The sequence below is a fragment of the Coregonus clupeaformis genome, chromosome 1, assembly GCF_020615455.1.
Source record: "Coregonus clupeaformis isolate EN_2021a chromosome 1, ASM2061545v1, whole genome shotgun sequence".
Classification (NCBI taxonomy): Eukaryota; Metazoa; Chordata; class Actinopteri; order Salmoniformes; family Salmonidae; genus Coregonus; species Coregonus clupeaformis.
This window is the reverse complement of record NC_059192.1, coordinates 9,572,372-9,716,550: the sequence shown is the minus strand read 5'-3', so window position 1 is coordinate 9,716,550 and position 144,179 is coordinate 9,572,372. Positions and strand designations below refer to the sequence as shown.

General features: G+C 45.6%; 4 protein-coding genes, 1 long non-coding RNA gene and 9 other non-coding genes across 17 annotated transcripts; 3 read left to right on the top strand and 11 right to left on the bottom strand.

The window, feature by feature from the left end:
- Nucleotides 1-26,292: 26,292 nt before the first annotated feature.
- LOC121581953 (pepsin A-like) lies at nt 26,293-53,237 on the bottom strand. The gene is made up of 10 exons (XM_041897382.2): nt 53,196-53,237; nt 29,753-29,855; nt 29,387-29,537; nt 29,037-29,154; nt 28,809-28,927; nt 28,337-28,533; nt 27,814-27,930; nt 26,915-27,056; nt 26,665-26,763; nt 26,293-26,574 (listed from the first exon to the last, which is right to left on the bottom strand). The coding sequence occupies exons 1-10, from the start codon at nt 53,209-53,211 to the stop codon at nt 26,437-26,439; spliced, it is 1,200 nt and encodes a 399-aa protein (XP_041753316.2). The 5' UTR covers nt 53,212-53,237; the 3' UTR covers nt 26,293-26,436.
- Nucleotides 53,238-55,262: 2,025 nt separating this feature from the next.
- Nucleotides 55,263-73,210, bottom strand: LOC121581382. The gene is made up of 10 exons (XR_006661612.1): nt 73,044-73,210; nt 66,409-66,582; nt 65,031-65,204; nt 63,561-63,734; nt 62,179-62,352; nt 60,634-60,807; nt 59,248-59,421; nt 57,785-57,958; nt 56,403-56,576; nt 55,263-55,448 (listed from the first exon to the last, which is right to left on the bottom strand). It is a non-coding gene; the product is annotated as an uncharacterized LOC121581382 (long non-coding RNA).
- On the bottom strand, nt 58,863-58,935 carry trnaa-agc. Its single transcript has one exon. It is a non-coding gene; the product is annotated as a tRNA-Ala (tRNA).
- Nucleotides 60,249-60,321, bottom strand: trnaa-agc. Its single transcript has one exon. It is a non-coding gene; the product is annotated as a tRNA-Ala (tRNA).
- On the bottom strand, nt 61,795-61,867 carry trnaa-agc. Its single transcript has one exon. It is a non-coding gene; the product is annotated as a tRNA-Ala (tRNA).
- Nucleotides 63,176-63,248, bottom strand: trnaa-agc. The gene has a single exon. It is a non-coding gene; the product is annotated as a tRNA-Ala (tRNA).
- trnaa-agc lies at nt 64,646-64,718 on the bottom strand. Its single transcript has one exon. It is a non-coding gene; the product is annotated as a tRNA-Ala (tRNA).
- On the bottom strand, nt 66,024-66,096 carry trnaa-agc. The gene has a single exon. It is a non-coding gene; the product is annotated as a tRNA-Ala (tRNA).
- trnaa-agc lies at nt 72,659-72,731 on the bottom strand. Its single transcript has one exon. It is a non-coding gene; the product is annotated as a tRNA-Ala (tRNA).
- A 2,236-nt stretch (nt 73,211-75,446) lies between the features above and the next one.
- trnaa-agc lies at nt 75,447-75,519 on the bottom strand. The gene has a single exon. It is a non-coding gene; the product is annotated as a tRNA-Ala (tRNA).
- A 1,346-nt stretch (nt 75,520-76,865) lies between these two features.
- On the bottom strand, nt 76,866-76,938 carry trnaa-agc. The gene has a single exon. It is a non-coding gene; the product is annotated as a tRNA-Ala (tRNA).
- A 33-nt stretch (nt 76,939-76,971) lies between these two features.
- galk1 (galactokinase 1) lies at nt 76,972-89,634 on the top strand. The gene is made up of 9 exons (XM_041899693.2): nt 76,972-77,137; nt 77,629-77,785; nt 78,064-78,253; nt 78,489-78,608; nt 78,691-78,826; nt 83,995-84,176; nt 84,261-84,411; nt 84,548-84,710; nt 89,200-89,634. The coding sequence occupies exons 1-9, from the start codon at nt 77,103-77,105 to the stop codon at nt 89,269-89,271; spliced, it is 1,206 nt and encodes a 401-aa protein (XP_041755627.1). The 5' UTR covers nt 76,972-77,102; the 3' UTR covers nt 89,272-89,634.
- LOC121583626 (BTB/POZ domain-containing protein KCTD21) lies at nt 84,814-87,537 on the top strand. Its single transcript, XM_041899789.1, has 2 exons — nt 84,814-86,012; nt 86,134-87,537. Exons 1-2 carry the CDS (start codon nt 85,593-85,595, stop codon nt 86,608-86,610), a joined length of 897 nt encoding a protein of 298 aa, XP_041755723.1. The 5' UTR covers nt 84,814-85,592; the 3' UTR covers nt 86,611-87,537.
- Nucleotides 89,635-89,806: 172 nt separating the features above from the next.
- llgl2 (LLGL scribble cell polarity complex component 2) lies at nt 89,807-127,914 on the top strand. Of its 4 annotated transcripts, XM_041899559.2 has the most exons (29): nt 89,807-90,067; nt 94,634-94,947; nt 95,132-95,339; nt 107,431-107,549; nt 107,997-108,094; nt 108,687-108,768; nt 110,471-110,586; nt 113,071-113,229; nt 113,752-113,914; nt 114,000-114,132; nt 114,281-114,335; nt 114,521-114,675; nt 114,769-114,980; nt 115,190-115,257; nt 115,563-115,716; nt 115,863-115,967; nt 116,489-116,584; nt 116,807-117,003; nt 117,113-117,260; nt 117,402-117,549; nt 117,635-117,751; nt 117,893-118,059; nt 121,750-122,014; nt 122,123-122,273; nt 122,401-122,429; nt 122,655-122,702; nt 122,976-123,018; nt 123,254-123,315; nt 125,451-127,914. In XM_041899559.2, exons 4-29 carry the CDS (start codon nt 107,475-107,477, stop codon nt 125,453-125,455), a joined length of 3,051 nt encoding a protein of 1,016 aa, XP_041755493.2. In that variant the 5' UTR covers nt 89,807-90,067; nt 94,634-94,947; nt 95,132-95,339; nt 107,431-107,474; the 3' UTR covers nt 125,456-127,914. The 4 variants fall into 4 exon arrangements, 3 of the variants coding, with proteins under 3 accessions (XP_041755493.2, XP_041755433.2, XP_041755568.2); XR_006003533.2 differs by lacking the exons at nt 94,634-94,947; nt 95,132-95,339 and having other exon boundaries at nt 125,451-126,975; nt 127,011-127,914; XM_041899499.2 differs by lacking the exons at nt 94,634-94,947; nt 95,132-95,339.
- Nucleotides 127,915-144,179: the final 16,265 nt, after the last annotated feature.

Here is a 144,179-nt window from a genome sequence, read left to right as displayed (position 1 = left end):
AATGAAACTAGCAGAAAAAACTGAGCAAGGGAATACAGGGAAGTGAGGGCATAAATACACAGGTGAATCAGATAGACACAGGTGACACCAATAGGAAGATGGTTAGTCCCGACTGTGAGTGAGGAGGTGCCTAAGGTTGTCGGAGGATGACACCTAGTGGGTCGCTCCGGAACTGTGAACCCCTCCTTTAACAGTGCCCCCCCGACGAACGGTATCAGCCCTGGGTCCAGAATGTCCCTCCTGGGCACCCAGGACCGCTCCTCCAGCCCACAACCCTCCCGGTCCACCAGAAATTGGAGACCCCTCCGGCAGTCCAGGATCCGGTCCACAGTAAAAGCCAGCTGCCTTCCAACGAGGCACAGCGGGGGAACAGGACGAGGAGGGGGAACCAGGGGACAGGTGGCGACGGGCTTGAGGAGGGACACATGGAATGTGGGATGCACCCGCATGGTGGGGGGAAGTTCCAGACGGTAGGCCACTGGGTTGACTCGCCGGACCACTCTGAATGCCCCGACGAACCTAGGGGACAGTTTCCTGGACTCCACGCGGAGGGGAAGATCCCGCGTGGAGAGCTAACACCCTCTGTTCCGGGTGAAAGACTGGGGCCGGGCGACGCCTGCGGTTGGCCTGATGTTGAGACCTGACCGAGGCCCACTTAAACGCTGCCCGTACCTGCCTCCAGGTGCGGCGACAGTGACTGATGTGGGCCTGGACCGACGGGACCGCCGCTGCCTCCTCCGCTTACTCAGGGAATAGGGGAGGTTGGTACCCACATTGGCACTGGAAGGGGGACAGGCTGGTGGACGAGCAGAGAAGAGTGTTGTGGGCATACTACGCCCATGCCAGTTGCTGACTCCACGTAGCTGGGTTGCTGGAGGCATAGCACCACAGCACCCCCTCCAGATCCTGGTTGATACGCTACGTCTGCCCGTTCGACTGGGGATGGAAGCCGTAAGACAAGCTGACGGAGGCGCAGAGGCAGGTGGCGAACACCTCCCAGAACCTGGAGGCGAACTGAGGGACCCGATCCGTCACCACATCTTGGGGAAGGCCATGGACCCGGAAAACGTGCTGCACCACTAACTTAGCCGTCTCCTGGGCCGACAGGAAATGTGGGACCAGGGGCGCTCGGGGATAGGCAGAGGTTGAAGCAGTCCTGCCGTGGGCTGATGCGTGCGCGCACCTGGCAAGCAGCCACGATGGCGCGCTTATCCCCCTCAGCAGATGGCCACCAGAACCTCCTACGCAGGAACTCCAAAGTCCTGGAGCCCCCCGGATGGCTGGTGAAGTTGGATGCATGCACCCACTGAAGCAGTCGTGAACGCGCCGCCTTGGGTACGTATATCCTCCCCGTTGGACCTCTGCCTGGATCGGGCTCCCGCCGTAGTGCTGCTCTGACCAGCCTATCGATTCACAACAAAACTGGGGCAGCAATCAGGGCGTTGGGGTCGAACTGCCGGGAGAGCGCGTCAGGCTTGGTGTTCTTCGACCCCGGACAGCATGAGATGGTGAACCGGAACCTGGTGAAGAACAACGCCCACCTGGCCTGGCGCGAGTTGAGCCTCTTGGCCCCCTGAATGTAGGCTAAGTCCTTGTGGTCAGTCCATACGACGAATGAATGGGCGGCCCCCTCTAGCCAATGTCTCCACTCCCCCAGGGCGAGCTTGACCGCTAGCAGCTCACGGTTCCCCATGTCGTAATTCTGCTCTGCCGGGGACAGCCGAAGGGAGAAAAACGCTGCTTCAGCGCATCAAATGCGTTCCCCGCTTCCGGGGTCCAGGCAAAGGAGCGTACGCTCGTCTGGGTGAGGGCTGTCAGGGGAGCGGCTAGGGAGCTAAAATTGCGAATGAATCGCCCATGAAAATTAGCGAACCCTAAAAACCGTTGTAGTTGCTTGAGGGATGAGGGCTGGGACCAATCCAGTACCGCTCTGACCTTGGCTCGGTCCATCCGGAGGTTCCCCTGGGTGACGATGAACCCCAGGAAGGAGACTGTCTCAGTGTGGAACACACACTTCTCCGCCTTGATGTAGAGCTGGTGACGGAGAAGGCGTTGGAGGACCTGCCGAACGTGCTGCTGATGTTCACTCATGTCCTTCGAAAATATGAGGATAACATCCAAATACACAAAGACGCTGTAGTCGAGGAGGTCCCGGAGCACGTCATTGACCAACCCCTGGAGTACCGCAGGCGCGTTGGTTAGACCAAACGGCATGACTTGGTACTCCATTATTAAAGTGACCAGTGATTCCATGTATATGTGCATAGGGCAGAAGCCTCTAAGCTGTAGGGTTGAGTAACCGGGTGGTAGCCGGCTAGTGACGGTGACTAAAGTTCAGGGCAGGGTACTGAGCGGAGGCCGGCTAGTGGTGACTGTTTAACAGGCTGATGGCCTGGAGATAGAAGCTGTTTTTCAGTCCCAGCTTTGATGAATAAAAATGGAATACATAAAGTGTGTGTGAGAGAGATTAGATTGCATCAAACTGTACAGCCTCGAGTCAGACAGATGACTCTATGATTAGATTTTAATTAAACTACATCTTCTCTCACTCTGCCTAATGTGTGGTGGAGAACGCTCTCCTCTCCTTATCTCTCGCTTCTTCCTCATCTGTTTAGTTCGTCATCATTCCTTCACTGTCTCATGTATGTCTGGCCTTCATTCTCTCTTTTCCCTCTTCCTCGCTCCCTCTCTCTATCCATCATTCTATCTCTCCCTCTCCCACCCTCCCCTTCCATCCCTATGTCTCGCTCTCCCGTTCCATCTCCTCTCTCTCCCTCCCTCTGCTCCTCCCTCCCTCCCTCTCCTCCTCTCTCCCTCCCTCCCTCTCCTCCCTCCTCCCCCCCTCCTCTCCTCCTCCCTCCCCTCCCTCCCCCCCCCCCCTCCCCCCCCCCTCTCCTTCCCCTCTCCTCCTCCCTCCTTCTCCTCCTCCTCCCTCCCTCCCTCCCTCCCTCCCTCCCCTCCCTCCCTCTCCTCCTCCCTCCCTATCTCCCTCCCTCCCATGGCATGAAAAGAGCCAACATGATTCCTTGGTCTACATGTCGGAGAGGCGTGTTTGATCTATATCTATATTACATATTTCTAGCTGAACGTTCCAAAACATTGCCCTGCTGAACACACCCCAGATGTCATGGAGAAAAATAGTTATCCTTCTAGGGAGCAATATTGTACCCTGCAGGCCTCTAGTGTGTTGGATGATCAGCGCTCTGCCTGTCCAAGGCTCTCCCCTGCAGTGTGTGTGTGCTTTTGTGTCCAAGCCAAGGGTACTGCTAATGGCTTTCTGTTTCGTCTGTATCTGGAGATGCATCCCTGTGGTGCCCTCTTACTCTCTCCCTCCATCTCTTTCTTTCTCTCTCCATCCATCTCAAGGGGTCAATATAGGCTTGTCTCTCCATCCATTCATGACAACATTGGCCCAAGGTTTTCATTCTCTTTCTCTTTCCCCAGAAACATCCGGTGGTCGCCTGTTATCCCCAGACCTCTTAGCTAGAGTTGTGATTGCTCTCTCTCTTTCTCTCTCTCTCTCTCTCTCTCTCTCTCTCTCTCCCCTCTCTCTCAGATCCTCCAGTACAACCAGTGTATTTTAATGTAGATCCCAATCAGTGGAGGCTGCTGAAGGGAGAACGGCTCATAATAAAGCGGCATCCATCTTCTCTTGGGGGGGCAGTATTCTACCCAGTGTTGCAGCCACACTCTCTGCTAGTTCATTGGTACTGGTTGTTACTGGTCCTGGTGGTAATCCTTGTATTCTCTGTCGATGATGTGATCTCCTATATGTTCCTGCTACCTCACTGAACTGAGATACCACCATGGTAAATGTTGAAATGTTAAACCAATTAGCGTTATAGCGTTTTATTTCCAACCGAATTACTGCTACCACTACCAGACCGCCTCACGATTAAGATTATATTGTGTGTGCTTGTGCGTGTGCATGAGCGACTGTGCAATCGGAGCAATAATTGGCTAGTTGAATCCGATCACATTCCGGTCTATTGTACAAACACCGGTGTGGTGGCCACATTGCCAATCTGAGACACAGTCAGAGAAGGTGTGTGTGTTTGTGTATGTGTGTGTGTGTGTGTGTGTGTGTGATGGACACACAATTCCATTAGAAAAAGCACAATTCCATTAGAAAAAGCACAATTCCATTAGAAAAAGCACAATTCTATTAGAAGAAGCAGCCAAAACCTCCCCAGAGTTAGAGTCAGAGTTAAAATCAGAGTCAGAGTTAGAGTTAGAGTCAGAGTTAGAGACAGAGTTAGAGTCAGAGTTAGAGTTAGATTCAGAGTTAGAGACAGAGTTAGACCCAGAGTTAGAGTCAGAGTTAGAATCAGAGTTAGAGTTAGAGTCAGAGTTAGAGACAGAGTTAGAGACAGAGTCAGAATCAGAATCAGAGTTAGAGTTAGAGTTAGAGTTAGAGTCAGGGTCAGAGTCAGAGTCAGAGTCAGAATCAGAGTTAGAGTCAGATTTAGAGTCAGAGCCAGAGTCAGAGTCAGAGTCAGAGTCAGAAACAGAGTTAGAGTCAGAGTCAGAGTTAGAGACAGAGTTAGAGACAGAGTTAGAGCCATGTGAATGTTAAACACCAGCGTCAGAGTGTGTTAGGCTGCAATCGGAGCAATAACTGGCTAGTTGAATCCGATCACATTCCGGTCGATTACACAAACACCGGTCTGGTGGCCACATACAGTGAGGGAAAAAAGTATTTGATCCCCTGCTGATTTTGTACGTTTGCCCACTGACAAAGACATGATCAGTCTATTATTTTAATGGTAGGTTTATTTGAACAGTAAGAGAAAGAATAACAACAACAAAATCCAGAAAAACGCTTGTCAAAAATGTTATAAATTGATTTGCATTTTAATGAGGGAAATAAGTATTTGACCCCTCTGCAAAACATGACTTTGTACTTGGTGGCAAAACCCTTGTTGGCAATCACAGAGGTCAGACGTTTCTTGTAGTTGGCCACCAGGTTTGCACACATATCAGGAGGGTTTTTGTTCCACTCCTCTTTGCAGATCTTCTCCAAGTCATCAAGGTTTCGAGGCTGACGTTTGGCAACTCGAACCTTCAGCTTCCTCCACACATTTTCTATGGGATTAAGGTCTGGAGACTGGCTAGGCCACTCCAGGACCTTAATGTGCTTCTTCTTGAGCCACTCCTTTGTTGCCTTGGCCGTGTGTTTTGGGTCATTGTCATGCTGGAATACCCATCCATGACCCATTTTCAATGCACTGGCTGAGGGAAGGAGGTTCTCACCCAAGATTTGATGGTACATGGCCCCGTCCATCGTCCCTTTGAGGCAGTGAAGTTGTCCTGTCCCCTTAGCAGAAAAACACCCCCAAAGCATAATGTTTCCACCTCCATGTTTGACGGTGGGGATGGTGTTCTTGGGGTCATAGGCAGCATTCCTCCTCCTCCAAACACGGCGAGATGAGTTGATGCCAAAGAGCTCGATTTTGGTCTCATTTGTCCACAACACTTTCACCCAGTCTCCTCTGAATCATTCAGATGTTCATTGGCAAACTTCAGACGGCCCTGTATATGTGCTTTCTTGAGCAGGGGGACCTTGCGGGTGCTGCAGGATTTCAGTGCTTTACGGTGTAGTGTGTTACCAATTGTTTTCTTGGTGACTATGGTCCCAGCTGCCTTGAGATCATTGACAAGATCCTCCCGTGTAGTTCTGGGCTGATTCCTCACCATTCTCATGATCATTGCAACTCTTGCATGGAGCCCCAGGCCGAGGGAGATTGACAGTTATTTTGTGTTTCTTTCAACTGTTGTCACCTTCTCACCAAGCTGCTTGGCGATGGTCTTGTAGCCCATTCCAGCCTTGTGTAGGTCTACAATCTTGTCCCTGACATCCTTGGAGAGCTCTTTGGTCTTGGCCATGGTGGAGAGTTTGGAATCTGATTGATTGATTGCTTCTGTGGACAGGTGTCTTTTATACAGGTAACAAACTGAGATAAGGAGCACTCCCTTTAAGAGTGTGCTCCTAATCTCAGCTCAGTTACCTGTATAAAAAGACACCTGGGAGCCAGAAATCTTTCTGAATGAGAGGGGGTCAAATACTTATTTCCCTCATTAAAATGCAAATCAATTTATAACCTTTTTGACATGCATTTTTTTGGATTTTTTTGTTGTTATTCTGTCTCTCACTGTTCAAATAAACCTACCATTAAAATTATAGACTGATCATTTCTTTGTCAGTGGGCAAACGTACAAAATCAGCAGGGGATCAAATACTTTTTTCCCTCACCGTAGCCCAGTCTGAGACACAGTCAGAGACGGTGTGTGTGTGTGTGTGTGTATGTGTGTGTGTGTGATGGACAGACAATTCCATTAGAAAAAGCACAATTCTATTAGTAAAAGCAGCCAAAACCTCCCCAAGAGTCAGAGTCAGAGTCAGAGTCAGAGTTAGAGTTAGAGTTAGAGTTAGAGTTAGAGTTAGAGTTAGAGTCAGAGTCAGAGTCAGAGTCAGAGTTAAAATCAGAGTCAGAGTCAGAGTTAGAGTCAGAGTTAGAGTCAGAGTTAGAGTCAGGGTCAGAGTCAGAGTCAGGGTCAGAGTCAGAGCCATGTGAATGTTAAACACCAGCGTCAGAGTGTGTTAAGCTGACTCAGACTGACAGCTGTCAAACTGTTTGGAGGGAAAAACACAAATGTCATCTGAGCTGTAGACGTGCTTTGTGTGTGATCGGAGAGCTACAGGAGAGAAACAGGGGAAGGGTAGAGAGGAGAAATGGGTAGAGAAAAATAGAGGAACAGGGGAAGGGTAGAGAGGAGAAATGAGTAGAGAAAAATAGAGGAACAGGGGAAGGGTAGAGAGGAGAAATGGGTAGAGAAAAATAGAGGAACAGGGGAAGGGTAGAGAGGAGAAATGGGTAGAGAAAAATAGAGGAACAGGGGAAGGGTAGAGAGGAGAAATGGGTAGAGAAAAATAGAGGAACAGGGGAAGGGTAGAGAGGAGAAATGGGTAGAGAAAAATAGAGGAACAGGGGAAGGGTAGAGAGGAGAAATGGGTATGTGTACTCTGAGAGTTGTGTTGAGCGGTAATGATGATGTCATGGCACTCCTCTTTCCCATTTCCATGAGGAATATTGTGGAACAGGAGTAAACAGGATGAAATTAAATCAAATTGTATTTGTTACATGCGCTGAACACAACAGGTGTAGACCTTACCGTGAAATGCTTACTTACAAGCCCTTAACCAAGTAAGTAAGAAACATTTGCTAAATAAACTAAAGAAAGAAAAAAGAGGGGGTAGAGGATGAGTGGGAAGGAAGGGGGAGGGGAAGAGGTGGAGGGAGATAGAGGATGAGTGGGAAGGGTGCAACCAAAAACAATAATATAGAGAGGAGGCGAGAAAAGTGACACACACACACACACATACACACACACACACACACACACACATACACACACATACACACACAGGCCCAAAGTGACTGCTGACTAGAAGAGCAGCAAGGCCACTGTGACATTTAAACAACATGAGGCTAGCCAACACCAGAGGGCACTGTCCCAAACAGCCCTGCTGTGTGTGTGTGTGTGTGTGTGTGTGTGTGTGTGTGTGTGTGTGTGTGTGTGTGTGTGTGTGTGTGACCTTTTGGTATGGTTGTTGTAACCCTCTCATTATGACACAGCCTTAGGGACCCAGAGATATGTCTCAACTAAATAACGCCTAAATAACATAATAATGAATAAATAACTAGTAATAACTGGTGGTTGGTCAGGATGCACTGCTGGATTACTGCCCTTCACGCTTACCTTCTGTGGAAGGAACAGAGAATTGACTGTTTCTAGCTCAGATTACTATAGAGAGAGAGAATTATTGAAATTGAGAGAGAGAGAGAGAGAGAGAGAGAGAGAGAGAGAGAGAGAGAGAGAGAGAGAGAGAGAGAGAGAGAGAGAGAGAGAGAGAGAGAGAGAGAGAGAGAGAGAGAGACAGAGAGAGAGAGGAGAGTGGTGGTTGTCGCAGTAACGAGAGAGGAGAGTGGTGGTTGTCGCAGTAACGAGAGAGGAGAGTGGTGGTTGTCGCTGTAACGAGAGAGGAGCAGTTGTGTTCTGGGCTCGGCTCACCTTGTCTGATCCATAGCTTCTATCTCCGACACTCAATGATTTCTCCTCCGCATGTGAAATATGACAGAACACTTCTCTTCTTTTCCCTTTTTTCTCTCTATGCATTTTTTCATCTCCCTTTATTAGCGTGAATATCCAGCGCAGTAGAAACTATAACGCTTCAGTGTGTGTGGGGTGATGGTGATGACTGACACAAGCCACAGACAGATGGGAGATGGCTTCTGAAAAAAACACACACACTCACTCATCAACACACACTCATCAACACACTCACTCATCAACACACACTCATCAACACACACACTCATCAACACACACACTCATTGTTACGAACCCCGTGGCTCTAAACGTCTAGGGTGGATGGACATGAGACCCGTAACATAAATCATGCAAATTATAAGTGTGGCATGGAACAGTGAGAAGGAAAAACTACACGACAACCATAAACTACCGTCAAACACAAATGGTTTATTTCTGAACACACGGTAACGGTTTGGGAAAAAGGGCTGAGCAGGACCCAAGAAATGAAACAATAAGGTAAAACACCCCTAAGCTGATCTTGCCTGCCTCAAGAACCGCTAGGCTACTGCTACCATACAAAAATACAGTGGGTGGTCCGCTCAGGTCTAACTAGTGTTTATAGACAGTTCTTTCTACGGGAAATGTATGCCCAAGGGCAGCTAGCTCAAACCCCCCTTTTCCCAGAAACACACAATAGTTACCAAACAGAGTAACCAGCAAATTAGTGAGTACTCTAAACAAAGGACATCACAGTATCCATTACTCACATACAAAACAGTAGTCTAACAGAATTACCAATCATAGTAAACAGCAACTTAGTGAGTAACCAAAAACAGGACACCACCGTGTCCATACTCACATACGGAAATATTCTCCCTCTCACAACAAACACAAGTCTGGTTTTTATACAATGGGATGTGTGATTGAACAAAACGAGTAACAGGTGGTGCAATGCACAGGAATGTTCACTGATTGGTCCAATCAGCAGACACCTCAACGACCACCAATCAGGAACATACAGGACACCTGTGATTAGGGCAGAAGGAGAGAAACACACAAAAACACAGGATACCTGTATCCGTAACACTCCCACCCTTAAAAGAGCAAACCACAATGGTTTGCGACACACGTACTATCACAACACCCAAATTCACAAATCATCCTGCCGGGATAAAAAAAAACCTAGATCATTACACACGAGACAAAGCATCTCTGAATTGGGCAATCTAGCACACTGCTGCTGAGTATTGCGCAACTCCAAACCATCTCCGTCCACATCATTAACATGACCTCCCACTACAGCCGTAGCAGCAACAGAGACAGCCGACTCGGCCAGTTTCTCTGGACTGTCTACCTGAGTGACGGGTCTGGTGTGGTATGTCTTCAACATGTTAACGTGGCACACACGAGATTGGCGTTTTCTATCAGGAGTCTGTATCACGTAGTCAGTTTCACTTAGTTTCTTTTCAATGACATAAGAACCAGAGAAACGTGCTGACAATGACGCTCCTGGCACAGGCAATAACACAAGAACTTGGTCACCTGGCTGCAGTGAACGAGAAACAGCCTGTGTGTCATAGTGTCGTTTTCATCCGTTTCTGTGAGGAAGACAGCGCTTCCTTTGCTAGAGCACAGGCAGCATGTAGGCGCTCACGAAAGCGACTAACGTAGTCCAACACATTTTCTTTCACACACAACTCTTGTGACAAAAACTGATCCTTAAGGACTTTCATAGGTCCTCTCATGGTGTGTCCAAACACCAGTTCAGCTGGGCTGAACCCCAGGGATTCCTGTACTGTCTCACGGACAGCAAACAAAACTAGAGGAACTCCCTCATCCCAATCTTTCTCAGATTCTAAGCAATATTTACGGAGCATAGACTTCAGGGTCTGATGCCAACGTTCAGCGCACCCCTGAGACTCTGGGTGATATGCGCTTGACACACGGTGTGTAACTGACAAGGATTTTAACACTTGTTTGAACAGTGTAGAAAGGAAATTCGTACCCTGATCAGTTTGTATCACCTTAGGTAATCCAAAAGTTGAGAAGAATTTGATCAACGCTTTACTCACCACCGGAGCAGTAATCCTTCGCAGAGGAATGGCCTCTGGGTACCTGGTGGCCACACACATAATTGTCAACATAAACTGGTTACCAGATTTTGTTTTTGGTAATGGTCCAACACAATCAACCATCACATGTTCGAATGGTTCACCTATGGCCGGTATGGGACAAAGAGGCGCGGGGAAATAACCTGGTTCGGTTTCCCAACTACTTGACAGGTGTGGCAAGTCCGACAGAACTGAGCCACATCTTGTTTTAAGCCAGGCCAAAAGAAATGTCGCAAAACTCGATCATAAGTCTTGGTGACTCCCAGATGTCCGGACCACTGGTGATCATGAGCGAGGGATAAAACATTTTGTCGAAAGGCTGTAGGAATCACTATTTGGTAAACAGCATTCCAATCTCCGCCAGCGTCAACATGGGATGTCCATTTACGCATGAGGAGATTACCATCAATGAAGTATGCCATGTTTTTCTTCTTTAGCTCCTCCTCTGAGACAACACTAGAAAAACATTTAGCCAGGCTAATGTCAACCTGTTGGTTAGCGATCAGCTGCTCACGAGTAACTGGTAACTGTATTGCCTCAGCAACAAGTTCCACATCCTTCTTCCTTTCTCTGGGCTGTTGGTCAGACTGCACCAGCTTACCAGAGGTAGCACCCAAACTATCCTCTGGGTCACACTCTCTGAATAGAATCGTGTTCGACAAATCTATCACTTCACCCACTTGTCGTGCTTGAGCACGTGTGACAGCACAAGCGGGGAACACATCTGGATAACCCTGTGCCAGCTCCTCGAGAGAGACTGGTCACTTTTATCCAATACCTCCAATACTGGGTATCACCTTTCCTCCGGCAATATCGTTGCCCATTATAAATGTCACACCTTTTACTGGCAACATAGGACGTACGCCCACTCTGAACAATCCACTGACTAACTCAGAGTGTACGTTCACAAAGTGCAATGGCACTGGGACGAAACCCATTTCAATTCCTTGTACTAACACACTGGAACCACAATATGTATTATTAGACAAGGGCAACACATCTGCTAGTATGAACGACTGCGCCGCACCAGTATCTCTGAGGATTCTAACTGGACGCTGAGACGCTTCGTCATCTGATATAGAAACAAACCCCTCAAAAATGAACGGTTCATAACTGTGATCTGGGACAGGGACTTTCAAACCACATTCACTATGAGGCCTCTGTCTTGATTCCGGCCTTACAACCGCTTAATCAGCCCAACACCCGTTGGCGGCCTGGCGTGCTGAGGCATCCCCGGTTTGCGTTTAAGCGAAAGCAATCATTAACCATATGTCCCACCTTATGACAATAGAAACAGTGACGCACATCTTTTGGGGCGTGCTGGATGTACTGCTGGTCGACTAGGACTAAAAGTTAGCAACTCCGCAGCCCTGCTCTCCGTGACGAGCCGAAAACACGCTCTTATGCGTCAACACAAACTCGTCTGCCAATACAGACGCTTCCGACAGTGAGGATACTTTCTGTTCGTTCAGATAAACTACAATGCGTTCCGGTAAGCAATTTTTAAACTCTTCTAACAAGATTAACTCCCGTAGAGAGTTAAAATCAGTTACCTTACTAGCACTGTGCCATTTGTCAAACAGATTTCCTTTGTCTCTAGCAAACTCCACATAAGTCTGAGTAGGAGACTTTTTATGAGACCTAAATCTCTGTCGATATGCCTCAGGAACAAGCTCATAGGCACGAAGAACAGTAGCTTTGACCACTTCATAATTCAAACTGTCTTCAAGAGGTAGCGCTGCCAGAATCTCTTGGGCTTTACCTGTTAGTTTACACTGAAGTAATAGGCACCATACCTCTTCGGGCCATTTCAATGCTACCGCTATACGTTCAAACACACTGAAATAGGAATCAACCTCTGACTCCCTAAACACAGGTACCAAGGTGATCTGTCTACTAATATCAAAATTAGCAGACGACACAGCTGGTGAGGCTGGCTCACTAGCAGGCATAGTATGAGCAGAGACTAACCTCGCTGTTTCTGCCTCTAGTTCCATTTTACGCATCTCCAGTTCCATCTTACGCGTCTCCAGTTCTTGATCAAGCCTACGTGTCTCCAGTTCTGCCTCTAGCTTACGCGTCTCCTGTTCTGCCTCTAGCTTACGCGTCTCCAACTCCATTTTACGCATCTCCAGCTTGTCTTGCCTGATTTGTGCCCGCTCTTCCGCCTCCATTTGGAGCCGTGTCGAGCGGACATCGATCCTGGCATCACTGTCAGTCAGTGGGGAGAGTGGGTCATAACGGGGCAATGTGGCTGGAGCCTTAGCCTCGTCCTCAGACACTGATGGGCTTACAGGAACAGCAACCACATCCCCTACAGGAGCAGCAGACTCAGGCGGCGGTAACTCAAGCACTCGCTCGTTCAATAATATCGCTAACACTACTTCCCTAACTTCTGCTTTCACTAAACCCCTCGGTATGGGTAAAGAAAAGTGGTCAGCCAAAGCCTGTAGATCCACTCTACGGCAATTCTCAAAAACCCCCCACGTAGGGTTTTCCAAAAATGCCTCTAACTCAAAAGTAGCCATCCTACTAGCAACACGAGCCGTCGACTACTGAACACAAAAAAAAAACAGGTAGTACAGCTGCCAAGCTCAACACTGAACCAGACACTTACTAATTTACATGAGTAGCATGGGATATATCCCGGACGAACCCCCACTTTATGTTACGAACCCCGTGGCTCTAAACGTCTAGGGTGGATGGACATGAGACCCGTAACATAAATCATGCAAATTATAAGTGTGGCATGGAACAGTGAGAAGGAAAAACTACACGACAACCATAAACTACCGTCAAACACAAATGGTTTATTTCTGAACACACGGTAACGGTTTGGGAAAAAGGGCTGAGCAGGACCCAAGAAATGAAACAATAAGGTAAAACACCCCTAAGCTGATCTTGCCTGCCTCAAGAACCGCTAGGCCACTGCTACCATACAAAAATACAGTGGGTGGTCCGCTCAGGTCTAACTAGTGTTTATAGACAGTTCTTTCTACGAGAAATGTATGCCCAAGGGCAGCTAGCTCAAACTCCCCTTTTCCCAGAAACACACAATAGTTACCAAACAGAGTAACCAGCAAATTAGTGAGTACTCTAAACAAAGGACATCACAGTATCCATTACTCACATACAAAACAGTAGTCTAACAGAATTACCAATCATAGTAAACAGCAACTTAGTGAGTAACCAAAAACAGGACACCACCGTGTCCATACTCACATACGGAAATATTCTCCCTCTCACAACAAACACAAGTCTGGTTTTTATACAATGGGATGTGTGATTGAACAAAACGAGTAACAGGTGGTGCAATGCACAGGAATGTTCACTGATTGGTCCAATCAGCAGACACCTCAACGACCACCAATCAGGAACATACAGGACACCTGTGATTAGGGCAGAAGGAGAGAAACACACAAAAACACAGGATACCTGTATCCGTAACACTCATCAACACACACTCATCAACACACACACTCATCAACACACACTCATCAACACAAACACTCATTAACACAAACACTCCTTAACACACACTCATCAACATACACACTCAACACACACACTCATCAACACACACACTCATCAACACACACTCATCAACACTCACTCATCAACACACACACTCATTAACACACACACTCATTAACACACACTCATCAACCTACACACTCAACACACACAATAATCAACAAACACACTCATTAACAAACACTCATCAACACACACTCATCAACACACACTCATTAACACACACACTCATCAACACACTCATCAACATACAAACTCATTAACATACACACTCATCAACACACACTCATCAACACACACTCATCAACACACACTCTCAACACACTCTCATCAACACACACACTCACTCAACACACACTCATCAACACGCATTCATTAACACAAACACTCATCAACACACACACTCATCAACATACACACTCATCAACACACACACATCAACACACACTCATTAACACACACACTCACTCAACACACACTCATCAACACGCACTCACATTAACACAAACTCATCAACACACACACACTCATCAACATACAAACTCATCAACACACATTCATCAACACACACTCATCAACACACACATTCATCAACACACACACTCATTAACACACACACTCATTAACACATGCATTCATCAACATACAATCATCAACACACACTCATCAACACACACACATCAACACACACTCATTAACACACACACTCACTCAACACACACACTCATTAACACATACATTCATCAACACACTCTCATCAACACACACTCATCAACACACACTCATTAACACATACACTCATCAACACACACATTCATTAACACACACACTCATTAACACATACATTTATCAACACACAATCAACACACACATTCATCAATACACACACTCATTAACACATACACTCATCAACACACACATTCATCAACACACACACTCATTAACACACACACACACACTCATTAACACATACATTTATCAACACTCACTCAACACGCATTCATTAACACACACTCATCAAAACACACATTCACAAGCATAGATTAATGAAGAAAGAGAAAACAACCAACTTTACCATGGCAACTAGGTTGAAGCATTCCTTCTATCCATTTATGACATTATTCTAGTGAGCAAGGGTTTATTGAGTCTTCTAGAGCAACAAGTGATGTCAGAAGAGAAGCTGCATGCTAGGCTATCTAATTATAGACAAGTTGACTAACAAATAGCTTTCCAAAATGTCAGACATTATAAGCATATAAACATAGGTCTATCTTAAAATAGCTTTAAAAAATGAAATAAAAAAAGATCTGCCATATCTGACTGTACAGCACATTTTCTATATTTGTGGGTTAGGGCCCTCAGATTGTCCGTTTATCACATATAGTCAGGCAGTTGCGGATGGGTTATTAGCAATTGCGGGCGGGTGCGGGTGACAGACAGCTGACCCGCATATCACTAGTGTGTGTGTGTGCGTGTGTGTGTGTATCCAATCTATCCAATGACTGGAGAGAAAATATGGAGCTATGACATTCAGAACATTAGACCTGTTGGACGGAAAAACACACACCAGTCTCCTGGCAAACATGATATATTGATACATGATATATTGATACAGATTTGATACAGATATATTGATACCATGATATATTGTACATGATATATTAAAAAAGAAAGAAAGATATATTGATACCATGATATATTGATACCATGATGTATTGATACCATGATATATTGATAACATGATATATTGATACCATGATATATTGATACCATGATATATTGATACCATGATGTATTGATACCATGATATCGAAGAGCCATTCTTCTTCATCGCTTTTCTACACAACATTATGAAGAGAGAGAGACAGAGAGAGACAGGGAGAGAGAGAGAGAGAGAGAGAGAGAGAGAGAGAGAGAGAGAGAGAGAGAGAGAGAGAGAGAGAGAGAGAGAGAGAGAGAGAGAGAGAGAGAGAGAGAGAGAGAGAGAGAGAGAGAGAGAGAGAGAGTAACGAGAGAGGAGAGTGGTGGTTGTCGCAGTAACGAGAGAGGAGAGCGGTGGTTGTCGCAGTAACGAGAGAGGAGCAGTTGTGTTCTGGGCTCGGCTCACCTTGTCTGATCCATAGCTTCTATCTCCGACACTCGATGACTTCTCCTCCGAGTATCGGAGATAGACAAATGTTGTGTTTACTCATACACGAGTAAACACAAAAACACACACATACTACCGGGCGCAAAAACCCACATATACATGACCCTGAGTATTTATCAGTGCCGTTTATGATGAGGGATGACAATTTTTCTTTAATGACCATGGCCTTATTTGTATTACAGCATGTTGAATGACTTTCATTCATATTCCATTCACCCAGATCAATGTAACATCAATAGATTTTGGCTACAACATGATACTATAATTTTCCCTATACCCATCATGAGGTTGCTACAACCTAGCCTATGAATTAAAGTTTACAATGTAGGTCAAGAGAAAAATTTGAGATGACGGACAGTGACACATGGACAGACAGTGATACGTTCAATAGCGCCTTGCACACTTTCGCCTGCATCTAGCTTATCTAGGGTGTAATCATTAGTCCAACAGTTGCAAACGAGAGTTTCTATTGGACAAAATCATGTATTTCTTAACCCCGTTTCGTTTGCTTCCGTTTAAGAAACGTTTTTCAACAGAATTGGCGAAATGAAAACACCCCTTATCACGAATTAACACAGTTCACTTTCATAGCAGCCCCGTTGTATTCCTTCTCGCCTCTATGCACTCTCCTCCTCTCACCTTTTCCCTTTGATTGTGAATTCAATGAACAACACATCAGCTATGTGACCAGGCGGAAAAAAAACGTTCCAAGCCAAACCATGTCATAATCGCTACACACAGCCTACATCATTGTCCCCATATTAGCTAAAGTAACGTCCTAGTCAACATAGCTAATAGAACTAATGCGTTAGTAAACCCGCTACAATCATGCAGTGACGTTACAGTTTATAGTCAGTAAGCAGTTACACCGGCAGGCCCCAGTGGCAATAAATTAATACAACCAAAAGCTTACCTTGACTTGGAAGAATTCCAGTGTTGTGTTGGATAGTCATAGCCAGCTAGCTAACATAGCATCCCTCTGTTTGAGCTGGTTGTTTGAGTAACTAAACTAGCCAGCTGCATATGCTAGCTAAGTAAGTGAAACTGAAAATGAAAAGAAAATTACGAAATCACTCTCTCTTCTCCTTCATTTTTGAAGAAATTAATTTGTTGAAAACTGTTCAACTATTGTCTTTCTCTCTCTTTGAGTCAACTACTCACCACATTTTATGAATTGCAGTGCTAGCGACCTTTAGCTTATGCTTTCAGTACTGGTTTCATTCTCTGATGGAAGGGGGTGAGAACCAAGAGCCTCCTAGGTTTGTATTGAGGTCAATTTACCAAGAGGAGGACAGAAGCTAGCTGTCCATGGTGCTACCCTACAGAGTGCTGTTGAGGCTACTGTAGACCTATACTGCAAAACAGTGTGTTTTAATACATTATTTGGTGACGTAAATATATTTAGTATAGTTTTATCAAAAGGGATAACTTTTCCAATGTTTTACAATTTTTGTTTTCATGAAATTCACTGAGGAGGATGGTCCTCCCCTTCCTTCTCTGAGGAGCCTCCACTGGTATGTATCTGGTTTGATGACTCAGTTCCACACTGTATAAGCACATGCCCTATTTTTAGGATTTCAAACGGAGAGTTTACTTCAATGTGTTTACTGTTCTCAGAAGGGATTCTTCTCTAGGTCACAGACACTCATTACCGCTTCCCAGTAGCAGATGATTCAAACCCAGAGAACTTTCATTAGAACAACTTTTACAGTTACAGGGAGAAAAGCTCTCTGATACTGTATTTCCCATCTGAGCTCATTAAATAGAGTTGGGGGGTGGGGTGTTTAGTTTGATGGAATTCCAGTATTTGTTGAGAATTTTGGTTCAATTATAACTGAGACAGAGGAACGGAGGGGGAAAGACAGAAGGAGAGAGGAAAAGCCCTTGATTAGTTGAATCAGCTGTGTTTTTGCAGGGCTAGACCAACAATTTACAATGTTAGGGGTACACAATACAAGGACCAGAGTTTAGGAAAAACTGCCTTAATCAGTGTTGTTCTCCAGCACAACTTCCTCTCTCACACAACTTGTTCTCAACCACAAAGTCTTCCTCCCGGCCAGTAATATCCCTAGTAACAACTTAATGATACTGTGAGACAGCACAGCACCACAACACCTCTAGGTCTATTAACCCAGTTCTAGACCGCCCTAGCCATCCCTTCAGCTGACTTACTTTGTCCTATATTTGCCTGGCATGACAGAGATATAGCTAGGTCCAGCTAAGGCTTAGGAAGGCATGACAGAGATATAGCTAGGTCCAGCTAAGGCTTAGGAAGGCATGACAGAGATATAGCTAGGTCCAGCTAAGGCTTAGGAAGGCATGACAGAGATATAGCTAGGTCCAGCTAAGGCTTAGGAAGGCATGACAGAGATATAGCTAGGTCCAGCTAAGGCTTAGGAAGGCATGACAGAGATATAGCTAGGTCCAGCTAAGGCTTAGGAAATCATGACAGAGATATAGCTAGGTCCAGCTAAGGCTTAGTAAGGCATGACAGAGATACAGCTAGGTCCAGCTAAGGCTTGGGAAGGCATGACAGAGATATAGCTAGGTCCAGCTAAGGCTTAGGAAATCATGACAGAGATATAGCTAGGTCCAGCTAAGGCTTAGTAAGGCATGACAGAGATATAGCTAGGTCCAGCCAAGGCTTAGTAAGGCATGACAGAGATACAGCTAGGTCCAGTCAAGGCTTAGTAAGGCATGTCAGAGATGAAAGAGATATAGCTAGGCCCAACCTAGGCTTCTGTGTGATAAATGTATTGAATCTGAAACCAACTTTTCAGTTATCAACCATGGGTTAAAAAGCCAGTATATAAACATTTGTGCCCTCCACTGCTCCAAGGCTAATCTAGAACTAGTTTATATAAATTGTCTCTGTGTTACAGTAGTTAAATAAAGTATGAAATAGGATAATTCAGGCCAACTCTATTGTCCATTATCTGTACAGTCTATTCTCTTTGTGACAATGACTGTACGAGGCAGCCGTATAAAATAAACATAGTGTCCATGGTAAATTACCTTCCTAGCGTAATTCCTTACCGTATAATTACATAATACATCTTGGGGAATATAATGATTTCAATGAGTGTGGTTTTAATTGTGTGCTCCGCTCGGGGCTGTCGAGACATTATTAATCTAACTAATAATCAGGGAGATGAAACAACGGGCTGGAACGCTAGGAACGCAGCTTCTAAGTGGTGCATTTTTCAAAAGAGTGTCACAACTGGCCCTCACACATGCACATGCACGCACAGATGCACACGCACGCACGCACAAACACACACACACACACACACACACAGAGGTGTTAATGGGTTAGGAGGGAGATGGCTTATCTTGTCACTGAGGTCTCTGGAGATGTAGTGGATAAACAGTTCACAGACCAGAATTACATAAGGAACATCAGATTCACTACAGACAGATAGGGAGAGAGAGAGAGAGAGAGAGAGAGAGAGAGAGAGAGAGAGAGAGAGAGAGAGAGAGAGAGAGACAGAGAGACAGAGAGACAGAGAGACAGAGAGACAGAGAGACAGAGAGACAGAGAGACAGAGGTAGCACTGTTCCAGCAGAACAGTAGAAGTGGTATTTGATAACGATGCTATAGTTTGCTAACTTTGTTCTTTGCAAGCCTGTAACTGCTCATGTCCATTTCCTGCTTGGGGTTCTTCTGGGTGACCTGTATACATTAGCGATAATTCAAACTGGACTGTGTGTGCGTGTGCTAGCTCATCATATCCCTATTATATGTTATTTTCCGTAGGACCAATGATTTACTATCACCTTCACAGCACCATAGAGCACCCCTAACAAAGAGACAAAACCCTGTCCTGGATCCAGTCTTATCTCTTTAGCAACACAGGCTAACCGTTTTGTGCCCTATTGCAATGCCATTGTTAGCAACACATGCTAACTGTTTTGTGTCCTACGCAGTATTCCAATGTAGTCGTTTAGCACAGATGCTAACTGTTTTGTAATATAAATATAACATATAATAATACAGTATGTGCCATTTAGCAGACACTTGCAATGCTGTAATTTAGCACATATGCTAACTGTTTTGTACCCTATTGAAATGTCGTCATTAGCAACACATGCTAACCGTTTTCTCTCTACCTCTTGGTGTGTTGCAGTGCTGTCATTCTGGGGGCTAGTGAACTCAGCGTGGAACCTGTGCTCCGTGGGGAAGAGGCAGTCTCCCATCAACATCGAGACCAGCCACATGATCTTTGACCCCTTCCTCAATCCCATACGGCTCAACACGGGAGGACGCAAGGTAAACAAACAACAATGTTACTCTCTTTTTGGCCCTATAACAGAGAACAAACAGCAAAAAAAATATACATGATCAAATACAAATCTTAGAATCAACTATTAAAGACTACCAGAACCCACTGGATTCTCCGATTACATTTAATAAACTACAGGACAAAATATAAACCCTCCAACCCAAAAAGGTCTGTATTGTTGATGTTATCCTCAATGAAATGATAAAATATACAGACCACAAATTCCAATTGATTATACTTAAACTCTTTAACATCATCATAAGCTCTGATATCTTCCACAATATTTGAAAGGACTGATCACCCCAATCCACAAAAGTGGAGTCATATTTGACCACAATAACTACCGTGTGATATGCGTCAACAGCAACCTTTGGAAAATCCTCTGCATTATCATTAACAGCAGACTCGTACATTTCCTCAGCGAAAACAATGTACTGAGCAAATGTCAAATTGGCGTTTTACCAAATTACCGTACGACATACCACATATTCACCCTGCACACCCTAATTGACAAACAAACAGACCAAAACAAATGCGAAGTCTTCTCATGCTTTGTTGATTTCAAAAAAGCTTTCGACCTAATTTGGCATGAGGGTCTGCTATACAAATTGATGGAAAGTGGTGTTGGGGGGAAAACATACGACATTATAAAATCCATGTACACAAACAACAAGTGTGCATAAAAAATTGGCAAAAAACAAACACATTTATTTCCATAGGGCCGTGGGGTGAGACAGGGACGCAGCTTAAGCCCCACCCTCTTCAACATATATATCAACGAATTGGCGAGGGCACTAGAACAGTCTACAGCACCCGGCCTCACCCTACTAGAATCTGAAGTCAAATGTCTACTGTTTGCTGATGATCTGGTGCTTCTGTCCCAAACCAAGGAGGGCCTACAGCAGCACCTAGATATTCTGCACAGATTCTGTCAGACCTGGGCCCTGACAGTAATTCTCAGTAAGATGGGACAAACACCAAATTTAGACTGCATGCAGAATTCTGCAAAAATATCCTCTGTGTACAACAGAAAACACCAAATAATGCATGCGGAGCAGAATTAGGCCGATACCCATTAATTATCAAAATCCAGAAAAGAGCAGTTAAATTCTACAACCACCTAAAAGGAAGCGATTCCCAAACCTTCCACAACAAAGCCATCACCTACAGAGAGATGAACCTGGAGAAGAGTCCCCTAAGCAAGCTGGTCCTGGGGCTCTGTTCACAAACACAAACAGACCCCACAGAGCCCCAGGACAACAACACAATTTGACTCAACCAAATCATGAGAAATCTTAAAGATAATTACTTGACACATTGGAAAGAATTAACTAAAAAACTGAGCAAACTAGAATGCTATTTGGCCCTAAACAGAGAGTACACAGTGGCAGAATACCTGACCATTGTGACTGACCCAAACTTAAGGAAAGCTTTGACTATGTACAGACTCAGTGAGCATAGCTTTGCTATTGAGAAACGCCGCCGTAGGCAGACTTGGCTCTCAAGAGAAGACAGGCTATGTGCACACTGCCCACAAAATGAGGTGGAAACTGAGCTGCACTTCCTAACCTCCTGCCAAATGTATGACCATGTTATAGACACATATTTCCCTCAGATTACACAGACCCACAAAGAATTCTAAAACAAACCCAATTTTGATAAACTCCCATATCTACTGGGTGAAATATCACAGTGTGCCATCACAGAAGCAATATTTGTGACCTATTGCCACAAGAAAAGGGCAACCAGTGAAGAACAAACACCATTGTAAATACAACCCATATTTTTGTTTATTTATTTTATTTTTGTACTTTAACTATTTGCACATAATATGACATTTTAAATGTCTTTATTCTTTTGGAACTTTTGTGAGTGTAATGTTTACTGTTATTTTTTATTGTTTATTTCACTTTTGTTTATTATAAACTTCACTTGCTTTGGCAATGTTAACATATGTTTCCCATGCCAATAAAGCCCTTAAATTGAATTGAATTGAATTGAATTGAGAGAGAGGAGAGAGAGAGAGAGAGAGCGAGAGAGAGAGAGAGAGAGAGAGAGAGAGAGAGAGAGAGAGAGAGGAGAGAAAGAGAGCGAGAGACAGAGAGAGAGAGAGAGAGAGAGAGACAGAGAGAGAGAGAGAGAGAGAAAAATGAGCTCCTACAAATATTGAAATATACATGATATTTAGAGTGAAGTACATTGGAAAAAACAAGACGAAACCTGCAATACTGAATGGGAGACAAAACAAGCAACAAATAGGCTTGTGAAAAAGTATCTATTTTTACAAAATTGTGCAGTTATCTTAGCTGGCTGGATTGTTAACCAGTTGCTAAGCAGTTGTTAGGGACTCTCCTAAAAGAAGCCTGCTAGCTAACAGAAAATAGCTAGTCAACAGCACAATAGAAAGACAAAAGAAGGACAGAAGACAAAGGACATCAAAGTAAAACAGTTCTCTGAAGACACTAGAGACAATAATACAAGAAACAACGCTGTTTTGTAAAAAATCATCCACCCAGACAATCACCCACAACTACAATCCTTATCGATTCAAATGGGAAGTTCTTGGTGCAGGAAAGATGATTCCCTAGACACCAGGTGTATTAGTTCTGGTGTCCTACAACTGAGAGTGCAATGCAGCTACTCAGTCAGACCAGGATTGGTCCTCTGTAGCTCAATTGGTAGAGCATGGCACTTGTAATGCCAGGGTAGTGGGTTCGATCCCCAGGACCACCCATACGTAAAAATGTATGCACACATGACTCTAAGTCGCTTTGAATAAAAGCGTCTGCTAAATGGCATATTATTATTATTATTGACACCCCTGACAACATCATCATCCACACTGGCACAAACGACCTTCGTGCCAAAGGTGAAAATGTATCTGGGGCAGTGAGAAGAGTGGAAAAACGGGCACAGGCTATGTTCCCAACAACCAATATAGTTGTGGCCATCCCTTCCTACCAAGAAAATACTTCCCAGGACAGTTGATCGACAAAATAAATCAACAGATCACTGTGGACTGTGCCTCACTGCTCAACATCAGAATGGCTCACCATCCCACTCTGACATGTGAACACTTATACGATAATGTACATCTTGATCAGGACAGTGTCAGAACTTTTGCTAAGGACCTAAAGGATGCAACACTTGGCAGGGACCCACACACCCATCACCCCAGCAGCAGACACCCCCCCAACTCCACTTTCTGAAACAACAGTACTCCCACCATCCCCAGGAGAGAAGAGCCAGACACGGCTTATTACAGCACAGCTCTACAAGACCGGGCCCAACAGAGCACAGATTTACCAGACCAGACCCGCCTCAGGACAGCACGACCAGACCCGGCCCATCACAACACAGCTCTACTAGACCCGGCCCATCACAACACAGCTCTATTAGACCCGGCCCATCACAACATAGCACTACTAGACCCGGCCCATCACAACACAGCTCTACTAGACCCGGCCCATCACAACACAGCACTGACCACTACTCTAGGGCCGGGCTGAACACTGTCCGTCAGAGAAGTGCACCACAAGATGCAGTCCACACCATGTATCATTCAGATCATCAGCCTACATATGTTGAGGTAACCTCTGGCAAAACACACCTAGAACTTTCAGAGATTGGAGAGGTGCTCCAACTACTGCATCTAATATGCAGACTACTGGGCTAGACAGACCCTTTAATTCACACACACACACTCACACATACACACACACACACACACACACACACAATAAACACATACGTGCAAGGGGTTGCAGATTGCATTGCACTGCATTGTACTTATTGTTAGTGCAATCTTATTCCATTCTAATTGATTTGTTTACAACTATTCTTTATTTAATTGGCACTGGTATTATAATAATAATTATATATGTAATGATGTGTGTATGTGTATGTATGTATGTATGTATGTATGTATGTATGTATGTATGTATGTACAGTGGGGAAAAAAAGTATTTAGTCAGCCACCAATTGTGCAAGTTCTCCCACTTAAAAAGATGAGAGAGGCCTGTAATTTTCATCATAGGTACAAGTCAACTAGGACAGACAAAATGAGGAAAAAAAATCCAGAAAATCACATTGTAGGATTTTTTATGAATTTATTTGCAAATTATGGTGGAAAATAAGTATTTGGTCAATAACAAAAGTTTCTCAATACTTTGTTATATACCCTTTGTTGTCAATGACACAGGTCAAACGTTTTCTGTAAGTCTTCACAAGGTTGTCACACACTGTTGCTGGTATTTTGGCCCATTCCTCCATGCAGATCTCCTCTAGAGCAGTGATGTTTTGGGGCTGTCACTGGGCAACACAGACTTTCAACTCCCTCCAAAGATTTTCTATGGGGTTGAGATCTGGAGACTGGCTAGGCCACTCCAGGACCTTGAAATGCTTGCATAAGCCACTCTTCGTTGCCCGGTGGTGTGTTTGGGATCATTGTCATGCTGAAAGACCCAGCCACGTTTCATCTTCAATGCCCTTGCTGACGGAAGGAGGTTTTCACTCAAAATCTCACGATACATGGCCCCATTCATTCTTTCCTTTACACGGATCATGTCGTCCTGGTCCCTTTGCAGAAAAACAGCCCCAAAGCATGATGTTTCCACCCACATGCTTCACAGTAGAGTATGGTGTTCTTTGGATGCAACTCAGCATTCTTTGTCCTCCAAACACGACGAGTTGAGTTTTTACCAAAAAGTTCTATTTTGGTTTCATATGACATTCTCCCAATCCTCTTCTGGATCATCCAAATGCACTCTAGCAAAACTTCAGACGGGCCTGGACATGTACTGGCTTAAGCAGGGGGACACGTCTGGCACTGCAGGATTTGAGTCCTGGCGGCGTAGTGTGTTACTGATGGTAGGCTTTGTTACTTTGGTCCCAGCTCTCTGCAGGTCATTCACTAGGTCCCCGAGTGGTTCTGGGGATTTTGCTCACCGTTCTTGTGATCATTTTGACCCCACGGGTGAGATCTTGCGTGGAGCCCCAGATCGAGGGAGATTATCAGTGGTCTTGTCTGTCTTCCATTTCCTAATAATTGCTCCCACAGTTGATTTCTTCAAACCAAGCTGCTTACCTATTGCAGATTCAGTCTTCCCACCTGGTGCAGGTCTACAATTTTGTTTCTGGTGTCCTTTGACAGCTCTTTGGTCTTGGCCATAGTGGAGTTTGGAGTGTGACTGTTTGAGGTTGTGAACAGGTGTCTTTTATACTGATAACAAGTTCAAACAGGTGCCATTAATACAGGTAACAAGTGGAGGACAGAGGAGCCTCTTAAAGAAGAAGTTACAGGTCTGTGAGAGCCAGAAATCTTGCTTGTTTGTAGGTGACCAAATACTTATTTTCCACCATAATTTGAAAATAAATTCATAAAAAAATCCTACAATGTGATTTTCTGGATTTCTTTTCTCAATTTGTCTGTCATAGTTGACGTGTACCTATGATGAAAATTACAGGCCTCTCTCATCTTTTTAAGTGGGAGAACTTGCACAATTGGTGGCTGACTAAATACTTTTTTCCCCCACTGTATGTATGTATATATATATATATACAGTATATATATATGTTTAGCTCACATCATATAATTTAAAAGTGTGCATTAAGGTCTGTAATAGAATAAACGTGGCATAAACAAATATAAACATTTCAGTCATCTAGTGTATATATAAATCACTGGCTGCGCGGCTTGTCACCTCCCAGGAGAGCGGTACTTAGGAGAGAGGTGGGCAACGCGGCATTTTTTTGTTCACCTTTTTTTCGACGACCGTGTCCTTGAGAGTCTTAACATCCATAATCCAATGTGCCTTGTCATTGTCAAAGGGCTGGCTGGATCATTGGAGGATTGCCTATTTTTGCTTCACACAGGAAGTGCAACTCTCCATCCAACTCTGCAAGTTTTGGCACTGAGTTTGGGGCCTTTGAGTAGTTACATGATTGGCCACATGGTGGCAGTACAGGAAAGGGAGTGAATGGGTGCATAGAAATTGTTTTTACGTTTTTAGATTGATCGTGCAGTGCATGCTTTATTCATAATCATAGCATGTATGAACCAAAAAAAGACCATCAGACCACTCATAATGCTATGACTCAGTTTATTATTTTGGATGAACTAAAAACAATTATAGACGTAGAGCAGTATCACTTGCTATCGCACACTACTCAAACTAGCTTTAGAATTGATGTGATTGCACTGGAGAGATACGTTGACGTTGTTGTTCATATGGCGTTACGGGATCCATCGCTGATCTGTGTTCGATTATCTAGCCAGTGCCAGGCCCACCATGTTCTGGGCTCTGTAGAAGATGGAATAGTACTGTCTGATGAAGATGTCACCCAGGATCCACAGGTTGGAGTCACCAGATTGTAAACCGGTGCGGCAGCCATAGTAGGTGGACTGTACGGGTGGCAGAGAGAGAGAGAGAGAGCGAGTCAAAACAATGTTACGGTGACTTCAGGGCTACGTAAGCTCTACACATACACATACCTGGCGGACATAGGTGGAAGCTGGGAGAGTGAAGGCTTGTCCGTGGATGTGGAAGACCATCGCTGGCATGTTGTTAACATTGTTACAGTTCACCACATTCTGAAAAGAGAGAGAGACAAATAGAGGGATGAGAGGAGAGAGAGTGTGAGTTGTGTTCTGGTTCTGTCAGTAGTGGTGGTGGAACAAATAATTGACATTATGCCTGGTTCTTTGTGACACACCACCAAAAAAACAATATCATATGACTTACGTCTCCGTTAGCGGAGCTGGCTCCCACAGCACGGGCCATGCTGGAGATGGCATTCTGAGGTCCCACAATATTAGAGGTGCCGGTGTCCACAATAGCCTGGCAGCCGCCGTTACAGGCCACAATCTGGCCATTCACAGTCACACTGCAATGAACACACAGACAGCGGTGTAAAGTACTTAAGTAAAAATACTTTCAAGTACTACTTAAGTCGTTTTTTGGGGGGTATCTGTACTTTACTTTACTATTTATATTTTTGACTACTTTTACTTTTACTTCAGTACATTCCTAAAGAAAATAATGCACTTTTTACTCCATACATTTTCCCTGACACCCAAAAGTACTCGTTACATTTCGACAGGAAAATGGTCCAATTCACGCACTAATCAAGAGAACATCCCTGGTCATCCCTACTGTCTCTGATCTGGCGGACTACCTAAACACAAATGCTTCATTTGTAAATTAATGTTGGAGTGTTGGAGTGTGCCCCTGGCTCTCCGTAACTAAATAAAAAAAGTCTGGTTTGCATAATATAAGGAATTTGAAATTATTAATACTTTTACTTTTACATTTGATACTTAAGTATATTTTATCAATTCCATTTACTTTTGATACTTAAGTATATTTAAAACCAAATACTTTGAGACTTTTACTCGAGTAGTATTTTAGTGGTGACTTTCACTTTTACTTGAGTCATTTTCTATTAAGATTTCTTTACTTTTACTCAATAATGACATTTGAGTACTTTTTCCACCACTGCACACAGGTATACACAGATCAGACGGAGGAGGTGGCTGCTTGGGAGTTGTACTTAATCACTTAATCTACCAGTATCATAGGATTATATAACCCATTAATAACCATTTATAACCCTCTAAGATGTTCTGTAACTGCAACAGTACCTGTCGACGGTGATCTGCCAGTACATCTGAGAGGACAGGGGGATCCAGGCGATCTGGCCTTCGTAGTGGTTGGGGTCAACGCCTCCGAAAGTCACCACGCTACCTACTGCAGAGTTACTGGAGATGGACAACAACAGAGAGTGAGGAGAAAGAGGGAGAGGGAGGGAGGGGAGACAGTTAGGGATATATATATATATATATATATATATAGAGAGAGAGAGAGAGAGAGAGAGAGAGAGAGAGAGAGAGAGAGAGAGAGAGAGAGAGAGAGAGAGAGAAGGAGTAGAAGAGGGAGGGAGAGGGAGAGGGAGAGGGAGAGGGAGAGGGAGAGGGAGAGGGAGAGGGAGAGGGAGAGGGAGAGGGAGAGGGAGAGGGAGAGAGAAGTTGTGTCAATGCATAGTTCCATGTTCGCCAAGCAATGAGCGTACGTGGGAGCCATGAGGCTCTGGTCAAAAGTAGTGCACTAGGGAATAGGGTGCCATTTCAGACACAGCCCTGGTTGACCTCCACTCTGAGCACTCACCGGCTCAGGTAGACAGAGAACATGTCCTGGTTGACGAGATGTTGGGTCATCATGTTGTCAAAGACTGGTGTGGCCTGAGAGGCTGCCAGGCGGGGATAGGCCAGACCCAGGATACCATCAGCCTTCATATGGGCCATGAAAGGAGCCTCCGATTGACTCAGCCCAAAGATCTGGTTCTTCACAGGGATCCCACCCACCTACAGAGGACCAGGAAGAGGAGGGCGAGGAGGAGAAGAAGAGGGGAGAGGAAAGAGGAAGAAAGAGGAGGAGGGAACAAGGAGGAGGGAAGAGGAGGAGGGAAGAAGGAGGAGGAAGAGGAGGAGGGAAGAAGGAGGAGGAAGAGGAGGATGGAACAAGGAGGAGGAAGAGGAGGATGGAACAAGGAGGAGGAAGAGGAGATTATTTGAGATAATACTGAAACCTACACAATGTTTCCAGTCCTCATGTTGTTGTGTTGAATTATGTTCCTTACCACAACAGTGTCGAAGCCCTCGAAGCCAGTCATACTGCCAGTGCCATATTGGATGGACAGGCTCTTTCCAGCATTCCTGAAGGTGGAGGACAAACTGGGGTTGAACCTGTTGTGGTTGGCTGGAAGGAGGGGAGACACGATTAGCCTGGGAGTGTGTGTGTGTGTGTGTGTGTGTGTGTGTGTATGTGTGTGTGTGTGTGTGTTTGTGCTTGTGCTTGTGTTATATACCGCAAGCTTGGCTGCTGCAGTAGACGGAGGGAATCCACAGGTTGGACGAGCCAGTGTCAAAGATGACAGTGAAGGACTGAGGGGGAGTTCCAATGGAGATCACTCCAAAGTAAGCCAGCTAGAGAAGAGAGAGAATCAAATGGTTATTTCCATAAATAAATACCTCCCCCTACCCTATGGCGTTATAAGAATTACTAGAATTAGACCAAAATACCTATGGGTCATCAGTTAAAGTTATCCTCGGTGGTTCAGAAATTAATTTAGGAAGAAGAGGCCAAAAGACGTGCTTCAGCCTTCTCTGCTGCCTTACGGAGTAGAAAGTGTGAAGTGCTATCCATTCTCATGCTTACGTCAGCGTCGTTGGTCATCTGCTCGTTGGAGACGTAGAGGCTCTGGTCATCAAACCTGGTGGGGTTGAAGGGATACTTCTTCCTGTACTCATCCCACAGACCCTGCTCCTCCAGGCTCTCCCTGGCACTCTTCCCCTTGATCAGCGGCACCCTGTGGGGGGAGGACAAAGTCTGGTTAGGCAAGCAGTTCAGTTCCAGCAAGTTTCTGGTTAAAGTTCCAAGACCTTCTGGTCAAACCATTGCAATAAACGTTATGGAAGCATAAGCTAAACAACTGTGTGCGACTATTCAAATGTTGGGTATTCTACCATTCACTGCCTTCTGAACTGTTGTGTAATGTAAAGGAGAATAGCAGGTGTAACGTACTGAATGATGCACTCGGAGAGTGTCACCATGGCACACAGAACGATAGCCCACTTCATGATGCGATGTCTGGTCTGCTCAGCTGTCACCTGTAGAACTAGTTCGTCTGTACAAAGATGAAATTCATCAATCAACCCATCAAATACGATGTATCACAGTTCATTTGAACAGCACTTGTCACAAGGTAGAAAACCAAGCAAGGCAGAGACCTTGAGAGGAACCAGACCCACCTGTCGATGTCTGTGGCTGAGTGATCTGAGACATGTAGGTGGTGTCTTATATACAGGCGGTCCAGAGTTCTAACTCTGCATTTCTTTATCACAACGATAAGAGCGTTTCCACCTGCCATGATAAGTAATGGTGAAATAATGGACGACCTCGAGACAATGTCAATCTGACGATTACCTAGGAAAGGTATATTGGTTCCAATGGCTGCTTTACAGTAATGTTTACGTAGTGTTGAAAAGTGCTGAGCATAATCATATCCAGTTCTAATCATATAATGGCTAACCTGCCAGACTTCTCTCTATGAGATGAGATGACTTGTGCTGACTAAGTGATATAAAGTAAAGGTCCCCACTTGTAGATAACCTCCTATCAGCACACTTTTCCCTTCAACAGTTTACTTTTAGATTAGGCAGCCTTATTCAGGCTACTGTACCTCTGTTTGGATATAATGCCTATCTGCCAGGGATTATTTCATTAAAAAACGTTTATGTGGACATTCACAATGTAAACAAATATCTTGCTGATTATTTAATGCTGCGTGTAATTATTTGTTACAGCTAAAAAATAGAAAGGACATTCAACACTAAACACAATGTTACTTCTGGGCCATGGTCCTTTGAGATTACAAAATGAATCCTGTATTTAAATATTTTTTATACAATAGATACACAAGAAGAAAAAGGTAAACAACCCCAGCATACGTATGTAGAATATCTAATGCAGAAGAACTAGTAAATTGGTAAACAACCCCAGCATTCGTATGTAGAATATCTAATGCAGAAGAACTAATAAATTGGTAAACAACCCCAGCATACGTATGTAGAATATCTAATGCAGAAGAACTAGTAAATTGGTAAACAACCCCAGCATTCGTATGTAGAATATCTAATGCAGAAGAACTAGTAAATTGGTAAACAACCCCAGCATTCGTATGTAGAATATCTAATGCAGAAGAACTAGTAAATTGGTAAACAACCCCAGCATACGTATGTAGAATATCTAATGCAGAAGAACTAGTAAATTGGTAAACAACCCCAGCATACGTATGTAGAATATCTAATGCAGAAGAACTAATAAATTGGCAAACAACCCCAGCATACGTATGTAGAATATCTAATGCAGAAGGACTAGTAAATAGGTCAACAACAGTGGGAAAACTTGTCTCTTGAGGTATAGTACGCACTTCATAGCTTAGTGGAACCTTAGAGGTTCATACACTGTAGAGGGAATATAGTAGACGGTTGCTGTCAAAAAGTGATTGATGAGTTTTGCTGTGTCCTGTGTTTGACCCTGTTAATGACATCCTGTCCAGATGTTCTCACGATATTGAGTGTGTGCTTATGTAACTTGATAGTGCTGCTGTTCCTTTGAAGTAGAACACCTGTTTGGAATAAAAAGTAATGGCCTGATGATTGATGTGTCGCGTAGTGACCTTTTTTAACTTAAAGAAAATGTGTTTGAACATTTGAAACAGTTGGACATTTTTGTAGTGAATGGAGAGGCCTGAGTTTAAAGTGTTTGAAGATGTCACGATCGTTTATGGAAGATCCGGAACAAGGCGCAGCGTGATAAGCGTACATTTTATTAAGTACTTAACACGACACAAAACAACAAACAAACGATACGTGAAGTCCTAGGTTACACAAAACAAACCTTTACGGAACAAGATCCCACACCGACTAGTGCCAAACAGGCTGCCTAAGTATGGTCCCCAATCAGAGACAACGAGATACAGCTGCCTCTGATTGGGAACCACCCTGGTCAACATAGATCTAAACGATCTAGCACATCAACATAGAAAAAATATAACACAGAAACTACACACCCTGGCTCAACATTTCAGAGTCCCCAGAGCCAGGGCGTGACAGAAGAGTTGAAACAGTTGGACATTTTTGTAGTGAATGGAGAGGCCTGAGTTTAAAGTGTTTGAAGAGTTGAAACAGTTGGTACTTTTTGTAGTGAACTTATGGAGCTGCTGTGTAGTGAGATGGTGACCCTACGAGTGAGAAGAAACCTCAAGAGAGATAAACCACAGAAAACTCTACAGAAAATATGGAGTTGTTACGTACTGACCCGTGATGCCTTAACATCGGAAGTAGGACCCAGGCTATATCATAGAGAAAGGGATGAGTAGAAATCATCAATATATGATGCTCCAAAAAATAGTTTTCTACATTTGTATAGAACCCAAATACCACCCGTAACTGTACTGAAAGATCAAACGGTTACGTCTAATGGAGAACTATGGGGGTATACAGTGAGGGAAAAAGGTATTTGATCCCCTGCTGATTTTGTACGTTTGCCCACTGACAAAGACATGATCAGTCTATAATTTTAATGGTAGGTTTATTTGAACAGTGAGAGACAGAATAACAACAACAAAATACAGAAAAACGTATGTCAAAAATGTTATAAATTTATTTGCATTTTAATGAGGGAAATGGGTATTTGACCCCTCTGCAAAACATGACTTAATACTTGGTGGCAAAACCCTTGTTGGCAATCACAGAGGTCAGACGTTTCTTGTAGTTGGCCACCAGGTTTGCAAACATCTCAGGAGGGATTTTGTTCCACTCCTCTTTGCAGATCTTCTCCAAGTCATTAATGTTTCGAGGCTGACGTTTGGCAACTCGAACCTTCAGCTCCCTCCACAGATTTTCTATGGGATTAAGGTCTGGAGACTGGCTAGGCCACTCCTGGACCTTAATGTGCTTCTTCTTGAGCCACTCCTTTGTTGCCTTGGCCGTGTGTTTTGGGTCATTGTCATGCTGGAATACCCATCCACGACCCATTTTCAATGACCAAGGTACATGGCCCCGTCCATCGTCCCTTTGATGCGGTGAAGTTGTCCTGTCCCCTTAGCAGAAATACACCCCCAAAGCATAATGTTTCCACCTCCATGTTTGACGGTGGGGATGGTGTTCTTGGGGTCATGTGCAGCATTCCTCCTCCTCCAAACACGGCGAGTTGAGTTGATGCCAAAGAGCACCATTTTGGTCTCATCTGACCACAACACTTTCACCCAGTTCTCCTCTGAATCATTCAGATGTTCATTGGCAAACTTCAGACGGCCCTGTATATGTGCTTTCTTGAGCAGGGGGACCTTGCGGGCGCTGCAGGAGTTCAGTCCTTCACCGCGTAGTGTGTTACCAATTGTTTTCTTGATGACTATGGTCCCAGCTGCCTTGAGATCATTGACAAGATCCTCCCGTGTAGTTCTGGGCTGATTCCTCACCGTTCTCATGATCATTGCAACTCATTGCATGAGGTGAGATCTTGCATGGAGCCCCAGGCCGAGGGAGATTGACAGTTCTTTTGTGTTTCTTCCATTTGCAAATAATCGCACCAACTGTTGTCACCTTCTCACCAAGCTGCTTGACGATGGTCTTGTAGGTCTACAATCTTGTCCCTGGCATCCTTGGAGAGCTCTTTGGTCTTGGCCATGGTGGAGAGTTTGGAATCTGATTGATTGATTGCTTCTGTGGACAGGTGTCTTTTATACAGGTAAACTGAGATTAGGAGCACTCCCTTTAAGAGTGTGCTCCTAATCTCAGCTTGTTACCTGTATAAAAGACACCTGGGAGCCAGAAATCTTTCTGATTGAGAGGGGGTCAAATACTTATTTCCCTCATTAAAATGCAAATCAATTTATAACATTTTTGACATGTGTTTTTCTGGATTTTGTTGTTGTTATTCTGTCTCTCACTGTTCAAATAAACCTACCATTAAAATTATAGACTGATCATTTCTTTGTCAGTGGGCAAACGTACAAAATCAGCAGGGGATCAAATACTTTTTTCCCTCACTGTATGTTTGATTAACCTGCCTGCATAGTGAAACTCTACACCTTAGCCAAAGGAGAATAATATACAGACCAAACTTTAGGAGTGGACTACAGGATTGAAGACTGGCATGTGTTTCGCAAAGTGGTGTGTCCTGAACTAAGAGTTAGCTCAAAGGGTTATAGCCCCCCATCACGGGTACTTCCAGGGGATTTTAGGTTACATATGCATATTCCTTTTTTAGGTTGGGATATAATGGATTTGAAAATGTTTGAGTTAGTGGATGCTCTCTTTTTACAGAGCCAACGCAGGCAGAGTATTGTTAAACTAAGGAAGTGTATTATACCTATGGATACTACGGATATTGATTCAAACAAGGCCCCAGAAGGGTCAACCCCTGAAAAAAACAGAGTATGCTGGTGGTACGTTAACTACGCCCCGCGCCCAAAGGAAGTAGTCAACAATAAAAGGGGTTACCCTTCTTCATTTCATCGTATACCATGGATATTCATATACCATCTGACATAGTGGGTACCAGTCCCTACGGACGAGGATCTGCATCACAGCCCTCCTTTCTACTCACCCCATTCATGACCTCTGACCCCTACACATACACAGCATGAGGATGCGTTTGATGGGGTGGTCAGTACTCATTTGGTGGATACCATCAAGGCCTCTGTAGCCGCACTTTTAGATGTGGTGATTGGAGAGTACATAAGAGAAAAATGCCAAGGTTGTAAGATCAATCATCGCAGCCAGCAACGACATCCTTGTTTATATGACCCACCCAAGTACTTCTTCTTCAACCACTTTGATGAACTGGTGAAAAGACTGTGGTCCGATCATTTTATAACATCGATAGTCAGAGCCCTGGAGTGTGTGTGTCACGCCCTGGCTCTAGGGACTCTTTTATGTTGAGCCAGGGTGTGTAGTGTCTATGTGTTGTGTTCTATGTTCACGATCTAGTTTATGTGTTTCTATGTTGGCCGGGGTGGTTCACAATCAGAGGCAACGTGAATCAGCTGTTGCTTGTTGTCTCTGATTGGGAACCATACTTAGGCAGCCTATTGTGCAATTGTCTTTGGTGGGATCTTGTTCCGTGTAGGTTTGTGTATGTTAACGAGGACTTCACGTATCGTTTTGTTGTTTTTGTTCGTGTGGTGAATTATAACAAAGTATGTACTCATATCACGCTGCGCCTTGGTCCGCTCCTTTTGACGATCGTGACAGAAGATCCCACCAATACTGGACCAAGCAGCGTGTCCAGGAGCACACGCAGGAGGTAACGTTAGTGGATGTCCTCCTCGGTTGGGGGCAGATTACGGAGGAGGAGGCCGTCCGTTACCGGAGGGCGATGAAAGGGGAGACCCAGGCAGGAGAGGAGAAGCGGCGCCAACCGGGTCGTCGTCGGACAGGCGAGAGGCACCCCCAATACATTTTTTTGGGGGGGCACATGGCATGGACGACGGGGCTGCTGGAGGCAGATAAAGGGCGAGTTTGTGGACATGGAGAGAAGGCCACCATGTTACGGGGGCCATTGGTCATTAGAGGGAAGGAAAGTGTAGAGGCACGGCGAGAGGTACTGAAGTGTGTTACCAGTCCGGTCCGGCCCGTTCCTGATCCCCGTATAAGGCCAGTGGTGTGTGTTCCCAGTGCGGTCCGGCCTGTTTCTGTCCCTCGCACCAAGCCTGTGATGCACGTCGCCAGCCCGGCCCAGCCTGTTCCTGCCCCTCGCACCAAGCCAATGGTGCGCGTCGTCAGCCCGGCCCGGCCTGTTCCTGCCCCTCGCACCAAGCCAATGGTGCGCGTCGCCAGCCCGGCCCGGCCTGTTCCTGCCCCTCGCACCAAGCCAATGGTGCGCGTCGCCAGCCCGGCCCGGCCTGTTCCTGCCCCTCGCACCAAGCAAATGGTGCGCGTCGCCAGCCCGGCCCGGCCTGTTCCTGCTCCCTGCACCAAGCCTATGGTGCGCGTCGCCAGCCCGGCCCGGCCTGTTCCTGCTCCCCGCACCAAGCCAATGGTGCGCTTCGTCAGCCCGGTCCGGCCCGTCCCTGCGCCCCGCACCAAGCCAATGGTGCGCGTCGCCAGCCCGGCCCGGCCTGTTCCTGCCCCTCGCACCAAGCAAATGGTGCGCGTTGCCAGCCCGGCCCGGCCTGTTCCTGCTCCCCGCACCAAGCCTATGGTGCGCGTCGCCAGCCCGGCCCGGCCTGTTCCTGCTCCCCGCACCAAGCCAATGGTGCGCTTCGTCAGCCCGGTCCGGCCCGTCCCTGCTCCCCGCACCAAGCCAATGGTGCGCGTCGCCAGCCCGGCCCGGCCTGTTCCTGCTCCCCGCACCAAGCCTGTGGTGCGCGTCGCCAGCCCGGCCCGGCCCGTTCCTGCTCCCCGCACCAAGCCAGTGGTGCGCTTCGTCAGCCCGGTCCGGTCCATTCCTGCTCCCCGCACCAAGCCTGTGGTGCGCGTCGCCAGCCCGGCCCGGCCCGTTCCTGCTCCCCGCACCAAGCCAGTGGTGCGCTCGTCAGCCCGGTCCGGTCCATTCCTGCTCCCCGCACCAAGCCTGTGGTGCGCATCGTCAGCCCGGTCCGGCCCGTTCCTGCTCCCCCGCACCAAGCCAGGGGTGCGCGTCGTCATGCCCGGTCTGGCCCATTCCTGCCCCCCGCACCAAGCCTGTGGTGCGCATCGTCAGCCCGGTCCGGCCCGTTCCTGCTCCCCGCACCAAGCCAGGGGTGCGCGTCGTCAGCCCGGTCCGGCCCATTCCTGCTCCCCGCACCAAGCCTGTGGTGCGCGTCGTCAGTCCGGCACAGCCCGTGCCCGTTTCACCGGTGCCTGGTCAGGTACCGGTCAGCTGCTCCACACCGGAGCCTAAGCAATCCGCTCCACCGATGTCCAGTCCAGCTCCAGCCAGCGGGACCAGACCAGGGGCGCTACGGGGGGGTTGTTAGAGGGTGGTGGTCACGCCCGGAGCCGGATCCGCCTCCAAGGAGGAATGCCCACCCGGCCCCTCCCCTGTTGGGTTTATGTTGGCGCGGTCGCAGTCCGCGCCTTTGGGGGGGGGGGTACTGTCACGCCCTGGCTCTAGGGACTCTTTTATGTTGAGCCAGGGTGTGTAGTGTCTATGTGTTGTGTTCTATGTTCGCGATCTAGTTTATGTGTTTCTATGTTGGCCGGGGTGGTTCTCAATCAGAGGCAACGTGAATCAGCTGTTGCTTGTTGTCTCTGATTGGGAACCATACTTAGGCAGCCTATTGTGCAATTGTCTTTGGTGGGATCTTGTTCCGTGTAGGTTTGTGTATGTTACCGAGGACTTCACGTATCGTTTTGTTGTTTTTGTTCGTGTGGTGAATTATAATAAAGTATGTACTCATATCACGCTGCGCCTTGGTCCGCTCCTTTTGACAATCGTGACAGTGTGGGTCTTGTGCCATCTATTCCTAGGGTTTATGGGGTAACAGAGGCTTTTCTACATGAACTGAAGGAGGCGATCTTCATCCATGAGAAACTCAAAAGAAATCAAGCATTCACTGGTGGACAACAACAAAGACAAGGAAGCTTTGGTGGCAGATGTGGTGACTTTCTGGCTCAAGAAACCCCAAGAAAACTAATATATTTTATTTATTTATTATTACATATGAAGTAATGGGGAACTATCTGCATAATATGTTAGAGAGAATAACTACATGTTTGATTTTGAGAGAATTTATAACTCTTATGAAACAAATTATTGAAAATAAAGTGGCCAATGCCTCGCTCTACACAGCTAACAATACAAGGGTTAATGCAGAGCGTGTTAAACATTGAAAAAATCATGAGTCACGTAAGACATACGGGGAAGACTCTACAATGGGCACAATTGGTCTCACGTCTTGGGGATGATTCTGAAGAACTACAAACAGTCTTGTGTAAGATTTTAGTTTATTTGTCTGAACCATCATTTAATTGTAACGTGTGATATTTTTTGTTTATGTGCTTATATAACGGATGCATATGTTTTAAAAATTCAGAGATATAAGCCTGTAAATGTAAACCAAGTATACCATGTATTGCATGCCATGGTCATTGAGAAAACGGGTAATAATCTCTTGCTCCGTATCATAAACTGTATCGATACATAATACATAAAAATGAATGCAGAAAAATAAAATGAAAAAATGAAATGTTCTCGTTATTTGAAATGGGTGCATTATGGTTATTGTCATCAAAGAGGCAAGAAGAATGGCTGAGCAGCTGATGAAAAACATTTATTTTACCCCCTCTAACCCCATGGTCTTTTGGTGGAAAGGAGAGGTTCCAGAGAGCTATAGCTGAAGAAACAGGCTGCAGGTTAAGCACTGATCAAGTGAATGATTGGCTAGCAGAGCAGGATGCTTACACTTTGCATAAACCTGTGCAAAAACAATTTCATCGAAACATAGTTTTTTCTACTCATCCCTTGTCACAGTTCCAGGCTGATCTATGTGACATGCAGGCACTTGCCGATAAAAATTATGGAAATCGATACATGCTAACGGTAATAGATTTTTTCTTTAAAATAGCTTTGTACGGGTCTTAAAAAATAAGAGTGGGGCAGAGGTGACCCGGGCCTTTGACTCTATTTTGGAGGAAGGAGGAGAACCCAAGAAAAGTGCAGACTGACGGCGGTAAATCCTTTCTTAATAAGACTTTTCAGAAACTCATGAAGAATCACAATATAGTCTATTTTGTTACAGGCTCGGATTTGAAAACTTCAGTGGTTGAACACTTTAATAGGACTTTGAAGGAGAGGATGTGGATACAGTTCATGATTTAGTACAGGGCTGTAACTGCAGCTACCAGAAGAGTATCCGTATGAAGCCCTCTTGAGGTGTCTTCGGAAAACTATTTTCAAGTCTTTAAAAATCTGTACGGATTGTTCTCCCTTCTCCATAAGAAAATAATTGCTTTTATTTTTATTTTTATTTCACCTTTATTTAACCAGGTAAGCCAGGTGAGAACAAGTTCTCATTTACAACTGCGACGTGGCCAAGATAAAGCAAAGCAGTGCGATAAAAACAACAACAACACAGAGTTACACATGGTATAAACAAAACGTACAGTCAATAACACAATAGAAAATCTATATACAGTGTGTGCAGATGTAGTAAGTTATGGAGGTAAGGCAATAAATAGGCCATAGTGCAAAATAATTACAATTTAGTATTAACACTGGAGTGATAGATGTGCAGAAGATGATGTGCAAATAGAGATACTGGGGTGCAAATTAGCAAAATAAATAACAATGTAAATAACAATATGGGGATGAGGTAGTTGGGTGGGCTAATTACAGATGGGCTGTGTACAGGTGCAGTGATCTGTAAGCTGCTCTGACAACTGATGCTTAAAGTTAGTGAGGGAGATAAGTGTCTCCAGCTTCAGATATTTTTGCAGTTCGTTCCAGTCATTTGCAGCAGACAACTGGAAGGAATGGCGGCCAAAGGAGGTGTTGGCTTTGGGGATGACCAGTGAGATATACCTGCTGGAACGCATACTACGGGTGGGTGTTGCTATGGTGACCAATGATCTAAGATAAGGTGGGGATTTGCCTAGAAGTGATTTATAGATGACCTGGAACCAGTGGGTTTGGCGACAAATATGTAGTGAGGGCCAGCCAACGAGAGCGTACAGGTCACAATAGTGGGTAGTATATGGGGCTTTGGTGACAAAACGGATGGCACTGTGATAGACTACATCCAATTTGCTGAGTAGAGTGTTGGAGGCTATTTTGTAAATGACATCGCCGAAGTCAAGGATCGGTAGGACAGTCAGTTTTACGAGGGCATGTTTAGCAGCATAAGTGAAGGAGGCTTTGTTGCGAAATAGGAAGCCGATTCTAGATTTAACTTTGGATTGGAGATGCTTAATGTGAGTCTGCAAGGAGAGTTTACAGTCTAACCAGACACCTAGGTATTTGTAGTTGTCCACATATTCTAAGTCAGACCCGCCGAGAGTAGTAATTCTAGTCAGGCGGGCGGGTGCAAGCAGCGTTCGGTTGAAGAGCATGCATTTAGTTTTACTAGTGTTTAAGAGCAGTTGGAGGCTACTGAAGGAGTGTTGTATGGCATTGAAGCTCGTTTGGATGTTTGTTAACACAGTGTCCAATGAAGGGCCAGATGTATACAAAATGGTGTCGTCTGCGTAGAGGTGGATCTGAAAGTCACCAGCAGGAAGAGCGACATCATTGATATACACAGAGAATAAAGTCGGCCCGAGAATTGAACCCTGTGGCACCCCCATAGAGACTGCCAGAGGTCCAGACAACAGGCCCTCCGATTTGACACATTGAACTATCTGAGAAGTAGTTGGTGAACCAGGCGAGGCAATCATTTGAGAAACCAAGGCTATTTAGTCTGCCAATAAGAATGCGGTGATTGACAGAGTCAAAAGCCTTGGCCAGGTCGACGAAGACGGCTGCACAGTCCTGTCTTTTATCGATCGCGGTTATTATATCATTTAGGACCTTGAGCGTGGCTGAGGTGCACCCATGACCAGCTCGGAAACCAGATTGCATAGCGGAGAAGGTACGGTGGGATTCGAAATGGTCGGTGATCTGTTTGTTAACTTGGCTTTCAAATACTTTCAAAAGGCAGGGCAGGATGGATATAGGTCTGTAACAGTTTGGATCTAGAGTGTCACCCCCTTTGAAGAGGTGGATGACCGCGGCAGCTTTCCAATCTCTGGGGATCTCAGACAATACGAAAGAGAGGTTGAACAGGCTAGTAATAGGGGTTGAGACAATTTCGGCGGCTAATTTTAGAAAGAAAAGGTCCAGATTGTCTAGCCCAGCTGATTTGTAGGGGTCCAGATTTTGCAGCTCTTTCAGGACATCAGCTATCTGAATTTGGGTGAAGGAGAAGCGGGGGGGGGCATGGGCAAGTTGCAGCGGAGGGTGCAGAGCTGGTGGCCGGGGTAGGGGTGGCCAGGTGGAAAGCATGGCCAGCCGTAGCAAAATGCTTGTTGAAATTCTCGATTATCTTAGATTTATTGGTGGTGACAGTGTTTCCTAGCCTCAGTGCAGTGGGTAGCTGGGAGGAGGTGCTCTTATTCTCCATGGACTTTACAGTGTCCCAAAACTTTTTGGAGTTAGTGCTACAGGATGCACATTTCTGTTTGAAAAAGCTAGCCTTTGCTTTCCTAACTGATTGTGTATATTGGTTCCTGACTTCCCTGAAAAGTTGCATATCGCGGGGGCTGTTCGATGCTAATGCAGTACGCCACAGGATGTTTTTGTGCTGGTCAAGGGCAGTCAAGTCTGGGGTGAACCAGGGGCTATATCTGTTCTTGGTTCTGAATTTTTGGAATTGGGTGTGCTTATTTAAGATGGAGAGGAAAGCACTGTTGAAGAACATCCAAGCATCCTCTACTGACGGAATGAGGTCAATATCCATCCAGGATACCCGGGTCAGGTCAATTAGAAAGGCCTGCTCGCTGAAGTGTTTTAGTGAGTGTTTGACAGTGATGAGTGGTGGTCGTTTGACCGCGGACCCATTACGGACGCAGGCAATGAGGCAGTGATCGCTGAGATCCTGGTTGAAGACAGCGTAGGTGTATTTAGAGGGTAAATTAGTCAGGATGATATCTATGAGTGTGCACATATTTACGGATTTAGGGTTGTACCTGGTAGGTTCCTTGATAATTTGTGTGAGATTGAGGGCATCTAGTTTAGATTGTAGGATGGCCGGGGTGTTAAGCATTTCCCAGTTTAGGTCACCAAGCAGTACGAACTCTGAGGATAGATGGGGGGCAAGCAATTCACATATGGTGTCCAGGACACAACTGGGGGCTGAGGGGGGTCTGTAGCAAGCGGCAACAGTGAGAGACTTATTTCTGGAAAGGTGGATTTTTAGAAGTAGAAGCTCAAACTGTTTGGGCACAGACCTGAATAGTATGATGGAGCTCTGCAGGCTATCTCTACAGTAGATTGCAACTCCGCCCCCTTTGGCAGTTCTATCTAGACGGAAAATGTTGTAGTTCGGAATGGAAATTTCTGAATTTTGGTGGCCTTCCTGAGCCAAGATTCAGACACTGCTAGAACATCAGGGTTGGCAGAGTGTGCTAACGCAGTGAATAACTCAAACTTGGGGAGGAGACTTCTGATGTTAACATGCAAGAAACCAAGGCTTTTACGGTTACAGAAGTCAACAAATGATAGCGCCTGGGGGGTAGGAGTGATACTGGGGGCTACAGGGCCTTGGTTAACCTCTACATCACCAGAGGAACAGAGGAGGAATAGAATAAGGATACGGCTAAAGGCTTTAAGAACTGGTCTTCTAGTGCGTTGGGTACAGAGAATAAAAGGGGCAGATTTCCGGGCGTTGTAGAATAGATTCAGGGCATTATATACAGACAAGGATATGGAAGGATATGAGTACAGTGGAGGTACACCTAAGCATTGGGTAACTATGAAAGAGATAGCATCACTGGAGGTACCGATTGAGCCGGTCTCCGCGTGTATGGGGGGTTGGACAAAGGAGCTCTCTGAGGCTGGTTGAGCTGTACTTGGGGCTCTACAGTGAAATTGTATAATAAGAACTAACCCAAACAGCAATAGGCTAGGCATATTGACATGGGAGAGAGGCATAACGCAATCACAGGTGTTATTCGAAAGGGCTAAGACAACAACTGGTAGTGGCGACGAATGTTTGGGCTGAGGCTAAACAGATAAACAGGATAGGGTACCGTGTAAAGGAACAGTCCAGCAGGAATTAGCTGTGTAGCTGAGTGATCATAAGGTCCAGTGAACAGCACTAAGTAAGTCCGGGAGCAGATCGTAGGCTGCTAAAGCACTGGTGAGCAGGAGGCACAGCTGTTGATTGTGCAAATGATAGCGGGCCGGGGCTAGCATATGGATCTTCGTGGTCGTCGCAACGGGGAGCGTATTGAAACCACATCAGACGATTACGTCAGCAGACCAGTCGTGATGGATTGGCGGGGCTCCGTGTCGACACTAGGAGGTCCCATCCGGTTGACAGAGAGGTAGATAGTCGGGAGATGGGCCTGGCTCGAGGCTAGCTCAAGGCTAACTGGTCCGTCGGGAAGGGGTGATTAGCCAACAACAGCCATTCGTTGCAGCTAGCTAGTTGCGATGGTCCGGCGTTAAGGTCCAGTGATTCAGTGATTTCGGCAGAAAATCCGATATGCTCTGGGTCGATAGCACGCTGTGCAGACTGGCCGATAATTGTCCAGGCTAGAGCTGGCTGGTAGGTAGTGCAGGCCACGGACAGTGGTTAAGACCGCTAACGGTGGCTAATAGCAAGTAGCTAGTTAGCTGGATAGCTGGCTAGTTTCAGCCGTAGGTTCTTGATAAAAATAAAGAAATAATAGAATCCGTTCCACATTGGGTGAGGCGGGTTGCAGGAAAGTATATTTAGTTAAAGGATGGAAAGTGAGATAGAGAAATATATATGAATAAAAACAGGCTGTTTACATGAGGACACAACACAATACACGACCGCACTACTACACTCTTTTAAATTCATAGTGGGTGACTTGGTACGTATCTCCAAGTTGAGGGGTGTTTTCAACATAAAATATGAGCAAGGTTACAGCGATGAGCTTTTCAAAGTGATAGAATGTATACCCCGTATACCTCCTGTCTACAAGTTAAAAGATTATGATGGGGAGCATATACAGGGGTCCTTTTATGAGAAGGAACTCCAGAAGGTAAACAAAGGACTCCTCCGTATTTTATATGGAGGAGATTCTGGATCAAAAGAGAGAAAAGGGGAAAAAATGGGTGTTGGTCCGTTGGAAAAACTGGCCCCAAAGGTTCAACAGCTGGGTATTAGAGGAAGAGGTAGTGGAGGCAGGGGGCGTAAACTTAAACCCTCATGCATGATAAAAACACCCTCGAGTGTACACTGGATTTCATCATGGAGCACTGTGGATTTTACCTGACTCTCCCCAGTAATTAGTCTGCAGATATACAGTATGTCTGAATAACAAAAGTTCTGATTATACAACCAATTTTCCAAAACGTATAGAGTTATCAGAGGACTGGGAAGTAGATCTCAGCGAGATTACATACCTCCACAGTTGGTATAATGTCAAGGAAAAGGGCCCAACATTTTTTTTTAAGGATATCTGAACCCCCTAAAGTTATTAAGCTTAAAAAATGATTCTATAGAAATGTAGAGAGGATCATTTTGTAGATGAATGGCCTCCTAGCCCTGAACCATATGAAATTAGTCTTGACCTTCATCCCTATTCAAAAACGTGTACAAATCACAGGGGATGGGGAGCTAGCTATACAGACCAGTGGTCATTTATCCTACATGTTGGGGATGACGCCCAATAAATGGGTGGCTGTGACAGATAGATTATTCCCATACCCTGCAGATATATACTACCGGTCAAAAGTTTTAGAACACCTACTCATTCAAGGGTTTTTCTTTATTTTTACCATTTTCTACATTGTAGAATAATAGTGAAGTCATCAAAACTATGAAACAACACATATGGAATCATGTATCAACCCAAAAAGTGTTAAACAAATCAAAATATATTTTATATTCACGATTCTTCAAAGTAGCCACCCTTTGCCTTGAAGACAGCTTTGCACACTCTTGGCATTCTCTCAACCAGCTTCACCTGGAATGCTTTTCCAACAGTCTTGAAGGAGTTCCAACATATGCTGAGCACTTGTTGGCTGCTTTTCCTTCACTCTGCGGTCCAACTCATCTGAAACCATCTCAATTTGGTTGAGGTCGGGGGATTGTGGAGGCCAGGTCATCTGATGCAGCACTCCATCACTCTCTTTCTTGGTAAAATAGCCCTTACACAGCTTGGAGGTGTGTTGGGTCATTGTCCTATTGAAAAACAAATGATAGTCCCACTGAGCCCAAACCAGATGGGATGGCGTATCGCTGCAGAATGCTGTGGTAGCCATGCTGTTTAAGTGTGCCTTGAATAAATCACAGACAGTGTCACCAGCAACGCACCCCCAAACCATAACACCTCCTCCTCCATGCTTTACGGTGGGAAATACACATGCAGAGATCATCCGTTCACCCACACCGCGTCTCACAAAGACACAGCAGTTGGAACCAAAAATCTCAAATTTGGACTCCAGACCAAAGGACAAATTTCCACCGGTCTAATGTCCATTGCTCGTGTTTCTTGGCCCAAGCAATTATCTTCTTCTTATTGGTGTCCTTTAGTAGTGGTTTCTTTGCAGCAATTCTACCATGAAGGCCTGCTTCACACAGTCTCATCTGAACAGTTGATGTTGTATTGTGTCTGTTACTTGAACTCTGTGAAACATTTATTTGGGCTGCAATTTCTGAGGCTGGTAACTCTAATGAACTTATCCAGCAGAGGGAACTCTGGGTCTTCCATTACTGTGGCGGTCCTCATGAGAGCCAGTTTAATCATAGCGCTTGATGGTCTTTGCGACTGCACTTTGCGACCCCCCATCTTGACAAAACACAACTGATTGGCTCAAACGCATTAAGAAGGAAAGAAATTCCACAAATTAACTTTTAAGAAGGCACACCTGTTAATTGAAATGCATTCCAGGTAACTACATCATGAAGCTGGTTGAGAGAATGCCAAGAGTGTGCAAAGCTGTCATCAAGGCAGGGTGGCTATTTGAAGAATCTCAAATATAAAATATATTTTGATTTGTTTAACGCTTTTTTTGTTACTACATGATTCCATATGTGTTGTTTCATAGTTTTGATGTCTTCACTATTATTCTACAATGTAGGAAATAGTAAAAAATAAAGAAAGAATTTCCCCCCAATCTATTAAACAGTTTTTACTACATTATCAAACAAGTACAATATAACCTTTCCACTACCTGTGGTCAACACTGTGTATTCTACCTGTGTCAAAGAGCCCTTGGAGTTTCTTTTGAAGATGTTAAGTCTCTTTAGAATGATGATTTAAGCAGTAATGATAGCACAGTAGATCATTTTGTTAGAAAATATCAAAAGTGTTTAAGTATATGTTCTTTAAGACCCTATAATCAATGTGTTTGCTCACGTCAAATGTTTAAAGAATGTCACAAATGTTAAATTGTATCATTTTATTGAAATAAAATGTATTGCATTCAAAGGGGTGAGGGGTCATCCATAAAGGAGGTATTATTAACCCATTCAAAGGGGGGAGGGGTCATCCATAAAGGAGGTATTATTAACCCATTCAAAGGGGTGAGGGGTCATCCATAAAGAAGGTATTATTATCCCATTCAAAGGGGTGAGGGGTCATCCATAAAGGAGGTATTATTAACCCATTCAAAGGGGGGAGGGGTCATCCATAAAGGAGGTATTATTAACCCATTCAAAGGGGTGAGGGGTCATCCATAAAGAAGGTATTATTAACCCATTCAAAGGGGGGAGGGGTCATCCATAAAGGAGGTATTTTTATCCCATTCAAAGGGGTGAGGGGTCATCCATAAAGGAGGTATTATTAACCCATTCAAAGGGGGGAGGGGTCATTCATAAAGGAGGTATTATTAACCCATTCAAAGGGGGAGGGGTCATCCATAAAGGAGGTATTATTAACCCATTCAAAGGGGTGAGGGGTCATCCATAAAGGAGGTATTATTAACCCATTCAAAGGGGGGAGGGGTCATCCATAAAGGAGGTATTATTAACCCATTCAAAGGGGTGAGGGGTCATCCATAAAGGAGGTATTATTAACCCATTCAAAGGGGGGAGGGGTCATCCAAAAAGGAGGTATTATTAACCCATCCAAAGGGGTGAGGGGTCATCCATAAAGGAGGTATTATTAACCCATTCAAAGGGGGGAGGGGTCATCCATAAAGGAGGTATTATTAACCCATTCAAAGGGGTTAGGGGTTACAAGAACATATTCAGGAGTGCTGTAGCTCTTGGAGGGTTTGCAGGGTTTTGTTTAAAAATTTGAATCTGTTGGCAAAGCTTATAATCTGGTACACCCGAGAGTGGAATGTTGAGGACTGCCATGGCTTTAAGAAACTGACGCCACCCAAGAGGTCATCCAAAATCTTGTGGGGATGCAGTGATACTTTTAAGCAAGCCCAATCATATGAGAATCCTTGACAACATCCCCCTAAAAGATAAACTATCCTTTGTCATTCCAAGTAGTGGTCCCCTTTGAGTCTTTTATTCTGTTCATAATGTGTCTAACATTTCTCTGGTTACGTGCTGGAACATTTGTCAAGATGTCATGCAGAACATTATCTTCAACATGTATTTGATCTTCAACCTGTAAGGTCTCCGGTCCAGGCATTACCAGGGCAGGCCTCTCTCTGTGCTCTTCCTCCTTTAAGGGTTCCAGCAGGGAAAGCGATAAATGGTTGGTCTCTCTCTCACCTTGTTTTACCAAGGCCAAATACCTTGGCAAGAGGTGTGTGTATTTTTGGACCTTATCATAGGGATTCAATCTTTTTATGTAAAAAATATCCTTCATGGCCGTATCCAAATCACTTTCCGCTGTTTGTCTGATATTTTCAGGGCCCTGTAATTATTGTTTAAGTCTATCCAACTCTTGTTGAGGCACTAAGTACATTTTATTGGCCATCACACTCTGTGTTCAACCCCCACACCTGGCCATCACACTCTGTGTTCAACCCCCACGCCTGGCCATCACACTCTGTGTTCAACCCCTACGCCTGGCCATCACACTCTGTGTTCAACCCCCACGCCTGGCCATCACACTCTGTGTTCAACCCCTACGCCTGGCCATCACACTCTGTGTTCAACCCCCACGCCTGGCCATCACACTCTGTGTTCAACCCCCTTGCCTGGCCACAGTAAGGCTGGTGATGAAGGGCACAGCTATACTGAGTGAAAGTAGAAGAAAACCTCCAGACTGTTGTATGGTGTCTTTTCTCCTGAAGACTTGCCCTTTTTTTGGCAAAGAGTTGGATCGCTGCCTTTGGTCTCTTAGATTGTTTTAATTGGGTCGGGGTGAGTGGAATGCGTCCTTTGAGAAGATCCAAAGCAACCTCCCATAGGGCTAATATGAGATCTGAAGAACAACGACCCAAGATGGTTTTACTTCCTTTATGGGAAGCCACAAATAGGGATCTCAAGAGCGGTAGGTTTCTTTGTAAACCCAGAGACATTTTTACTTCTTTGGAATGTAAACTGTCGGCAACTCCCACGGAAGCAATCCTGTTCTGAGCCTCAAGTGTTCTGGAGTATTCCATTTTAAATCCACGATTACGTAAGAAAATCTTGCTTTGGTAGTGTCCTCATAGCTTTCCATAAAGTAGGATTTCCTTCCAAGATACATCTGTTGAGCTAGAATGTTTATTTGTGGTTTGTCTCTAAGATTTTTGAACAAAAACAAGTAATTGGCGTTCAAGCTAATGGTACAGCTATTTTTACCTTGGTGAAACACATTTTGTACCAAGTAAAGCACTGACAAGTTTCGATGATGAGTATATTGAGTAAAAGCTCAAGTTATTTCAGGATGTTCACTACCGGCAAAAAGCGTATCATCCAAAACCAGCGTGTGAGTGTTTCCAAGTTTACACGTGGGGCATTTTCATAGTTTTGTGTCACGCCTATGGTTTTCAAAACTACGTGATTGTTTTTAGTCCTAAAAGCATAGCTTTTGGGTCCACAGGATGCCCACTCTATGATATGGTCACCATCTTCGAGTTCACTCGTTAAACCACCCAGATAGTTGCTAAGAAGGGGGTTCCAATCACCAGGTTTGCTTACATAGACCACAGAGTCTGTGTCATGGTAAAGAACCCGACTCCGCAGCTGCTCCATGAGGGTGTGTAGTTCAAGTCGCCCATAGACCGTGGTAAAAGCTGCAAGAAACACGTTTACATTACTCGGGGGTAGAACCTGTCACACGCTGGCTCCAGGACTGTGTGTTAGAGCCAGGGTGTATTTCATTTGGTGGTGTTGGGGTTGGGTGAGTTTCATTTTGTTTGTGTTTTGTGGTGATTGGTCAATGACTCCCAATCGGAGGTAACGAGTGTCAGCTGTCGGCTCGTTATCTCTGATTGGGAGCCATATATATACTGTTGTGTTTCACTGTTTGTTTGTGGGTTTTTGTTCCAAGTTAAGGTATTGTTCCAGTGTTGTATGTTCTGTCGGTGTCACAGAGGACTTCACCTATCGTCATTTGTTGTTTTTTCGTGGTTGCTTTAATTAAATAAAGTCATCATGTTCACTCCACGCGCTGCGTATTGGTCCGCTCCTTCAGACGATCGTGACAGAAAAACCCACCAAAAAAGGACCAAGCAGCGTGTCAAGCGGCAACAGGATCCACCTACACAGGATTTATATCCACCCATAAAGGATTCATGGACATGGGAGGAGATACTGGATGGTAAGGGTCCTTGGGCACAACCGGAGAATATCGCCTCCCCTCGTGAAGAGCTGGAGGCAGCTAAAGCCGAGAGGAGGCGATATGAGGAGGCAGCACGGAGGCAAGGCTGGAAGCCCGGGAGTACTACCCAAAAAAATTTTTGGGGGCACATGGCTTGGGCGCCTGGGCAGCAGGAGGCTGCCACAGGGAGATGTGGAGAGAAGGCTATCGGATTACGGGAGCCATTGGCGAGTAGAGGGAGGGAAGTTGTTGTCGCACGGCATGAGAGACTGAAGTGTGTTACCAGTCCGGTCCGGCCCGTTCCTGATCCCCAGTTAAGGCCAGTGGTGTGTGTTCCCGGTGCACGGACCGGCCTGTTCCTGCTCCAAGCACGTATCCTACGGGGTGCGTCACCAGCCCAGCCCGGCCTGTTCCTTCAGAGCCGTCCGCCAGACCGGAGCCGCTAGAGCCTTCCGCCAGACAGAATCATACACCTGCTATGGAATCAGCAGGAGCCGACGCAGCCTATGCTGGACTGGAGGCTCGGGTTCGTGACCGGCAGGAGCGGCTCATGCGGATGGGGAGCCGCCCTGCTGGAGGTGATGACTGCAATCCGAGGCTGGGGTCCGCCTCCACCGCTAGCCGCCCAGCCAGCACCATCAGCCAGCCATGAGCAGCCAGACCCGTCAGCCAGCCATGAGCAGCCAGATCCGTCAGCCAGCCATGAGCAGCCAGATCCGTCAGCCAGCCATGAGCAGCCAGATCCGTCAACCAGCCATGAGCAGCCAGATCCGTCAGCCAGCCGCATGAGCAGCCAGATCCGTCAGCCAGCCGCGAGCAGCCAGATCCGTCAACCAGCCACGAGCAGCCAGATCCGTCAGCCAGCCGCGAGCAGCCAGATCCGTCAGCCAGCCATGAGCAGCCAGATCCGTCAGCCAGCCACGAGCAGCCAGATCCGTCAGCTAGCCACGAGCAGCCAGATCCGTCAGCCAGCCACGAGCAGCCAGACCCGTCAGCCAGCCATGAGCAGCCAGATCCGTCAGCCAGCCATGAGCAGCCAGATCCGTCAGCTAGCCGTGAGCAGCCAGATCCGTCAGCCAGCCATGAGCAGCCAGATCCGTCAGCCAGCCAGAGCAGCCAGATCCGTCAGCCAGCCACGAGCAGCCAGATCCGTTAGCCAGCCATGAGCCGTCCAGCCAGGATCCGCCAGAGCCGTCCAGCCAGGATCCGCCAGAGCCCGTCCAGCCAGGATCCGCCAGAGCCGTCCAGCCAGGATCCGCCAGAGCCGTCCAGCCAGGATCCGCTAGAGCCGTCCAGCCAGGATCCGCCAGAGCCGTCCAGCCAGGATCCGCCAGAGCCGTCCAGCCAGGATCTGCCAGAGCCGTCCAGCCAGGATCCGTCAGCCAGCCATGAGCCGTCCAGCCAGGATCCGCCAGAGCCGTCCAGCCAGGATCCGCCAGAGCCGTCCAGCCAGGATCCGCCAGAGCCGTCCCAGCCGGGATCCGCCAGAGCCGTCCAGCCGGGATCCGCCAGAGCCGTCCAGCCGGGATCCGCCAGAGCCAGCCAGCCGGGATCCGCCAGAGCCGTCCCAGCCGGGATCCGCCAGAGCCGTCCAGCCGGGATCCGCCAGAGCCGTCCAGCCGGGATCCGCCAGAGCCGTCCAGCCGGGACCCGCCAGAGCCGTCCCAGCCGGGACCCGCCAGTGCCGTCCAGCCGGGACCCGCCAGAGCCGTCCCAGCCGGGATCCGCCAGAGCCGTCCAGCCGGGATCCGCCAGGAGCCGTCCAGCCGGGATCCGCCAGAGCCGTCCAGCCGGGATCCGCCAGAGCCGTCCAGCCGGGATCCGCCAGAGCCGTCCAGCCGGGATCCGCCAGAGCCGACCAGCCGGGAGCCACCAGAGCCGTCCAGCCAGTATCCGCCATTCAGCCTGGTACTGCCCCTTAGTCCGGTACTGCCCCTTAGTCCGGTACTGCCCCTTAGTCCGGTACTGCCCCTTAGTCCGGTACTGCCCCTTAGTCCGGTGCTGCCCCTTAGTCCGGTGCCGCCCCCTTAACCCAGTGGGGTTTAGTTGGGGGTGGTCATGTGGAGGAGGCTAGGGAAGCGGGTGGTGACTAAGGTGGGATGGGGACCACGACCAGGGGCAGAACCGCCACCGTGGACAGACGCCCACCCAGACCCTCCCCTAGACTGTATGCTGGTGCGCCCGGAGTTCGCACCTTTAGGGGGGGGTACTGTCACACGCTGGCTCCAGGACTGTGTGTTAGAGCCAGGGTGTATTTCATTTGGTGGTGTTGGGGTTGGGTGAGTTTCATTTTGTTTGTGTTTTTGTGGTGATTGGTCAATGACTCCCAATCGGAGGTAACGAGTGTCAGCTGTCGGCTCGTTATCTCTGATTGGGAGCCATATATATACTGTTGTGTTTCACTGTTTGTTTGTGGGTTTTTGTTCCAAGTTAAGGTATTGTTCCAGTGTTGTATGTTCTGTCGGTGTCACAGAGGACTTCACCTATCGTCATTTGTTGTTTTTTCGTGGTTGCTTTAATTAAATAAAGTCATCATGTTCACTCCACGCGCTGCGTATTGGTCCGCTCCTTCAGACGATCGTGACAGAACCCACTTCCTGTCTCCATTGCACCAGAACTATGTCTTGATTCAAGAACGAAAAATGTGAAATTTCATATTGTTCTGAAAAAACAAATTCCATAAATTCTTTGGGATCTTTAATGATAGATGCTGTTAACATATTGCATCTCTGGGCAAATTTGCCCCACAAACTGTTCAAGAAAAGCTTGCACACGTTTCTTTTGGCTTTGTTGATTTTTATTCTGTCAGGGTCAAGACGTATTCCCTCTTTTTCATGATAGTCCTGAATGTATCTGTCTTTGGTCTCTTGATCAGTGACTGATGCAGGATACCCTGAAGCCATTTGCTTGCCTCTCAAGAAGGTCTTGATGTACTCTTTAAAAAGAGTGTCTGCTTTCCTGGGAAAGTTCCACACTTCAAAGATTTTGGCCACACGATACCCCTTTTCTATAGCCTTAGAGAATTCAACGGTGACCCATACACCGGTCATGGCTCTTTCTTGATCAGAATGACCACAAGGCTTTTCCTGGTTGTTGTTTTCACTGCAGGTGCTACAAAGGGTAAATACAAGTTTTCCTTGAGGCCCCTTGTAAGTCAACACTGGCATAAACAAGCCCTGGGAAGGGTAAATAGTTGCTTTTATTAAACCAAAATAGTTTTGTGGTAAGTCAAAGTCACAATGAATAATTTCAGGATGTCCCAAAGGATAACAAGAGGAACTCATTACTTGAGGATAAAGGGAAGTAAAATCTATATATCCAATTTTCTCATCAGGTTGCGCAGTAAGGTCAAAGCATTGGTACGACCCCCAAACAAGGCCTGGCGGGGCTCCAGGGGTTGGGGTTTGTCAAAGGTGGAAAGGAAAGTTATAACATGAGGATCAGACCTTGTGAGTTCTGTCCCCTTGTACTCCCACATCACCTTCACTTTCACCCCATAAGCAGACTGTAAAGAGTCCAATTTGTCTTGGAACTCCTGGTACATTTCCCCAAAAGTCTTCTGGGTTAAGACACACATGGCCTTGAGCAAAAAACTAGATTTACAACTGTGGAAGAAACAACCGTTGTACTCAAACACTGTCTCAACACCGTCAATCTGTGTGTAACCACTAGGTGGAGCCATTGGTCCACTCTTGAGTAGAGCCTTGGTTTGCATACATTTTCAGGGGTTCTGAGACACCTTGAAACATTTCACATAAAGTTGACAATTGTTTGGTACATTTACATTTACGTCATTTAGCAGACGCTCTTATCCAGAGCGACTTTCAGGAGCAATTAGGGTTAAGTGCCTTGCTCAAGGGCACATTGACAGATTTTTCACCTAGTCAGCTCGGGGATTAGAACCAGCGACCTTTCAGTTACTGGCACAACGCGCTTAACCACTAAGCTACCTGGTAAAAACATTATGCTACATACATATGTCCATTCTCGTTTAAAAAAAATAATACAACATCTCATTCATTATATACTATATCATTGTATATAATACATTATTAAAAACATTCATTTATAATATACAACATAAAAAAATATATATATAAATACGTATAGTTAGATATAAAATCCTTCATCATATTGGAAATTCAATTCACCTTCAAAATGCTCCATGAGGAATAAAGGATTCAAGGAGTCTCTTTAGAGAGCGTCTGCTAAATGACTAAAATGTAAATGTAAATGTATGTATGTCTTCAGGTCTTCTGGTCCTCTGGTCTTTTCTTGGTTGACTGAGACATCCCACGGGCGCTCTTTTATGGGGGTAAAGGGGATCTGACACTTGGGGGACCCCTTGTGTACATATAGTTCCCTTGTGCAAGGGACACCCTAGATTAACATCACTGAGAACTATTTTTAAAAGGTTAAAGGTAAAACAGGTGTAAAGAGAGAGAGAGAGAGAGAGAGAGAGAGAGAGAGCGAGAGGAGAGAGAGAGAGAGAGAGAGAGAGAGAGAGAGAGAGAGAGAGAGAGAGAGAGAGAGAGAGAGAGAGAGAGAGAGAGAGAGAGAGAGAGAGAGAGAGAGAGAGAGAGAAACAGCTTGGGGAGACAGAGATGTCATTAAAGGTACATTACATTTTCTTTCAAACCATTTATTTTCTTCTAAAACTTTAGTACAGAAATGCATACATATTACAGTTATTAAAAAGTTCACTATACAATATTAAATATTAAACTATAACACTAATGTTTTTTACTAAACCTTTATATAAATCCTACATATTATTATTGCATAATACTAAATAATAATACCTCGTCTGCTTGTAACCCCCACAGCTTGTAACCTGACACCATCCCATGCAACCAGCCCCCACACAAACCAATGGGAGACACAGAGGGCTAGAGATTTAATTGAATTCATTGAAGGTAAATACAATTTTCTTTCAAACCTTTTATTTTCTTCAAAAACTTTAATACAGACATTTAAACATACATATTACAATTATTAAAGTTCACTATACAATATTAAATATTAAACTATGACACCGTTTTTTTTTTTACTAAACCTTTATATAAATCAAACATGTTATCACACAATACTACACTTTAATTTTTGTTGTTGGAAAGACTGTTGGGACGGGCTCTCTCTGCGTGTAAAGCCCCCTAGCTTGTAACCTGACACCATCCCTCATACACACACAGAGACAGAGGGCCACAGTAAGAGATATTTAATTCATTGAAGTTAATTACAATTTTCTTTCAAACCTTTAACTTTCTTCTAAAACTTTAGTACAGAAATGTAAGCATACATATTACAATTATTAAAAGTACACTATACATTAATATGAAACTATGTCACTAATATGTATTACTAAACCTTTATATGAATCATACACTTTATTACTGCACAATACATGTTATTTTGTTGTAAAGACTGTTTTTTAAATTCCTTTCTTAGAAAAAAAAAGTAGAATCAGCATTCTCCTCCTTTTCAGGGATCTATTGTAACCTGACAGTCTCCAAATCTACCAAATACTAATTGAGTGTATGTAAACTTCTGACCCACTGGGAATGTAATGAAAGAAATAGAAGCTGAAATAAATCATTCTCTCTACTATTATTCTGACATTTCACATTCTTAAAATAAAGTGGTGATCCTAATTGACCTAAAACAGGGAATTTTTACTAGGATTAAATGTCAGGAATTGTGAAAAACTGAGTTTAAATGTATTTGGCTAAGGTGTATGTAAACTTCCGACTTCAACTGTATGTAAAATATCTAATGCAGAAGGACTAGTAAATAGGTAAACAACCCCAGCATTCGTATGTAAAATATCTAATGCAGAAGGACTAGTAAATAGGTAAACAACCCCAGCATACGTATGTAGAATATCTAATGCAGAAGGACTAGTAAATAGGTCAACAACAGTGGGAAAACTTGTCTCTTGAGGTATAGTACGCACTTCATAGCTTAGTGGAACCTTAGAGGTTCATACGCTATATACCCACAGTAATAGGCACTTTAATCTATGTCTCAGTCTCTCTCTCTCCATTTCTCTCAGTCTCTGTCTGTCTCAGGCCCCTCTGCGATCCAGGTCCGTCCCCCACCTCACTCCGGGGCCTTCGTGTTGACCCCACTTCCACCTCCACTAGGAGCCTGGGGGGGTCCTCTGAGATGCATGAGCCGAGTGAGAGCTCCCTGAGTGTCAGGCTCGATGTCTAGGAAACTGCCTGGCTCCAGGACACCTGGAAGGCCTGGTGCCCAAGCCCAGGCCAGAGCTCCTGTGGTTGGGCTTGGTTGCCTCGGGAAGGTGGGTGTCTCTGGGTGGGTGTGGGTGTGGGTGAGGCTGGAGAAAGGCAGACTCGGAGTAGAAGCTGCGAATGCGAGGGAAGGAGGGATTGGTGGAGGGAGGGCTGGAGAGAGGAAAATGGGGTTAAAATAATGAGTAGAGGAAGGGAGGTAGATGATCAATGTCAAGAATATAACCAGAAATATAAACAGTACACTATATGTTCATTCCAGAAAATATGATGGGAGCATATAGACAGGGACAGATACTGTATGTCTGGTTTAGGTCTGGAGAATCACTGAGATCTCTTCAAGCCATGGTCATTGGTAGCCAAAATAATGGGCAACTGGGCATTTCTATGCATGACCCTAAGCATGGTGGGATGATTTAATTGCTTAATTAACTCAGGAACCACACTCTGTGGAAGCACCTGCTTTCAATATACTTTGTATCCCTCATTTACTCAAGCGTTTCCTTTATTTTGGATGAGAACAAACTGCCCTCTACTGAAAGAGATCGAGGGGAAGAATGGAAACTTGTTGGACATGCATGCAGTTGGAACAAATTGAAGACAATCGTTTTCCAAGTTATAATTTGAATTGGACAATAAATATTCACTACACATCTACTAGATATGTACACACGTTGACTTTGAATAAGCCACTGATATCTCCAAAGTTGTTGCGAAAACTATTGGAGGATGCGGGCATCGATCCCGCACCTCTCGCATGCTAAGCGAGCGCTCTCCCATTTGAACTAATCCCCCGGCTTCCTCTAAAAGCACGAGGGCAGGACCTAGGGATGACGCCAAGGCATGGCCGCGGGAATACGTTCTGGGCTGGGGGTGTAGAACAGGTGGTCTGTCTGAGGGTTCCACACCACCACATGCTGCACGTACCACAACGGGTCCAGACCCAGGACACACACACAACTAGGTATTGTCGTGTTACCTGTTTGGAATCATAATACATAGAACCTCAATCTCCTGCTTTCCTTGTGTTCCAGTAAGCGAGTGAATACGAGACTATGAAGTCTGGAAATGCGAAACTACAGTATTCACTGGTGTTGTCATGGTTACCTGTGTTGTCTTGCCAGAGGCGTGTCTTCCACACCTCTCCCAGCTTGCTGTCGGTCTCCATGTGAAACAGGTCCAGACCACTGCGTTGGAACGTCCCCTCCCCTTCCTGCTGCGGGTGGCGCAAGCCGCTTTCAGTCACCCTGTACAGACTGATGCCCAGGTGGGCTGTGGTGCCTGATGGGAAAATACAAATGTCTTTGGTAACCGTGAACCAGGTCTGCATTTCACTTCAGCAAGATGTTATCTCCCTTCTGCACCCCTTCACTCCCACTCAGGGCTGTAAATTATGTGTGTGTGTGTGTGTGTGTGTATGTATTTAACATTCCAGACATCATAGCAATGGTGAGAGACATCTCCATGGCAATGGGACCTAATTGGCATAGATTCTACAGGTGACTGGAACTCTATTTAAGGGATGTGACACCATTATTCCACGTGAAATTCCATCATTTGGTGTTTTAAGTTGATGGTTGTGTCTCAGGCACCGCTACAGAATCTCCCATAATTGTTCAATTGGGTTGAGATCTGGTGACTGAGACACACCCACACACAAACACACGTTAAACCCCCTATGCTCATTTGAAACCCCTCTTCAAAATCACTGAGATTTCTTCAAGCCATGGTCATTGGTAGCCAAAATAATGGGCAACTGGGCATTTCTATGCATGACCCTAAGCATGGTGGGATGATTTAATTGCTTAATTAACTCAGGAACCACACTATGTGGAAGCACCTGCTTTCAATATACTTTGTATCCCTCATTTACTCAAGCGTTTCCTTTATTTTGGATGAGCACAAACTGCCCTCTACTGAAAGAGATCGAGGGAAAGAATGGAAATTTGTTGGACATGCATGCAGTTGGAACAAATTGAAGACAATCGTTTTCCAAGTTATAATTTGAATTGGACAAGAAATATTCACTACACATCTACTAGATATGTACACACGTTGCCTTTCAATAAGCCACAGATATCTCCAAAGGTGTTGCGAAAACTATTGGAGGATGCGGGCATCGATCCCGCTCCCTATCGCATGCTAAGCGAGCGCTCTACCATTTGAGCTAATCCCCCGGCTTCCTCTAGAAGCAGACGGGCAGGACCTAGGGATGACACCAAGGCATGTCCGCGGGAATACGTTCTGGGCTGGGGGTGTAGAACAGGTGGTCTGTCTGAGGGTCCCACACCACCACATGCTGCACGTACCACAACGGGTCCAGACCCAGGACACACACACAACTAGGTATTGTTGTGTTACCTGTTTGGAATCATAATACATAGAGCCTCAATCTCCTGCTTTCCTTGTGTTCCAGTAAGCGAGTGAATACGAGACTATGAAGTCTGGAAATGCGAAACTACATTATTCACTGGTGTTGTCATGGTTACCTGTGTTGTCTTGCCAGAGGCGTGTCTTTCACACCTCTCCCAGCTTGCTGTCGGTCTCCAGGTGAAACAGGTCCAGACCACTGCGTTGGAACGTCCCCTCCCCTTCCTGCTGCGGGTGGCGCAAGCCGCTTTCAGTCACCCTGTACAGACTGATGCCCAGGTGGGCTGTGGTGCCTGATGGGAAAATACAAATGTCTTTGGTAACCGTGAACCAGGTCTGCATTTCACTTCAGCAAGATGTTATCTCCCTTCTGCACCCTTTCACTCCCACTCAGGGCTGTAAATTTGTGTGTGTGTGTGTGTGTGTGTGTGTGTGTGTGTGTGTGTGTGTGTGTGTGTGTGTGTGTGTGTGTGTGTGTGTGTGTGTGTGTGTGTGTGTGTGTGTGTGTGTGTGTATTTAACATTCCAGACATCATAGCAATGGTGAGAGACATCTCCATGGCAATGGGACCTAATTGGCATAGATTCTACAGGTGACTGGAACTCTATTTAAGGGATGTGACACCATTATTCCACGTGAAATTCCATCATTTGGTGTTTTAAGTTGATGGTTGTGTCTCAGGCACCGCTACAGAATCTCCCATAATTGTTCAATTGGGTTGAGATCTGGTGACTGAGACACACCCACACACAAACACACGTTAAACCCCCTATGCTCATTTGAAACCCCTCTTCAAAATCACTGAGATTTATTCAAGCCATGGTCATTGGTAGCCAAAATAATGGGCAACTGGGCATTTCTATGCATGACCCTAAGCATGGTGGGATGATTTAATTGCTTAATTAACTCAGGAACCACACTATGTGGAAGCACCTGCTTTCAATATACTTTGTATCCCTCATTTACTCAAGCGTTTCCTTTATTTTGGATGAGCACAAACTGCCCTCTACTGAAAGAGATCGAGGGAAAGAATGGAAATTTGTTGGACATGCATGCAGTTGGAACAAATTGAAGACAATCGTTTTCCAAGTTATAATTTGAATTGGACAAGAAATATTCACTACACATCTACTAGATATGTACACACGTTGCCTTTCAATAAGCCACAGATATCTCCAAAGGTGTTGCGAAAACTATTGGAGGATGCGGGCATCGATCCCGCTCCCTCTCGCATGCTAAGCGAGCGCTCTACCATTTGAGCTAATCCCCCGGCTTCCTCTAGAAGCAGACGGGCAGGACCTAGGGATGACGCCAAGGCATGGCCGCGGGAATACGTTCTGGGCTGGGGGTGTAGAACAGGTGGTCTGTCTGAGGGTCCCACACCACCACATGCTGCACGTACCACAACGGGTCCAGACCCAGGACACACACACAACTAGGTATTGTTGTGTTACCTGTTTGGAATCATAATACATAGAGCCTCAATCTCCTGCTTTCCTTGTGTTCCAGTAAGCGAGTGAATACGAGACTATGAAGTCTGGAAATGCGAAACTACATTATTCACTGGTGTTGTCATGGTTACCTGTGTTGTCTTGCCAGAGGCGTGTCTTTCACACCTCTCCCAGCTTGCTGTCGGTCTCCAGGTGAAACAGGTCCAGACCACTGCGTTGGAACGTCCCCTCCCCTTCCTGCTGCGGGTGGCGCAAGCCGCTTTCAGTCACCCTGTACAGACTGATGCCCAGGTGGGCTGTGGTGCCTGATGGGAAAATACAAATGTCTTTGGTAACCGTGAACCAGGTCTGCATTTCACTTCAGCAAGATGTTATCTCCCTTCTGCACCCTTTCACTCCCACTCAGGGCTGTAAATTATGTGTGTGTGTGTGTGTGTGTGTGTGTGTGTATTTAACATTCCAGACATCATAGCAATGGTGAGAGACATCTCCATGGCAATGGGACCTAATTGGCATAGATTCTACAGGTGACTGGAACTCTATTTAAGGGATGCAACACCATTATTCCACGTCAAATTCCATCATTTGGTGTTTTAAGTTGATGGTTGTGTCTCAGGCACCACTACAGAATCTCCCATAATTGTTCAATTGGGTTGAGATCTGGTGACTGAGACACACCCACACACAAACACACGTTAAACCCCCTATGCTCCTTTGAAACCCCTCTTCAAAATCACTGAGATCTCTTCAAGCCATGGTCATTGGTAGCCAAAATAATGGGCAACTGGGCATTTCTATGCATGACCCTAAGCATGGTGGGATGATTTAATTGCTTAATTAACTCAGGAACCACACTCTGTGGAAGCACCTGCTTTCAATATACTTTGTATCCCTCATTTACTCAAGCGTTTCCTTTATTTTGGATGAGCACAAACTGCCCTCTACTGAAAGAGATCGAGGGGAAGAATGGAAACTTGTTGGACATGCATGCAGTTGGAACAAATTGAAGACAATCGTTTTCCAAGTTATAATTTGAATTGGACAAGAAATATTCACTACACATCTACTAGATATGTACACACGTTGCCTTTCAATAAGCCACAGATATCTCCAAAGTTGTTGCGAAAACTATTGGAGGATGCGGGCATCGATCCCGCTACCTCTCGCATGCTAAGCGAGCGCTCTACCATTTGAGCTAATCCCCCGGCTTCCTCTAGAAGCAGACGGGCAGGACCTAGGGATGACGCCAAGGCATGGCCGCGGGAATACGTTCTGGGCTGGGGGTGTAGAACAGGTGGTCTGTCTGAGGGTTCCACACCACCACATGCTGCACGTACCACAACGGGTCCAGACCCAGGACACACACACAACTAGGTATTGTCGTGTTACCTGTTTGGAATCATAATACATAGAGCCTCAATCTCCTGCTTTCCTTGTGTTCCAGTAAGCGAGTGAATACGAGACTATGAAGTCTGGAAATGCGAAACTACAGTATTCACTGGTGTTGTCATGGTTACCTGTGTTGTCTTGCCAGAGGCGTGTCTTTCACACCTCTCCCAGCTTGCTGTCGGTCTCCAGGTGAAACAGGTCCAGACCACTGCGTTGGAACGTCCCCTCCCCTTCCTGCTGCGGGTGGCGCAAGCCGCTTTCAGTCACCCTGTACAGACTGATGCCCAGGTGGGCTGTGGTGCCTGATGGGAAAATACAAATGTCTTTGGTAACCGTGAACCAGGTCTGCATTTCACTTCAGCAAGATGTTATCTCCCTTCTGCACCCTTTCACTCCCACTCAGGGCTGTACATTATGTGTGTGTGTGTGTGTGTGTGTGTGTGTGTGTGTGTATTTAACATTCCAGACATCATAGCAATGGTGAGAGACATCTCCATGGCAATGGGACCTAATTGGCATAGATTCTACAGGTGACTGGAATTCTATTTAAGGGATGTGACACCATTATTCCACGTGAAATTCCATCATTTGGTGTTTTATGTTGATGGTTGTGTCTCAGGCACCGCTACAGAATCTCCCATAATTGTTCAATTGGGTTTAGATCTGGTGACTGAGACACACCCACACACAAACACACGTTAAACCCGCTATGCTCCTTTGAAACCCCTCTTCAAAATCACTGAGATCTCTTCAAGCCATGGTCATTGGTAGCCAAAATAATGGGCAACTGGGCATTTGTATGCATGACGCTAAGCATGGTGGGATGATTTAATTGCTTAATTAACTCAGGAACCACACTATGTGGAAGCACCTGCTTTCAATATACTTTGTATCCCTCATATACTGAAGCGTTTCCTTTATTTTGGATGAGAACAAACTGCCCTCTACTGAAAGAGATCGAGGGAAAGAATGGAAACTTGTTGGACATGCATGTAGTTGGAACAAATTGAAGACACTCGTTTTCCAAGTTATAATTTGTATTGGACAAGAAATATTCACTAAACAACTACTACATATAGTCCTCTGTAGCTCAATTGGTAGAGCATGGCGCTTGTAACGCCAGGGTAGTGGGTTAGATCCCCGGGACCACCCATACGTAAAAATGTATGCACACATGACTGTAAGTCGCTTTGGATAAAAGCGTCTGCTAAATGGCATATTATTATTATATGTACACACGTTGCCTTTGAATAAGCCACAGATATCTCCAAAGTTGTTGCGAAAAGCATTGGAGGATGCGGGCATCGATCCCGCTACCTCTCGCATGCTAAGCGAGCGCTCTACCATTTGAGCTAATCCCCCGGCTTCCTCTAAAAGCAGACGGGCAGGACCTAGGGATGACGCCAAGGCATGGCCGCGGAAGACGTTCTGGGCTGGGGGTGTAGAACAGGTGGTCTGTCTGAGGGTTCCACACCACCACATGCTGCACGTACCACAACGGGTCCAGACCCAGGATACACACACAACTAGGTATTGTTGTGTTACCTGTTTGGAATCATAATACATAGAGCCTCAATCTCCTGCTTTCCTTGTGTTCCAGTAAGCGAGTGAATACGAGACTAAGAAGTCTGGAAATGCGAAACTACAGTATTCACTGGTGTTGTCATGGTTACCTGTGTTGTCTTGCCAGAGGCGTGTCTTCCACACCTCTCCCAGCTTGCTGTCGGTCTCCAGGTGAAACAGGTCCAGACCACTGCGTTGGAACGTCCCCTCCCCTTCCTGCTGCGGGTGGCGCAAGCCGCTTTCAGTCACCCTGTACAGACTGATGCCCAGGTGGGCTGTGGTGCCTGATGGGAAAATACAAATGTCTTTGGTAACCGTGAACCAGGTCTGCATTTCACTTCAGCAAGATGTTATCTCCCTTCTGCACCCTTTCACTCCCACTCAGGGCTGTAAATTATGTGTGTGTGTGTGTGTGTGTGTGTGTATTTAACATTCCAGACATCATAGCAATGGTGAGAGACATCTCCATGGCAATGGGACCTAATTGGCATAGATTCTACAGGTGACTGGAACTCTATTTAAGGGATGCAACACCATTATTCCACGTGAAATTCCATCATTTGGTGTTTTATGTTGATGGTTGTGACTCAGGCACCGCTACAGAATCTCCCATAATTGTTCAATTGGGTTGAGATCTGGTGACTGAGACACACCCACACACAAACACACGTTAAACCCCCTATGCTCCTTTGAAACCCCTCTTCAAAATCACTGAGATCTCTTCAAGCCATGGTCATTGGTAGCCAAAATAATGGGCAACTGGGCATTTCTATGCATGACCCTAAGCATGGTGGGATGATTTAATTGCTTAATTATCTCAGGAACCACACTATGTGGAAGCACCTGCTTTCAATATACTTTGTATCCCTCATTTACTCAAGCGTTTCCTGTATTTTTGATGAGAACAAACTGCCCTCTACTGAAAGAGATCGAGGGAAAGAATGGAAACTTGTTGGACATGCATGCAGTTGGAACAAATTGAAGACAATCGTTTTCCAAGTTATAATTTGAATTGGACAATAAATATTCACTACACATCTACTAGATATGTACATACGTTGTCTTTCAATAAGCCACAGATATCTCCAAAGTTGTTGCGAAAAGTATTGGAAGATGCGGGCATCGATCCCGCTACCTCTCGCATGCTAAGCGAGCGCTCTACCATTTGAGCTAATCCCCCGGCTTCCTCTAAAACCACGAGGGCAGGACCTAGGGATGACGCCAAGGCATGGCCGCGGGAATACGTTCTGGGCTGGGGGTGTAGAACAGGTGGTCTGTCTGAGGGTCCCACACCACCACATGCTGCACGTACCACAACGGGTCCAGACCCAGGACACACACACAACTAGGTATTGTCGTGTTACCTATTTGGAATCATAATACATAGAGCCTCAATCTCCTGCTTTCTTTGTGTTCCAGTAAGCGAGTGAATACGAGACTATGAAGTCTGGAAATGCGAAACTACAGTATTCACTGGTGTTGTCATGGTTACCTGTGTTGTCTTGCCAGAGGCGTGTCTTTCACACCTCTCCCAGCTTGCTGTCGGTCTCCAGGTGAAACAGGTCCAGACCACTGCGTTGGAACGTCCCCTCCCCTTCCTGCTGCGGGTGGCGCAAGCCGCTTTCAGTCACCCTGTACAGACTGATGCCCAGGTGGGCTGTGGTGCCTGATGGGAAAATACAAATGTCTTTGGTAACCGTGAACCAGGTCTGCATTTCACTTCAGTAAGATGTTATCTCCCTTCTGCACCCTTTCACTCCCACTCAGGGCTGTAAATTATGTGTGTGTGTGTGTGTGTGTGTGTGTGTGTGTGTGTGTGTGTGTGTGTGTGTGTGTGTGTGTGTGTGTGTGTGTGTGTGTGTGTGTGTGTGTGTGTGTGTGTGTGTGTGTGTGTATTTAACATTCCAGTCATCATAGCAATGGTGAGAGACATCTCCATGGCAATGGGACCTAATTTGCATAGATTCTACAGGTGACTGGAATTCTATTTAAGGGATGTGACACCATTATTCCACGTGAAATTCCATCATTTGGTGTTTTATGTTGATGGTTGTGACTCAGGCACCGCTACAGAATCTCCCATAATTGTTCAATTGGGTTGAGATCTGGTGACTGAGACACACCCACACACAAACACACGTTAAACCCCCTATGCTCCTTTGAAACCCCTCTTCAAAATCACTGAGATCTCTTCAAGCCATGGTCATTGGTAGCCAAAATAATGGGCAACTGGGCATTTCTATGCATGACCCTAAGCATGGTGGGATGATTTAATTGCTTAATTCACTCAGGAACCACACTATGTGGAAGCACCTGCTTTCAATATACTTTGTATCCCTCATTTACTCAAGCGTTTCCTTTATTTTGGATGAGAACAAACTGCCCTCTACTGAAAGAGATCGAGGGGAAGAATGGAAACTTGTTGGACATGCATGCAGTTGGAACAAATTGAAGACAATCGTTTTCCAAGTTATAATTTGTATTGGACAAGAAATATTCACTACACATCTACTAGATATGTACACACGTTGCCTTTGAATAGGCCACAGATATCTCCAATGTTGTTGCGAAAAACATTGGAGGATGCGGGCATCGATCCCGCTACCTCTCGCATGCTAAGCGAGCGCTCTACCATTTGAGCTAATCCCCCGGCTTCCTCTAGAAGCAGACGGGCAGGACCTAGGGATGACGCCAAGGCATGGCCGCGGGAATACGTTCTGGGCTGGGGGTGTAGAACAGGTGGTCTGTCTGAGGGTTCCACACCACCACATGCTGCACGTACCACAACGGGTCCAGATCCAGGACACACACACAAATAGGTATTGTTGTGTTACCTGTTTGGAATCATAATATATAGAGCCTCAATCTCCTGCTTTCCTTGTGTTCCAGTAAGCGAGTGAATACGAGACTATGAAGTCTGGAAATGCGAAACTACAGTATTCACTGGTGTTGTCATGGTTACCTGTGTTGTCTTGCCAGAGGCGTGTCTTTCACACCTCTCCCAGCTTGCTGTCGGTCTCCAGGTGAAACAGGTCCAGACCACTGCGTTGGAACGTCCCCTCCCCTTCCTGCTGCGGGTGGCGCAAGCCGCTTTCAGTCACCCTGTACAGACTGATGCCCAGGTGGGCTGTGGTGCCTGATGGGAAAATACAAATGTCTTTGTTAACCGTGAACCAGGTCTGCATTTCACTTCAGCAAGATGTTATCTACCTTCTGCACCCTTTCACTCCCACTCAGGGCTGTAAATTATGTGTGTGTGTGTGTGTGTGTATTTAACATTCCAGACATCATAGCAATGGTGAGAGACATCTCCATGGCAATGGGACCTAATTGGCATAGATTCTACAGGTGACTGGAACTCTATTTAAGGGATGCGACACCATTATTCCACGTGAAATTCCATCATTTGGTGTTTTATGTTGATGGTTGTGACTCAGGCACCGCTACAGAATCTCCCATAATTGATCAATTGGGTTGAGATCTGGTGACTGAGACACACCCACACACAAACACACGTTAAACCCCCTATGCTCCTTTGAAACCCCTCTTCAAAATCACTGAGATCTCTTCAAGCCATGGTCATTGGTAGCCAAAATAATGGGCAACTGGGCATTTCTATGCATGACCCTAAGCATGGTGGGATGATTTAATTGCTTAATTAACTCAGGAACCACACTATGTGGAAGCACCTGCTTTCAATATACTTTGTATCCCTCATTTACTCAAGCGTTTCCTTTATTTTGGATGAGCACAAACTGCCCTCTACTGAAAGAGATCGAGGGAAAGAATGGAAACTTGTTGGACATGCATTTAGTTGGAACAAATTGAATACAATCGTTTTCCAAGTTATAATTTGTATTGGACAAGAAATATTCACTACACATCTACTAGATATGTACACACGTTGCCTTTGAATAAGCCACTGATATCTCCATAGTTGTTTTGCGAAAAGTATTGGAGGATGCGGGCATCGATCCCGCTACCTCTCGCATGCTAAGCGAGCGCTCTACCATTTGAGCTAATCCCCCGGCTTCCTCTAGAAGCAGACGGGCAGGACCTAGGGATGATGCCAAGGCATGGCCGCGGGAATACGTTCTGGGCTGGGGGTGTAGAACAGGTGGTCTGTCTGAGGGTTCCACACCACCACATGCTGCACGTACCACAACGGGTCCAGATCCAGGACACACACACAACTAGGTATTGTCGTGTTACCTGTTTGGAATCATAATACATAGAGCCTCAATCTCCTGCTTTCCTTGTGTTCCAGTAAGCGAGTGAATACGAGACTATGAAGTCTGGAAATGCGAAACTACAGTATTCACTGGTGTTGTCATGGTTACCTGTGTTGTCTTGCCAGAGGCGTGTCTTCCACACCTCTCCCAGCTTGCTGTCGGTCTCCAGGTGAAACAGGTCCAGACCACTGCGTTGGAACGTCCCCTCCCCTTCCTGCTGCGGGTGGCGCAAGCCGCTTTCAGTCACCCTGTACAGACTGATGCCCAGGTGGGCTGTGGTGCCTGATGGGAAAATACAAATGTCTTTGGAAACCGTGAACCAGGTCTGCATTTCACTTCAGCAAGATGTTATCTCCCTTCTGCACCCTTTCACTCCAACTCAGGGCTGTAAATTACGTGTGTGTGTGTGTGTGTGTGTGTGTGTGTGTGTGTGTGTGTGTGTGTGTGTGTGTGTGTGTGTGTGTGTGTGTGTGTGTGTGTGTGTGTGTGTGTATTTAACATTCCAGACATCATAGCAATGGCGAGAGACATCTCCATGGCAATGGGACCTAATTTGCATAGATTCTACAGGTGACTGGAACTCTATAATATGATAACAGCGCCGGAGAAGATGGCTGCCGTTTTACAGCCCTTTAACCAATTGTACTATTATGTGTGTTTTTCCGCGTTATTTGTAATTTATTTTGTACATAATGTTTCTGCCATCGTCTCTTATAACCAAAAAGAGCTTCTGGATATCAGGACAGCGATTACTCACCTCGTATTGGACGAAGATTTTTTCTTCAACGAGGCGGCCGCGAATGATATCATACAGACACCCGACAAGGCCCAAATCCCCGTCATTCGCGTGAGGAAGAGACGGAGATATCGTGGACGTAGGTCGGGGTGCCTTGTAAGGATCCGACGGCGAGCGAGTAAACTGCCTCTTCCATCAATCCTATTAGCCAACGTTCAATCATTGGATAACAAATTGGATGACTTAAGATTACGGTTATCCTACCAACGGGACATTAAAAACTGTAATATCTTATGTTTCACCGAGTCGTGGCTGAACGACGACATGGATTTCATACAGCTAGCGGGGTATACGCTACATCGGCAGGATAGAACGGCTGACTCCGGTAAGACAAGGGGTGGCGGTCTGTGTATATTTGTAAACAACAGCTGGTGCACAAAATCAAATACTAAGGAAGTCTCAAGGTTTTGCTCGCCTGAGGTAGAGTATCTTATGATAAGCTGTAGACCACACTATTTACCAAGAGAGTTTTCATCTATATTTTTCATAGCTGTCTATTTACCACCACAAACCAATGCTGGCATTAAGATTGCACTGAATGAGTTGTACAAGGCCATAAATCAACAGGAAAACGCTCATCCAGATGCAGCGCTCCTAGTGGCCGGGGACTTTAATGCAGGGAAACTTAAATCCGTTCTACCTCATTTCTACCAGCATGTTAAATGTGCAACCAGAGGAAAAAAAACTCTAGACCACCTTTACTCCACACACAGAGACGCATACAAAGCTCTCCCTCACCCTCCATTTGGCAAATCTGACCATAACTCTATCCTCCTGATTCCTGCTTATGAGCAAAAACTAAAGCAGGAAGCACCAGTGACTCGGTTAATAAAAAAGTGGTCAGATGACGCAGATGCTAAGCTACAGGACTGTTTTGCTAGCACAGACTGGAACATGTTCCGGGATTCTTCAGACAGCATTGAGGAGTACACCACATCAGTCACTGGCTTCATCAATAAGTGCATCGATGATGTCGTCCCCACAGTGACCGTACGTACATACCCCAACCAGAAGCCATGGATTACAGGAAACATCCGCACTGAGCTAAAGGGTAGAGCTGCCGCTTTCAAGGAACGGGACTCTAACCCGGACGCTTATAAGAAATCCCGCTATGACCTCCGACGAACCATCAAACAGGCAAAGAGTCAATACAGGACTAAGATTGAATCGTACTACACTGGCTCTGACGCTCGTCGGATGTGGCAGGGCTTGAAAACTATTACAGACTACAAAGGGAAGCACAGCCGCGAGCTGCCCAGTGACACAAGCCTACCAGACGAGCTAAACCACTTCTATGCTCGCTTCGAGGCAAGCAACACTGAAGCATGCATGAGAGCACCAGCTGTTCCGGATGACTATGTGATCACGCTCTCCGTAGCCGATGTGAGTAAGACTTTTAAGCAGGTCAACATTCACAAGGCCGCAGGGCCAGACGGATTACCAGGACGTGTACTCGAGCATGTGCTGACCAACTGGCAAGTGTCTTCACTGACATTTTCAACATGTCCCTGACTGAGTCTGTAATAACAACATGTTTCAAGCAGACCACCATAGTCCCCGTGCCCAAGGACTCTAAGATAACCTGCCTAAATGACTACCGACCCGTAGCACTGACGTCTGTAGCCATGAAGTGCTTTGAAAGGCTGGTCATGGCTCACATCAACAGCATTATCCCAGAAATCATAGACCCACTCCAATTTGCATACCGCCCCAACAGACCCACAGATGATGCAATCTCTATTGCACTCCACACTGCCCTTTCCCACCTGGACAAGAGGAACACCTACGTGAGAATGCTATTCATTGACTACAGCTCAGCATTCAACACCATAGTGCCCTCTAAGCTCATCACTAAGCTAAGGATCCTGGGACTAAACACCTCCCTCTGCAACTGGATCCTGGACTTCCTGACGGGCCGCCTCCAGGTGGTAAGGGTAGGTAACAACACATCTGCCACACTGATCCTCAACACGGGGGCCCCTCAGGGGTGCGTGCTCAGTCCCCTCCTGTACTCTCTGTTCACCCATGACTGCATGGCCAGGCACGACTCCAACACCATCATTAAGTTTGCCGACGACACAACAGTGGTAGGCCTGATCACCGACAACGATGAGACAGCCTATAGGGAGGAGGTCAGAGACCTGGCCGTGTGGTGCCAGGACAACAACCTCTCCCTCAACGTGACTAAGACAAAGGAGATGATTGTGGACTACAGGAAAAAAAAGAGGACTGAGCACGCCCCCATTCTCATCGACGGGGCTGTAGTGGAACAGGTTGAGAGCTTCAAGTTCCTTGGTGTCCACATCACCAACGAACTATCATGGTCCAAACACACCAAGACAGTCGTGAAGAGGGCACGACAAAGCCTATTCCCCCTTAACCCTCCCGTTGTCCTAGGGTCAAAATGACCCGCCACTGTGTTGAACCAACTTTATTTAATTTTTATATTTTTTGGATCATTTGTGAGAAGGAGGCAGTGATACTTTCTTTAAAGTCTCACTGCCTCCTTCTCACAAATGATCCCAAAAATATAAAAATTAAATAAAGTTGGTTCAACATAGTGGCGGGTCATTTTGACCCTAGGACAACGGGAGGGTTAAGGAGACTGAAAAGATTTGGCATGGGTCCTCAGATCCTCAAAAAATTCTACAGCTGCACCATCGAGAGCATCCTGACTGGTTGCATCACCGCCTGGTATGACAACTGCTTGGCCTCCGACCGCAAGGCACTACAGAGGGTAGTGCGTACGGCCCAGTAAATCACTGGGGCCAAGCTTCCTGCCATCCAGGACCTCTATACCAGGCGGTGTCAGAGGAAGGCCCTCAAAATTGTCAAAGACTCCAGCCACCCTAGTCATAGACTGTTCTCTCTGCTACCGCACGGCAAGCGGTACCGGAGTGCCAAGTCTAGGTCCAAAAGACTTCTCAACAGCTTCTACCCCCATGCCATAAGACTCCTGAACAGCTAATCATGGCTATCCGGACTATTTGCACTGCCCCCCCCACCCCATCCTTTTTACGCTGCTGCTACTCTGTTAATTATTTATGCATAGTCACTTTAACTCTACCCACATGTACATATTACCTCAATTACCTCAACTAGCCGGTGCCCCCGCACATTGACTCTGCAACGGTACCCCCCTGTATATATAGCCTCCCTACTGTCACTTTATTTTACTTCTGCTCTTTTTTTTCTCAACACTTTTTTTGTTGTTGTTTTATTTTTACTTTCTTTGTTAAAAATAAATGCACTGTTGGTTAAGGGCTGTAAGTAAGCATTTCACTGTAATGTCTGCACTTGTTGTATTCGGCGCATGTGACCAATAAAATTTTATTTTATTTTATTTTATTTTATTTAAGGGATGTGACACCATTATTCCACGTGAAATTCCATCATTTGGTGTTTTATGTTGATGGTTGTGTCTCAGGCACCGCTACAGAATCTCCCATAATTGTTCAATTGGGTTGAGATCTGGTGACTGAGACACACCCACACACAAACACACGTTAAACCCGCTATGCTCCTTTGAAACCCCTCTTCAAAATCACTGAGATCTCTTCAAGCCATGGTCATTGGTAGCCAAAATAATGGGCAACTGGGCATTTCTATGCATGACCCTAAGCATGGTGGGATGATTTAATTGCTTAATTAACTCAGGAACCACACTATGTGGAAGCACCTGCTTTCAATATACTTTGTATCCCTCATTTACTCAAGCGTTTCCTTTATTTTGGATGAGCACAAACTGCCCTCTACTGAAAGAGATCGAGGGGAAGAATGGAAACTTGTTGGACATGCATGCAGTTGGAACAAATTGAAGACAATCGTTTTCCAAGTTATAATTTGTATTGGACAAGAAATATTCACTACACATCTACTAGATATGTACACACGTTGTCTTTCAATAAGCCACAGATATCTCCAAAGTTGTTGCGAAAAGCATTGGAGGATGTGGGCATCGATCCCGCTACCTCTCGCATGCTAAGCGAGCGCTCTACCATTTGAGCTAATCCCCCGGATTCCTCTAGAAGCAGGCGGGCAGGACCTAGGGATGACGCCAAGGCATGGCCGCGGAAGACGTTCTGGGCTGGGGGTGTAGAACAGGTGGTCTGTCTGAGGGTTCCACACCACCACATGCTGCACGTACCACAACGGGTCCAGACCCAGGACACACACACAACTAGGTATTGTCGTGTTACCTATTTGGAATCATAAAGAAGTCATATCCTGAAGTCACCTCTACAGGATTAGCTCAGCAGTTACTTGACTGCTTTGTGGGATATTGATGTGTTTCTGGGTCTGTGGTGAATATGGTGTAATACGTCCCAAATGGCACCCTATTCCCTTTTGATGAGGACCAATAGAGATAAAATGTTTATGAATATACTGAAAAACAATACTATGGTGCCTGCTTATGGGTTTCTTTCTTCAAAACCCATTGTTTCAGATATTTCATGGATAACAACAATATGGCCACTGCTGTCAGAATTGTCTAGTATTTGTTGATAATCACAAGTTTACTGGAGAACTGAGACCAAGTAGAGACTTTGGACAGGGTGGATATGGTATAATAAAGGCAGTTTATTCAGAGGTAAAGATATCTGGAATCGCGTGCACGGACTCGTTCGTCAAACTCTTAGGGAGCTATCTGAAGAGAGCCCCGAAACATTGTGTGCAGACATTTTATGCAATAAATGATGTAGGTTGAATCTAGTAGTTCTCATCTTCTGATTGGTCCTGATGAGTTGGGCGAGGTCCCCTCCAGGCTAGTGTCACTGTTGCATTGGCTCTGAGTAGAGTTCTCTGTCTTCAAATGTTCAGCCTAAAAGAGGGGATTTTGTGTGTGTGTGTGTGTGTTAACAGTGATGATGTGTGTGTGTGTGTGTGTGTGTGTGTGTGTGTGTGTGTGTGTGTGTGTGTGTGTGTGTGTGTGTGTGTGTGTGTGTTCTCAAGGGAAGACTCGAGGGGAGCAACCAGTGATTGTGGCCTGTGGCGTGGGTATTGTCCTAGACAAGATATGGTTCTCTGTCCATTGTTCTTGCATAGGAACAGCATTGATTGAAAACAAACGCCCAACACAAAATGGGTCATGCACAAGATTTTAGTCAGACCAATCTATAACAAATATATTTACTACGACATATTTCAATATAGCCACATTATACTGTAGAAGAGGGAGGTTTTTATGAAGCACGTAATGTCAAGATGTTTGACTTTGGGCTTTTTCTAATGCAAGACCATGCATTCCCAGCAGTTAATCATGCATAATCGATTTAGCTCAACACTATGTGGAAGCACCTGCTTTCAATATACTTTGTATCCCTCATTTACTGAAGCGTTTCCTTTATTTTGGATGAGAACAAACTGCCCTCTACTGAAAGAGATCGAGGGAAAGAATGGAAACTTCTTGGACATGCATGCAGTTGGAACAAATTGAAGACAATCGTTTTCCAAGTTATAATTTGAATTGGACAATAAATATTCACTACACATCTACTAGATATGTACACACGTTGTCTTTCAATAAGCCACAGATATCTCCAAAGTTGTTGCGAAAAGTATTGGAGGATGCGGGCATCGATCCCGCTACCTCTCGCATGCTAAGCGAGCGCTCTACCATTTGAGCTAATCCCCCAGCTTCCTCTAGAAGCAGACGGGCAGGACCTAGGGATGACGCCAAGGCATGGCCGCGGGAATACGTTCTGGGCTGGGGGTGTAGAACAGGTGGTCTGTCTGAGGGTTCCACACCACCACATGCTGCACGTACCACAACGGGTCCAGACCCAGGACACACACACAACTAGGTATTGTCGTGTTACCTGTTTGGAATCATAATACATAGAGCCTCAATCTCCTGCTTTCCTTGTGTTCCAGTAAGCGAGTGAATACGAGACTATGAAGTCTGGAAATGCGAAACTACAGTATTCACTGGTGTTGTCATGGTTACCTGTGTTGTCTTGCCAGAGGCGTGTCTTCCACACCTCTCCCAGCTTGCTGTCGGTCTCCAGGTGAAACAGGTCCAGACCACTGCGTTGGAACGTCCCCTCCCCTTCCTGCTGCGGGTGGCGCAAGCCGCTTTCAGTCACCCTGTACAGACTGATGCCCAGGTGGGCTGTGGTGTCTGATGGGAAAATACAAATGTCTTTGGTAACCGTGAACCAGGTCTGCATTTCACTTCAGCAAGATGTTATCTCCCTTCTGCACCCTTTTACTCCCACTCAGGGCTGTAAATGATGTGTGTGTGTGTGTGTGTGTGTGTGTGTATTTAACATTCCAGACATCATAGCAATGGTGAGAGACATCTCCATGGCAATGGGACCTAATTGGCATAGATTCTACAGGTGACTGGAACTCTATTTAAGGGATGTGACACCATTATTCCACGTGAAATTCCATCATTTGGTGTTTTATGTTGATGGTTGTGTCTCAGGCACCGCTACAGAATCTCCCATAATTGTTCAATTGGGTTGAGATCTGGTGACTGAGACACACCCACACACAAACACACGTTAAACCCCATATGCTCCTTTGAAACCCCTCTTCAAAATCACTGAGATCTCTTCAAGCCATGGTCATTGGTAGCCAAAATAATGGGCAACTGGGCATTTCTATGCATGACGCTAAGCATGGTGGGATGATTTAATTGCTTAATCAACTCAGGAACCACACTATGTGGAAGCACCTGCTTTCAATATACTTTGGATCCCTCATTTACTCAAGCGTTTCCTTTATTTTGGATGAGAACAAACTGCCCTCTACTGAAAGAGATCGAGGGAAAGAATGGAAACTTGTTGGACATGCATGCAGTTGGAACAAATTGAAGACAATCGTTTTCCAAGTTATAATTTGTATTGGACAAGAAATATTCACTACACATCTACTAGATATGTACACACGTTGTCTTTCAATAAGCCACAGTTATCTCCAAAGTTGTTGCGAAAAGCATTGGAGGATTCGGGAATCAATCCCGCTACCTCTCGCATGCTAAGCAAGCGCTCTACCATTTGAGCTAATCCCCCGGCTTCCTCTAGAAGCAGGCGGGCAGGACCTAGGGATGACGCCATGGCATTGCAGCGGGAAGACGTTCTGGGCTGGGGGTGTAGAACAGGTGGTCTGTCTGAGGGTCCCACACCACCACATGCTGCACGTACCACAACGGGTCCAGACCCAGGACACACACACAACTAGGTATTGTCGTGTTACCTATTTGGAATCATAATATATAGAGCCTCAATCTCCTGCTTTCCTTGTGTTCCAGTAAGCGAGTGAATACGAGACTATGAAGTCTGGAAATGCGAAACTACAGTATTCACTGGTGTTGTCATGGTTACCTGTGTTGTCTTGCCAGAGGCGTGTCTTCCACACCTCTCCCAGCTTGCTGTCGGTCTCCAGGTGAAACAGGTCCAGACCACTGCGTTGGAACGTCCCCTCCCCTTCCTGCTGCGGGTGGCGCAAGCCGCTTTCAGGCACCCTGTACAGACTGATGCCCAGGTGGGCTGTGGTGCCTGATGGGAAAATACAAATGTCTTTGGTAACCGTGAACCAGGTCTGCATTTCACTTCAGCAAGATGTTATCTCCCTTCTGCACCCTTTCACTCCCACTCAGGGCTGTACATTATGTATGTGTGTGTGTGTGTGTGTGTGTGTGTGTGTGTGTGTGTGTGTGTGTGTGTATTTAACATTCCAGACATCATAGCAATGGTGAGAGACATCTCCATGGCAATGGGACCTAATTGGCATAGATTCTACAGGTGACTGGAACTCTATTTAAGGGATGCAACACCATTATTCCACGTGAAATTCCATCATTTGGTGTTTTATGTTGATGTTTGTGTCTCAGGCACCGCTACAGAATCTCCCATAATTGTTCAATTGGGTTGAGATCTGGTGACTGAGACACACACAAACACACGTTAAACCCCCTATGCTCCTTTGAAACCCCTCTTCAAAATCACTGAGATCTCTTCAAGCCATGGTCATTGGTAGCCAAAATAATGGGCAACTGGGCATTTCTATGCATGACGCTAAGCATGGTGGGATGATTTAATTGCTTAATTAACTCAGGAACCACACTATGTGGAAGCACCTGCTTTCAATATACTTTGTATCCCTCATATACTCAAGCGTTTCCTTTATTTTGGATGAGAACAAACTGCCCTCTACTGAAAGAGATAGAGGGAAAGAATGGAAACTTGTTGGACATGCATGCAGTTGGAACAAATTGAAGACAATCGTTTTCCAAGTTATAATTTGTATTGGACAAGAAATATTCACTACACATCTACTAGATATGTACACACGTTGTCTTTCAATAAGCCACAGATATCTCCAAAGTTGTTGCGAAAAGTATTGGAGGATGCGGGCATCGATCCCGCTACCTCTCGCATGCTAAGCGAGCGCTCTACCATTTGAGCTAATCCCCCGGCTTCCTCCAGCAGCAGACGGGCAGGACCTAGGGATGACGCCAAGGCATGGCCGCGGGAATACGTTCTGGGCTGGGGGTGTAGAACAGGTGGTCTGTCTGAGGGTTCCACACCACCACATGCTGCACGTACCACAACGGGTCCAGATCCAGGACACACACACAACTAGGTATTGTCGTGTTACCTGTTTGGAATCATAACATATATAGAGCCTCAATCTCCTGCTTTCCTTGTGTTCCAGTAAGCGAGTGAATACGAGACTATGAAGTCTGGAAATGCGAAACTACAGTATTCACTGGTGTTGTCATGGTTACCTGTGTTGTCTTGCCAGAGGCGTGTCTTTCACACCTCTCCCAGCTTGCTGTCGGTCTCCAGGTGAAACAGGTCCAGACCACTGCGTTGGAACGTCCCCTCCCCTTCCTGCTGCGGGTGGCCAAGCCGCTTTCAGTCACCCTGTACAGACTGATGCCCAGGTGGGCTGTGGTGCCTGATGGGAAAATACAAATGTATTTGGTAACCGTGAACCAGGTCTGCATTTCACTTCAGCAAGATGTTATCTCCCTTCTGCACCCTTTCACTCCCACTCAGGGCTGTACATTATGTGTGTGTGTGTGTGTGTGTGTGTGTGTGTGTGTGTGTGTGTGTGTGTGTGTGTGTGTGTGTATTTAACATTCCAGACATCATAGCAATGGTGAGAGACATCTCCATGGCAATGGGACCTAATTGGCATAGATTCTACAGGTGACTGGAACTCTATTTAAGGGATGTGACACCATTATTCCACGTGAAATTCCATCATTTGGTGTTTTATGTTGATGGTTGTGACTCAGGCACCGCTACAGAATCTCCCATAATTGTTCAATTGGGTTGAGATCTGGTGACTGAGACACACCCACACACAAACACACGTTAAACCCCCTATGCTCCTTTGAAACCCCTCTTCAAAATCACTGAGATCTCTTCAAGCCATGGTCATTGGTAGCCAAAATAATGGGCAACTGGGCATTTCTATGCATGACCCTAAGCATGGTGGGATGATTTAATTGCTTAATTAACTCAGGAACCACACTATGTGGAAGCACCTGCTTTCAATATACTTTGTATCCCTCATTTACTCAAGCGTTTCCTTTATTTTGGATGAGAACAAACTGCCCTCTACTGAAAGAGATCGAGGGGAAGAATGGAAACTTGTTGGACATGCATGCAGTTGGAACAAATTGAAGACAATCGTTTTCCAAGTTATAATTTGAATTGGACAAGAAATATTCACTACACATCTACTAGATATGTACACACGTTGTCTTTCAATAAGCCACAGATATCTCCAAAGTTATTGCGAAAAATATTGGAGGATGCGGGCATCGATCCCGCTACCTCTCGCATGCTAAGCGAGCGCTCTACCATTTGAGCTAATCCCCCGGCTGACATCGCAGAGGAAGTTTTGAGTTCTAGACTTACACAACTGCAAAAGCTTACAGTACTGAGCCGTTTAGTTATCAAAGGCCAGGTTTCCATCCATCCAGATTTTAAGCGAAAAGTCTAACATTAGCACAAAAATATATGCGCATTCTACCTAAAAAGGGATGGTTGTATCGAGAACAACAGAACATAGCATTACGTGAGTCCAAAGACTTCGACATGATGACTATTCATTAAAATATTTCCATGCGCTATTTGTCACATCATCTATTTCACTGACAAAAAAATCCACCCTTGTAGAACCTATTTTGTGTTTTGAATGAAACTTTGTCTATTTCCTTGTACAGTAGTTTTAGGGAAGGTATGCTGCTGACTGTGTCATTTGACGTTTCTAAGCCAATCTTAGCGTAACAACAAACCCGCCCAATTCAGGAAGTGAATCAGCTGACAAATGTCTTATTATCACATATTGTAATGTACCTATTAGAAAGGTTTATTCGTTTTTTTTACTCGTAATACATTTAAATCGTAATACATTATTATTTATCGTGATTCAAACGGTATCTCAAACTTAGAATCTCACGTAAGATTCTAATGGTTGAAGTTTCCAAAGTGCTGCTGCTGGATTTTGGACTCTGAATTCGTGATTTGTCTCCTCTAACGTTACTCGTCTGCTCCATTCATGGCCAGTCCAGTCCCGAGTGTGTCGGAGTTGGTTGCCGAGGCTCGGCGTGTGTTCGAGCAGAGCTTCGGGGGAGATGCTCCACAGGTGGCAGTGTGTGCCCCAGGCAGGGTCAACCTGATAGGGGAGCACATCGACTACAACCAAGGATTCGTCCTCCCTATGGTAATAATGTCATGAAAATTGTGTTTATGATATCGATGGTTGTTTCTTTAGGACTGAAAAGTGTCACTTATTTAGTCCAGTCCACACTGGGTGCACAGATTCATGAAAGTCCTGCCGTTTGCATTGACAGCTGAAGTATTTGGTTATTATTTTATTAGTACAGGGTCATTGTATGTAGAGGAGATGTACATTACATGGTTTTACAGATCCACAGCCCAGAAGTACTCATCAGTCAGTCACATATCTCCAATGCTGTATCTCTTTCACCCTTGTGCCAGGCTCTTCCCCTAGTGACGGTGGTGGTTGGCAGCAGGACCTCTGGCCAGAGTGCCTCCATCATTACTGCTGCTAAAGATGTGGAGGAGCCCAGGAGAGTGGACTTTGACTTCCCCAATGACAAGGCACCTCTGTCTCCTGGGAAACCCAGCTGGGCCAATTATGTCAAAGGAGTGGTGCATCACTACAGAGGTGAACAGAAAACAATACCTCCTGTATCACATCATGAGACCTGTTAAAATGTTATCGTGACACAACATCGCTACATCATCATGGAGGTCCAACTCCGCACTTTTAAAATATTTTAACACCACCCCAACACCCCCCCTCTCTATCTCTCTCTCTCTCTCCTCCTCTCTATCTCTCGCTCTCTGTCTATCTCCCTCCGCTCTCTCCCTCCGCTCTCTCTCCCCATCCCTCCCTTTAGCTCCTCCAGTCCCAGGGTTCAGGGCAGTGATAGCCAGTAGTGTCCCTCTAGGAGGAGGTCTGTCCAGCTCTGCCTCTCTAGAGGTAGCCATGTACACATTCCTACAGCAGCTCAAGCCAGGTGAGTGGACTATATTTGGGTAACATCCAATAGTCTGTGAGTGAAGCTACATGTCATAACGCCATCCCACCACCCTCCTCAGATGACGGGGACAAGGTGGCGAAGGCGGTGGCGTGCCAGAAGGCTGAACACACCCATGCAGGCGTGCCCTGTGGCATTATGGACCAATTTGTCTCTGTACTGGGCAGGGAGGCTCACGCTCTACTCATAGACTGCAGGTAACAGGCCTGGTTATAGGCTCAAGCGTGTGAATCCAAGATGGCGTAGCAGTGCGGTAGTGTTCTTTGTTGTGTGTCTGTGTAAATAGCCTATTTTTTGTATTTTTTGTACATATTTACCTATCACACCTTTCATCCTTCTACAAAATATACTTTTCTGCAACCCACCTCACTCAATGTGGAACGGATTCTATTATTGACTTACCTTTTATCTAGAATCTCCAGTTGAAACTAGCTAGCCAGCTAACTAGCTACTTGCTATTAGCCACCGTTAGCGGTTTTCACCCAGAACATCTGATTTTTCTGCCGGAATAACTGAATCACTGGACATTAACACCGCATCGCAACTAGCTAGCAACCGAATGGATATTGCTGTTTGGCTAATCACCACTGCCCCCGAAGCAAGCACCAGTTAGCCTCGAGCTAGCCCCATATCCCGGCTATCTACCTCTCTGTCTACTGGACGGGAGTAGCCAGCTAACTAGCTACTTGCTATTAGCCACCGTTAGCGGTTTTTCACCATTGTCCATGGCCTGCACTACCTACCAGCCAGCTCTAGCCTGGACTATTATCGGCCAGTCTGCTCTGTCTGCACAGCGCGTTATCGACCCAGAACATATCGTTTTTTCTGCCGGAATCACCTGAATCACTGGACCTTTAACACCGGATCATCGCAGCTAGCTAGCTGCAACCAAATGGACGTTGTTGTTGGCTAATCAGCCTTGGGCTAGCCTAGAGCCAGGCCCATCTCCTGGCTATCTACCTCTCTGTCAACCGTATGGGACCTCCTAGTGTTGACACGGAGCCCCGCCGATCCAACACGACTGGTCTGCCGACGAAATCGTCTGATGTGGTTACAACAGGCTTCCCGTTACGACGTCGACCACGAAGATCCATCTGCTAGCCCCGGCCCGCTACCACACGCTAGCCGTGGCCTCTTGCTCGCCAGTGCTATAGCAACCCCCGAACTACCTCCGAACTCTCCTATTGCTGTTCACCGGACCTTATGATAACTCAGCTATACAGCTGATGCCTGCTGGACTGTTCCTTTTTACAGTACCGCATCCTGTTTATGTTTAGCCTCAGCCCAAACTTTGTCGCCATTACCAGCTGTTGTCTTAGCTCTCTCGAAAAACACCTGTGATTGCTTTATGCCTCTCTCCCATGTCAATATGCCTTGCTTATTGCTGTTTCGGTTATTTCTTATTGTACTATTTCACTGTAGATCCTCCAGCCCAGCTCAACCTGCCTTAGATAGCTCCTTTGTCCCACCCCCCATACACGCGGAGACCGACTCAATCGGTGCCTCCAGTGATGCTATCTCTTTCATCGTTACCTAACGCTTAGGTTTACCTCCACTGTACTCATATCCTTCCATAATGCCCTGAATCTATTCTACAACGCCCGGAAATCTGCCCCTTTTTTTCTCTGTACCCAACGCACTAGAAGACCAGTACTTAAAGCCTTTAGCCGTATCCTTATTCTACTCCTCCTCTGTTCCTCTGGTGATGTAGAGGTTAACCCAGACCCTGTAGCCCCCAGTATCACTCCTACTCCCCAGGCGTTATCATTTGTTGACTTCTGTAACCGCAAAAGCCTTGGTTTCTTGCACGTTAACATTCGAAGCCTCCTCCCTAAGTTTGAGTTATTCACTGCGTTAGCACACTCTGCCAACCCTGATGTTCTAGCAGTGTCTGAATCCTGGCTTAGGAAGGCCACCAAAGCTCCTACTTCTAAAAATCCACCTTTCCAGAAATAAGTCTCTCACTGTTGCCGCTTGCTACAGACCCCCCTCAGCCCTGAGCTGTGCCCTGGACACCATATGTGAACTGATTGCCCCCCATCTATCCTCAGAGTTCGTACTGCTTGGTGACCTAAACTGGGATATGCTTAACACCCTGGCCAACCTACAATCTAAACTAGATGCCCTCAATCTCACACAAATTATCAATGAACCTACCAGGTACAACCCTAAATCTGTAAACATGGGCACCCTCATAGATATCATCCTGATAAATTTACCCTCTAAATACACCTCCGCTGTCTTCAACCAGGATCTCAGCGATCACTGCCTTATTGCCTGCATCCGTAATGGGTCCGCGGTCAAACGACCACCCCTCATCACTGTCAAACGCTCCCTAAAACACTTTAGCGAGCAGGCCTTTCTAATTGACCTGGCCCAGGTATCCTGGATGGATATTGACCTCATTCCGTCAGTAGAGGATGCCTGGTTGTTCTTTAAAAGTGCTTTCCTCTCAATCTTAAATAAGCATGCCCCATTCAAAAAATTCAGAACTAAGAACATATATAGCCCCTGGTTCTCCTCAGACTTGACTGCCCTTGACCAGCACAAAAACATCCTGTGGTGTACTGCATTAGCATCGAACAGCCCCCGCGATATGCAACTTTTTAGGGAAGTCAGGAACCAATATACACAATCAGTTAGGAAAGCAAAGGCTAGCTTTTTCAAACAGAAATGTGCATCCTGTAGCACTAACTCCAAAATGTTTTGGGACACTGTAAAGTCCATGGAGAATAAGAGCACCTCCTCCCAGCTGCCCACTGCACTGAGGCTAGGAAACACTGTCACCACCAATAAATCTACAATAATCTAGAATTTCAACAAGCATTTTGCTACGGCTGGCCATGCGTTCCACCTGGCTACCACTACCCCGGCCACCAGCTCTGCACCCTCCGCTGCAACTTGCCCATGCCCCCCACGCTTCTCCTTCACACAAATTCAGACAGCTGATGTTCTGAAAGAGCTGCTAAATCTGGACCCCTACAAATCAGCTGGGCTAGACAATCTGGACCCTTTCTTTCTAAATTTAGCCGCCGAAATTGTCGCAACCCCTATTACTAGCCTGTTCAACCTCTCTTTCGTAACGTCTGAGATCCCCAGAGATTGGAAAGCTGCCGCGGTCATCCCCCTCTTCAAAGGGGGTGACACTCTAGATCCAAACTGTTACAGACCTATATCCATCCTGCCCTGCCTTTTGAAAGTATTTGAAAGCCAAGTTAACAAACAGATCACCGACCATTTCGAATCCCACCATACCTTCTCCGCTATGCAATCCGGTTTCCGAGCTGGTCATGGGTGCACCTCAGCCACGCTCAAGGTCCTAAACGATATTATAACCGCGATCGATAAAAGACAGTACTGCGCAGCCGTCTTCATCGACCTGGCCAAGGCTTTCGACTCTGTCAACCACTGCATTCTTATTTGCAGACTAAATAGCCTTGGTTTCTCTAAAACTAAATGCATGCTCTTCAACCGAACGCTGCTTGCACCCGCCCACCCGAATAGAATCACTACTCTCGGCGGGTCTGACCTAGATTATGTGGACAACTACAAATACCTAGGTGTCTGGTTAGACTGTAAACTCTCCTTCTAGACTCACATTAAGCATCTCCTATCAAAAGTTAGATCTAGAATCGGCTTCCTATTTCGCAACAAAGCCTCCTTCACTCATGCTGCCAAACATGCCCTCATAAAACTGACTATCCTACCCATCCTTGACTTCGGCGATGTCATTTACTAAATAGCCTCCAACACTCTACTCAGCAAATTGGATGTAGTCTATCACAGTGCCATCCGTTTTGTCACCAAAGTCCCATATACTACCCACCATTGTGACCTGGACGCTCTTGTTGGCTGGCCCTCACTACATATTCGTCGCCAAACCCACTGGCTCCAGGTCATCTATAAATCACTGCTAGGCAAATCCCAGTCTTATCTTAGCTCACTGGTCACCATAGCAACACCCACCCGTAGTCTGCGCTCCAGCAGGTATATCTCACTGGTCATCCCCAAAGCCAACACCTCCTTTGGCTGCCATTCCTTCCAGTTCTCTGCTGCCAATGACTGGAACGAACTGCAAACATCTCTGAAGCTGGAGACTCTTATCTCCCTCACTAACTTTAAGCGTCAGTTGTCAGAGCAGCTTACCGATCACTGCACCTGTACATAGCCATTCTGAAATTAGCCCACCAAACTACCTCATCCCCATATTGTTATTTATTTTGCTAATTTGCACCCCAGTATCTCTATTTGCACATCATCTTTTGCACATCTATCATTCCAGTGTTAATACAAAATTTTAACTATTTTGCACTATGGCCTATTTATTGCCTTACCTCCATAACTTACTACATTCGCACACACTGTATATATATTTTCTGTTGTATTTTTGACTTTATGTTTTGTTTATTCCATATGTAACTATGTGTTGTTGTTTTTTATCGCACTGCTTTGCTTTATCTTGGCCAGGTCGCAGTTGTAAATGGGAACCTGTTCTCAACTGGCTTACCTGGTTAAATAAAAGTGAAATAAAAAATAAAATAAATAAAAAAGTATCATGGCTAATGCTAAAGGCTATAGGTTCATGCTAAAATAACGCTAACGCTGTACTTAAAAGGGTTGTTACTGTCTTATTGCTGTGTATTAAGCGTAGCGTCTGCTAAATGACGTAAATGTAAATGTAAATGTATTACGCTGCTGTTGTTGATGTGGAAATGTCTCACTATACTTTATTAAAAATCAAGATTGACTTTATTCACATCCCTCCTAGCTCAAAACCCCTCCCTCTTGGGTTCTCCTACCATTATCTTCAGTTTCCCGCTCGCTACTGCTCTGCCCACTCCCTTCGTCTATGGTAGCGGCTTAATTTGACTGTCATTCAGTTTAGAAACAATATTATTGCAATCAGTCACACCCTTGTCATGCAAAAACACTCATGTTCAGTTTAAACTCTGTTCAACCCCAGCTCTCCCGGGCTTGACCTGAAGATTGATTGTTGAACATGACAGGTCCATACTTAATCTTTCAAACATACACAAACCTCACCTCATGCTGTAATCAATCAAGAAGATAGCCAAGGAAAGACAAAGGTTTATCCTGAACTCTGTTCAACCCTGGCTCATTCCAGGGATATGCCTAAGGAGAGCCACAGGGTCATAGTCTGGTTGCAGTCACAGCTAACATAAGACAACTGTAGAATTTGATGCCCGTTTTACACACACACAAACCTAGTGAGAGGAATTCACTAAGTTCTTGCCTAGCAACAGCAATGTACCAATGTTTAATTATGACTCCTTGTTTGTCATGTGTGTAATTAACTTTGGTTATCCAATAGTTTACTAAAGAATCTTCCTCATTGTCCCCTCAGGTCTCTGGAGGCCACTCCTGTCCCTCTGTCAGACCCAGGCCTGGTCATCCTCATCAGTAACTCGAACGTGAAGCATTCTCTGACGGGCAGCGAGTACCCTAGCAGACGACGACAGTGTGAGGAGGCAGCTGCCATCTTGGGAAAGGCCAGCCTGAGAGATGCCACACTGAAGGACCTGGAGGGTGAGAACAAGAGGATATTCTGTTCTAATACATTCAATCGTTGTGTTATGATTTTTTTTCGATTTTTTTTCTCCATTTTTCCAGATGCTAAGAGCCGATTGGACGATGAGACCTATCGAAGGGCTCGTCATGTGATTGAAGAGATAGCACGTACGGCCCAGGCAGCAGAGGCCCTGAAGAAAGGGGCCTACAAAGAGTTTGGCAAACTCATGGTGGAAAGCCACAACTCACTCAGGTGAATAGAGAACACCCTCAAATAAATCCTCGACACAGTAAATGCATTAATGGGCGAATACTTTTTTTATGCATCACACATGAAAAATATGATAGAAATGTAAAGTACCCCTCCATAATGTTTTCCCTACTATCAGGGACCTGTATGAAGTGAGTTGCAAGGAGCTGGACGAGCTGGTGTCTGCAGCCGTGGAGGTGGAGGGTGTGTTCGGCAGCAGAATGACAGGGGGAGGGTTTGGAGGATGTACTGTCACACTACTCCAGGCTGGAGCCGTAGACAGGACCATGCAGCACATACAGGTGAGGAAGAACACACACACACACACACACACGGCAGGTGAATTGTTAGATACTACTGCACTGTTGGAACTAGGAACACAAGCATTTCGCTACACCCGCAATAACATCTGCTAAATATGTGTATGTGACCAATAAAATGTGATTTCACACACACATACACACACACACTGTGTGAAGGGGACTTGGTGACAAGCTTGCACAAACTAATCACTGTGGATAAAAGCTTTTAGAATCTCTTCTGTCACTTTAAGACAAACTGCTCCACCCCCCTGTGTCTTGCCCGGACAGCCCCAAGAGAGAGAGTTTGTGTGTTTGTGCACGCACCCCTGTCTGTGTGTGTGAGAGAGCACTGAGCAGGGGTTACGGCAGGAGAATAAAAGCTAGCAGCGCCCCTTTATTAACATTCAAGTCCGGTCGCCTTGCTGTCCTTCTCTCCCGTCTCTCACTGCCAGCAGCTCTGACACAAACAGTCTTATGCAACTAGCCAGGCCTCAGCTCACCGACAGGAATCCTAAACAGCACAAGACCATGAAGAAACAAAACTACTGAAAGATAAATCGACCTGGTCAGAGCACCGGCTTTTTACAGATGCAGCTTCCAGAAACACTGAGCCAATCTTTTCTGATCTTTTTGTCTTCTCATAATTCTTGGGTCTTTTTGTGACTCGCTCATATCCCGGCTACAGCTTTGCCCTTCCACCTCTGAAAGGAAAAGTGTCTTCAGGATACAAAAGACTTCATTTGAACAGTCCACTGCATTCCATAGAAAGAGACAAAAACAGGAGTGTTCCACAAGTTTTCTAGCAAGAGTTCTACCACTTCCAATCCAAAGTGTTCTAATCTAGTGTTCTAGCCTGAGCGGAGGTCGTTTCAGTTCCTGAGGATGCTGAACCTAAACTCCCCGGACAGCAACACTAACAGCAACAGTAACTCCCTGTCGGACCCCGTGTCTCTCAACGTTGGCGGTGAGATCTACACCACGACCCTGGACACTCTGACGCGGTACCAAGACTCCATGCTGGGGGCTATGTTCACCGGACGGATCTCCACGCTCCGGGACAAACGCGGGAATGTGTTCATCGACCGCGACGGGAAGGTTTTCCGCTATATCCTGAACTTCCTGCGTTCCAGCTCCCTGGACCTGCCGGAGGGGTTCTCTGAGATGAGGTTGCTGAGGAGGGAGGCAGATTTCTTCCAGATACTCCCCCTACTGGATGACATACGGCGGCGCATCGAGGCCGGACCGCTCAGCCTGAGAGACGCACCCAGAGGAGCCATGCTGCTGGTGGACGTGGACTGCCAGGTGTGTGTGTGTGTGTGTGTGTGTGTGTGTATTTTGCATGTTTGTTAGCATTGTAGTGTGGGTTGGTTAATGTGGAACGTGGGTGTGTCATTGCAGCATCAACCTGTTCGTCTCATTCCAGGTGCGCGTGCTACACTTCAATCTACGCCGTGCTCCCGAGAACTATGAACTCCGCACATGCTCAGTGCGCATCCTCACAGCCGAAATCTTCTGTACCTGGCGTGCCTTTCTGGTTCTCCTTTGTGAGCGTTTCTCCTACCGCACCACCCAGGGTCCTACCTCCCCCCAACCCAGTGACCAGCGCCACAACCGGCTCAAACTGGAGTGGGTTCCCCGGCCAGACGAACTTCCCCAGGACCAGTATGAGAAACAGCAGTACCGAGGACTCGTCGTCTCGGACTCTTGGGCCACACAGACCCACTCTGGGGAGCTCTGTGATGTCATCATCCCGCGCTGCAGCCCCTGTGAGGTCAAAGACATGTGCGGGTTTGTGGAGGAGCTTCTGACGGTGTCTCTGGCGGAGGGTTTTAGGGTCGACTCAGTGACCCCTGACCCCATGGACATTTTGAACTGCCGTACTTTGCAGCTTGTACGGTAGTGATATAGCACGTTCCAGCTCACCACTGAACCACCAGTTATAGACTTACTCAGACTAAAAGAACAAAAGGTCACCCTATAATGTTTCCAACCTACTGAACATGACTGCTTATGAATGGTCTATAACTAACAGACTTTACTAACATTGGAAAGTTAAGGTCGCTCTATAATGTTTACAATCCTCTCTTTGATGTGAAGCTGAGACTGATCCTACCATCTGAACCCTCTAACGAACTCTGACCTCAGTAGCCCTGCAGTGGAGCAGACTGTTCTTGACGTGTTGTAGTCTGTTCTAAACTGTAGGGTAGGCCTTCATCTGGTTTTACAGAATATACCCTGTCCCCAACGAAAGGAATGGTTGTCAGCTCGTCCTGTTGATGATCAGTGCAATTCTTAAAGAGACAGCGAGAGACGGAGACCGGGTGTGTGGTAGAGTGAGTTTGTGGTGGAGTGTCTGTGAGAGAGTGTGCTGCACTGGTTGGAGGGGTGATCCGACCATTCCACAGAGCTGGTATGAGTATATTTGCTGGTATTGTTTTGTAAAACAGTGTTACAGAGTTCTGTGTACTGTGTAATAAACTAACCAGTCTGTAGATATGTTTACAGCTCATCAATTTAATAAACACTACTAAATGAAAGGTATTTCTCCCTGAACCCCTATCATTCAGACTGGTTCAAGTTCCTGTCCTGTAGGAAGGGGGATGAGATGTGTAATTTTAGAATGGAGAAAGGAGGAAGTATGTGAGAGGAAAAGATTAGTATGGAAGAGGAAAGATGCCTGTTTGGAAAACAGCTAGTCTCTTCCTCCTATCCATCTACTCAGCCCCCAAGCAGCTGTGTTTGCAGATTCGAAGGAAACAGATACAGTGCATTCGGAAAGTATTCAGACACCTTGACTTTTTCCACATTTTGTTACGTTACAGCCTTATTCTAAAATGGATTAAATACATATTTTCCCTCATCAATCTACACACAATACCCCATAACGACAAAGCGAAAACAGGTTTTTAGAAATATTAGAAAATGTATTAAAAATCAAAAACAGAAATAACTTATTTACATAAGTATTCAGACCCTTTGCTATGAGACTTGAAATTGAGCTCAGGTGCATCCTGTTTCCATTGATCATCCTTAATATGTTTCTACAACTTGATTTGAGTCTACCTGTGGTAAATTCAATTGATTGGACATGATTTGGAAAGGCACACACCTGTCTATATAATGTCCCACAGTTGTCAGTGCATGTCAGAGCAAAAACCAAGCCATGAGGTCGAAGGAATTGTCCGTAGAGCTCCGAGACATGATTTTGTCGAGGCACAGATCTGGGGAAGGGTACCAAAAATGTTCTGCAGCATTGAAGGTCCCCAAGAACACAGTGGCCTCCATCATTCTTAAATGGAAGACGTTTGGAACCACCAAGACTCTTCCTAGAGCTGTCCGTCCGGCCAAACTGAGCAATCGGGGGAGAAGGGCCTTGGTCAGGGAGGTGACCAAGAACCCGATGGTCACTTTGACAGAGCTCCAGAGTTCCTCTGTGGATATGGGAGAACCTTCCAGAAGGACAACCATCTCTACAGCACTCCACCAATCAGGCCTTTATGGTAGAGTGGCCAGACAGAAGCCACTCCTCAGTAAAAGGCACATGATAGACCACTTGGAGTTTGCCAAAAGGCACCTAAAGACTCTCAGACCATGAGAAACAAGATTCTCTGGTCTGATGAAACCAAGATTGAACTCTTTGAACTGAATGCCAAGCGTCATGTCTGGAGGAAACCTGGCACCATCCCTACGGTGATGTATGGTGGTGGCAGCATCATGCTGTGGGGATGTTTTTCAGCGGCAGGGACTGGGAGACTAGTCAGGATCAAGGGAAAGATGAACGGGGCAAAGTACAGAGAGATCCTTGATGAAAACCTGCTCCAGAGCACTCAGGACCTCAGACTGGGGCAAAGGTTCATTTTCTAACAGGACAACGACCCTAAGCACACAGCCAAGTCAACGCAGGAGTGGCTTCGGGACAAGTCTCTGAATGTCCTTGAGTGGCCCAGCCAGAGCCCGGACTTGAACCCGATCGAACATCTCTGCAGAGACCTGAAAATAGCTGTGCAGTGACGCTCCCCATCCAACCTGACAGAGCTTGGGAGGATCTGCAGAGAAGAATGGGAGAAACTCCCCAAATACAGGTTTGCTAAGCTTGTAGCGTCATACCCAAGAAGACTTAAGGCTGTAATCGCTGCCAAAGGTGCTTCAACAAGGTACAGAGTAAAAGGTCTGAATACTTATGTAAATGTGATATTTTAGTATTTTATTTTTAATAAACTTGCTAAAATGTCTAAAAACCAGTTTTTGCTTTTTCATTATGGGGTATTGAGGAGAAAAAAAATCTAAAAGATCTCATTTTTAGAATAAGGCTGTAATCTAACAAAATGTGGAAAAAGTCAAGGGGTCTGAATACTTTCCGAATGCACTGTATGTGCAAGCAATATGGTGATGATGGCTTCACTTTTGTCCTTCCATTACATTTTTCAATATTTTGAGTAAACTCAAACGCAAATGAATGAACTCATTAGCTGTGGATTTTTCTCTACAGGAGCGATACAGTGGATCCCCAACTTTCTACATCACAACTCCCTCACAAGGAGCTCGGGTCATGAGCCTATGAAGAGCAAACACTGTACATTTGTCCATTATGTACAACTTGACCACAAAAAAAGCACATTCCTATTGATTTGCAGGATCTTTTGTTTGCTTATGTAGTCATGTTTAATCAATCAGGTGGGGTCAAAATCAGCAGGTAAAGCAATCTATTGTAAGACTTTTCTTCAGAGTGCCTTAAGCTATCATGATTTTAATACAGTTAATAATTGGCAAGCACTAAATCAAGTGAAGAATAATCTCTTGTTGTTGCAAGTCAAAGACTGTAATAATATTGTTTTGTACAATTACTTAGAAAGTGCCATAAATATGGAATGATTGTTAAACTATAAATAAGGCAATTCTACAAAAATAAACAATCTTCTAAACTTCAGAATGAATTTGAGACCTTATACTTCATGCAACTTCTGAAAATGTATTTGGGGAAATTCCTATGTTTTATTTATTTATTACATTTGGAGCCAAACCGTCATGCCCCCGTCCCCTGCTGAGTCGTATCCCGGAAGGGGATGTGAAGGGAGGAGTCACTTAGAGGAGGCTAGCCAGTTAAGTTGCGCTCTGCGGGTCAGGGGCATCATCAGGAAACAACGAGTCTGCTTTGACGGGACAAACGAAGGAAAAGTGGAATAGCTACCAAACGAACACAGGGTCTGCATTAACATATTTCAAGACAAGCAGACGACGTGCTTTGGATTCTGATTCGATTTTATATTGGTTTGGGAATTTGAGACGTGGCAAAACTGGACGCCGACCAAGCGTTGTGAATTAGCGGGTGAAAGCAGAGTGGACACGTTCGGAGTAAGGTGAGTTTCGAAGGGCCCGAGCGAAAGAGGAGTGTCGCGTCTACAGGTGTTGTTAGCTAGCCAAATAACTAACTAGGTAGCTAGTTATGTTATCAAATTATGATGGCCAAGATACATTGCCAATTACTGCAGTTACTGTTGGAGTTTAAGTCAACGTAGGTAGGTATTGTAGCTAGGGGACTCGGGTATAACACGGGTACATGCTAACTAGCTGGTTAAACTAGCTAGCTACTAGGTAACGTTCTCCTCTTGATTTGCCAGTGAACATCTAGTGATGAATGGTTAGCCATCTGGCTAACTAACGTTAGCTAAGTTAGCTTGACATTGTTGTTGGTTAACCGCTGCCAAGCCATTCATTCCATTCAACGTCCAGGAAGGAAAGGGTCTGTAAACCTTGGACGCATGTGAAGTCATAATCTTTACTTTAAGATACAAGGGACCGAAACAAGCAGCTGTGAGTTAGCTAGCAAATTGGCTAACTTGCTTGCTGCACAAGTTGATGAAATAGCAAGCTAGTAGCCGACTAAAGTTAACTCTCCTCCACGGTTTACGATGGGCAAAGTCGTTGTTTAATTGGCTAGAGAAATAACTAATCAAACTCACCAAGGCCATAAAAATCACAAACAATTCACCACGTTTAGTCAGCTTGCAGTTGGAAAGGTACAACTTTGGCGATGGGAAGTCATTGCCTTCAAATTAGTGGATTCGGATATTTCAGCCACACCCCTTGCTGACAGGTGTATAAAATTGAGTATGCAGCCATGCAATCTCCATAGACAAACATTGGCAGTAGAATTGACCTCAGCCCCATCGAATACCTTTGGGATGAATTGGAACGCCGACTGCGAGCCAGGCCTAATCGCCCAACATCAGTGCCCAACCTCACTAATGCTCTTGTGACTGAATGACAGCAAGTCCCCGCAGCAATGTTCCAACACCTAGTGGAAAACCTTCCCAGAAGAGTGGAGGCTGTTATAGTAGCAGAGGGGGGACCAACTCCATATTAATGCCCATGATTTTGGAATGAGACTTTCACATACTTTTGGTCATGTATATGTACAGTGAGGTAAAAAAGTATTTGATCCCCTGCTGATTTTGTACGTTTGCCCACTGACAAAGAAATGATCAGTCTATAATTTTAATGGTAGGTTTATTTGAACAGTGAGACAGAATAACAACAACAAAATCCAGAAAAATGCATGTCAAACATGTAATGAATTGATTTGCATTTTAATGAGGGAAATAATTATTTGACCCCTCTGCAAAACCCTTGTTGGCAATCACAGAGGTCAGACGTTTCTTGTAGTTGGCCACCAGGTTTGCACACATCTCAGGAGGGATTTTGTCCCACTCCTCTTTGCAGATCTTCTCCAAGTCTAAGGTTTCGAGGCTGATTAAGGTCTGGAGACTGGCTAGGCCACTCCAGGACCTTAATGTGCTTCTTCTTGAGCCACTCCTTTGTTGCCTTGGCTGTGTGTTTTGGGTCATTGTCATGCTGGAATACCCATCCACTACCCATTTTCAATGCCCTGGCTGAGGGAAGGAGGTTCTCACCCAAGATTTGACGGTACATGGCCCCGTCCATCGTCCCTTTGATGCGGTGAAGTTGTCCTGTCCCCTTAGCAGAAAAACACCCCCAAAGCATCATGTTTCCACCATGATGTTTGATGGTGGGGATGCTGTTCTTGGGGTCATAGGCAGCATTCCTCCTCCTCCAAACACGGCGAGTTGAGTTGATGCCAAAGAGCTCCATTTGTCTCATCTGACCACAACACTTTCACCCAGTTCTCCTCTGAATCATTCAGATGTTCATTGGCAAACTTCAGACGGGCATGTATATGTGCTTTCTTGAGCAGGGGGACCTTGCGGGCGCTGCAGGATTTCAGTCCTTCACGGCGTAGTGTGTTACCAATTGTTTTCTTGGTGACTATGGTCCCAGCTGCCTTGAGATCATTGACAAGATCCTCCCGTGTAGTTCTGGGCTGATTCCTGACCGTTCTCATGATCATTAAAACTCCACGAGGTGAGATCTTGCATGGAGCCCCAGGCCGAGGGAGATTGACAGTTCTTTTGTATTTCTTCCATTTGCGAATAATCGCACCAACTGTTGTCACCTTCTCACCAAGCTGTTTGGCGATGGTCTTGTAGCCCATTCCAGCCTTGTGTAGGTCTACAATCTTGTCCCTGACATCCTTGGAGAGCTCTTTGGTCTTGGCCATGGTGGAGAGTTTGGAATCTGATTGATTGCTTCTGTGGACAGGTGTCTTTTATACAGGTAACAAGCTGAGATTAGGAGCACTCCCTTTAAAAGTGTGCTCCTAATCTCAGCTCGTTACCTGTATAAAAGACACCTGGGAGCCAGAAATCTTTCTGATTGAGAGGGGGTCAAATACTTATATCCCTCATTAAAATGCAAATCAATTTATAACATTTTTGACATGTTTTTCTGGATTTTGTTGTTATTCTGTCACTCACTGTTCAAATAAACCTACCACTAAAATTATAGACTGATAATTTCTTTGTCAGTGGGCAAACGTACAAAATCAGCAGGGGATCAAATACTTTTTTCCCTCACTATGTATATGTGTAACAACTTACAATGTATGATATTAATAGTTTAAAAAAGCACCAAAAAAAGTTACAAAACAAGAAATGAACTGATCGTATCTCATGAAAGAGAAAATAAAGGGTTGTTTCTAAAGCTGATCTTGTTTACAGAAAAGGAAAGTAGGAGTTGTCAGGGACGAGAGCAAGGTGTGTCTCTTCAGCTCGCAGGTTGAGGTAGTTTTGAGTCAACGGGAGAGAGTAGGGTTTCATCAATGAGTAATTATCTGTTTGGGGAGGGGGGGCATGGGGTTGTGGTTAAATAGAATCTGTTACACCGGTTTGACTGGTTTCGGACGAATTCATTACCAAAATGACAACAATATTGCCCTCATTACCAATGTCCATAGCATAGGGCTGTTTTGTGTCGATCATGACCTTCACTTCTCACTTCATTCTTGGCTCTTGTAACAGTGAGAATACCTAAGATTGTATTCAGTCTATCAACTCCTTGTAATCTGTTTTGCAGTTCTATTAAACCTATGCAAATATGCAGTAATCAATTTAATAATAATATGCCATTTAGCAGACGCTTTTATCCAAAGCGACTTACAGTCATGCGTTCATACATTTTTGTGTATGGGTGGTCCCGGGGATCGAACCCACTACCTTGGCGTTACAAGTGCCGTGCTCTACCAGCTGAGCTACAGAGGACCAATTTGCACTCATTTCTACTGTTTTTATATGGCTTTTACAAGTGTCAACTATTTACTTGATGAGTTAAGAGTATGGGGCTTGCTGTACCTTTTGGACATGCCAGTGTTTTCTTACCAGAGACATGGTGTGCCTCACCTTGCTCTATTGCCCCCTTGCCTAAAGAATTTGGCTTCTATTAGGTTCTATCCAAGGGGGAAAAAGACCTTGACAGACAGGCCACTACTAAAGGACAGATAATCCACTGCCCACTCTTTCATTCTCACCTGCAGCTTTGCTAGCCAAACAACAACCCTTTGTTCTCAGCATACCACAGCTGTTGGGACATGATAAACTTCGACCTGAAACTAGGCTTACTCTCCAATCAAAACGACCGCCTTTGACAAAATGTAGATCAGTATTGATAAGGAAAGCCAAGAAAGCGTAGAGATGGAATCTCTATTGCTAAGTTTGTTTTCATTAGAGTAGGCCTATAGCCCATAAGGGTGCTTACTACTTAGCCAAGTGCTGAATGACAAAGCATGAAATGATGACGGGACAGATACAGCATGTTTACAAAACAGTGTTCAACTGACTAACCAGTGACCACATTCATTCTCCAAACAACCTACAGGCTAATCTCACCTCTTGTCTATTCACTTTCACTTTCAACCTAAAGGTTTATCCAACCTGAGTTTACCCAACCGTACAAGAGCAAAAACAGGCCCTCCGAGGGCCACGTTTAGCTTGGAAACCTTTCAAGCCTGTGTCGAGTAGGCTAGATGCAGTTCCTTACTAAAAATGTCCTATCGGTGGCTCGTTAACCCCACATACTGTATACTGTCCTCCTAGTTTGGCAGAGGTAAACAGGAGTCAGCAAATGTGGAACCGTTTTACCTCGCAGGAGAAGTTGTCTGTGATTAGCCAATGAGACAGGAGAGGAAGTAGAGTAGCTGTGAAATACACCTCCCTTGTTTTACTAAAGGCCTGTAGGTCACGTTCTAGGTAGCTAAGTAATGCATCAGAAAGTAGGCCAACTGTAAAAGATGAGGAACTATACAAGAGGTCACGTATTCTTTGCAGGTCGTTGCGAGGACTGTGTTCCTCTGTCTACTCAAGACTCTGTAGGCCGACGCTTCCATGCATTGTTTTTGCCCTGTCTGTTTAAATACTTAGCTTGATGCATGATACCACAATCACATTCCTGTAGGGGATCATAATGTCAGTGTGCGCTCCACTCATCACAGTAGGTTATGAACAATAATACAATCAGTAGCATTGTCACCAAACAGCAGCGTGGCCAATTGTAAACTGTCTGTGTGATTACAGGAAGGAGGGATTGAGCGGCGCTGACTGACATCCTGCCGACCACACCCAGACCCTGACAAGATCTTGTTTCTGTCCTTAGACTGACACAGTGAGAAGAACAACCTCTCCGCCTCTTACTGCTGTGGTACAGAGCCCCAATGAATGTGTTCTTCCTTTATCCAATTATCCTTGAAATGAAGGTTCTCATCCCCTTGTTGGTTTCACCTATTCAACCTGGTCAGATCAGTGATGAGGCCTAGGCCACCTCAAGGAAGGCTATATGTTTTCTACAGTATTGGAACAGGAAGGCCACATCAGTTGATGCCGACTGTGAAGTGAGTGGAGTCATCACTAAGAATAGCATTGCGATGAGTGATTATGGATCAGACTAGCTTGGCACAGCCTACACAGGCGACTGCCTTCCCTTTTTTTTATTTCAGATGTTTTAATGTCGTTTGAGTGCTGCATACACATGCAGGCCAACTAAACTTCCAGCCCTGTGCTCTTCTTGCTTCTTAGGCCAAAGGTTAAGAGTCTATTTGCAAATTCACCAAGAAGCGTGACTGCATTTTATACGGGTCAGTGAAACTCAAAAAGCCCCCCGTCTTCCGTAGAGAGAGGGAGCAGGAGAGGATAACTGACACCGAGGGAGAGCACCTCCCTTTATGCTGTGAGCGAGGGAAGGGATTGGGAGCAGGACGGGAGAGGTGTAGTCTCACCAACACAGGTAATTGACATCGACTGTATTGTTGTCTCATGCGCTCGTCGGACAGGTTTTCTGTGTGAGAGAATTAGGCTCATGTTAGTTTTATAGCCACACTTATAACACCGAACATGATTTCCCTCTTCTCGTTTGATGACCTACTTGTTTTGACTCATGAGTCTGTTCCATGGGTGTGACTACTTAGTAGTAGTATTTTTATTTTTTTAAAGCTCTGACATCGCTGGCGATTACATAAGTATAATATTTAAGATGCCAGGCATTTCCTTGCCACTCGTTCTGAAGCACAATGCCAGCTATGTTGTTTCAAGACGTAGTAGTAGTATTTAGGCTAGTTTACTGGCCGTGTTAGTGCCCTGTCTAGACACGTTACTGTATACCCCCCCTTCTGACGTCCCTCTCACCTGTCTGATGGTTGAAGTTGATAGAATGCTGGGAATATGATGTCATGTTTGAGGGTTGGAACCGGGAATGGGTGTGATTTCCCCGTAACCAAGTATTTCAGAATTTAATATTAAATTTTGTCGAAGTCATTAGGCTTGGGCGGTATACCCGGGTATTTGGAAATAGCCACGGGATGGTGTTTCAGTACCGTTTGATCTATTTATTTGACGTTTTTCAATACATTTTAATATTTGTAGCTACTTTTTAAGTAAATACCTGCACTCAACTTGTGCAATATGATAGGAGATAAAGCAGATCGCGTTATTCATTTCACCTGTCACATTATTTTACATATATGAAGCTTACCGTAGTTCCTCAGAACAGTTGAGCCAGTCTAGGTGTTTGTTTGTAAATAGCACAACGGGAGAAAGCGGGAGCAGGTGAGTCCAGCTGTGAATGTGATGGTCGCATTTTGTATTGAAAGTAACGTTTTCGTCAATAGTGATCATGGACGCGCAACTATAGTTTTCCTTCACATAAAATGCATTAGTGCAACACATTTGGCAGGAAATAGCATTTTCATCCGAAGTGCAGCAATATTTGTCTGGCAGCCACACAGGCAAATGAAAAAGCAAGGTATTTTTTGCAAAAATGATTCATTGCCATCATATTTCTAATGTTTACCATAGAAAGAATGTAGTCAGCTATATTTCCTAATGTTTTGCTTCAAGTTCATCTTGCGTTTTGCCGTAGAAAAGTAGGCTGGCTACACCAAGTGAAAAGTAGCTACACATCAGTCAGAGCGCTGTCTGCTGAGAGAATGCCCGTTCGTGAATTGTCATCCGATTCGAAGGGCAATTGAAGCACAAAATTAGGCTGATGCCAAGCAGAAATTACAATAAAAAGCATTTTAGATCTGCGTTTGCAAAACGCAGCAAGATATTTCTTACGCATTCTTTGTTACCTGCGTGAAAAACGCAGAATTCTGCGTTCCCTAAGTTTAACTTGCTAGTTATCTAAGTAAGCGGCTGAATTAATAAGGTGACGGGGCATCATATTGTGTTGGCTTTCTGACGTGTTTGAAAAGTCAAAGCCCTTTGGATGAGTTGTCTGTGCAGCTGCCACTCCAATGTTGATTTTATTGCGTTAATTTTTTCTCCTCTGTTCTCGGCCCGTCTGCTCCTCCCCCATCTTCATCTAAGCAGATAAGGCAGGCCCGTTGCCCTAGTGACTCCAGACTCTTCCACAGACACAGTTTGTACACATGCTGCTCTGATATGAAAATCTGGATACCGCCCAACCCAAGGAGTCATAAGATGCAGCCATATCACCTGCATATAGCCCCCACTCTTTCTTAAAGGAGAGCTGAACTTCCCGATTTGGCCTCGTGTGTGGGCTTAGTCATTAAGAAATACCGCGGCCATGACTGAAGCCAACTGAGAGTTGTCTTGGGAGGGTGGTTTAATGTGGGTGTCTCACACACGTGGCAAGTGTTTGTACATTCACTCTGCCAAAACGGTACACAGTCACCCACCCTTCTAGATAACTTGAAACAGCCTAAATAGGTCTTGAAGCAAACTTATTTAGCCAATTAGCTTCCGCTGGCTGGTGTGGGACTGGCAAAGTTGGTATGATATTCGATAGCCTCTCTCTGGGGCTAGTTAGAGACTGTCAATAAATTACACAATGTAAATGGGACAATATTTTCATGTTGCACATCAAACAGGGTTGTAGTGGAGCGGGTCGAGAGCTTCAAGTTCCTCGGTGTCAATCAATCAATCAATTTTATTTTATATAGCCCTTCGTACATCAGCTAATATCTCGAAGTGCTGTACAGAAACCCAGCCTAAAACCCCAAACAGCTAGTAATGCAGGTGTAGAAGCACGGTGGCTAGGAAAAACTCCCTAGAAAGGCCAAAACCTAGGAAGAAACCTAGAGAGGAACCAGGCTATGAGGGGTGGCCAGTCCTCTTCTGGCTGTGCCGGGTGGAGGTTATAACAGAACCATGCCAAGATGTTCAAAAATGTTCATAAGTGACAAGCATGGTCAAATAATAATCAGGAATAAATCTCAGTTGGCTTTTCATAGCCGATCATTAAGAGTTGAAAACAGCAGGTCTGGGACAGGTAGGGGTTCCATAACCGCAGGCAGAACAGTTGAAACTGGAATGGCAGCAAGGCCAGGCGGACTGGGGACAGCAAGGAGTCACCACGGCCGGTAGTTCCGACGTATGGTCCTAGGGCTCAGGTCTCTCAGTTGGCTTTTCATAGCCGATCATTAAGAGTTGAAAACAGCAGGTCTGGGACAGGTAGAGGTTTCGTAACCGCAGGCAGAACAGTTGAAACTGGAATAGCAGCACTAAGGACCTATCATGGTCCAAACACACCAACACAGTTGTGAAGAGGGCACAACAACACCTCTTCCCCCTCAGGAGGCTGAAAAGATTTGGCACGGGCCCTCAGATCCTCAAACAGTTCTCCAGCTGCACTATTGAGAGCACCTTGAAGATGTTAGAATAGCTGTCCACATTTTATATATTTCCTCAGCCAACAAGACGAGTAACAAACAGAAAAATCACTAGCCTATGTCGATCTACTATCCCCCATAGTAGAAAAGTTGACCTATTCTATTGGTCAGCGTGCCGAGAAAGAAATGGCCTATTCCAAACACCCTGGGACAGTTGTGGGACGATAGATTCAAAATTCATCCAACCAGTAGGCCTAGGCTACATAACACAGCAATGAGTCTGATGCAACAGATCAGAACGTTTAGCTTTAATGTTTATTAAAAGTATTCACGTTATAAGTGGAGCCATGTGCACAAGGTAGTAGGCTACGCGCAAATCTTCTTTCAATAATGAAATTAGCGGAAAAGCAACATTGTCCAACGGGCACCGCACATGCCAGCGGTTTCATGAGACAGAGATGAAAATATCCGTTCGAAATTTAGGAGGGGAGATCTAATATGCAACAACTGGAATGGGTTGCAAATATGACTAGGATTGGGCCTTTGGCTACTGGGGGAGATCAGCTTTAATATTGCAGATTGTGGCTTCCATCAATGTAATTGTCTGCATCAGTTCCAATCCCTCATATATTTGTTGTAAATATATACAGTACCAGTCAAAAGTTTGAACACATCTACTCATTCAAAGTTTTTCTTTCTTTTTACTATTTTCTACATTGTAGAATAGTGATGGCATTAAAACTATGAAATAACACATATGGAATTATGTAGTAACCAAAAAAAGTGTTAAACTAATCAAAATATATTTTAGATTCTTCAAAGTAGCCACCCTTTGCCTTGATGACAGCTTTGCACGCTCTTGGCATTCTCTCAACCAGCTTCACCTGGAATGTTTTTCCAACAGTCTTGAAGGACTTCCCACATATGCTGAGCACTTGTTGGCTGCTTTTCCTTCACTCTGCGATCCAACTCATCCCAAACCATCTCAATTGGGTTGAGGTCGGGTGATTGTGGAGGCCAGGTCATCTGATGCAGGACTCCATCACTCTCCTTCATGGTCAAATAGCCCTTACACAGCCTGGAGGTGTGTTGGGTCATTGTCCAGTTGAAAAACAAATCATAGTCCCACTAAGCGCAAACCAGATGGGATGGCATATTGCTACAGAATGCTGTGGTAGCAATGCTGGTTAAGCGTGCCTTGAATTCTAAATAAATCACAGACGGTGTCACCAGCAAAGCACCATCACACTACCTCCTCCATGCTTCACGGTGGGAACCACACATGCATAGATCATCTGTTCACCTACTCTGCGTCTCTCAAAGACACTGCGGTTGGAACCAAACATCTCACATTTGGACTCATCAGACCAAAGGACATATTCCCTCTGCAGCAGAGGATACTCTGGGTCTTCCTTTCCTGTGGCGGTCCTCATGAGAGCCAGTTTCATCATAGCGCTTGATGGTTTTTGCGACTGCTCTAGACGAAATGTTCAAAGATCTTGAAATTTTCCGGATTGATTGACCTTCATGTCTTAAAGTAATGATGGACTGTAATTTTGTCTTTGCTTATTTGAGCTGTTCTTGCCATAAAATGGACTTGGTCTTTTACCAAATAGGGCTATCTTCTGTATACCCCCCCCCCCCCCTGGCATTCTCTCAACCAGCTTCATGAGGTAGTTACCTGGAATGCATTTCAATTAACAGGTGTGCCTTCTTAAAAGTTAATTTGTGGAATTTCTTTCCTTCTTAAGTATATGTTTTCAAAATGCATAGTGCCTCCAGCTCATTGCAGAGTGGTGTGTGACGTGCTGATGAAGCCTGCCTTCCTTTGACTATGTTTGCATTTACTGTTTGAGATGCTGCTCTCGCGCTGTCTGACAGATTTTCTGCTCCAAGGCTCTATCTGTGTGCTGTACGCGTGTGATAAATTAGATAGATAATGAATATACTGTACACGTGCCAATTTAATTCCACTAAATTATGCAAATTGAGCTATAGACCGATAAGCATGGCCAGTCAAATGTATTTACGTCGACTGGTATTTCCATCAATTAATAGGCCAAAAAGCATTATTTCGCAATGGGATGTTTTCTTCTTCTGGACAATTGGCGCAAATCTTATTTAGCTGGCTTTTGGCCAAAAAAAATAAAAAATAAATACTGGTAAAACGGAAACGGGTACTCCCTGTATACAGCCTTGTTATTGTTACTATTTCCTTTTTTATATAGCAAATATCTTTATTACTTTTTAACTCTGAATTGTTGGGAATGGGCTCGTAAGTAAGCATTTCACGGTGATGGTAGGCCGTCATTGTAAATAAGAATTTGTTCCTAACTGACTTGCCTAAAGTTAAATAAAATAAAGTCTACACCTGTTGTAGACGGAGCATTTGACCAATACAATTTTGATTCGATTTTAGTTGTCTCATTAAATGCTTTCAATATTTTGTATATGAATTTCTACAATTTTATAGTTGTTTTTAAGTCATAGAAATTTGGAGCTATTGACTTTAAAAAAATATATATTGTTGGAATTGTCCCATGTACGTTGTGTAATTTTCTGATTGTCCCTAACGAGTCCCATAGGGATATCGAATGTCAAACCAAATTGACCATGGGTATTACGATAGGGTCGCGTGCAGCTGCACTCTGAATTGATGGTTATTTGGGTGCTGCCAGCTGTGGGCAGGATTTAAATAAACCCAACCCAAGAAACTGTTGCGGTACCCTTCATTCCGTGACATACCATTTTTTCCCTAATAAGCTGACAAATCTCGATTTTTGGACGAGAATATGACCAAAATGATCCTATTTACACTTTGTAGTACATTTTTTTTCTCTAGAATAAACTTTTCTGACTCATATCGATGCCACATAGGCTGTTTTCAAAACAAGAAGTTGCTTGTTAGAGACAGTCACTCTTTTAAAACAATGCTGCTCTCATTCAGTTGGTCAAGGATTTACAAGACAATGAAGCTTTATTGGCATTGGTGTGAATTTATTATCAATGTTTATTGGTCGAGTATACATTTGCGAATGTTATTGCAGGTGCAATGAAATACTTGTTTCAAGCTCCAATAGTGCAGTAATACCTAGAAATAAAAATACAATTTAAAAAACAGTACACGCATAATCCAGAAAAATACAAAAATACGTTTATATAGGATGAGCCATGACTAGAATACAATATATACAGTTGAAGTCGAAGTTTACATACACCTTAGCCAAATACATTTAAACTCAGTTTTTCACAATTCCTGACATTTAATCCTAGTAAAAATTCCCTGTCTTAAGTCAGTTAGGATCACCACTTTATTTTAAGAACGTGAAATGTCAGAACAATAGTAGAGAGAATTATTTATTTCAGCTTTTATTTCTTTCATCACATTTCCAGTGGTCAGAAGTTTACATACACTCAATTAGTATTTGGTAGCATTGCCTTTTAATTGTTTAACTTGGGTCAAACGTTTCGGGTAGCCTTCCACAAGCTTCCCACAATAAGTTGGGTGAATTTTGGCCCATTCCTCCTGACAGAGCTGGTGTAACTGACTCAGGTTTGTAGGCCTCCTTGCTCGCACACGCTTTTTCAGTTCTGCCCACAAATGTTCTATAGGATTGAGGTCAGGGCTTTGTGATGGCCACTCCAAATCCTTGACTTTGTTGTCCTTAAGCCATTTTGCCACAACTTTGGAAGTATGCTTGGGGTCATTGTCCATTTGGAAGACCCATTTGCGAACAAGCTTTAACTTCCTGACTGATGTCTTGAGATGTTGCTTCAATATAGCCACATAATTTTCCTTCCTCATGATGCCATCTATTTTGTGAAGTGCACCAGGCCCTCCTGCAGCAAAGCACCCCCACAGCATGATGCTGCCTCCCCCGTGCTTCACGGTTGGGATGGTGTTCTTCGGCTTGCAAGCATCCCCCTTTTTCCTCCAAACATAACGATGGTCATTATGGCCAAACAGTTCTATTTTTGTTTCATCAGACCAGAGGACATTTCTCCAAAAAGTACGATCTTTGTCCCCATGTTCATCTCTAGGAGACGGAACGCATCTCCTTCCTGAGCGGTATGATGGCTGCGTGGTCCCATGGTGTTTATACTTGCGTACTATTGTTTGTACAGATGAACGTGGTACCTTCAGGCGTTTGGAAATTGCTCCCAAGGATGAACCAGACTTGTGGAGGTCTACAAAAAATGTTCTGAGGTCTTGGCTGATTTTTTTTTTTTTTTCTCTCCATGATGTCAAGCAAAGAGGCACAGAGTTTGAAGGTAGGCTTTGAAATACATCCACAGGTACACCTCCAATTGACTCAAATGATGTCAATTAGCCTATCAGAAGCTTCTAAAGCCATGACATTTTCTGGAATTTTCCAAGCTGTTTAAAGGCACAGTCAACTTAGTGTATGTAAACTTCTGATCCACTGGAATTGTGATACAGTGATTTATAAGTAAAATAATCTGTCTGTAAACAATTGTTGGAAAAATGACTTGTGTCATGCACAAAGTAGATGTCCTAACCGACTTGCCAAAACTATAGTTTGTTAACAAGAAATGTATGGAGTAGTTGAAAAATGAGTTTTAATGACCCCAACCTAAGTGTATGTAAACTTCCGACTTCAACTGTACATGTAAAGTGGGTGAAACGGTATGTAAACAAGTGACTAGTGTTCAATGACTCTATGTACATAGGGCAAAGCAGTCTCACTAAGGTATAGGGTAGAGGACCGGGTGGTAGCCGGCTAGAACAGTGACTAAGGGTCAGGGCAGGGTACTGGGCGGAGGCCGGCTAGTGGTGACTTTTTAATAGTCTGATGGCGATAGAAGCCGAAGTCTCTCTGTCCCAGCTTTGATGCACCTGTATGGTCTCCCTCTTCTAGATGGTAGCGGGGTGAACAGGCCGTGGCTCGGGTGGCTGAGGTCCTTGATGATCTTCTTGGCCTTCCTGTGACACCGGGGTGCTGTAGATATCCTGGAGGCGATATTACCCGGCCTCGCTCTTATACAATGTTGATGTAATTCCTGATGAAACCAAACAAACAGTGGCTTAACACTTAGCGTCCCTGGCGGAGAATTGCTCTGTGTGTGACGCCTGTCTGTGTACCTATTTCTAAACACATTTCCAATGCACTGTCCAACTGGAATTCCTGGGAAAATACATGTCTGATTTCGTTATGAGTCTAATAGAATGGCTTTGTTGTCCACTCACTGACAATGTCGATGTTTCCTTCTTAGTTTCTGGCCCTGACCTTGTAACAAACAGATAAAATCCCTTCCCTATGGGGACTTCCCCCTAACTGCCAGAATACTGTCTACAGGGTGTTATGAATGGAAATGTAGGTCCGTTAGAATATGTCGTGTGACATGCGTGCACATGATTCCTCACAACCTGTAACTGTACTGTAGCCTTGAATAAGTCACTCATTTTCAGTTTGCCCCATTTTCCCGGCCTACTGTACTTTGAAGAAAAGAGAGCTGCGAGAGAAAAGGGCAGAATTTTGCTGTCTGAATTGACAGTTCTAAACACTTCTCTTAGCCTCAGCAGCACTCTGTAGGGTAGCACCATGGTGTAGCTGGAGGACAGCTGTCTTCGGTCCTCCTCTGGGTACATTGACATCAATACAAAACCTAGGAGGCTAATGGTTCTCACCCCCTTCTATAGACTTACACAGTAATTATGACAACTTTCAGAAGACGTCCTCCAACCTATCAGAGCTCTTGCAGCATGAACTGACATTTTTATCCACCCAATCAAAGGATCAGAATGAATCTAGGACTGAAAGCATAAGCTACAGCTAGCTTGCAGTGCATAAAATGTGGTGAGTAGTTGACTCAGAGAAAGACAATACTTGAACAGTTTTGAACAAATACATTTCTTCAAAAATGAAGGAGAACTAAGAGGGAGAGAGCGAGAGAGCTAGCTGTAAAACATTTTTTTGAGGACTTACTTAGCTAGCTAGCTAGTTTAGCCTAGCCTGCTCAAACACCCAGCTCAGAGAGGTATGCTATGTTAGCTAGCTGGCTAAGGCTAACCAACAATGGAACTCTTCCAAGTCAATATACATTTTAGTTTTTATACATTTATTGCCACCGGGCCCTGCCGGTGTAACTGCTAAAGTGCTTGCTGACTGTACACAGTACTGCATCATTGTAGCGGGTTTACTAATGTGTTTGTTCTAGTAGCTATGTTGACTATGACGTTAGATGATATGTAGTAGGTCAAATATATCAAATATAAGTAGGTAGCAGTTATGATATGAAGGTTTGGCTTGGAAATGTTTTTTTGACTGGTCACAGACAGTGGCTGTGTTGTGCACTGAAGTCCACAAGTGAAGGGAAAAGGTGAGAGAGGAGAGCGCGTAGATTACAACGAGCACAGTGATCATGCTGTTTGTATGTGGCTGCTATGAAAGTGAACTGTGTGTGATCAGGGGTGTATTCATTCCGCTGATTTTCTGTTGAAAATAGTTTCATAAACGTAACGAAACCGAGAAACTCACCTGAATTTGTCCAATTGAAACTCTCATTTGCAACAGTTGGACTAATGATTACACCCTTGATCAGCTAGATGCAGGCAAGAGTGTGCTAGGCGGTATTGAATGTGTCACTGTCGGTCACCTTAATTACAAAAAATGATCTTGTCCTGTGCACCTACATTGTAAACTTTAATTCATAGGCTAGGTTGTAGCAGCCTCATGATGGGTATAGGGAAATTTGAGTATCATGTAGTAGCCTAAATCTATTGACGTTAAATTGAGCTGGGTGAATGGAAGATGAATGACAGTCATCTAATATGCTGTAATAGAAATAAGGCCGTGCTCATAAAAATAATAATTGTCCTCCCTCATCTTAAACGGCACCGACTGCTCTGTTCAAATGGGAGCCTATTGTTTAATTACTGGGTAGGCCTTGCTGTCACGCAGGTTGAAATCCTTCAATTATTCACCATTTAGTCAGTGAGTATTTCGCTAGTGATAGCAGGCCTCCTTGTTTGCATTAGCCTAAGCACTGCTATAGGGAGTGACTGACGAAGGTGGTCGTCATATGACGAAACCAAGGTGCTGCTTTTCCACCCGGCCTCTGTGAGCAGCACTGAGCTCCTTTCTTTTCTACTGGAGAACACACCGAGGAACAGAATGGCTAGTAGAACTGGAACGCACGTGGTCCTAGCAAATTCTACACAAAGTGAATCGTCATAGTCGTCGTCCCATGTAAAATTGTTGCCTCTATTCTTTTAAAGTAAATGAATGTAGCCTAGACTATTTCTTTGTCACAGATCTAGACTCAGTTTAGCTAAGCCTACCCTGCCCAAATCCTTAAATGCACAACTTCATCCCTCTGCAGAATCCAAATGAGGAAGTTTACTTAGTGAGGGTCTGAGTCAGTCCTCCTCTATCCCATAATCCCTCACACGCCTAATGACTAACGGCATTCTGCAGCTGATATCAGGGTATTAATAATATCAAAAGTATGTCTCACTCTGTCTCGACTCAAAATGGGACAACTGAGTCGGCCAATACCAAAAATAGCTTAATCGTGTCCTACAATATTGTCATTTTTATGAAATAGTCTAGTTGTTTTCCCATAAAAAAAATAATAATACTTGATCATCATGAAAACATGAAACACTAGCCTGTTTGTGTAGGGTTTTCTGTGGGTCTTTTGTGGGAGTTTCTTGTCGTCACCCAGGGAGACCCAGCTTTGAGGTTGTGGGTTGAGTTCATTCAGAGTACTAGACTCTCTGAGCCTTAGACCACTGAAGTGGGTATAGGCTCTCCTTCACGTGATGGGGCTTAGGAAATGTAGTGGTATGTGTAGAGATTAAGATGTCCGCTACTCTTCCTTCCTCCTCGCAGTACAATGAGGTCCAGGGGTTTAAACTGTCTACAAGAGGAGAGAGAGTTTTGATCGCGTCATGGTTCGTTACGCCCTAAACGTTCCGCAAATGTTATTGATAAAGGAAAAGAAAGACAGACACTCATTCTTTCTTCCCTCTCGCTCTCTCCTCTCTCCCTCTCCTCTCTCTCTCTGCTTTTTGGAAACAGCTTGTCTGTGTGACAGGTGTTTCTATCAGCGTCTGTGTGTAGTAGAACAATGGTCTCTCCCTGACCCCTAGCTCCTGTTTGTGACCAGCCCTGCCCCCTCACACTAACACACACACACACACACCAGCTGAGCCATGTTTTCCCAGCAGCCCTGGTTTATACTTTCCTGCCCCAGCTGTTAGTCTTCACTTCCTCGTTGCTGTTTCCTTAGTTATTTTCCCTCTTTTTTTTTTCCCAGAAAGTTTTGGTCTCTTTATCTGTCATCCACGTTCCTCAGATAGGGAGTGGACACTGTCGTCTGCTAGGCTGTTGTACTTCCCCTCATAACTCTTTAATCTCTCTTCTCTCTCCCACCATCTCTCGCTCTCCCACTCTCCCCTCTGTCCCCCTGCCATGTCTCTCTCCTTCCCCTCCCACTCTCTCCCTCCCCTCTCCCCTCTCCCCTGTCTCCCACTCTCCCCTCTGTCCCACTGTCTCTCTCCCTCCTCTCTCCCCTGTCTCTACCTCCCACTCTCCCCTCTGTCCCCCTGTCTCTCTCTCTCCCCTCTCCCCTGTCTCTCTCTCTCTCTCCCCTCTCCCCTGTCTCTCTCTCTCTCCCCTCTCCCCTGTCTCTCTCTCTCTCCCCTCTCCCCTGTCTCTCTCTCTCTCCCCTGTCTCTCTCTCCCTCCCACTCTCCCCTCTGTCCCCCTGTCTCTCTCCCTCCCCTCTCCCCTCTCCCCTGTCTCTCTCTCTCTCCCCTGTCTCTCTCTCTCTCTCCCCTGTCTCTCTCTCCCTCCCACTCTCCCCTCTGTCCCCCTGTCTCTCTACCTCCCACTCTCCCCTCTCCCCTGTCTCTCTCTCTCCCCTCTCCCCTGTCTCTCTCTCCCTCTCCCCTGTCTCTCTCCCTCCCCTCTCCCCTGTCTCTCTACCTCCCACTCTCCCCTCTGTCCCCCTGTCTCTCTCTCCTCTCTCCCCTGTCTCTCTCTCTCTCTCCCCCTCTCCCTGTCTCTCTCTCTCTCTCCCCTCTCCCCTGTCTCTCTCTCCCTCTCCCCCTGTCTCTCTCCCTCCCCTCTCCCCTGTCTCTCTACCTCCCACTCTCCCCTCTGTCCCCCTGTCTCTCTCTCCTCTCTCCCCTGTCTCTCTCTCTCTCTCCCCTGTCTCTCTCTCCCTCCCACTCTCCCCTCTGTCCCCCTGTCTCTCTCCCTCCCCTCTCCCTCTGTAGAGGTGTAGTGGTTGGGCCTGTCTGCTCTTCAGACTCCAGTGAGGATGAAGAGGTTTAGGAGACATGGCCAGGAGTCCCACAGAGATCGGATCAAACAGGAGCTCTATGGGTTCAACAAGGTAAGAGCCGGAACACAGTCAATCTGATCTCTAATTTCTACAATAAGGCTATGATCCCAATTCCAGACAATTGTCAGCTGATTTGGCCTGCCAGTTTCTATAACCTCTCAATTCAATTCAAAGGGCTTTATTGGCATGGGAAACATATGTTTACATTGTTAAATAGATAATAAACATAAGTGAAATAAACAATCCTAAATAACGGGTAAATATTACTCACACAAGTTTCAAAGGAATAGACATTTCAAATGTCATTATGTGTCTATATACAGTGTTGTAACAATGTGCACATAGTTGAAGTACAAAAGGGAACATAAATAAACATAAATATGGGTTGTATATAAAATGTTCTTCACTGGTCACATCTTGCTACTGTGATGGCACACTGTGGTATTTCACCCAGTAGATAAGGGAGTCTCTCTCTCTCTCTCTCACCCCCCCCATCAGACGGTGGAGCATGGTTTTCCCCACCAGCCCAGTGCGCTGGTCTTCAGCCCCAGTCTACAGCTCCTGGCCATCGGCACACGCTCCGGAGCCATCAAACTGTATCCTTCAATAGACACACACACAGGGAAGGGTCTGGCTGGTTGTGTAAGAGTGTCAAAACATTTGAACCAGTTGGTCTCAGAGTTGCCCTCTACTTTAGCTGTCTGTGGTTAGTGTGTGCATTTGTGGTTAGTGAGTACATGTGGAGTTATCTTATTTTCCCAGGGTATTACTCAGCCCTGACTGTACCAGACAGTTGGGGTGTGTGTCTGTCTGTGTATCTCTGTTTTTAGTGAGTTTTGTTAAATCTGACACAATCCTGCTCATTGACAGTGTGGAACCAGTCGGTACACTCTCCCCATTCATTCCCTATGATAACCCTTGTCTCCGTCACTATAACTCTCCAGTCACACAATGGGGCAAATTGTTCTGTTCTAACACAAAACAGAAATTCTATGAATGAATGTATTATTAGCCAATGGCAGGGCAGCCAGATAAGACAAAGAAAGAGAAAACAGACAATCTCTTTCTATAGATGGACCCTTTCAATACAGTGTAGTAAAATGAAAAACCTGTGTGTGTGTGTGTGTGTGTGTGTAGCTTGCTTCAGGTGTGTGTACAGGAAGTGTGTGTTCTTTAACCCATGGTAAGTTATGGGGCTCCAGGTGTAGAGTTTATGGGTCTACATGATGAGAATGCTGCCGTCACACAGGTCCACTTCTTACCACAGCAGGTGAGTGGCTGCTCCACACACACACACACATATACACACACACACACACACACACCTACCTACAGGCCTGAAGAGTGCTGTGGCAACCCCTTATCTCATGCTCCATTCACACCTGTTACTGAAAATAAATAACTTGAATCCAATATGTGGACAGGGCTCTAAAGGGCATCCATTTTGGTCACATATGTTCCTAGATATTTTTTGTTGTTCAACCTGACAATTTATGTTGGGCGCACCAGTGCAGATAATAACAGTTGTAATGATAGGCTTCACTGGGAAGTTGTTTCTGAGTGCCCTAGAGGAAAAAAGCGACGGTTCGATCAATCCAAAGAATATCAAAGAACTCATCAGTGATTTTTGTATTTCTTGCAACTTTATGAAGACGTGACGGCATGGGAATGCCTGTGTCTACCATTTTGTGTAGTCAGCCAGTCATTTCTAAAGGCTTTCCCATAAAGTAGACTTACCTGGCAGAATGATATAATATCATGATGGTTTTTATCAATCGGGTGTCTTTTGTTTAGCTAACTCTGCTATTGCTCATGCAGTACAGAAACACCGCCAGCCAAACACCGGTCTCTTGAGGTGCCCCTCAATAGTTTCCCCGTTTAATTTAAAATTAACGGGGGAAACTATACCCTCCGAAAAATGATCTTCCCCAGACCTCAAAAGTGTTCTCCTGATATGGTTTAAGCATTGTTGTGGACTCAATTTTTTTTATAAATGTATATGGTTTTGAGAGTGTGAACCTGAGGGGGGGGAATAACTAGGAGAAATCACAAACCTGGAAAAAGAAAAGTTAGAAAGCCGAAGTTTTTTTGTTTATTATGGAAAACAAATGTATTGGCTGGTAAGAATGACTTTTATTCATCGATCTGCTACAGTGGCTGGTGGAGCAAAAAGTTAGTTCTTAGGCCCTGTTCATAAACCATGTCGCGGGTCATTTCAAAATCACTCACAGGCATTTGTTTACACCTTGTTCATTCATGTTATCTCAATAGCTAGCTAGCTAACAACCTGGTTACTTTACCAGTATATCTAAACATCTGGGGGCACTGAAAGAAAAGGGATAGCTTCTTTAGAAGATCAATGATCGTAGGAATTAATGACTGATCTCTTGCATGTCGTCACTCACTAACTTGAGGCTCTTAAAGAGACAGTGTAGAATGTTCAATGTAATGCATCTCAGTAGGTGGTACTGATGTAGAAACCTAATATTCCACATATGACTAATTTCATTGACAGGTTTTTGTATCAACATTTTAGCTTTTTATAATAAACAAATGTCTTTAGAGCACAACGTGCTTCAAACGTAGCTAGAATTCATATTGGCCCGATATGCTATATCTCAATCAATTAACCAAATATTCTGGTGCTCCTAAATGTTATATTGTGCTCCTAATTTTTTAAGTTATGAAAAAATGTTAATGTAGAGCCCTGTATGTGGATGTGATGGCTATGTGCTCCTATTACTGGTCCTGTTGACATTGCTGAAAATGTTAGTACTAAAGCTGTGGCTAACATCCCAGTAACGTCCCAGTAACGTCCCCCTAACGTCCCAGTAACGTCCCCCTAACGTCCCAGTAACGTTCCCCTAACGTCCTAGTAACGTCCTAGTAACGTCCCAGTAACGTCCCAACAATATCCCAATAACGTCCTCCTAAAGTCCCAATAACGTCCCGGGTTGGTCTGTGTTGAATAGGTTGAGTTGGTGACTCTGTTGGATGACAACAGTCTCCACATGTGGACCCTCAGAGCTCACCAAGGAGTCTCTGAGCTGCTGGAGATAGGACGCTTCACACTCACTGGACCACCGGGGTGAGACACGTACACACACACACTACACCCCACCACTTCCTGACTTGATTTCTCTCCTACCCCCTCTCAATCTTGCTTTCTATTTCTCACACATTCGAACTCATTGGATCGCCATGGTAACAGACTCACTGAGTGACATGCACAGAACTAGATAGAAAATCTATTTCTATGGTGACATGCACACATTCAATGGCAAACATGGATGCACCTTAAATAGTATTTTTATTATTAACCCCCCCTTCATAGGACACACCTTTTTGGTTTTTACAGCTTTTCTGCTATATATACAGTACCAGTCAAAAGTTTGTACACACCTACTCATTCAAGGGTTTTTCTTTTATTTTTTACTATTTTCTACATTGTAGAATAATAGTGAAGACATCAAAACTATGAAATAACACATATGGAATCATGTAGTAACCAAAAAAGTGTTAAACTAATCAAAATATATATTTTATGAGATTCAAAATAGCCATCCTTTGCCTTGATGACAGCTTTGCACACTCTTGGCATTCTCTCAATCAGCTTCACCTGAAATCACCTAGAGCTGGCCTTCCAGCCAAACTGAGCAATCTGGGGAGAAGGGCCTTGGTCAGGGAGGTGACCAAGAACCCGATGGTCACTCTGACAGAGCTCCAGAGTTCCTCTGTGGATATGGGAGAACCTTCCAGAAGGACAACCATCTCTGCAGCACTCCACCAATCAGGCATTTATGGTAGAGTGGCCAGACGGAAGCCTCTCTTCAGTAAAAGGCACATGACAGCACGCTTGGAGTTTGCCAAAAGGCACCTAAAGACTCTCAGACCATGAGAAACAAGATTATCTTGTCTGATGAAACCAAGATTCAACTCTTTGAACTGAATGCCAAGCGTCACGTCCGGAGGAAACTTGAAAACCCTCCCTACGGTGATGCATGGGGGTGGCAGCATTATGATCTGGGGATGTTTTTCAGCTGCAGGGACTGGGAGACTAGTCAGGATCAAGGGAAAGATGAACGGAGCAAAGTACAGAGATCCTTGATGAAAACCTGCTCCAGAGCGCTCAGACTGGGGCGAACGTACACCTTCCAACAGGACAACGACCCTAAGTATGCAGCCAAGAAAACGCAGGAGTGGCTTCGGGACAAGTCTCTGAATGTCCTTGAGTGGCCCAGTCAGAGCCCGGACTTGAACTCAATCTAACATCTCTGGAGAGACCTGAAAATAGCAGCGCAGCAACGCTCTCCATCCAACCTGACAGAGCTTAAGAGGATCTGCAGAGAAGAATGGGAGAAACTCCCCAAATACGGATGTGCCAAGCTTTTAGCGTCATACCCAAGAAGACTCGAGGCTTTAATTGCTGCCAAAGGTGCTTCAACAAAGTACTGAGTAAAGGGTCTGAATAATTATGTAAATGTGATATTTCAGGTTTTTTTATTCTATAAATTTGCAAAAACGTGGTATTTCTAATTCACTGCCTGTGCAATCTTCAAATTAATTAACCAAACAAAAATCAAAAAATTCAGCCTTACCCATCTTCACCTTCCCTGAATCAAAACCAGATGTTTAAGGTCATGTAGTCCAAGGTTCCATATTGCCTAAATAAAAAGGATAAGTACCCATTTCGCATTTCCCAGAAGTCAACGGTTCCGTACTGCACGAGAGAAGAAAAAATGTCCATGCATAACATTTTACAAATATATATTTTTAATTTTTTTTTAATTAATCCATAATTGTAATGTAGTACAATGTGTATCGGGGATTACTTCAGCTACCTCCTGCTATCACTCGCAGCCATGTTGTCATCTTCGAGTCCTTGAACATTTTGTTGTTTGCGTACAATTTTATCGACCACTTGATGAACATTCTGCTTCTCTGCTCGGAGCCTTTTGAAAGTGGGGTGCAGGGCACGTCGTCTCCACTATTTCATGGGGAAATTGTTCATTAATAGAGAACAGGGTGTTCTTCAGTTCCCTACCCTGTTGTTGTAACAAGGCAATCTTCATTTTGTAGTGAGTTAGCATAGCTACTATCAGACGGGGCTTTCCCTCCCCTCAAACGGTGAGCTCTTTGAAAATCAATTGTATCCAGCTGTTCGTCCGTCAATTTGAGATTATGTTTCATGAACCCCCTTGACTTTTTCCTCCGTTGACTGATAGTTGTCCTCCTCCTTTATTCCCATTGTAACAATATTATTCTTCATACTTCTGCACTTTAGATCAAATCATTCTGCTTTCATTGTTTTATTTTCATACCGTATCCTCTCCGTAGTGTCTTTTTAGGGAGTCCACGGTAGTTTTCAATATCTTCTTTTCAGCTTGTATTTCTTCCATTTTATTACTGTAATCATTCCTGTTTTTAAGGCCTCAACCTCCCCCAGTAGCCCAGGCAATGGATCCAGCTCTTTTAACTGCTCGCTTTTTAAAACTTTGTCTTTGCCAGATTCAACCTGTTAACTTCATCTCATCCCTCCCTCTTTCCCTCTCTTTCTCATTCCCTCCGTCAGTGCTCCCCCCAGTGTAACTCGGGTGACGGCAGTGCTAGCCCACTCCTCTGGGAAGCTGCTGTTTCTGGGAACAGAGGGAGGCCACGTGTTCGTAGTGGAGGTACCGGGCTTCAGAGAACTAGAGGAGAAGAACATCAGCCTGGAGAACGTCACCAACAGGTACACGCACACCCCCCACACTAGGGTAATTTACACCCCACACTAGGGTAATTTACACCCCACACTAGGGTAATTTACACCCCACACTAGGGTAATTTACACCCCACACTAGGGTAATTTACACCCCACACTAGGGTAGGTTACACCCCACACTAGGGTAGGTTACACCCCACACTAGGGTAGGTTACACCCCACACTAGGGTAGGTTACACCCCACACTAGGGTAGGTTACACCCCACACTAGGGTAGGTTACACCCCACACTAGGGTAGGTTACACCCCACACTAGTGTGCTGCCTTTAATTGCTTTAAAGTCACTGAGTTGGAAATATTTGTCCCCTAAACAGCTGGAATCTGCTATTGATTAGTGTTAATGCCTCCCACACATTCTCTCACACACACACACACACACACACACACACACACACACACACACACACACACACACACACACACACACACACACACGTACTTGATCCATAATGATGCTAAAACCCAACCCCATCTTTCCCTCCCTCTGTAGTGTACCAGAGGAGTATGGAGGTCGTAGGAGCCTGGAGCATGTCGAGTCCTTACAGGAGAATCCCGTCAACCCACGCCAGGTTCTGATTGGCTACGGGCGAGGCATCATGGTCATCTGGGACATGGAGCACCAATCAGCAGTCAAACACATCCCCGCTACACAGGTACAATGTGGGTCTGTGTCTCTGTGTTGGTGTCTGGATCTCCAGGGCTCTGGTCTTGACTCCCTGTTTGACTCTGCGTCTATAGCAACTGGAGAGCGTGTGGTGGACGGAGGACGGTGACCATGTTCTCAGTTCCCATAGCGACGGCAGCTACTGCCGCTGGACAGTGGCCGGGGAGGGGACACAGAGCGAACAGGAGAAGTCCGAAGTACCGTACGGTGAGGAAGCATCACAAGTCAAAGTCCTGTTCCTCTCTGTTGAACCTCACAGAACACAGTGACAGGGATGATGACGTTATTGATTGAATGCTGAATGGGTACGTTGATTCTCCATCAATTGATTTGACGGTTTGTCTCTCCTGTGCAGGCCACTTCCCCTGTAAGGCCATCTCTAAAATCATCCAGCTCCCTACAAAACAAGGGTGAGTGAGTTTCTTTCCTTCCTCGTGCTCACTCCCTGTGTCTGCTGTATCGACCCCAAATTATTATTTCCCCAACAGATTTCACGTCCCCCATTGTTCTACATGAATCCAACTGTAAATATCTTCTGATCTGGTTCTGTCTTCTCCCTGTGTGTGTGTGTGTGTGTGTGTGTGTGTGTGTCCAGGCCTCCCTTCCTGTTGTTCAGTGGCGGCATGCCCAGGGCCAGCTACGGAGACAGACACTGTATCAGTGTGATCCACAGTAAAACACACGTGGCTCTGGACTTCACCTCCAGAATCATCGACTTCTTCGTCATCAGAGACGGACCAGATCACACAGGTAGAAAGGCAGGGGGCTACACACACACACACACACACACACACACACACTGACCACCAACACAGCCAGCCTAATCCCTCTCCCTCTGTCCAGGCGACCCCAGTGCGCTGGTCGTGCTAGTGGAAGAGGAGCTGGTAGTGATCGATCTCCAGACTGAAGGATGGCCAGTCATCCAGACGCCGTACCTGGTGCCTCTCCACTGCTCTGCCATCACCTGCTCCCATCATGTCTCTGCTATACCCCTGAAGCTGTGGGAGAAGGTCCTGTCTGCAGGGGCACTGCAGAACACACACTACTCTAAGAAGGTAGGTGACACACACACACACACACACACACACACTGCTCAAGCAAGTTCCTGCACCACACATACATGCACCCATGCAAACACCTGAGCAGGAAGTCGGTCTGAATTGATGGAGCTCAAATTGATTCACCTAAATCCTCTCTCTTACATGTTCTCTCATCCTCTGTCTCCCCCTGTCTCCTCTGTCTCCCCCTGTCTCCCTCCGTCCAGCCGTGGCCTATAACAGGAGGACAGAACCTGTCTCCAGACGCTCCTCAGAGAGACCTACTTCTCACAGGGTCAGTGGACATTCACCGCTCATTAGTTTCATTTCAATACAAGTTAGGATCTATGTTAAATGTTGCTATGTGGAGACCGTGAACAGGGTTTCAAATAGTTAAAGTAATGTTGCTATGTGGAGACCGTGAACAGGGTTTCAAAGAGTTAAAGTAATGTTGCTATGAAGACCGTGAACAGGGTTTCAAAGAGTTAAAGTAATGTTGCTATGGAGACCGTGAACAGGGTTTCAAAGAGTTAAAGTAATTTGTTTCTCTGCTTGTTAATCCTCACAAACCTGTCTTCATCTTCCTTCCCCCTCTCACAGGCATGAGGACGGTACGGTGCGTTTCTGGGATGCGTCGGGGGTCTGTCTGTACCCCATGTATAAGCTGAGCACGGCAGGGGTGTTCCACACTGATGCAGACCCCAATGACAACATGAACCAGGGCGCAGAGGGAGAGTGGCCACCTTTCAGAAAGGTAGGTGTGTGTGTGTGTATAAATGAGTTACCACCATTCTGATGTTTGTATAATAACATCCATGAACCACAAAGGTATAGAGGTGTCCCTGTGTATGTAGTGACTCTGAATAAATACCATGTCCCTCTCTCCTCTTCTCCCCCCAGGTGGGATGTTTTGACCCGTACAGTGATGACCCTCGTCTGGGCGTTCAGAAGATCCACCTGTGTAAATACAGCGGCTACCTGACGGTAGCTGGCACTGCTGGACAGGTGAGTTGACCAGGGGAAAACCAACCACTACTCCCTCTGGTGGCCAGTTTACCAAAGTGCAGCGTCAGACATTTTTGGACATTACTGGTATAAAACCAGCCTTTTTTTTTTTTTTTTTTTATCTTTATTTACGACATTCTTTGGCACCAGGTCGTGATTCCCCATGGCAATCTTTTCCTGAGGTTATTTGGGTCACGGACAGTCACACATTCAGTGAACGACCCATTTTCCAGACCCATGCTGTATAACTCTCCTATAGTCATTAGATAATGTACTCTGATAAATAAGCCACTTCTTTAATCAGAAAATGTGGAAATGAAACTGATCTCTCCTCCTTTTATAGAGCACTGGATCATCAGGGGGAAGGCTCTTCTATTCTGATCTGTCATTAACAAAAGAACGGGGGGGTCTGAGTTAGTTGACCAGCACAGGGGTGCACACTGACAGAGAAAGGTGAACGTCTGACTGAGTGTTAGAAAACCACTACCACACCTGTTACTGCCTGAACTCTCCCTCCGTAGATCCTGGTGTTGGAGCTGAATGACGAGGCAGCAGAACAGACGGTGGAAGCCTCGGTAGCCGACCTTTTACAGGGCCAGGAGGGCTTCCGCTGGAAGGTAAACCACATGACGTTATACAAATGTAGATACTGCAATGCAATTTTGATTTCATTGGATTTCAGTGAGTTTAAAGATGATGAGTGATCAATACGTTTTATGTTTTGGCAACATACTGTAACATACTATAACGTTTTGGTAACATACTATAACGTTTTGGTAACATTCTATAACATTTCGTTAACGTTCTATAACGTTTGCGTAACCATCTCTTCCTATCAGGGCCACACGCGTCTGGTGGTGAAGGAGGATCCGGTGACGTTCCCCCCAGGTTTCCAGCCCTTTGCCCTGATCCAGTGTCAGCCTCCGGCCGTGGTCACTGCCCTCACCCTGCACTCTGAGTGGAAACTAGTGACCTTCGGCACCAGCCACGGCTTCGGACTCTACGACTACCAGCAGAAAAACAACGTCCTCGTCAGGTAAGAGTGTGTTTCTGCATCTTTCTGCCTGTATGACTTCAAAATAATGGCCGGTAGCGGAGATGGGATTTAGACTACTGTGTGTGTGTTAACCCCTGCCCTCCTGTAGGTGTACCCTGAACCCCAGTGACCAGCTGGCTATGGAAGGTCCTCTATCCAGAGTAAAGAGCATTAAGAAGTCTCTCCGCCAGTCCTTCAGAAGGATCAGACGCAGCCGAGTGTCTTTACGCAAACACCACGTCAACAGTGCAGCTAAGGTAAACAACAACCAAACATTTTTTTTTTTTTATGTTAAACATGACTGCATGAATCCTTATTGAACCAAGTCCCTGAAGATCAGTTGTTGAAGACCAGGAAGTGTGTCTCAAACAGACTCCTCTCTCTCTGTGTGCCTCTAGGTGCAGGAGGCCAATGCTCGTCTGGAGGCCGAGCTAGCAGAAATGGAGTTAGCTCCTGTTCAGAGAAAGATCGAGCCTCGATCCCCAGACGACTCCTTCACCGGCCTCGTACGCACGCTCTACTTCGCTGACACTTTCCTCTCAGACAGTAGGTCTCTCTCTCACACACACAGACGCTGGGCTAGTTAATATTTGTGATGACTCATATTGCTCATGCCTCTTTTGTCCTATAGGCTCCCACAACACGCCCTCTCTGTGGGCAGGGACCAATGGGGGCTCAGTATTCGCCTACCAGCTCCGCCTACCGCCTGCGGAACGCAGAGCAGAGGACCCCGTCACCGCCCACCCTGGTGAGAACACACAGACGTCCTTACACATCTCTCTCCCTCGTGCCTCCATTGACCCTCTCCTCTCGTCCATCTCTCTAAAGAAGTCAGTGAAAGCAAACACCAAAACGTACCTTGTCTCGCTCTCTCTCTCTCTCTCTCCAGCTAAGGAGATCCAGTTGATGCACCGCGCTCCAGTAGTGGGCATCGTGGTGTTGGACGGCCACGGTTCCCCTCTGCCTGAGCCCCTGGAGGTGGCACACGACCTGGCCCGCTCAGCTGACATGCAGGGTTCACACCAGCTACTGGTGATATCAGAGGAACAGTTTAAGGTGATAACACACTCACACCCTACTCACACACACACACCCTACTCACACACACACACCCTACTCACACACACGCACCCTACTCACACACACACACCCTACCCCACACACTCACACCCTACCCCACACACTCACACCCTACTCACACACACACACCCTACTCACACACACGCACCCTACTCACACACACACACCCTACTCACACACACACACCCTACCCCACACACTCACACCCTACCCCACACACTCACACCCTACTCACACACACACACCCTACTCACACACACACACCCTACCCCACACACTCACACCCTACCCCACTCACACACACCCTACTCACACACTCACACCCTACCCCACACACTCACACCCTACCCCACTCACTCTCACACACACACACACACACACACACACACACACACACACACTCACACACCCTACCCCACACACTCACACCCTACCCCACACACTCACACCCTACCCCACTCACACACACCCTACTCACACACTCACACCCTACTCACACACTCACACCCTACTCACACACTCACACCCTACCCCACACACTCACACCCTACCCCACTCACTCTCACACACACACACACACACACACACACACACACACCCTACCCCACTCACTCACACACACACACACCCTATCCCACTCACTCTCTCACACACACACACACACACACACACCCTACCCCACACACTCACACCCTACCCCACTCACTCTCACACACACACACACACACACACACACACACACACACACACACACACACACACACACACACACACCCTACCCCACTCACTCACACACACACACACCCTATCCCACTCACTCTCTCACACACACACACACACACACACACACACCCTACTCACACACACACACCCTACCCCACACACTCACACCCTACCCCACTCACACACACCCTACTCACACACTCACACCCTACCCCACACACTCACACCCTACCCCACTCACTCTCTCACACACACACACACACACACACACACACACACACACACCCTACCCCACTCACTCACACACACACACACCCTATCCCACTCTCTCTCTCACACACACACACACACACACACACACACACACCCTACCCCACACACACACTCACACACACCCTACCCCACACACACACACCCTATCCCACTCACTCTCACACACACACACACACACACACACACACTACCCCACACACTCACACCCTACCCCACACACACACACACCCTACCTCACTCACTCACACACACTCACACCCTACCCCACTCACTCACTCACTCACACACACTCACACCCTACCCCACTCACTCACCCACACACACACACACCCTACCCCACACACACACACCCTACCTCACTCACTCACACACACTCACACCCTACCCCATTCACTCACTCACACACACTCACACCCTACCCCACTCACTCACTCACTCACACACACTCACACCCTACCCCACTCACTCACTCACTCACACACACTCACACCCTACCCCACTCACTCACTCACCCACACACACACACACCCTACCCCTCTCACACACTCACACCCTACCCCACTCACTCACTCACACACACTCACACCCTACCCCACACACACACACCCTACCTCACTCACTCACTCACACACACTCACACCCTACCCCACACACACACACCCTACCTCACTCACTCACACACACTCACACCCTACCCCACACACACACACCCTACCTCACTCACTCACACCCTACCCCATTCACTCACTCACACACACTCACACCCTACCCCACTCACTCACTCACTCACACACACTCACACCCTACCCCACTCACTCACTCACTCACACACACTCACACCCTATCCCACTCACACACACTACCCCACTCACTCACTCACACACACTCACACCCTACCCCACTCACTCACACACACACACTCACACCCTACCCCTCTCTCACACACACACCCTACCCCACTCACTCACACACACTCACACACTCACACACCCTACCCCACACACACACACTCACACACCCTACCCCACACACACACACACACACCCTACCCCACACACACACACACACACACACCCCCACCCCACTCACTCACCCACTCACACCCTATCCCTCCCACTCACACACACTCACACACACACCCTACCCCACTCACTCACACACACTCACACACACTCACACCCTACCCCACTCACTCACTCACACACACTCACACACACTCACACCCTACCCCACTCACTCACACTCACTCACACCCTACCCCACTCACTCACACACACTCACACCCTACCCCTCTCACACACACTCACACCCTACCCCACTCACTCACACACACACACACCCTTTCCCACTCACACACACTCACACACTCACACACCCTACCCCACACACACACACACACACCCTACCCCACACACACACACACCCTACCTACCCCACTCACTCACCCACTCACACCCTATCCCTCCCACTCACACACACTCACACACACACACACACCCTACCCCACTCACTCACTCACACACACTCACACCCTACCCCACACACACACACCCTACCTCACTCACTCACACACACGCACACCCTACCCCATTCACTCACTCACACACACTCACACCCTACCCCACTCACTCACTCACTCACACACACTCACACCCTATCCCACTCACACACACTACCCCACTCACTCACTCACACACACTCACACCCTACCCCACTCACACACACTCACACCCTACCCCACTCACTCACACACACACACTCACACCCTACCCCTCTCTCACACACACACCCTACCCCACTCACTCACACACACTCACACACCCTACCCCACACACACACACACACACACCCTACCCCACACACACACACACACACCCCACCCCACTCACTCACCCACTCACACCCTATCCCTCCCACTCACACACACTCACACACACACCCTACCCCACACACTCACACACAACCCACTCACTCTCACTCACACACCCTACCCCACTCACTCACTCACACACACTCACACACACTCACACCCTACCCCACTCACTCACTCACACACACTCACACCCTACCCCACTCACTCACACTCACTCACACCCTACCCCACTCACTCACACACACTCACACCCTACCCCTCTCACACACACTCACACCCTACCCCACTCACTCACACACACACACACACACACACCCTTTCCCACTCACACACACTCACACACTCACACACCCTACCCCACACACACACACACACCCTACCCCCACACACACACACCCTACCCCACTCACTCACCCACTCACATCCTATCCCTCCCACTCACACACACTCACACACACACACACCCTACCCCACACACTCACACACACCCCACTCACTCTCACTCACACACCCCCTATCCCTCTCACTCACTCACTCACACACCCTACCCCACTCACCCACACACACCCTACCCCACTCACTCACTCACACCCTACCCCACTCACACACTCACACCCTACCCCACACACTCACACACACCCCCTATCCCTCTCACTCACTCACACACCCTACCCCACTCACTCACACACACACACCTTACCCACTCACACTTTATTTGGCCACAGGTTGATAAAGAAACACAGAATATGTTTTGTCCTCCAAGACTTGAATAATTGAATGTTTATCTCTGTCTCCAGGTGTTCACCCTGCCGAAGGTGAGCGCTAAGATGAAGTTGAAGCTCACCGCCATCGACGGCTCTCGCGTGCGCCGGGTGGGCGTGGCCTGGTTCGGCAGCAGCCGCTCGGAGGACTACGGTGAGAGCGGCCTCACCGTCCTGACCAATCAGGGAGACCTCCACGTGGTGTCGTTGCCTGGGGTGAAATTGCAGGTCCAGTACCCATGTATCCGCAGAGAGGACGTGAGCGGCATCGCATCCTGTGTCTTCACCAAGCACGGACAGGGTAGGGCCGGAGAGCGTGACACGCACATTTGACCTCACACAAGCATTTTACATTTCATGTGTACAGCTTTCCTTCCTCCCTCGCTCCTGTCGTCTTTCTCCTCTTCAGGTTTCTACCTGATCTCTCCGTCTGAGTTTGAGCGTTTCTCTCTGTCCGCTCGCTGTGTGGTGGAGCCCCGCTCTCTTGTGGAGGTGCCCTCCCAGACACCCTGCTCCACCCTGCCTCGGGCACAGCCTGACGGGGCCTCTGTGGAGCACAGGTACTCCCACCGTTTCTCTTTAGTGGGATTTCACTATCGACTTTGGAAGCACTGCATTTTGACAGTTACTTTTTGACTTTAATTGTAACTTTTCACATTTTACAGAACTTTTTTTTTCTCATTCCAGAAATTCTACGAGGGACACCGACGACGTGGGTAAGATCACACGCCGTTGGTGCTACTTTAAACAACTAGAGTATAATCCTATAGTTATGTCACTAGTACTGAAACGTGCATGTGTCTATGCCTAACTGAGTACTTCAGCAAGCGCTTACAGTCTCTGTTAGGCTGTCAGCCTGTTTGCTTGTTGATCAGCTTGCTGCCTGTGTTTTAAGAGGACAGTTTGTTCTCACTGCGTCCTGCGATGCGGTTTGTTTTCAGAGCGCTCTGCTAGACGTGTGATGGAGCATGCTTTGCTGAATGACGAGAGTGAGTAACCAGCAGAACTTAACCGTAACCAACAGCAACGTTTTAGTATGTGAACCCTGCGGGGTTGCTAGCGCCGTGCTTTCGCCAGCTGAGCCACGTTGAAGTGTGTACTTTGACTGTCCTGTTGGCATCCAGTACACCTGACTATCAGCTCTATCTGCTACATAGGAATCCATAACCATACCATTGCATGTTTCATCGTGACCAACTTAATTCATGGCAACTGTCAATCATCATTGTGTGTCTGAGGTCTGACGTGTTTGTTCCTCACAGCTGTGCTTCAGGAGATCCAGAAATCTCTAGAAGGACACCAGCCGTGAGTATTCGTCCCTGAAGCCAAGTGTTCATGAAACTGTTTCGTTTGACATTTTAGTCATTTAGCTGACGCTCTTATCCAGAGCGATTTACAGGCGCAATTAGGGTTAAGTGCCTTGCTCAAGGGCACAGACAGCTCGGGCTTTCGAATCAGCAACCTTTTGGTTACTGGCCCAATGCTGTTAACTCTTAACATGCCAATGTGTTTTGTTGGTGCTAATTTGTGTTTGATACAGGGCATTCCTGGAGAACAACGTGAAGAGTGCTCTCGCTGGAGGCAAGGTGCTGTCCAATGGAGGTGAGTTGGATATGATCAGTGCAGACCTGGCTTCAAATACATGTGTATTTGAGTATCTGGTATTTCAAATACTTTTTCTGTGTGAGTATTTTTGAATACACAGCCCAAAACGAGTACTTTTACTTTGAGTATTTGAATGGTTATTTGTAAAAAACCAAATAGTCTTCCAAATAGTATTTTCAAGTACTTATTTCAAATACTATACTGAACTAAAATATTAACGCAACATTCAACGTGTTTACTGAGTTACACTTCATATGAAATCAGTCAATTAAAATAAATTCATTCATCTATGGATTTCACATGACTGGACAGGGGCGCAGCCATGGGGAGGAGACATATTTTTTTTTGCCTGCGCCAAAGGCATCTATATCAGTCCGCTAATACAGGACTAGTAAAAGCCCAGTGCACTACTTTAGTGATCATTTTGTATTAATGTTTTATATATTTTTTTTAAACGGTGAGTCTGTCCCTGCGGCTTCACTGTGACAGACCCACTAGGATGACACCAGGGCATTTAAACGAATGTAGCCAGACTACGTCAACATAACTAAGCGTCTGACCAAATTATGCAAGCTTTTAGTTCTGGGTTAACTGAGATGAATGAAAACGTGACCAGAGATCACATAAAGCCACAATACCAATGCCACTCAGCAGAAAGGAAGACCACCTAATTTCATCACATAACACCTATAACTATACTGAACAAAAATATAAACGCAACATCCAACAATTTCTAGGTTTTACTGAGTTTCAGTTCATATAAGGAAATCAGTTAGTTGAAATAAATAAATTAGGCCCTAATCTATGGATTTCACATGACTGGGCAGAGGTGCAGCCATGGGTGGGTCTGGGAGGGCATAGGCCCACCCAATTGGGTGCCAGGCCCAGCCAATCAGAATGAGTTTTTCCCCACAAAAGGGCGTTATTACAGAGTGAAATACTCCTCAGTTTTATCAGCTGTCCGGGTGGCTGGTCTCAGACGATCCCGCAGGTGAAGAAGCCGGATGTGGAGGTCCTGGGCTGGTGTGGTTACATGTGGTCTGCGGTTGTGAGGCCGGTTGGACGTACTGCCAAATTCTCTAAAACAACGTTGGAGGCGGATTAGGGTAGAGAAATTAACATTAAATTATCTGGCAACATCTCTGGTGGACATTCCTGTAGTCAGCCTGCCAATTGCACGCTCCCTCAACTTGAAACATCTGTGGCATTGCATTTTGTGACAAAACTGCACATTTTAGTGTGTGCTTTTATTGTCCCAGCACAAGGTGCACCTGTGTAATGATCATGCTGTTTAATCAGCTTCTTGATATGTCACACCTGTCAGGTTGATGGATTATCTTGGCAATGGAGAAATGCTCACTAACAGGAATGTGAACAAATACGTTTTTTGTGCAGATGGAACATTTCTGGGATCTTTTATTTCAGCTCATGAAACATGGAACCAACACTTTAGATGTTGCATTTATATTTTTGTTTAGTATTTTTTTTAAATACAATTTAAAATACCTAGCTTAAATGCATGAGTGTACTGTATTTTAGTCAGTGTATTTTAGTTTTTTCTAAAACTTTCCAAGTGTGTTTCCAAAAACATTAAAAATATTCAGCCACTGAATATCTATTTTGAATGTATGTGAAAGTAACTAAGATATTTGAAATGGTATTTGAACCCAGGTCTGAAATGGTATTTGAACCCAGGTCTGAAATGGTATTTGAACCCAGGTCTGAAATGGTATTTGAACCCAGGTCTGGATCAGTATTAGTCTAGAGGAGTATGATGAGTATCACAATGGTGATGATGATTACTATGGCGATGGCATTGAGGTTGTTCATTTGTTTTGCTCATCTCTTGTTCTCCCTCTCTCTCTCGCTCTCTGCCTCGCTCTCTCTCTGCCTCTCTGCCTCTCTGTCTCTCTGTCTCTCTCTGCCTCTCTCTCTCTCTGCCTCTCTCTCTCTCTGCCTCTCTCTCTCTGCCTCTCTCTCTCTCTGCCTCTCTCTCTCTCTGCCTCTCTCGCTCTCTCTCTCTGCCTCTCTCTCCCTCTCTGCCTCTCTCTCTGCCTCTCTCTCTCTCTCTCTCTCTCTCTCTCTCTCTCTCTCTCTCTGCCTCTCTCTCTCTCTGCCTCTCTCGCTCTCAGACTGAGCCAGCCTCTCCTGGGCATGATCGTGGAGTCTGCCTAGCGACTCCTGCCTAGCAAACTACGCCAACACTACTACTGCCACTACTGACCCCTGAACCATGACCCCTAGCCCCCAGAGACTCACCCCTGACCCCTAGCCTGAGAGGCTGAACCCCAAATGGCACTGTATTCCCCAAGTAGTGCACTGCTTTTGAGCAAAGCCCATATAGGGTGAGTGGTGTAGTGTATGAGGACTAGGGTGTGATCTGAGACTAGCCCATATAGAGAGGAGAGATATGGAGAGGGGGACCACCGGCTGTGCCTAAAGACCAACCACTTTACTGTGATACCCTCCTACACTCAGGACCTCTACACCTGCCACACAGTGGTAATGATAATATGGTCATTCCGCTGACGCGCTTCTCCAAAGCCACTTAGTTAACACACAAGCCATAATTGCATTTAAAACACCCTACTCACTCACCCACCCACTCTCTCCTCACCCCGACCCCAGTCACGGCCTTCCGACCTTCAGCCTTTCGCCATTGAACCCAAGCGGACCTGTGGAACTCTGGTTCGTCCAATCCCAACCTTGCCTCAGCACATCCTCGCTTGCCTTCGTCTCTTAGAGAGAGACACGGGGGAGAGGGGGAGGAGGGACGGACGGACGGACATGTTTTTATTCCTGTTTTATTAGTAATTTAATTTTAATGTGATTTTGTATTGTTTTGATTTGATCTACAATCTAGATGGATGGATGGGGGGGGGGGGAAACTGTACAAGGAAAACAAGAATGTTTAAAAAAGTGACCTGTTTTGACGTAGTAGTTTGTTTGCTGATGCTGACAAGACATTGTTTGGTGTGAGAGAGCGAGAGCAACACATGAGTATCTGTGGAATCACAACAGTTCATTTTAAACCACACCTGATACTAGAACAACAGTCTGGTAGCTAGAGCAGAAACCATATCCACACCTGATACTAGAACAACAGTCTGGTAGCTAGAGCAGAAACCATATCCACACCTGATACTAGAACAACAGTCTGGTAGCTAGAGCAGAAACCATATCCACACCTGATACTAGAACAACAGTCTGGTAGCTAGAGCAGAAACCATATCCACACCTGATACTAGAACAACAGTCTGGTAGCTAGAGCAGAAACCATATCCACACCTGATACTAGAACAACAGTCTGGTAGCTAGAGCAGAAACCATATCCACACCTGATACTAGAACAACAGTCTGGTAGCTAGAGCAGAAACCATATCCACACCTGATACTAGAACAACAGTCTGGTAGCTAGAGCAGAAACCATATCCACACCTGATACTAGAACAACAGTCTGGTAGCTAGAGCAGAAACCATATCCACACCTGATACTAGAACAACAGTCTGGTAGCTAGAGCAGAAACCATATCCACACCTGATACTAGAACAACAGTCTGGTAGCTAGAGCAGAAACCATATCCACAAAGCCTCTGAGGAAGAGCGCTGTTCTAGGATCAATTTAGCCTTTTTATGTCTGGAAGATTATATGGACAGGTCCTGGATCAGCGCTCCTTGTGTAATATGGACAGGTCCTGGATCAGCGCTCCTTGTGTAATATGGACAGGTCCTGGATCAGCGCTCCTTGTGTAATATGGACAGGTCCTGGATCAGCGCTCCTTGTGTAATATGGACAGGTCCTGGATCAGCGCTCCTTGTGTAATATGGACAGGTCCTGGATCAGCGCTCCTTGTGTAATATGGACAGGTCCTGGATCAGCGCTCCTTGTGTAATATGGACAGGTCCTGGATCAGCGCTCCTTGTGTAATATGGACAGGTCCTGGATCAGCGCTCCTTGTGTAATATGGACAGGTCCTGGATCAGCGCTCCTTGTGTATACAGGCTCCGTTCTTGCTTTTGCCAACTCAGAAACAGATCTGCCTACCAGACTAGTCATATAAGACCACTGTGCCGTAAATGTCTCCCCAAGCGCTTTTTTGGCCAACTGACCTGCCCCTACCGTCCGCTCGTTAACGTGTAATAACCAGTTATAAGTTATAACCTGTCGTAGGTACTTGTCCACTACTGTGTAGCATACCATGTTGTACTTTCTAGGGGAACAACTTTCTATGGGGGTTTTAAATTTTTATCATGTAAACGTCCTTTTTTTTCAACACCGCAATGAATAATGTAATTTAGGAATGTAATATTAAGATATTGTAGTCAAATGTTTAATATATATGTGCTATATGATGATTCTAGGCCTGTTAACGGTTGGGTCTGTTTTATTAATGGGGGTTGTCTGCAATAGTCAGATCTTACAAGGAAATATTTTGGTACTGTTTCTCGAAATGCTGGGTATTTTAGCATTTTAGTGGTCTGCTCTAGAATATATTTTTGTAGTGAATGGTTGAGTATGAGAACCCTAATTTTTGAATCTAACTTTCACACTACAATGTCCTGCTGGAAAATGAATACATGTTTGTTTTTTCACGAGTTCATGTCTGTTCCTTTCTATGAAGTTTGACTTTATTCACTGCTTGATTGAACATTAGGGTTGCTGGTTCAAGCCATGCTCTGACTGTCCTCCCCTCTATCACAACATTCACAACAAGGTACATACAGTGGGGAGAACAAGTATTTGATACACTGCCGATTTTGCCGATTTTCCTACTTACAAAGCATGTAGTGGTCTGTAATTTTTATCATAGGTACACTTCAACTGTGAGAGACGGAATCTAAAACAAAAATCCAGAAAATCACATTGTATGATTTTTAAGTAATTAATTTGCATTTTATTGCATGACATAAGTATTTGATCACCTACCAACCAGTAAGAATTCCGGCTCTCACAGACCTGTTAGTTTTTCTTTAAGAAGCCCTCCTGTTCTCCACTCATTACCTGTATTAACTGCACCTGTTTGAACTCGGTTACCTGTATAAAAGACACCTGTCCACACACTCAATCAAACAGACTCCAACCTCTCCACAATGGCCAAGACCAGAGAGCTGTGTAAAGACATCAGGGATAAAATTGTAGACCTGCACAGGCTGGGATGGGCTACAGGGCAATAGGCAAGCAGCTTGGTGAGAAGGCAACAACTGTTGGCGCAATTATTAGAAAATGGAAGAAGTTCAAGATGACGGTCAATCACCCTCGGTCTGGGGCTCCATGCAAGATCTCACCTCGTGGGGCATCAATGATCATGAGGAAGGTGAGGGATCAGCCCAGAACTACACGGCAGGACCTGGTCAATGACCTGAAGAGAGCTGGGACCACAGTCTCAAAGAAAACCATTAGTAACACACTACGCCGTCATGGATTAAAATCCTGCAGCGCACGCAAGGTCCCCCTGCTCAAGCCAGCGCATTTCCAGGCCCGTCTGAAGTTTGCCAATGACCATCTGGATGATCCAGAGGAGGAATGGGAGAAGGTCATGTGGTCTGATGAGACAAAAATAGAGCTTTTTGGTCTAAACTCCACTCGCCGTGTTTAGAGGAAGAAGAAGGATGAGTACAACCCCAAGAACATCATCCCAACCGTGAAGCATGGAGGTGGAAACATCATTCTTTGGAGATGCTTTTCTGCAAAGGGGACAGGACGACTGCACCGTATTGAGGGGAGGATGAATGGGGCCATGTATCGCGAGATCTTGGCCAACAACCTCCTTCCCTCAGTAAGAGCATTGAAGATGGGTCATGGCTGGGTCTTCCAGCATGACAACGACCCGAAACACACAGCCAGGGCAACTAAGGAGTGGCTCCGTAAGAAGCATCTCAAGGTCCTGGAGTGGCCTAGCCAGGTCTCCAGACCTGAACCCAATAGAAAATCTTTTGAGGGTGCTGAAAGTCCCGAAACCTGAAGGATCTGGAGAAGGTCTGTATGGAAAAGTGGGCCAAAATCCCTGCTGCAGTGTGTGCAAACCTGGTCAAGACCTACAGGAAACGTATGATCTCTGTAATTGCAAACAAAGGTTTCTGTACCAAACATTAAGTTCTGCTTTTCTGATGTATCAAATACTTATGTCATGCATTAAAATGAAAATCAATTACTTAAAAATCATACAATGTGATTTTCTGGATTTTTGTTTTAGATTCCGTCTCTCACAGTTGAAGTGTACCTATGATACAAATTACAGACCTCTACATGCTTTGTAAGTAGGAAAACCTGCAATATCGGCAGTGTATCAAATACTTGTTCTCCCCACTGTACATCTGATGGCTATGGCCTGAGGGTATATCCTGAGCCTCGTGAGTTTGGTGCTGGCCGGTCAAGTGGATAAAGGAGGAATCTGTTTTCATACAAGCACAGCCAAGAGTTTTAATAATCCATTATGGAGCAGTGCTTTGTTCACTAAGTGCCTGGGCCACAATCGCTTTGGTGAAACGTAACCTCTCCAATAGGACAGCCCTCAAAGACCAGGCAGCTCAACACCTCACTCTATTGGTGGAAAAAGGGAGAATGTATTAATTGTCTGTTCAAACATGACAGAAAGCACCTTGGCCCATATGGACTATGATGATCTCTGCCAGAATGTGCTGTTTAGAGCATATTGTACACTCATGTAGCCAATACAATGCCTTTTCATATTGTTGACATGCCGTTACCTGGTCCATAAGTAAAACCTTTTCAGCTACATATTATTTTGTTTTAGTAGATTAGCTATAATATAATGCTCTTCAACTGAAAAGGGTGATATGAATTTACTGTGAAGAAGGGGGGGATGGAAGGCGCGCTTAGCCCGTGCATTCCAGAGCACTAATGGAATCATTCTTTCCAAGAGAATGCACTGCTCTCTTTCATTCTCTCAATCTCTCCCTTGTTTGTCATCACCTATTGTCAATCTCGCCACACACCTGCTCTCATCTTTCTTCTCCCTCGTTCACCAGCTGCCCAATATGAATAGCTATAGAGATGGCACATAATTTAGATCAATCTACAGCTAGTGTTACTTTATCAAGCTGAGATCCAAACATTTATAGCCATGTAGGATGGTACAATGGCTTTTCTTTTGCTATGTTCAAAATTATTTAAATGTTAGTGAACATCAACTGAATAACAAAAACCTGAAGTTATTTTTGTCTGTGGTAGTTAGCCATAGCAAGTCCTATGTTGTCTGCTAATACAATAGAACTATGATAGTACTTTTGTGATACCGTAGCTAATGGGGTCAGTAGCTTAGCTGTGTGTCTAACCTACGGCCTGTGTGTCAAGTGGCCATCGGGATCATGGTGTAAAATGTCTGAAACTGTCCTAATGCTGACTGACTCTGGTTGACAAGCTTGTTACATGACCTGGTGCCCTTGCATCTATTTATGAAGTTATCTAAACATGTATGTGTGTGAGCGCCTGAGTGATTCCTTCTCTGAGGCAAGTTGGAAGGTTTTACTGAAAGTAGAGACATAAGATCCGGGTTCTTCACCTGCAGGATCATCTGAGACCAGCCACCCGAACAGCTAATGAAACTGACAAGTATTTCTGTCTGTAATAAAGCCCTTTTGTGGGTAAAACTAATTCAGATTGGCTGGGCCAGGCCCACCCATGGCTGTGCATCTGCCCAGTCATGTGAAATCCATAGATTAGGGCCTAATTAATTTATTTCAATTGACTGATTTCCTTATATGAACTGTAACTCAGTAAAGTCTTGAAATTGTTGCATGTTGCATTTATATTTTTGTTCAGTATATATTTATCTCCCATACTTTGTTATTCATTTCTGTGCTGGGTAACTTGAACTTATCTTCTTTACCATATTGTCTGTAGTTATGTTCCCACTCTGCATCTGCAGGTAATCATTTTATTCAAACAAAAGAGGAATAAAAGCTTGACATTTCACCTGTAAAAAAATTTAAGGTAGGAGAGAGAAGAAAACAGACACCGGAAAGAAACAAAGGAAGAAAGCCGACCTGGGAGAACAAGAGAAAACAATCCCCCCCACCTGCAGTCGCCAATGGAAAGGTAGGAAAGGGCAATAAAAAGAGGTCAAAGGAAGTAGAGAGGAACAAAGAAGAAGAAGAGTAGCAAGAAAGGGAAAGAGCAGTCCAAAGAACATCAGATGAAAAAGTCTGAATGCTAGATCATCCTCTCAGAAGAAAAGGATGACAGCTAAAGGCGGGATAAATAAAGCTATCAGATCTAAACCTGGATCAAAAAACACCCCCAACCAAAGGAGGGAGGGCAGACACACCTACACCTATAGACAAGTTTACGCGCTGTATCCCGGGTGGCGCCATAACTCTACACAAATGCATTTCATTTCCGCCGGAAGTTGTTTGCACAACGTCTGCCGGTGTAAACACAGCGATGTCGACGCTAGTTTGGGAACACGGCGAAAAGGAACCGTGGCTTGCAGCATCTCCCGATGGAGTGATAAACAACGACATTCTGTTGGAGATCAAATCACCTGTGATGGGAAACAAGTCACTTGCAGAATTTTTGGCAACAAAGAACTGCGAAATCACAACTGTGGCAAACGGAGATAGGGTAGATTACCATATTGCCTGCAATGGTCCAAAAGGCTACTACATGCAGGTACAAATTGGGATGCACTGCACAGGGCTTCAGCACTCCAAGTTGGTGATCTGGAACAAAACTGAGCACCTAGAAATCGAAGTACCCTACGACCAAGGCTTTGTCCAGGGGCATATCATAAGGCTGCGCACATTCTACTTTGCCCACATGCTCCCGAAAATGGTTGATGATTTTGTTGAGGGAAGGTTACAGTTCTGCAGTAAATATCTCAGCATTTTAAAACCAAAATAAACTGCCTTATTTAGGTCATGCCCACAGGAGCCAACAGATGTCCATTGTTTACATGATCTCTTTATGCTGTGCAATATATCAGTGTGCCTACTGTTTGAGTGAAAATAAAGTTTGATGTAATTTCAATCCTTAGAGTGCTACAATTTATTTTAACACAGTTCATAATTCATAGTAAGCTCATACTGTACATAAATAACACTGGATTAATTAATTGTTTTGAGGAAACTAAACAAATGGCTTCAACAAGAAAGATTGCGTGTTTAATCTTAACAGGTATTAAAAAGTAAAATACAAAAGCAGCCCACACAATTACATCACTATGAAAATATTCATATATAATATTAAAAAATACAATGCATGCAGTATTTGTTGTGTTTATCTGTATTTAATGAACAACATGGCTGGGTGTTGGTAGACAGGGACACAGGGCAAGATTCTAAACCTCACTGATCAGTGGACTCTTCAGGTTAACTAGGCCAGCACAGATGGTTAAGATGTTGTCCAGTTTCGGTGCCATGCTGATGGGAACATTCTGGGATAAAATCTTAAACACCTTCAGTCTCTGGATTGCTCTTTCCACATGTATGCGGACATTGGCTACTCGCCTGGTGCGTGTAGTCTCCTCATTGGTCAACTGATTGCGCCTGTAGGTGAAAGCAGGGATGTTCAAACTGACCCTTCTCTCATCAAGCAAGTCTCGAATGGTGAACCCACGGTCCGCCATGACCTCATCACCAGCCCTCAGATAGTCTAGGAACCCACTGTCCATGGTGATAAACTTATCGCTGCTTCTGCCAGCATAGGCATCAGATATAAACATGATTAGCCCATTAGGGGCCACAGCGACGAGATATTTCACAGTGTTGCGTGATTTATACTGGCTGAAAGTGTCACTCCTTGAGTCGTGGTTTGTGGCTCTCTGCATGGCACTTTCGGCACAGTCAATGATGCAGGTGGTTCCAGGGTAGTTCCTCTGAAACGACAAGGGCATGGTGGCACGAATGGTCTCTCTTGGAAGCCAGGGGATCAGGACTTTGAACTGTTCACCCATCACGTCAATCCAGTGACTAATCACAATGCTTGCCATGGATGTAGACACATTGAAGCGGTGAGCAATATCTCCTAATATTAGGTTTAGTTTTAGTTTCATCAACGTCATAAGTATTTGGTCAACAACAGTAAGGGTAATTGATGGCTTACTGAAAGGCAACAACACCGTCACCAGGGTGAAGAATTGAACCATAAGCACTCCTGTATACAGCCGGGACCTAGCATCATCAATGACCTGGTGCTGGTCACAGTAGGACCCATTTCTGCCTCGCACTGTGTGGCCTTGTCTACTTTAACAGACTGTGTTGTTGAACAGTAAATGTGATCAATATGTGACGGATCCTCCCATTGGGTCTGGGCATCTCGAAATTTTGGTGTAGCAGGCTCGGCCTCACAGACAGGCTGACAGGTTTCTGGAGCATCTAAAAGGGGAAGAGAAAACATGGATGGAGCAAAATTAATGCAGGCATAGAGTCCTCTCACTACAAACATCACAATGGAAAAATGTGTACTACAACATTGCACTCACACGCACACACACAATCATCATCACAACAGCCTGCCACCTTGCATTGTATTTATGATGTAGACTAAGGCACACGCAGGCAGGCACACACACACACACACACACACCCACACCCACACACACACAATTAATGATGTAGCTATCATGGGCATTGTTTGTCCCATCTCCAAAACAATCAACTGCCTTAGCAAAATACCGGTAGCAATGTTAATGTATGACAACTTCTTCATAATTAACAGTATTGTCAGCTTCATAGCTAAAGTTGCTGAACTTACCCTCAGATTCAAGTCTGCGTTTCTTTATCTGGGGGGAGGCAGTGGTCCGCTGGGTGAGTTGACGCCTCTTTGGCTGGGGAGGGCGATTGTATCCCAACCACAACTCTGGGAAAGGATTATCCTTGGTAGGTTTTTGGTCAACAAAGTGATAGGAACAAACAAAAACGTTGAGGGGTGGTTTCTTTAGATTCAATGCCTTCAGCCAGGTCCTTGATTCCGAGTCAGTATCAGGCTTGCGAAAAAATGTAAACAATGGAGCGCATGGACATTGCCTCTTCGTAGCTGGTTTGTGGTCGTAGCACTCTCTATCTAACCACTCGTTCAGGTGCTTTCTCTAGTTTTTGCAACCAACTACCGTACACGTCGTTCCCGAACCACTTTTCTTCATGTTGTAATTGTAATTTTTATATCCTCTTTGTCACTGCGATATCAGTGCTTTGTCGGCACAACGGAGCTAGCTAGCAAAACAAACCCAGCCCGGCAGAACGGAAGTGGATTGCATCGACGGGAGGAGTTCAGGAAGTAGAGCGGAAACGGCTCAAAAACTTGTCTATAACACCTAGCTTAGCAAAGACTGTACAAAAAAAAAGATAGCTGTCATAGTGAGTGAAAACGGGGAGGAGACTGAGGAATCTGAGAGCAAGGGAGAGCGCTCAGTGGAGGAGAGCGAAGAGGAGCCAGTTTGTAATGAGGAGACGACAGAGGAGAGCAGCGAAGAGGAGGTTGTGGTGTCAGACACAGAGAGAAGCACAGAGGGGCAGGTAGACCAGGAATCGGAGGAGGAACCTACAGAGAAATTGCAAATCAGGAAATGAGGGGAACCTAAAGAGAATCCAGTCAGTAGTGAGGAAGAGGACGAGAAGGGGGAAGAGGAAGAATCAGAGGCTGTGACCAGCGATGGACATGAATCTGAGAAGGTAACTTCAAGGAAAAGAGAGTTGCCAAAGAAAGCTGCCGCCGTACCACAACTCAGTTTGACTACCAGCGTCCCTGCCCTAGCAGGGGTCTGAAATCCAAGATGGCTGACAAACCCGTGACACCATAGAAACCCATGAAAGCAGAGAAAAAGAAAGGGAAATAGGAAGCCAGTCGAGCAGAGGAAGAAGCACAGACTCTGAAAGGTGTTTCCCTTAGCAAGGCTGACGCTGCAAAACACAAGGACCAGACCCTGAAGCTAGCCAAACAAAGAAAAACCTCAATCAAAGACAACGATGATTCTTCTTCCCCAGTGGAGACGCAGGAGGATGAAGCTACCTCAACTTCATCCAAAGCTCCTAAAGGCTGAAGGCTGATGATGGATGATGCTGCTGAAAGCAAAAGGAAAAGATCTGGCCAAGGAGAACAGGAATGAGCGAAAGAGGAACAACAAGATGGCGAATGAAAAGAAGCCAAACAGGGGAAACAGGAAAAACATTGGCCTGGTCATGGGCAGAGTCAAGATGGCGTCTGTTCGATACAGGACCAGTAAGCTGCTGGCAAAAGCCTAGAGAGGAAGCAGCTACAGCCTGGTCTACAGATGCAGTCTCAGCGCTCGTAGGAAAAGCGTGACGACTCTACGCCATGTCTCGGGCTGGATCAGGGGGAAGATGCCCAAAGGGTTCAACCTGAGGAGTAAACTGAAAGCAGTGACCCAGGCCATTGGTGTCTCCCGCTGGCTTGGGCATGGGCAAGGCCAAAGGAATTCTGCCAACACCACCTGCCCAGCCAATTCCAGCCTGCTGGAACCAGACCTCACCCTCCTCAAGACCATCAAAAAGCCTGTTCCTGGATCAGCAGCAGAGCCGAGGAGGACTGGAAGTACAAGCGGGAGCACAGCAGCACAGAGACCAGACACCAGCAATGAGGACAGAAAAAGTGAGGCGACAATTTAAGGCAATGTTGGTGTCAGCATCCTGGAAGGCAGCCAGGGGGAAAATGGGCAACGGCCAACTCAAACAAACTGACCAAGCCTCTCTGTAGTGGTGAAATAGGAGTAGGGGGCCTCCTGAGCATCGCAGAGGCGTCACTACAGATCCAGGTTCAATCCCTGGCTGTGTCGCAGCCGGCTGTGACCGGGAGACCCATGAGGCAGCTCACAATTGGCCCAGCATCGTCCGGGTTAGGGGAGGGTTTGGCCGGCTGGGATGTCCTTGTCCCATCGCGCTCTAGCGACTCCTTGTGGTGGCCGTGCGCATGCATGCTGACTTCGGTCGCTAGCTGTACGGTGTTTCCTCCGACACATTGGTGCGGTTTGCTTCCGGGTTAAGCGAGCAGTGTGTCAAGAGCAGTGCGGCTTGGCAGGGTCGCATTTCGGTGGACGCATGGCTCTCAACCTTCGCCTCTCCCGAGTCCGTAGGGAGTTGCAGCGATGGGACAAGACTGTAACTACCAATTGGATATCACGAAAAAGGGGTAAAAAGTACACAAAAAATAAATAGGAGTAGGAACCCAGCCATGGAGCTACAGTCCCAAAGAGGGAGACAGGAGCTGGGTCTGGGGTCGTGGGGTCGTCCTATGAGGACGAGGCTGATCGAGAGGTGGCCCAGCTGATGGGAGAGGAGGGGCTGTACCCTATTGGCCCACCTGAGGTGCACTGGGCTGGATGACATGATAATTGATATTGATATTGAATTGATATCACACAGTATTACACAGTAAAGTGTGTTCAAGGTTACGAATGATAATGAATTTGATTGTTTCCTTTATCATGATAATAGCTCACAGAAAACCTCACAGGCTGGTTATGTATAAGGCTCACTCAGTTATCAAGACATAGCCAAAACCCCACTACCGTCCCAACCCGCCCTACCCTCAGGACTGGCTGCGAGCGGATACCCTCCTGCCCCACTAGGTGGACATGAGGATGGGGACCAGGCCAGGACGGGGGAGGACCCTGCCAGTCTGGGGAACCTGCTCAGGACATGCTGGAGAGCCCCCTCAACAGCACAAAGGTATTAGAAACAACTACCACCCATTGATTAACGCCCAATATATAGGAAAATGGCTTACTTCACCTGACAAAGGTACCGTTGTTGAATGATGCGAGGAAAATTCATAATTTGAAAAAAGCCATCATTTTCTTAGGTTTTCCATTGAAATATCCGGAGGCGCAAACCGTTGAAGTCAATGTAACTCCTAATGCAGGTTCGATATGTAACACAGAGCCTATTCATTTACATTTACATTTTAGTCATTTAGCAGACTCTTATCCAGAGCGACTTACAGTTAGTATTCGCTGTCAGTCAGTGTATACTGACTAAAACCCATATCAGAGACCTCTACTAGTTTATTTGTTTTCCAGTTAGTGCCAATACAATAGAGCAGAGCACAAAGAAATGCTGATTCAGGCCTACAGTATATCAGTTATCGCAGTCAGACCATAAATACAGGTGTATTTGGTTGCCTGTAGTCGAAGGGCTTTGAGGAGGAGAGGGGGTGATGGGGCTGAGGGATAGGGTTAGAGGACAATGAAATGAGAGTAACTATAGTTACAGAGTAGCACAAGAAGATAGCAATAGAATGAAGGTAAATGGGTTAGAAGAGATGAGATATCCATTGTGCCTGGTTCTGGAAGGGGGGGGGGGCGTGTGGCTGACGCATGCCCGTTCTGTGCTCACCTTTCCCAGGTAGTGATGGCAGGGACTGACCTGGCTGTGGAGGTGGACGAGGTAGAGGACCTGTCCCAGCTACAGTAAAAGTGAGAGATAATGCAATGCACAGCCAACACAACCACACCTCTGTGTTAACTGGTGTTTGTCTCTAGGGAGGTGTGTGAGAGCGTTCTGCTGCTGAATCTGAAGAAGAGGTTTCACCGCGACTCCATCTACGTTGGTAACCCCACAACTGAAACTTAGACCGATCTCGCTCTCTCTCTCTCTCTATATAACCATGTACAGTCAGGTCCATAATTATTGGCACCCTTGATAAAAACATGTTATCTGACCATAGAACCACCAGTTTTAGTGTTATTTATTTAATAGTATTTTTTGCTCATCTTAATCAAGGGTGCCAATAATTATGGACCTGGCTGTAGATCACAACTCTCCCTCTCTCTAACAGCCATATTAGATAACCATCTCGTGTTCCCCTGTGTCCCTGACAAACATAGGTAACATTCTGCTGTCACTTAACCCCTTCAAGCCCCCTAGCCTCTACACAGAGGACCTCCGACAACAACACAAGGGCAAGGAGCAGCAATACAACCCTCCGTGAGTAACGGCAGTGGAACTCAGGAGTAAATCAAGAGTAAAAATACAACTTATTGAACAGATAAAAATACACCTTATGAAACAGCGGTGACTGTGAAGCAACACAAACATAGGCACAGAGACATGCATACACACACGATAACAAATGCACTATACACACAAACGTACACATGGATTTTGTGTTGTAGATATGTGGTAGTAGAGTAGTGGCCCGAGGGCACACACTTAATGTGTTGTGAAATGTATTATGATGTTTTTTTTAAATGTAATAACTGCCTTAATTTTGCTGGACCTCAGGAAGAGTAGCAGCTGCCTTGGCACACTGTTACTATGTCACCAATCTGAGTAACGGCAGAGGAACAAACAGAGAGGAATGCCAAGGGAACCCTCCTTTTGCTAATGCAAGTCTGTGGATGTTTCTGCATAGGTGCAGTCATGTCTATGTCATCGCTGATGCAGCCTTCAGCCAATCTCAGAGCTCACCACAAGAACAGTGCATTGTCACCGGCCTCTCTTTCTTTCTTTCTCTCTCGCTTTCTTTCTCTCTTTCTGTGATGAGTGTGATAGAAGGAGTCAGACGCAGGAGGGTAAATCACAGAATACAGAGTTTATTCCGTCGTACACAAATGCGCTGGATAGCGACACACGAAAACAGGCACAGGGGAAACTATCTACCCTGGCAATACACGGTACGGGATACTCCAACAATATACAGGCACAGGGGAAATATCTACCCCGGCAATACAAAGGGAGAGTAGCTACACTATTCTCACAAATAACAATCACCCACAAGGACAAAGGGGGCAGAGGGAACACTTATACACGTACTAATGAGGGGATAAGAACCAGGTGTGTGTAATTGACAAGACAAGACAAATGGAATGATGAGATATGGAGATGCAGTGGCTAGAAGGCCGGTGACGACGAACACCGAAGCCTGCCTGAACAAGGAGGGGTGGCAGCCTCGGCGGAAGTCGTGACACTTTCTTTCTTTCATTCTTTCTCTCTTTCTTTCTCTCTTTCTTACTCTCTTTCTCTTTCTTTCTTTCTTTCTTTCTTTCTTTCTCTCTTTCTCTCTCTTTCTTTCTTTCTTTCTCTCTTTCTTTCGCTCTTTATCTCTCTTTCTTTCTTTCTCTCTTTCTTTCTTTCTTTCTTTCTTTCTTTCTTTCTTTCTTTCTTTCTTTCTTTCTTTCTTTCTTTCTCTCTTTCTATTTATTTATTTATTTATATCTTTCCCTCTTTCTTTCTTTCTCTCTTTCCTGTTCTCCTTTTCTCTTTAGAGTATGGTATTGTTCTGTCCTCTAGTCTACAGCTGTATTTATGTGTGTTGCATCTTTCTACAGTGGTCAGAGTGGATGAGGTAAGACTGAGGCCACCAAGCGGATAGTCCACTGCCTCAGACAGCCCATGGAGGTGCTGCCGATCCTAGAGCGTTTTGGTAATGCCAAGACCATCCTCAACAACAACTCCAGTCGCTTTGGCAAATACCTTCACATTGACATTCTCCACTAAGTAATTTCTCCTCATTCGCCCTGTAGATAAACAAGGTTGCGTTCAATTGGCATAAAACAGGAGAAAACATTGATTTCTATCATTTCATTGGTCGACACTGGTGTGGTGGTGGGGACTTCAATGTCAAAGTACTTCCTTGAGAAGTCACGCGTTGTCTTCCAGGTGAGGTTTTCGTGTGAGACGATTGGGTGCTTATTGTCCCTACCCTGTGTCTGTACCGAGTCAGAGACTTTACTCATGGTTCACCAGACTTTTACTGTCTAGTCATCAGACCAACGAGGAGAGGAACTACCATGTCAACAGGAGCAGAGATATACTACTACCTCAATTAGTAGAGTCAGGTTTATACTGGGCTGGGGAAAAACCCTTCATATCCCAGCCCACTGGGCACAGACATCAATTCAACGTCTATTCCACCATCATTTTGTTGACATGACGTGGAAACAACGTTGATTCAACCAGTGTGCTCAGTGGGAGGTGTTCCTTGGACCAGGAATGAGGGACACTGATGTCAGTCAAGCTGAATAGACTCCTCGACCGTCCCCGTCTCTGTCAGGGCGGGTCCTGTCAGCTGAAGGGGAAGCTGGACAAACAGGACTTCCTGTTGTTGTTCGATTGGTCGACATGCTGACCAGATCTCCACAGTCTAGGCCATCCTCTCCTCCATACTACACCTGGGGAATATCTGCTTTAGTCGTGGTCAAAAGTTTTGAGAATGACACAAATATTAATTTTCACAAAGTCTGCTGCCTCAGTTTTTATGATGGCAATTTGCATATACTCCAGAATGTTATGAAGAGTGATCAGATGAATTGCAATTAATTGCAAAGTCCCTCTTTGCCATGAAAATGAACTTAATCCCCAAAAAAACATTTCCACTGCATTTCAGCCCTGCCACAAAAGGACCAGCTGACATCATGTCAGTGATTCTCTCGTTAACATAGGTGAGAGTGTTGACGAGGACAAGGCTGGAGATCACTCTGTCATGCTGATTGAGTTAGAATAACAGACTGGAAGCTTTTAAAGGAGGGTGGTGCTTGAAATCATTGTTCTTCCTCTGTTAACCATGGTTACCTGCAAGGAAACACATGCCGTCATCATTGCTTTGCACAAAAAGGGCTTCACAGGCAAGGATATTGCTGCTAGTAAGATTGCACCTAAATCAACCATTTATCGGATCATCAAGAACTTCAAGGAGAGAGGTTCAATTGTTGTGAAGAAGGCTTCAGGGTGCCCAAGAAAGTCCAGCAAGCGCCAGGACCGTCTCCTAAAGTTGATTCAGCTGCGGGATCGGGGCACCACCAGTGCAGAGCTTGCTCAGGAATGGCAGCAGGCAGGTGTGAGTGCATATGCACGCACAGTGAGGCAAAGACTTTTGGAGGATGGCCTGGTGTCAAGAAGGGCAGCGAGGAAGCCACTTCTCTCCAGGAAAAACATCAGGGACAGACTGATACTCTGCAAAAGGTACAGGGATTGGACTGCTGAGGACTGGGGTAAAGTCATTTTCTCGGATGAATCCCCTTTGCAATTGTTTGGGGCATCCGGAAAAAAGCTTGTCCAAAGAAGACAAGGTGAGCGCTACCATCAGTCCTGTGTCATGCCAACAGTAAAGCATCCTGAGACCATTCATGTGTGGGGTTGCTTCTCAGCCAAGGGAGTGGGCTCACTCACAATTTTGCCTAAGAACACAGCCATGAATAAAGAATGGTACCAACACATCCTCCGAGAGCAACTTCTCCCAACCATCCAAGAACAGTTTGGTGACGAACAATGCCTTTTCCAACATGATGGAGCACCTTGCCATAAGGCAAAAGTGATAACTAAGTGGCTTGGGTAACAAAACATAAACATTTTGGGTCCATGGTCAGGAAAGTCCCCAGACCTTAATCCCATTGAGAACTTGTGGTCAATCTTCAAGAGGCGGGTGGACAAACAAAACCCCACACATTTTGACAAACTCCAAGCATTGATTACGCAAGAATGGGCTGCCATCAGTCAGGATGTGGCCCAGAAGTTAATTGACAGCATGCCAGGGCGGATTGCAGAGGTCTTGAAAAAGAAGGGTCAACACTGCAAATATTGACTCTTCGCATAAACTTCATGTAATTGTCAATAAAAGCCTTTGACACTTATGGAATGCTTGTAATTATACTTCAGTATACCATAGTAACATCTGACAAAAATATCTAAAAACACTGAAGCAGCAAACTTAAGCTAACACCAGACACAGATGAAGACCTAGCTAGCCAGTAACTAGCTAACACCAGACACAGATGAAGACCTAGCTAGCTAGTAACTAGCTAACACCAGACACAGATGAAGACCTAGCTAGCCAGTAACTAGCTAACACCAGACACAGATGAAGACCAAGCTAGCCAGTAACTAGCTAACACCAGACACAGATGAAGACCTAGCTAGCCAGTAACTAGCTAACACCAGACACAGATGAAGACCTAGCTAGCCAGTAACTAGCTAACACCAGACACAGATGAAGACCTAGCTAGCCAGTAACTAGCTAACACCAGACACAGATGAAGACCTAGCTAGCCAGTTACTAGCTAACACCAGACACAGATGAAGACCTAGCTAGCCAGTAACTAGCTAACACCAGACACAGATGAAGACCTAGCTAGCCAGTTACTAGCTAACACCAGACACAGATGAAGACCTAGCTAGCCAGTTACTAGCTAACACCAGTCACAGATGAAGACCTAGCTAGCCAGTAACTAGCTAACACCAGACACAGATGAAAGGGGAAACATATAAGTATCTTTACCATAGATAAATAGGGTAAACTTTGAATTATATTTGCTGACACCCTACAGTCAAATTTTGGCACCAGTAGAGTAGCTATCTAGCTATATAAACCACACCCCTCTGCAACACGCCTTCTCTGATGTTGGTTACAAGGTGGTACTTATTTAAATTAGATAAGAGTATATTGTGTTACCATTGGTGTATTCAAATAACACTAATCACTCAGCACTACTAACCTGTAGAGTAGCTATCTAGCTATATAAACAACAGCCCTCTGCAAACACGCCATGTTACCATTGGTGTATTAAAATCAAGTTAAGGTGATGTCACCTTGTCCCCTTAATAATGAATCCAAGTGTTTGACATGAGGGAGGGGACCAGTAACTTTATGATCAAACTTTATCAATGTAGAAGCAACAGTGATTTTTCATACCTTGGCAGCTGTCACAATCCAGTGGAACATCAGAGGGTACATTTACAGACGCAACTGTCCTTCCATCAGTTCTGGGTTACTATGATGATCACCAGGAACACTAGCAAGAGACGACAGTGGAGGGTAAGATACACGCGCACGTGTACACACACACACACACACACACACACGCACACGCACATACACACCCGTACACACACATACAGGAAATAATCAGCCAATCTATAATGAAGTCAATGACTGTGTTACTTGGCAACCATATTATATTGACAGACTTTATAGATAGGGCTATAAATTATTTTCTCAATCCATTCTGTTGCACAACACCAGTGGGTAAGGAACCCTATCACAGGTGTAATGGAGGAATGTGTGCCCTTCCCCTCTCTCCCACCCTGATGTTGTTTCATCATAACCTTCCATGTTTCACCTGAATGCGCATTGAATCCATCTTGATACTGTTGTGGTACCATAGCCTACTACTGTAGTTTTAACCTATGGACCTGTGAGGAAGCCTGACTTTTCTAAGTTCAACAATTCTGTATTGTTGTCTTTCAATTGTTTTGCCAAACTGTATGAATGTGGCTTTGGTATTACCTGTTGGTGTTCATTACTCATGTTTATATTCACCTCAGTCGTGGCTGAATAAATAGGCCTGGTTCCTTTTCATCCCAAAGAGACTTTGAATTCTGAGGAATTTAGTTGATTGTGTGAGAACCTCCGTATTGAAATGAGTTCAAGTCTTTGTTATTGTGTTGACAGAGTAAGTGTTTGTGGTGTTGAAATTCATATCTTTGTGTTTGGGGAGGGCCGGGGCGTCCCTAACGTTGATCCGTAGGTTATGTGAGGTACGATACAGTCACTTCCTGTTTAGAGAGAATCCTGTAAATTAAATTGGAGTGTTCTAATTTCCATGGTTATTAAACTAGGATGTTATGAGGTTGGGAGTGACTTTATATATTAGGGTGAATCCCTACTGTCCCCTCAGTAACTTACCTGGCAAGAACGGGTGATTGTCTATCAATGTAGTTATGGGAAATGTGTATTTTTGATCCAATAATTGGACTTTGAGATGAAAGGCATCAGGAGTGAATTGTAGTGAATGTGTAACCAGGCAACCTGCTGTTCCCTCACTGCCAGGTACATTCTAAAAAAAGATGGGTTAAAACCAACCCAATTTGGGTTATTTGATAACCCAGCGTTGTGTAAATATTAAATGGAACACACGCTGGGTTATTTTGAGTCTGGGTTGTATGAATAA

Bases quoted from the DNA above. Each gene is read 5' to 3' on its own strand.
- LOC121581953 (XM_041897382.2), bottom strand. The intron at 28,534-28,808 runs GTAAGGAACATA...GGTCCTCTGTAG, and splicing joins AGGGCTTCGACACTGTTGTG to GTGGGTGGGATCCCTGTGAA. The intron at 27,931-28,336 runs GTGAGTGCTCAG...GTCCATCTCCAG, and splicing joins TTCTCTGTCTACCTGAGCCG to TAACTCTGCAGTAGGTAGCG.
- galk1 (XM_041899693.2), top strand. From the start codon at position 77,103: ATGGTTGTATCGAGAACAACAGAACATAGCATTAC. The intron at 78,254-78,488 runs GTGAACAGAAAA...CCCTCCCTTTAG, and splicing joins AGTGGTGCATCACTACAGAG to CTCCTCCAGTCCCAGGGTTC. The intron at 84,711-89,199 runs GTGAGGAAGAAC...TTTTCTCTACAG, and splicing joins GGACCATGCAGCACATACAG to GAGCGATACAGTGGATCCCC.
- LOC121583626 (XM_041899789.1), top strand. From the start codon at position 85,593: ATGCTGAACCTAAACTCCCCGGACAGCAACACTAACAGCAACAGTAAC. The intron at 86,013-86,133 runs GTGTGTGTGTGT...GTCTCATTCCAG, and splicing joins TGGTGGACGTGGACTGCCAG to GTGCGCGTGCTACACTTCAA.
- llgl2 (XM_041899499.2), top strand. From the start codon at position 107,475: ATGAAGAGGTTTAGGAGACATGGCCAGGAGTCCCACAGAGATCGGATC. The intron at 113,915-113,999 runs GTACAATGTGGG...CTGCGTCTATAG, and splicing joins AACACATCCCCGCTACACAG to CAACTGGAGAGCGTGTGGTG. The intron at 123,019-123,253 runs GTGAGTATTCGT...TGTTTGATACAG, and splicing joins TCTCTAGAAGGACACCAGCC to GGCATTCCTGGAGAACAACG.